Here is a 127842-nt window from a genome sequence, read left to right as displayed (position 1 = left end):
GTTGCCCAGGTGGGTCTCGAACCCGCGGGCTCAGGCAATCCACTCACCCCGGCCTCCCAAAGTGTGGGATTACAGGCTGAGCCACCGAGCCTGGCTCAAGCTCTCCTTTTAAAAGAAAGGAACCCAACAGGGAGCCAAGCTGCCGTCTGTAGTCTGTTGAATCCTGATCTAAATCAAAGGATGGCAGCAGTGCCTCCTGGGAACGTAGTTAGCGACAGGAGCATCCCCAGGCAGACTTCTGCGTGTGTGCGCCCTTTCTGTGTGAGTACGATGGCACCCGAGTTGAGTACTCAGGAGGGGTGAGTGAACCGAGGAGAGTCGGGGACGTGCTCTTTTTTTTTTTGAATCGGGGTTTCACTCTGTCGCCCAGTGCAGTGGCACGCTCATGGCCATCACAGCCTCAACCTGCTGGACTCAGGCATTCCTTCCACCTCAGCCTTCCAAGTAGCTGGAACCACAGCCACGCACCACCACGCCCAGCTAATTTTTTGATTTATTGTAGAGATGAGGTCTCACCAAGTTGCCCAAGCTGGTCTTGAACGCCTGGGCTCAGGCATTTCTCTCACCTCCCCCTCCCAAAGTGCTGGAATGACAGGTGAGCCAGCGCGCCCAGCAGGGTCATGCTCTTTTGGGTGGTATTTTGGACACTCCAAAACATTCCAGATCTGCTTTTATCTGAATCTTTGTTGAAGAAAAGACAGCTCTAACCTGGATCCTCTACTTTGAGACTAAAACACAGACCTTGGTCATGGCCGTCCAGACAGTGTGACCTGTGGGGCTCACGGGTTCTCCCCCTCATCCCGGCTTCTTCTAAACGAGAGATTCAAATGAGCATGAAGGGACAGGCACAGCTTTTCGTCCTCTGTGTCCTAGTCTGGATGTAGCGTGGGGAACCTGGAAGCGGCGTCTCCTCCCTCCAACCCTCGAAGCTCTGCCAGTGTCAGAGGCCTGGCGGGGAGGCCTTCATGCCAGACGCAGCTCTGTTTCCTGAGACTGTTGTAGCACGGTCCCACTAACTTGGTGACTTAAAAAAGAGAAAAATGTATTCCCTCACGGACATCTGAAATTAAAGTGTCAGCAGGACCACATTCCCTCCAGAGGCGCTCTGGGGAGAAGCCACTCCCCGGCTCATCCTTGGCTTGTAGCTGTGTTCCTCTGCACCCTCTCTGTGTATCAGCCTCTCCTGTGCGTCGGCCTTTCTGTGTGTCGACCTCTCTTGTATAGTGACCTCCCCTGTGTGTTGGCCTCTCCTGTGTACTGGCCTGTCCTGGTTGTCAGCCTCTCCTGTGCATCAGCTTCTCCTGTGTGTTGGCCTCGCCTGTGTTGGCTTCTCCTGTGTGCCAGCCTCTCCTGTGTGCCGGGCTCTCCTGTGTGTCAGCCTCTCTTACGCATCAGCCTCTGCTCTCCGCGGCTGCATGACTGTCCCTCTGCCTCCCTCATGTAAGGCTTCGGGAGGCTTCTGTTTAGAGCCCACCTAGCAGTCCAGGCTAAGGCCCTCCTCTCAGCTTCCTTAACCGTATTCCTTGCCATATAGGCAACATTCAGGTCTTTGCCACCCCGAGTAATAATTACAGGTGTCAGGGATTTGACACATGATCTGTTTGGGGGCAGGGGCCATTTTTTGACCCTCCCAGAGGCTGTCTGCCCCAAGAGCAGGAGCGGGCCGGACCCAAGCCTGGAGTTACAGATTTGCAATATCCAGTCATCACTTCGCCCTGCCCCCTGGCCTGCGTCCCTCTGCCCAGTGACACCAGGCTGGTGGCAGGGAGGCAGCGTGCAGCCTTACTACAGGGAAACCCTGCCCAGAGGCCGAGGTGAGCCTCGCAACCGTGGACTGCAGGACAGGTGTGAACAAGTGACCCGGAGAAAGAGTGGACTGCAGCATTTGCTTTCCAGAAACCAGCTTTGTACACTCGATTTTTTCCCTTTTCTTTCCTTAGCTTGAGAGTGACTAGTACAAATAAGGAGTCGGGGCTCTCGGACGTCACCAGGCCCAGCTGCGGCCACTCCAGCTGCGGCCACGTCGGCAAAGGCCAGCGCAGATTCACTTACGACCACTCGGAGCTGGGGAGGAAGGTCTCATGTGGCTCCCCACCCCCAGACTACAACTCGGTGGTCCTGTATGCCGCCCCGCCTGTCTGAGGTGTGACACCACGCCTTATTTCTAGAAGCATACATGTATTTATACCCCCAGAAAACTAGCTTTTGCCAGTATTATGCCTACCTAAGTTTACACCTTTACCTTCCCACAGGGGCCAGCTGCTTTTTGTGATTTTTTTTTAATCGTGCTTTTTTTTTTTGTTTTGACTAACAAGAATGTAACCCCAGATAACTAGAGAGATAGTGATAAGTCCGGAATACTACTGCTAAGTCCTCATGTTACTCACTGGGTTAGAGAAATCCTTCTGATGCCCCGTGACTTATGTGCCCCAACCCCCAAGACCTCAGGGCGCCCAGGAAGGGGACAGTCAGGAGCTGCACTGATCAGGCCACAACTCGGGCCCCACCAGGCCAGTCCCAGGCCCCGAGGCCAGCCGCAGCAAGCCTCTCGCTCTAGGGTCACCAGCTGGCCCAAGCAGGGTCTCTGGAGTCCCCTGGCAGGCTCAAGACAGTCGGGAGAAAAGGGAAAAGAAGACAAGAGCAGGCCCGGGGAGACACCCCCCGCCCCTGGGCAGGGACCAGCCGGTCTCTCAAGACACCCCGCCAGGGGTCCCAATTCTGATGGCCACATTTGAGAGCCCAGCCCGGAACAGACAAGACTGAGACGAGGGGGTCTTCTGGATCCTTGGCGGCAAGAGAAGAGCAAACATATTTTTTGGAACTCAAGCAAATGTGGAATGTTTACCTGCAGAACTGGCGCGCTTGCCCGTACCCACGTGGGGCACATTTTGGTTTCTGGCACTGAAGGTGGCACTCAACTCAGAGCCCTTACTTGGGGCTCTTCCGGGGAGAGACACTGAGAACTTCAGAGCTCAGCTGGCTCATGGCGGGACGGCCCACACTTGCACTGGCACATTCTGTCTCAGGACTGACGTGTAGCCCAGACACGGAACTCGATGTTCCGGTATGATCCTATCCTGTACAGTTAGTTACAAGAGAAAGCTGAGGAGGAGGGACGTGCAGTCTTAGAGAGGGTTTTCTCTGCACCCAAATCGGAATTGATGGAATTAAAAAATCAGGAAGGCAGGGTGAAAACTCCACTTGTGCACCGCACAGACCAACTCGCCAAAACAGTTGGGACCCAAAACGTAGTCAGTGGTGTTTTTCCTTGATTTAATGGAGGTTCTACTCTCATGCTAGCCTGGGAAAATGTGGAAGAGCATGGACCCATGCTTTATCAAGCACTTTAAGCTCCTGAGAAGGAAGGTGATATGTAATTTATGCAAGAGATTTCCACAGTCAGGACTTGGGATGTCCATCAGAAGCAAAGCCTGTCTGCATCTGCCTCGGACCTGGTCCGGGCTATGGGCATGAGGAGCGGGGCCTGCTCTTCAGGTCTGTGGGTCTCTACATGGGCACTGTGTGATGCCACTCAGGCAAGTTACGGCCTGTGCACATGGGCTGTGGGCACCTTTTGCTGTCAGAGCTGGACAGGCAGCCCCGAATTGCTGCTTTTGGAGAGAGAGGCTCACTTCCTTTCCTGCACTCCAGAACCAGAACTCCATGGCATGGAAGAACGCACATGTCCCCTCCCCCAGGCCACCTTCCTGCTGAAAGTTCCTCCGTGAAGAGCCAAGAGTCAGCATGTTCCCAGGTGAGCCAGCGGCACCTGCGGTGGCCCCTGTGGCAAACTCCCCACCCCAGGAGGGAGGGGTCAGGCCCCTCCACCAGGAACTAAGCCCAGATACAACCAGTCTGGGGCAGAAGAGGGGGCACCTCTTGGCTCTTCTGTGTGTACACACAAGCCCCTGAGACAGCGGACAACAGTGTAAATTGGGTAACTAGGAGATGAAACAAAGTCCAAGAAGACCCCAATCAACTCTCTGTTCAGGTCAGATAAGGACCTAGCTACTCATGATAACCAAGAAAACGTTAGCTATGCAAATGCTGTCTTGATTTCACTTTAACCATTCAGAGACCTTAGTAAATACCCTTTTCCAAAAGAGAAAACAAATCCATGAGTAACGGAACTCAGCTTCTCCAGGGTCAGGTTTGGAGCATCTGTGAGTCCATCAGGCAAAAACACTTCTATCTGGTGGTATCTCACATAGAAAGAAAAGGAAGGCTTGTACTCACAAGCATATCTAATTGCAGAGTGTGTGTTCAGTCAAACAGCACTGAAAACTAAAACACTAATGAGCCGATTGTCATGTTAGAACCATTCTCCATTTAGGACAGACACGGTGGCACTAACAAAGGACCAGCGCTTCCAGGTGTGTGAGGTGACGTGTGTGTGACAGCGGGGCCAGGGGGATGGCCCCACCTGCAAGTCCGTGTCTAGTGAGTCAAGACGCGATGCTTGGATGTAGCTTTAGCCTATGGGACACGTCACGTGCCTTGTTGCCCAGCCCAAAAGAATGTCAGACTCAGCCGCCTGCTAGCTCTGTTCAAAATGACTCAAGGAGGTGTGCATCTTTGATCAATGGTGGTAGCAATTGAATGTGTCTGTGTGTGTGTGTTTTGTGCATAACTATTTAAGGAAACTGGAACTTTAAAGTTACTTTTATACAAACCAAGAGTATATGCTACAGATATAAGACAGACATGAATTGGTCCTATATTTCTAGTCATGATGAATGTATTTTGTATACTGTCTTCATATAATAAAATTAGCTTCCAAAAGCATATCATATTTTCCCCGCTTTGCTTGTAAGTGACAAAACGGGGCATCAGTGTCCCTCGGGGTAGAAGACCGGCAACATAGAAGATCTCACTCAATACCAGTTATTCAACACATAAAGAGAAAGCTATCACTGCAAGGGACTGAGCAGAGAGCTTTCTCTCAGTGCTACCACAGGGCTGCTCTAAACCCTGGAACACTGTGAACAGTCAATAAAAAACATCACCAAACCGGGCACATTGCCCAGAAAACTGAACCCCAAATCGGTACGATGGCAACACGAGACAAGCACAGGCTGGGTGTGAGTGCCGGCTGTCACTGAGGTTCCCTTCAACTCAAAGGATGCCGTCCTCCCCAGACGTGGACTTTCAGCTGATAGACAGTTACCGTAATTACAAGTTGTGCGCACACACATGTGTTTTAGAGGTTGCATGCAGGAAACCACACAGAATAACAGGCAAAAGCCTACCACACAAACACCTCCCGAAGAAAAGTGAAGGATCCCAATTTTGTTTTGTGGATTTACATCCTAGGAAAGAAAGAAACAACTCAGGTATTAACTACTAGACACAAGATAAGTGACACACACAATGTCAGAAAGTGGTCATACTATTCCTCGCCTAATAACATCATGAGGAAATTAGATTGGAGACATATGGGGAAAAAATTAAGCACACTTTGGGAGAAACATGAGAAAAATGGACAAAGGACAATCTTAGTGAACTTTCAGTTAACTGAAGAGGACAAGGGGCATTTATGAAATCCTTTAAAAATATTATGGGTTTTCATAACAGAAGAGTGAAGTCACGCATTTGGGCAAATGATTTGAAGAATGTTTGAGGAATCAGAGTCACGTCATAGTTTAGAAATTTTCTCACGACTCTGGAAACTTACAGGACACTTGGGAATTGATGTTTTTCTTTCCCCTCCAGCAGAAAGGCAGCCCAGTAAGGTTTATTGGACTCCTCAGTGTTAAACATATTACCAGACTTTTGAGTTTCACAGGCCAGGAAATTTAAAAATATATATATCTTGGGTCCCAACACAGTCTTCTGTTTTGTGAACTAAGAAAATTTAAGAGAGAAGAAACCCCCAAAATCCAACCAGATGCTACTAAGCCTATTTCTTGGTCTGGGCGGGAATACACAGGTGTGTACACTTGGTGACAATTCGTTGAGCTGCACAGTTACTTGTGAACTCATATAGATACAGAGGGTGCCAAAAATATGCATACCCATCTTAAGAAAGGAAAAAGCTGTATTAAAATTGTAATAATATATGCCAATAACACAAGTCATGTTTGACTTCTGCAATTACACATTGCTACTGTAATTCAACTTAGAAAAGTAATACATAGATAACATCTCTTAAAATGTGTATGTGTGGTTTTGGACCCCCAGACATGTATGCTATTCCTCCATAAGACTATTAAAAGGAAAAAAACCCACTATCTAGTACCACAACTTTTCACAGAAGAAAAACCCATTTTAGGAGAAGGAAGGGACTTCATCTCAGACTAAAATTGTATCAACTCAACTTTGTGTTTGAAACGTACCTATATTATTATTATTATTATTCATTTTAATGTGCACTAGAAAAAATTCTAATGAACAAATGCTGTTCCACAGATTGAGATTTGGGGCAGCCAGTACCAGCGATAGCTAGTAGCTATTCTAAGTGCTTTAAAGGAATAAGCCCATTTAATTTTCAGAGCACTCTAACATGATGGACACTGTTGGTGCACCCTTCACTCCCATGGGAAAATGAGCGAAAGAACTCCAAAGTCCCCCGCTCTTGCCTCCCACCTACCACTATGAGCGCCAGACCCCCTGCTTTCTTCCCGGACAGCCAACCCAAAGCACTACCGGTGCACTTGACCCCTTATCTCAGACTCAAAGCCGTTGCTTAGCAGTTTTCCACCTCTCACCTCCTCCACTGCCCCCCTTTCCACGGATCGCACACACCTGCTGCTATTTCTCCCAAACTAAGATGTCCTCTGTGCCATCGCCAGCCCACACTGCCCGATTTCTCGCTCCACCTCTACAGCAAAATCCCGGGAATGAGTTGGTGCCACGACTTCTTTCCAGCTCCTCTCTACCCAGGCCCTCTTCACCCGCTCGAGCCTGGCTCTCAAGATCACTCACTCCCTGCACCAGCTCCTGACAAGGAGACCGGAGACCTGCACGTGCCTGTTCAGCGGCCAGTTCTCAGTCTCGGTCCCACACACCCCAGCAGCCCCTCAGCCCTTCTTCCTGAAAGCACCCTCTTCACCTCCAGTCCAGGGCTAGCACTTGCTTCTCTCTGTCCCCCTGGCTGACGTTGCTCCAGGGACCCCCACGCTGTGCCCTGGAGTGTTTTCCTTTCTCAGTCCACACTAACTCCCCTCACGAGCTCAACCAGTCTCAGGCCTTCCATGGCATCCTGGAATGACTCCAGACCTCTCCCCCACACTCCGAACTCACACGTAACAATTGAGGCTCTGGCAGACTGTTTCTCAAAGACGGCTGCATCTCCCGTTGAACGTGACCTTGGCAGTGAGCCCCTTGCGGAGCCAGTATCAAATTCCACCTCCCCTAGAGTCAGAGCTGGCTTGGTGACTCACTGGCAATCAGAATGTGGCAGAAGCGACGCGTGTGACTGGGAGGCCAGGTCGGAAAAGATCATACCCTTCCCACGGGCCTTTCGGCCCCTCATCCAGCCCCCTCCCCTGCCCCTCCCCCCCAAGCCCAGCCTTCGTGTTTGGGGAAGCCCAAGCCACACGGCCTGTGTGCAGGTGCTCTGGCCTTCAAGTCACTGCAGCCCTCGCCATTGGACTTGCCCGCTGTGGCCAAACACAGGGGGCAGACCGGCCATCTCTCTGGGGACTTATCCAGATTCCCGCCCCCACAAAAATCCCTGAACAGAATAAAATGCTCCATTTATGCCAAATTTGAAGTCGTTTGTTACAAAATAACAAATAGCCAGGACAAATAGAATAACTAAACATCTCAACCAAAGGAGCCCTGACCAAACTCCCAACCATCTTTCCCCAAGTCCCCACCCTCCCTGCACCCCCAGAAGCCCTTTGTTCCCACCAGCCTTTCCATTCGGAAGACTCCTCCAGCCAGCCAGCAGCAAAGGCAAAAACAAACAACAAAAAAAACCATTCGTGACTTCCCTTTCTTACTTCCATCAAACCTGGGAAATCAGGGCACCCTGCCACTTGACCTTTAGAACAGGCTGGGAAGTCAGCCACTGGGTAGCCTCTCTGTGGCCGCCACCCCAGTCCGGTCCCCACCATCCTGCACAGAGATGTGGCCAGATCCCCCACGGGGCTGCCACTCAGCCTCCCAGGCCCTTTGGGACGGATGCAGGAGCCACAGTGACCCTTCCCACAATCCTGCAGCTTTCCCTCTCTTAGGGTAGAAGCCAAAATAACTTGAAACGGTCCAGAGCCACCACCCATCCCTTTGGCCTTCCTACCGTCATTCTCTGCCTCTTGGCTCCGGCTGCCTCTGCTGGGCACCTCTCTCACCTCTAGGCTTTTCCTTCCCCCAAGATATCCGCGTGGCCTCCTTCACATCCTAGTTTTCGTGCAACAGCCGTCGGTGAGGCCTCCCACCCAGACCGCCCCATGTGGAACTAGTCCACCGCCCCCACCACGCTCCCGCATCTAGACACGAGAGGAAACATGGGGCGGCCAGGGAAACGTGAATTGCAAGGACACAACAGAGAATTTCTTGACATAAACACGTTCTGTGCAAAACTGAGGCCATACGAATTTTTAATGCACGCCCATGCTAGACTTGAATCATACTTAGGATAAAAATGATCCCTCATTGATTCCAAATTCAAATTCAGCTCAGAGTTCTGTATTTATTTGCTACACTGGCAACCCCGCCCACATCCTCGACTGTTTGGGACTCTTCCCAGAACCATTATTACCTTCTAATAGACTATCTACTTGTATCCTCTCTCCTCGTGTCTATTGCCGTCACAGCTTTTTTCTTGGTTCCTAGAACAATGCCTGGCATAGGATGGGCAACCAGTAACTATTCAGTAGTCCCAATCCACTCGCCTATGATACCGAGTGGGTGGGAGGTTGAGTCAAGACCCAGAGAGCCACGCGTGGAGGCAGTATGCGAACTTGGGTCGTCTTGTTCCTGCCAGCTGGTTTCTAACCATGATGCCATATATTCTTTATTTTAAAGATGTGGGGTACAACTCGGGGTTAGGTATACAAATGGTTATTGTACAGGTAAAGTTTGGGTCTTTGATTCCATCACCTGGCTTGAGACTAGGTACCCCTATGATGAAGTGTGCCCCCCCCACTACTGCCAATTCCTTTCTTATAGAATTATAATTGTTCAGGGTCCGCTTATGAGAACATGTGGTACTCAGTTGTTTCTGTGAAAGATCACTGAGTATTGCAGACTCTAAATCCATCCAAGTCACCGCGAAGGCCATATTGTTTTTAATAAACTGAAGACACTAGCTTTCTTTTCTTTTTATAGATTTAGGGAGTACAAGTGACATCAGTGTAACCATCACCTGAGTAGCGTTTGTACTCACTGAAAGCATCCACTGCGGGGAGGTGGGCTGGTGTCGGTGCCGAGGCTGCGGGAAAAAAGTATAAAGTTTATGATTCACCTTTCACATACTGGAAAGGTGGCCGACACTCAGAGGCAAGTGTGGCCTTGACGGGCCAAGAAGTGGGTATATTTAAGGGTCTTTGGGGTCAGGGGGTTTAGGCCTGGAGAAGTGTCCAGGGTTGAGGGTTTTTGATGTTGATCGCAGTCTTAGATCTTGAGGTCACCAGACATCAGCATCTCATGTCCTCAGGCGGTAGGCTAGATGGAAAGACACAAGGGGGGGGGTTTCTGGCGAGAGACTTATAACTCCTTGATCAAAAGTTGGTCTTATTATCATTTCTATGGCTTGACCAAGCCAAGGGGTCATCTTTGATCTTCCACCTCAGACAAGGAACCTGAAAAGTTTCCTAGAGATTATGCTAAACCATGAATTGAAAGGTTGGGCTGTCCTGATCTTGCATCCGATGGGAGATTTGCCAAGGGAGGGGGGTCAAGTCTAAGCAACAATGGCAATGTTGAGGCAAAAAGACTACACTAACCTCTTTATTCTAGGTTTCTATAGGTACCGTCACTCACTCACTAGGGAATTTATCAGACGCTCCCACCTCCCTGCAGCTTACCTGACAGATGTGTCCCTAACTGCACCTGTGGCGGGATAATCTCTTATAGACCAATGGAGCACAGGAGACAGATGCCGGAGCCATCAGAACACCACTCAGGAGAGTGCAACCAACCTAATATTGGGCTTGCTTTGCATTTGTTATGTTTCCTTTTAAGGTATTTAAAGATGAGAGACCCTCCACAAACACTCCCTTCTAGACTTACCTCTTTCCCCCATGAACCTAGGATGGTCGTTTGAACTTGCATCCAGATGTATGGGTTTCTTTCAGCGTCTTTCCCCTGTGAATTCCTAAAAGCACCTCATAGCCATCCACCTGGACGCCATCCTTACTTCCTTTTTTTGTGTGTGTTGGAGTCTCACTCCGTTGACCCGGCTGGAGTGCAGTGGCACACTCACCGCCACCCCAGCATCGACCTGCTGGGCTCCGGCAATCCTTCCGCCTCAGCCTTCCAAGTAGCCAAACTACTGGCGTGTACTACCATGCCCAGCTATCTGCTTCCTCTTTATTGTTTTACACCTTGAGCCTGACCATGTCCTGCTCTGTCCAGAATCTCCCCTTTTCTGTGGGGGTTATGGTCCAAGACCCCCAGCAGATTCTGGAAACCGCAGACAGTACTGAGCCCTGCAAAGACTATGTTTTTCCTATACACACACACTTATGATAAAGGTTAATTTACAAATTAGGCACAGCAAGTGACTAACAGTAACACAATATGACAATTTTAACAACAGACTGCAGTTAAGAGTTACATGAATGTGGCCTCTTTCCCCCTCTAAAAATATCTGACAGTACTGGACCTTTGGGAACTAAAATCCTGGAAAGCAAAACTCCAGATAAGGAGGAACTACTTGTAGAATTTTCCCCAACTCTTCATTTCAAGTGCATAGGGGCAAAAAACCTCACAGTAAACACTCGTCACTCAGGCTCAACCAATGTTCACCTTTTGCCGTGTTTTATCTTATATCCTAAATGATGTTTCTGGAGAATGTGGGGAAAGGGGTGGCTCTTACTTATGTGTTAAGTACTAAATCAAAGACTAACCACATGAGAGGGGCCCCCCCCCCCAAAAAAAACCCCAGAATTTATCCATAAAAAATTGTGTATTTATTCTTACCACTTTACACTTCAGTCATCTTCAAAGTCCTCTCCTACAGGATGTAATACACCTATCGAGATGCTTTTTCCACTGCTCAAAAACGTTTTTGAACTCATCACTTCTGATGCCTTTTAGTACTTGTTTTTTGTTTCACCTCTTCCACATTGGCACAACATTTCCCTTTGAGGACTTTTTTTTTCATCCAGGGAAACAAAGTCACTCAAGGCAAGATGGGGTGAATAGGGGAGGGTGGGGCGTGGGGGTCATTCTGTTTTTGTTCAAAAACTGCTGAACCTCAGCGTGGTGGGGGCAGGTGCATTGTCATGGTGGAGAACCAGTCACCCGTTTGCCACAACTAGGGATGGTTCTTCCACAGAGTGTGATGTAGCTTCAAAACTTCCAGATAAAAACTTTGGTCGACCGTTTGATCCAGAGGAACAAATTCTAAGTGTCCTATGAGGGTCCCACCCTCCAAAAGGCAATTTTGTTTTTTGGGGTCCCCCCTTGTATATCACTCCATACCCTTTCTCTCCCAAACTACACTGAAAGTCACGTGTAGTATTAAAATGCTTGGGTGTTACCAGACTGCGTACAAATCCCAAGCCTCCATAACTTGAGTCTTAGTGCCTAGGATAGACCGAGCATCCCCAAGTACACAATAGGCAGGCATTTAACAAATACTTGATAAACGAATTAGTAAGTCTAAGACAAAAATTCTCCCAAATACGTGGAAAATACACAATCTTTAAAAACCCAATTGTACGACAAATATCATCTTGTTCTATGAACTGGTACAAAAAAAGGACTAATGTGTCTCTGTATTCTTTATTAAAAATACTGCTGTACACATAGAGACTGAAACAGGATTAAAGATGAATAACGCGTATTGGGATCATGACATCAGAACTTAACATACTGGTGCTTTTTAGGGAAGTCGTTGACATCCAAATCACAGAACCAAGGTCAAAAGCAAAATATAAAGGTACCCTCAAAAATATTTACAATGAAGTAAATACACTAACAGGATTGTTAAATGGTACAAAAAACTGAAATGACCAGTGTGACATGATTTCAAAGGTTGTCCTTTCTGTGCTTTTATCTGTCATAACAGGAAGGTATGGGAAGTTTACAGCCTTAATTTGAGTACTCGCTGATATTAAAATCTTCCTATGAATTAAAAAGACTTTCAGACAACCTCTTAAATGGAATTACACTATGAAAAAGAGGGCTCCCCCAAAAAACACCTAAGCAGAACTGAGAGTTCTTCTGAAAACCATTCCCAATAAAAACTAAATGAAAAATAAATATAAAACAAAGCTAAAAAAATATGTGTTACCTGACACCAACTGTGTTCTGGCTGACAATATTCACTCATGAAAACACCAGCTGTCTACCTTTTATATGCAAACCAAGTCCTGAGGTTAACTAGGGGCTGAAGCAAGCTAGCATTTAGGACACGAACATTCGTGGGTGTGTGATGTAAACTTGCCCGCGAGGGAGTTTGCTGGTCTACACAGAAGGAGAAACTCAAGCCCTATTTTAACCCCTGCCCCTCTTGAGATTTCACAAAACATTGGTCCACAAATGAAATCTTCAAAAAGTTCCCAGACCCCAAAACTAAATAGATGATCCCCTTTCATTTTCAAAGAAAACAATATTGGAAAAAATCTCCAGCCCGCTTATAAATTAAGCATTTCATATTTCTTCTAGAATACAAGTAGTTCTTTTTTTGTACAAAAGAATTACAATATGATTTGTCAAAAAACATATAAAAAGACAGCTGCTCTTCCTCAAATACATGAGCTGATGATAAAAGACTTCTGCATGTTCACGTCTCCAAGTTCTCGTTCCTTTTACATGAAAAAGAACATTACGGTGGCAAATGTTAATTATCCTTTGAATATTGAACATTATGTTCTTTTAAAAATATATCCAGATCAAATGCAATAACTGATTTTCTTTTAAACTCAACAACTGATGCTACCGAACGTGGACTCATAAACACTTGTTAAAAGGTGTGAAGCGTGTCTCTGGTCTCCAAAGTTTTTGGGTGAAGAGAGGTGCTTTTTCTTGATGCAAATCTCAAGGCAGAGAAAATCGTTTTAAAGCTTATAAAAAGTGGACAGAGAAATATTAAAAACTTCTCTGAAACATACAAATACGTATAATTATTAAAATTGAAGACAGTAACATCAGTTGCAAGTGCTTGGGGTCTGTCCTGACCTTGTGAGTTTCCACATTTTCTTCATAGTTGCATGTGAGCACCCAGTGCTAGTAAAACATTCAGTGCTGGGAGGGGAGAAAGAGTCTTCGTTACTGTTTAAGAAAGAAAGTTCCTATGTATTTGGCAGTCTTTCCATATCAAAGTAACGGTATTTCATTAACTAGAAATTCCATGAATACCCAAGAGTTTGGTGACAACTGCATGTCCAAATATTAAGAAAGTTAAGAGGAGGAAAATTCCAGACTTCTGAGATGGACTTGCTCAGGAACATCCCATGGAGGGAGTTATTATCAGAAGTTATATGACTTTGGGCTAAGCAGTGACTGCAAAGGCACAGCAGATCATGATCCCTCCAGACTCAGCTGTCAAACGTCAGAAAGCTCTTGACACCAGACCACCGCTGAGGGCAGCGTCCTGAGGACAGTGTCTGTGCGCATCCAGTGTAAAGGACCGTAATAAAGCTGTGGCTCAAGAGCGGAACTCTGTACAAAAGCAAGCAACTGGGAAGAACCGGAAGTGAAACCCCTCAACTTCAGGCCTGTAACACCATTTCTTAATTTCTTTCTATTAAAAAAATTGCATAAATGTAAATGTATCTGGCTAGCAGGCAAATACCTTTTTTTAAAAAAGGCTCTGGCTGAATTTGGAAGGAAGAGCTATACACACTCCTTCAGTTCCTGTTATCCGATCTTTTTTCTAGAAAGAATTTAAATCAACTAATAGGGGAATTCATATCCAACAATTCACTGGTATTTCTCTTTTTGTGTTCTTCAAAATAAAACAAAAGTCTCCACCGGAACTAACAGTGGGTGGCATCCCAAGAGCTGGCGTCCAATCCTCTTGCAAGAATGGTGCACCATCCTGCACGTCTGTGGAACTGTTTACCTGGTCCATTCTGTTGCTCGGGGCAACTCACCCCAGAAAGAGTAGATTCTGCAACCCACAGTGGCAGAAGTGCCACCCAGCACCATTTCCCCAAAATGTCCTTGCAAACAGCTTCCCTTAGTAAGTATGTAATGTGGCAAAAGTTCAACGATCAGAAAAAAGTCTTTAAAAAATTAAAATTAGTGCATATACAAGTGGAAAAAACAAAAGCAGGAACAACATTCACCCGATGGTGCTCCTTAATCTCAGATGAATTCTTCACAGACACAGCCTCCAGCCATGGTCACAGCTCTGGGGGGACGAAACATTCTTCCTTTCAAGTAACAGTGAACCTGACTGAAGTGCATGCAGCTTCGCTCATCTGTTGGTTTCCTGGAGGTGGATGAGGTGATAAGACATTTCAGCTGTAGTGCAATATGCTATTGGTCGAGATCCTCAGCCATGTCTTGCATGCTTTTCAGTAAATACTACAACTGACCGCTTGCGGCTGCAATCAGTTCTTGGAAAGTATTTTCAAAGCAGCGCTTTAAGTCACTGTATGTCACCACAAGGACACTCTTCTCATCTCTGGAAATCAGGCTGATTTTTTCTGGCACACCAGCATCTAGCTGAAGTAGACAGACACACAAGATATCAGGTTCATACCAAGTGGAAGAGAATCGACTTTATCTGTTTTAGACATCTGGAACGATAAAGAACAGAATATCTAAAAACGTTTGGCCATGTTTCCTTTCAGATCCCTGAGCATCTTACGCCGTTGCTCATCATGCACACAGTTCTCAAGTCAGATGGCTTTCAAACCCACCCACCTTCTGTTTTGACCTGCCAGCTGACACTCCAGTGTAATCATTCCCCCAGCTTCCATTTCTTGTATCATGAATGCAATGAACATTTTCAGCTACTTAATTTTCTTCTTCTGCAGGAAGTATTAGGTTTTTCCCTTAGAATACTTAAAAGTAGAAACACTTAGAACAATTTAATAAACTATTAAGTGTACAGTAAGAATGGTTTAGGTTTTTTTTGAGTTGGAAGCTCATTTTGTTGCCCAGGCTGGAATGCAGCAGCAGGCTCACGGCCATCGCAGCCTCAACCTGCTGGGCTCAGGTGATCCTTCTCCCTCAGCCTCCCAAGTAGCTGGAACTACAGGCGTGCTACCATGCCTGGCTAATTTTTTTATTTATTGTAGAGACGAGGTCTCCTCAAGTTGCCCAGGTTCATCTCAAACCTTTGGGCTCAGATAATCCTCTCGCCTCAGCCTCCCAAAGTGCTGGGATTACAGGCTTGAGCCACTGCGCCTGGCCAAGAGTGTTTTCTTCTTTTGAGTTGGAGTCCCACTCTGTCGCCCAGTGGCCGCTCCCAGCCACTACAGCCTCAGCCTTCCAAGTAGCTGGAACTACAGGCGCGCGCTAATATGCCCGGCTAATTTTTGATTTATTGTAGAAATGAGATCTCGCCAAGTTGCCCAGGCGGGTCTCAAACCCACGGGCTCAGGCAATCCACTCACCTCAGCCTCCCAAAGGCGCGGGATTACAGGCTGAGCCACCGAGTACATTCAGCCAAACTGTTTTTCAAAGGACATAAATTAGACCCACTGATTTGAAATTTGTAATAATTTACTATCAACTAGTTCCTTATCAAATGAATGTCTTGCTCTTTTTCAACTTATATTTGTATTAACTATTATTATCAAGCTGTTTTTCTACGCTTACTTTTGATATGTCCACTTGTGTAATTGCTAGTCTATAATCTTTGCCCATTTATTTATCGGGATTTGGAAGTAATATTTTAGTGAGGCCTTTATAAAGCATAAATATTAATCCTTAGTCCATCAAACATCTTGTCTTGTTATGGTTTTCACTTTATTTTGGTTAGCTTTCAATGTGCCTTTCTTCGATTTCCTTATTTCATTAACTGATAAATTAAAATAAGATTAAAACTCACTGAAGGCTCAAAATTCAATCACTGGTCCAGTTAATTTCTGTTGTAATTTCCACCAAAATAAGCCTATATAAAATCTTAATTTTCAAATAATCAATATGACCATCCTCCCTTTTTAATTTATTACACTGGTTACAAGCTTAGATTATTATCACACTTCAGATTTGGGATATCATTTACTACTATTTTATGACATAAAACAGAATTTTCTTTAAATTTTCAATTACCCTAATCACTAAATAATCTTTGCTTAGGGTAACTGTCCATGGCTTATTCCACAGAATCTACTTGTCAATGTTTATATTAGTCATACACATTTTTAATTACTGGTGTTTTGGCACCATGGATACGGGGCTCTAAAATCTGTTAGAATTATTCCCCACTCAGTGCTCTCAAGAAAAGGTTTTAGAGCATGGCGTGGTGGTTCACGTTTATAATCCCAGCACTTTGGGAGGCCAAGGTGGGAGGACTGCTTGAGCCCAGGAGTCCAAGACCAGCCTGAGCATCATAGCAAGACCCTGTCTCTATAAAAATAAAAACACAAGTTTTGTCCTTAAGAGGAATAAAGGGAAAATTAATATATAAATCATACTGAATTAGTTGAATGGTACATACCATTTTGTGCTGTCTTAGTATAGGTTATTGACAGCAGTCTCTAAACAGTTTTAAGGAAATTCAAACAGGGCAAAGTAGTGCTTATAAATAAACCACATTATCCCTGAAGGGTTCCTGCACAGCTCATTAACAGTTCTAAATGACGCGCTGTAGCAGGTACATGTAGTGGGTATTTTCTGATAAACTAGGATAGTTCACACCAAGGGTCAGCAATGTTTCCCATCAAGGACAGACAGGAAATGTTGTAAGTTTTGGGGGCCACATACAGTCTCTGTCATATTTTCTTTGTTGCTTGTTTTACAGCCCTTTACAAATCTAAACTATTTGTACTTACAGACTGCACAAAAAGAGGCTATTGAACGGATCTGGCCCACGGGCCCAGGTTTGCTAACCCCTGGTTTAAACACAAACCTGCACAAAGGCTAGGATTTACTTCTGGAAGTTAGTTCTAAACGCCATCATTCCAAGTAATGCATAAGGAAAATGAATTCCTTCGTTTGGTTTGTTTGTTTGTTTGTGTTTTTAAAGAGACATGGTCTCGCTATGTTGCCCAGGCTGGTCTTGAACTTCTAGGCTCAAGCGATCCTCCTGCCTCAGTCTCCTGAGTAGCTGGACTTTTGACACATGCCACCATGGTTCATGGCTCCTTCTCTCTTTTGTAAATTTTATCTCCCAGCCCTTTCAATAACATAAAGCTCACCACTCAAATACATTTATGGCATATCTCTATCTACTCAATCCATCCAATCACTGATTTCACCATTTATAACAGCTGGATCTACTCATGTTACTATTACTGTGCTTTTTTATTTTCATAATACTTGATGATAACACCTGTGGTTAACAATACATTGGTAACAACCAACACAACTCACAATGACTTAAAAAAAACAGGATTCAATTTTTAAAAAATACTTACAAATTATCTTTCTGTTTTACTACTTATTGCTATAACTGGTTATGACAAAATAGCATGTAAATGAAATACAGTACAAAGGAGAAAAGCAACCATTTTATGACACTATCATAATAAAACAATCTGCAGTAAAAATTCTAAGATTATTCTTGCAGGTGTTAAAAAATCCTTCCCTAGAAAATGTTATTAACAGAATGCCTTACAGGCTACAATAAGAAGTCTCCTAGCACTTGAAGATATAACTCTATAAATTGTAGGAATGAGCTTCAAAATCCAAACCCAAGTTACCTTGTTAAGACAAGAAATGATATGACTGAGGTCGATCCAAGGAGCACCCGCTTCTGTCACCTGATGGAAAAGATGATCCCTAAAGAGCTTCAGCAGGTAACGGTCCCCAGTCTCTGCCCACGTAGGATCCTTCTGAAACCTGGGGCAGTTAACATTGTACCTCAGCCACTCATGATGTGACATGACCATACGCTTATTTTTCAGACTCAAAGCTAGTTTAATTTTATTTTTTTCCCAATAAATAAGAAATCAGAAGTTTCTGGCATACGTATTTAAAACATACTCAATGAACATAAACTACATGAATTGCAGTTTTCCATTCTCGGGTAATCACAGCCTTGTGCACTCCTATTTTAAATCCTTCCCCAGTGCAGTCTCTACCATTAGATTAAATTGGCTTGGGTGATGTCTTTTGATAGCCCTGGACCAAGGCTGGAAGAGAACATTCTTTTCTACCTTCCACACTAACACTACATATGAGAGTAGAGAGGTGGTCAGATAAGCAAGCGTCAGAGGAAAGTTCAGAAGTGAAGTGGCCTGCAGCTCTCTATCACTCCACCAGGGAACCAGCCGTGAGACCTGGACAGTTAGGTGACCACTGCCAGTGTTCAGAGGTCTGGGTCACTGACAGGCCAGTGGGGAAAGAGGTGTCATTCAAATAACCAAAGTAAGTTGTGAATGCATAATGAGATGACAAGAAAAGGACAAGATATAGAGGAGAACCATGAATTCATCAGGGAACTCTGGAAGGGTTTCCAGAGAAAGGATGCCCCTTAGTCAGAGGGACCCATATGTGCAAAGGACAGCATGGAGCACTGGACACAGAAGAAGGGTCAGTTTGTCTGAGTGGGATTGGGAGGGAAAAGAGAAGAAAAAGAATACAAGGGGAGGGAGGGAAGGCAAGGAGGGAAACAGGGAAGACAAGGGAGGGGAAAAAACTAAGGGGAAGAAAAGACAGATCTGAAAGGTGAGAAGTAGGACCAGGCCATGCAACCCTAGATTATGTTAAAAACAAAACAAAAACTGGCTCTTATGAGCCAAGGAGAATAGTGTGTAACCTGCAGTCCCAGTTCCTCAAGAGGCTGAAACAGGAGGATGGCATGGGCTCAGGAGTTTGAAGCAGCCGTAAGCTACGATCACATCACTGCACTCCAGTTTGGGTGGCAGACTGAGACCTCATTTCTTTTTCTTTCTTTCTTTTTTTTGTAAGTAGGATTTATTGAGAGGACAGAAAAGCTTCCACAGCGGGAGGGGACCTGAAGGGGTTGCCCGAGACCCCATTTCTTAAAAAACAAAACACTAGGTCTTTATTCTAAGAATGAGAGGAGCAGCTCACCATATGGTTTGAACATGATCACATAGGTGTTTCTCAGAGGTCACTCTAGGGACTTCCAATTACAATACCTATTCATCTCTGATCCCTTCAAAAGCCCACCGAATTGACAATAAATGTCTTAAAAGGGTATAAACACAAGGACAGAGGGACCCAGAGAAGCAACAATAGTGAAAAAGGGATATTCACAAGATCTGGAAAAGAGAGGGCAGATATGTGAGCAAGATGACTCAGACACGATCAAACCGAGCCCAACGTGGTGGGGGCCGTGGAAAGGGAGGCCCAGAGAGCAAGGCACACACAGCGGAGGCTCAGAAACGTGTGCCACCAGGACTGTGGGGGCAGGTGTGGATGAGGCTGGGGAGCAGGACTGGAATAAGGGCGACATGCAGCACATGGATGACCCAGTCCTCATCCACATCTCTGCTTGGAGCACATGTGGAGGATGACTTTCTAGAAAGGGAGAGTCAGAGCAGCTCCAGCCTCAGGGTCACCAGGTCAAGCAGACACCCAGACTGCACAGGAGACACAATTCAGCAAATGGCCTTCCCCCTCCTGCTCCTGAACCTTGGCTGTCAGGCTCAGACCACAGACAGCAGGCTGGAGATTCTGCCCAGGGGACGCTGACCCACCTAAGAGAAAGGGCATCTGGGGACCTACCAAAAATAAACAAAAGTCACAAACAAAATATTAACTGCTTTATCTCCCAGAAAAAGCTCAACACTCTTCAATCCCTGCCTCCACACAGAGCTACCCATTACTCCTAAATTTTTTTTTTTTTTTTTTAGAAACAGGGTCTCACTCTGTTGCCCAGGCTGGAGTGCAGGGGAATGATCACAGCACATAGCAGCTTCGAGCTCCCTCTTGCCACAACTCTCCAAGCAGCTGGGACTACAGGAGCATGCCCCATTTGCCCCGAAGGCCTCATCTTAACATGAGTAGACAGCCTAGGATAAGCAATCTTTTGAAAAAGAAAAATACATACATAATTAAAGCAAACCCTTGTTTCCTATGAGATACTGCAGAGAACAGAACAAAACTAAAAAAACTCAACCACCAACAACAAAATCTGTAACTGACAGCCTCAAAGAAACAAGAATTAGTTGGTATAAGACAAACACAAGAGAATACAAAAGTTATTAAAAATTGAAAATACAAGAGCAGAAATTTAAAAATTTAAAGAGATAAGAAAAAACTTTAATTTTAGATAAGTTGAGATAACTGCCTGAAAAGTAGAACAAAAAAACCCAGGAGATAGGAAATAGGAGAAGAGACTATCAGAAACTCAACTGCAAAGGTCTAACATAGCAATGGGAATTCCAGGAAAAGAATTTATTAAAGAAACAACAAAGACCATTCCCAGAACCAAAGGACGTAAGTTTCCAAGATTAAAGAGGCCCACCTGTTATTATGCATCAAAAACCCACACCAAGGTGCATCATCGTGAATTTCTGAACAGCAGTGACAAAGACCCTAAAAGCTTAGAGGAAAGGAAGGATTTGAAAATAAAATGGTTTTGATTCTGTCTGGAAGTTAACAGAACAACATAACAAATTCTGAACAAAATTATAATTACTGTTATTCATCCATATACTGGAAGAGTCAGTTAACACAATCACTCAAGAGAAATTAAAGGCACAGAAACTGGAAAGAAGAAGATGTAGCTGTCATTATTTGCAGATGGCACAACTAAATTAATACCTGGGAAACCCAAGAGAATCTACTGAAAAACTAAACAGTAAGGTAGCAGAGTACTAACTTTACAGAAATTAAGATTTGTCATGTACACCAATAAAAAGCAGAAAGAAGACAGGATGGGGAAAAAAATCCTATATATAATAGCAACAAGACAAAAACCTAAGAATAAACTCTGTGTGCTGTAACATAAAGAACAACTTAGATATTCCTGAAGAATACAGAAGTGGACATCAACCAATAGAATGGCATCTGTGATCTGGTTAAGATGACTCAACACCTCAAGTCACAAGGGCTGCTTACGATTTCGACAAACACAACATGTTATCTTCTGTAGAAAAAATACATCAGGCTTTTTTTTGGGGGGGGGTGGCATTAAACTAAACAAGCTGATTCCAGACTTTTAGACAGAAAAGTTAAACAGTTTTAGCAAAACAACAACAATGAAATGGAGACAGAAAAGAACTAATACTACTAGATTTTTAAACCTCAATCATTAAAACAGTGTGGAAGAGGGCCGGGCACAGTGGCTCATGCCTGTGACCCCAGCACTTGAGGCCAGCCAGGGCAACACAGCAAAACCTTGTCTCTACAAAAAATTAAAAAATTAGTTGTGTGTGGCAGTACACCCCTAGTTTCACTACTCAGGAGGCTGAGACAAGAGAAATGCCTGATCCCTGGAGGTCAAGGCTGCAGTGATCCCTGATTATGCCACTGCACTCCAGCCTGGGCAACAGAGTGAAACCCCAACTCCACTAAAAACAGTATTGAACAGGGGCAGCTTCAAAGCACTGGGGAAAAAGCTCAATTACCCAATAAATAGCTTTTGAAGTACTAGGTATTCTTCTGGTCTTCTGGAGGTGGAGGCGGGGAGGAGCTCAATCTACACATTATACCCTACATAATTCCTAACTATATAAAACATTTTAGCCGGGCTCAGTGGCTCAGCCTGTAATCCCGCGCCTTTGGGAGGCTGAGGTGTGTGGATTGCCTGAGCCCGCGGGTTCGAGACCCGCCTGGGCAGTGAGACCTCATCTCTACAATAAATCAAAAAATCAGCCGGGCGTGGTAGCGCATGCCTGTGATTCCGGCTACTCGGAAGGCTGAGGCAGAAGGATCACCGGAGCCCAGCAGGCAAGGCTGTGGTGGCCGGAAGCGGCCACTGCACTCCAGTCTGGGCGACAGAGTGAGACTCCAACTCAAAAAAAAAAAAAAAATTTTTTCAATATGAAAAAGTGAAACCGCAAATGTTCTAGAAGAAACCAGGAAATAATTCCTTCATAACCTTGGAATGGAAAAGGTCTTTCTAACTGTGACTCAAAATCCAGAAGCATAAAAAAAGATTGATCAATAGAAGACATAACACAAATGTCTACAAGAGGGGAAAAAAAGATAGCAGCTTGAAAACTGCACAGAACAGCTCTATCTCTTATACACCAATAGGAAAGACAGGCAATCCAACTGGAAAGAAAAGGAAACGGGAGTGGATAAAAAGCAAAAAAGATATCCAAACATTCTCACCGAGAGTAAATACAAACTAAAACTGCAGCAAAATTCAATTTTTGGAAGGTTAACAAAAATCCAGAAGTGTTTTAAGAAGTATTCCTGACAAGAGACACTCATGAATTACACACTGGTGATCATCTCTTCTGCAACAGCTATGAAGTCACAGTGACGTACCCCAGACCTGGCACACTCCACCAGGCCTACATTGATGTAAATACAAAATTAAGTATGCGTAAGTTAGTCCTGCAGCAAGACTGGGAACAACCCAAACGCCCACCAAGGAGACTGGAGAGATGAGACCGCATCCATAGGATGAGCTATCACGGGGCCCTCCAAGTGTAAGGAGACAGCACAGGGGGACTGAGAGCACGGACACTGAAGCCACAATGTCCAGATCAGAGTTCTGGCTCACACTGCTCCTAACTATGGGATCCTGGACAAGTGAATTCACCTCTCCATGTCTCAGTTTCTCTGTTAAATGGAAATAACGGTATCTCCGTTGTAAGGCTGCCATGAGAAGAAAGGTTGTATTTGTAAGCTATTTAGAACATAGAATAGTGCTTGGCGTACCCCAAACATATCTAAGCAAAGATTTCCAAAATCCATTGTTATGAGAAAAAAGCAAGGTACAGAACACTGCACACATGGTTTACAATTTTTTTTTTTGGAGTTGGAATCGCCCTCTGTCGCCCAGGCTGGAGTGCAGTGCATGCTCACAGCCACCACAGCCTCCTGGGCTCAGACAATCCCTCTGTCTCAGCCTGAGGTGTGTGCCACCACGTCCAACTAATTTTTTGACTTACTGTAGAGATGAGGTCTTGTCAAGTTGCCCAGGCCAGTCTTGAACCTCTGGGGTCAGGCAATCCTCTCACCTCTGCCTCCCAAAGTGCTAGGATGACAGGCATGAGCCACCACATCTGGCACGGTTTACAATTTTTATATTTTAAAGGGATGGAGAAGAAGTATACACAGATGTATTTCTAACTCTGGAAATATGTACAAAAAACTAAAAATAAAAACTGATGGGGCAAATGGGAAGACACAATAGGTGCCATATGAAAAAGAGACTTTCTAATTTTCACTACCAACTTTTTTTTTATTTTTAAAAAATTTGCTCATATTTAAGTTATTCAAAACATTTAATCAATAGAAATTTTCTGAGGATAATCTAGAATTTTATATGCTGGTTTATTGTCAATAAGGTGTGAAAGCAGAATAAAAACATTTTCAGACTTGCAAGGATACAAACTTACCTTTCTCAGGAAGCTACAGAGGGAGGCAGTCCATTAAATCAAAAGAAACAAACCAAGGGAAACAAGAGACAGCACAACCAACAGAGAGAGGCAGTGAGAGCCCGGGATGGCAGTGCAGGGAGGCTGTAGTTCTACAGAGAATGTATACGGACTTGGGCCTCACCAGCCCAGTGGGGGCGGGGGCGGAGGTACCAGGCAACTTCTCTAAGGGGGAGAAGAAAGGAACTGATTGGTTACCTATCGTTGACCCCATGTAAAAAGATGTTTTGTCTCTCTGGCCAAGAGCTTGAACAAACTTGTGGTAGATATTTTTTTCATTTACTTTGCTTTCTATGTAAGATGATTAACTCCAGGAAACAAAAACAAAAAAAATTGTATCGAAGCAAGGCAACATGATCATGCTTTATTAAGTGGTGTAGCTATAAAATAATATTTATCTAGTCAAGTCATAATAATGTCAACAATGACTACAGATTTAACTCAAAATGTATGGGTTATAAGTGGCGGAATGTGTGTGTGTGTGTGTGTGTGTGTGTGTGTGCTTTGAGGGAAGAGAATAAGTAATTAGATGAATTAAATATTGAGGGGGAAAAAAAATCAAGATTTAGCACCATAAGCACACATTAAAGAGATCAATAACAGAAGAAACAGCTAAAAGAGTTTTCAAAAAATGGTTCAATACATATTCCCCCCACATTTAAAATAATCATTAGGGAAAATCCTAACTGAATTCTTTAACTTTGAAGAAAGGCAAGTAAGACTTGAACTTCATGGTCAAAAAAAAAATCCCTGTAACAATATACTTATCTATCATCTACTTCTAATGACAAACACATGAAACGTTCCTGAAATGTAACTTAACACCATAACACAATAGGTACAATTCTGTTCTACTCATCTTTACCAGTTATGTAGCATAAATATTAACTCTGCTTATGAAGATACATTAACTTACAAATAAGGAGGAACTAAATGTCAAATAGTGTAAAATAGTGATCTTTCCAATGTTCCTGATATGATAGCTATAAAAAATGCACTTATTTAATAGAAGGTAACAGATATGCAACAATTAGAGATTCCAGAAGTCTCTAAACCGACCAAGGTAAACTGACTGGAGACTTTTTCTTCAAAAAGAAGATCAGGTAGAGGCAGTATTATCTGTAGTAAGATGTTCCCTCATGTGCAAATACAATAGTTTTCTAACACGGCATGCTTTCCGAATGTGTACATGTGTATACAATTGGTAAGGATAACCACACCCAGACCGTGGTTAAAAAACAGCACCCAAATGGTTCACACAGTTTTAAGGTCGCTTTCCGTGAGAGTGTTTCTCTTTTTCCAAAGAAAACCAGGTATACTCATTTTCATTATGCCAAATAGTGCCCTTGATTAAAAAGATATTGTAAATATTGTAGATCCTTACTCTGGCCTCTCATTGATTGTTCCCAATTTTGCTAGAAGCCTAAACAGTCTTCCATTCTGAACCTCCTATAAAACATTTTAAAAAGAGAGAGAACGTTAATGTTCCAGATAACCGAATATGAAAGCCAGAATGTACAACTGGCATCTTGCACCAATATTACCTTTAAACAATCCCCACCTTTTGGTTCTATTTTTAAGCAATCCCTACCTTTAAGCAACTCCCACCTTTGGGTCATATGTTTAAGTTCATTACACCAAATCATAGTACTCGAAGTTATGGAGCTGAACAAGATTTTTGTCACATGACTGTAGCAAAGCCATGAATAAAAAGAACACATTGCACAGAAAAGACAGAAATTGAAATGCTAAAGGTACAGTCTGGGCAAAAATACCCGCAATCTTAGCACAGCAGGCCCTGTATTTAGCACAATGATTACTTCGTGTCTGTGGATACACACAGGTCCAGGTTTGCGTATACTCTGAACTCTACTCTTTACCTTTGCCAGGTCTTCCTCTATGGCATCATTTCTCATTTGAGCAGCATCCAATTGAGTATAAAATCGAGCACCAATCATAGGCATGATGTCATTTACACTCCGCATCCTGTTTTGGTCAGTCAACAAATACCTAACCAAGATGAGAGAGGAATCACGCGGAAGCCCATCAGCGGTGTAAAATACAGCACCCTCCCAGAGCTGCCGCCGCCATCATTTCAGCACACACAACGTGAAAACGCTCTTTCATGCAAGTCAAGTTCACATGTAAAGCATAAATAGATTTCTTTTCGCTGAAAAACTATAAGAGCCAATGGAGAAAGTGGAAACACGTCTCTTCTCTACATTTTCACTACTTTGGAAATGAGAAAGGAGAGTCGGGTCACACTTACCCCTTTCCATTCTCAAACCTTTCTTTACAACAGTGCTAGGGGAAAAGATTGCTACAAACGTTCTGAGAGGAGTCAAGTGGGAGGATCTGGGGGGGGGGTGGAGCACGTCCCGGTGCTCTTCACAGATGGTTCTTGAAACTACACTAGGTCTTCGATTTTGCTAGCGAATGGCCCAGCTTGTGAGGAAGCTGCCCTCTGCTTGCGATTTTATTTACCAGCTGTCATATTCATTTCTGAGAAATCTTCACGCACTAACACACATCAGAAGAGACCAGTTCAATTTCTTCTATCATGATAACGAAGGCAGAAAATATTACATATTTCAAGGGCTACCTGTTAGAATACAAAGATTCCCAATCACTCAACACTGCCACTCTCTGAGCTCCTTCACGAAACCGCCTCCCCCCCTCCTTCCCTCTGCTGCTGACATTCTCCTATTTTCTTCATCTGTAACTATCTCACTTGCTTGTGTGTTTATTAACTTTCTCCCCATAAGGGCACAAAAGCTCCCGAAGCCAGGAACTCTGTTCATCTTGTTCAAAGTATCCTCAGCATTTGGCATATAGCAGGCATGGTTTTGTTGGGTAAACAGTTATAGCCGGGTGAATGGTCTATGTCTTAGCTAGTCATCTGTAATTACTGACATACTTGTATCTAGCCAATCCTACTGAAAGTTATTACAGGCCTTGTGACTTTGACAAGTTACTTTGACTCCTTCTGACCCAGTTAAATCCTCTCTAAAATGGGGCTAAATAATGGCATTTAACTAACAGGGCGTAAAAATCAAATGAATTAATCCATGTCAAGCAGTTCAAAAGTGTCTGATACATGGTATATTCATAAATTTTAGTTTGTGGTTATTACTGAAGTATGCCTCTTTGGTTATTTCATTTCTTATTAAAGAAAATCTCAAACATTTGTAAAAGTAGAGACAAGAGCAGTATAATGAATTCCCATGTATCATCACCTGTTTCAATAATCCTAACATTGGTCACTTGGTTATATTTATACCTTCTACGCCCACTTTTTTTTTTTTTTTTTGAGTTGGAGTCTCACTCTGTCTCCCAGACTGGAATGCAGTGGCCGCTCCCAGCCACTGCAGCTTCGACCTGCTGGGCTCCGGCGATCCTTCCACCCCTGCCTTCCGAGTAGCTGGAACTACAGGCGTGTGCTGCCACGCGCAGCTAATTTTTGATTTATTGTAGAGATGAGGTCTTGCCAAGTTGCCCAGGCGGGTCTCGAACCCGCGGGCTCAGGCAATCCACTCACCTCAGCCTCCCAAAACGCGGGATTACAGGCTGAGCCACCCAACCCAGCTTACGCTCACTTAAAAAAAAAAAAAGTTTCGAATTGATAACCTAAGGTAATATGAGACATCCTGGGTGTCTAAAGCTAAGGCTAAGTATCACTGCTGTGATCATACGTTGAGCAAATATTCTCATTTAAAGGATAAATCATCTGAGTTGATTACTAATAGGATCCAGACAACTCCTGCCTTCCCATGCTCTGTCACAAGCAGGACATTGATGCTAGTGCAACAAGATCAGGTGGGCAGTCCCATCCTCCATCCCCCAGTTCATACCCCAGGGCTGGTCCAAAAAGAAACGGGATCATCCGGGGCTACACAGAAAGACCAGAAGGGGCAGCTGTAAGCTAAAAGAGACTGAGGATTAGCATCTCTCCTCCAGGACAGCTCACACCTACAATCAAGGGCATGACTGCCCACCCTCTGGAATCGCCTACATGAGATGGATCCTAGGGAGAAGGCCTCCGGTGGTGACAGTCGTTCACAGTGGGTTTTTCTTATGCCACATTCATTTTGAACCTACACTCAAGGATTCTCTAGAATCTTAAGACACTGTAGCAACTCTTGGGACCCTCTACATACATGGTTTCCAGAGGGGGCTCTAACCAGAGTAGACAGCTAGACTGCACCTGAGGCCTGTTCACGACTGCTTTCACCCGCTCTAGAGCACACTCAACAGAACTCTGGACAATGGGGAGGTTCCATGTCTGTGCTATCCAGTTACGCCAGCCAATAGCTACACGTGGCTGCTGAGCTCTTGAAATGTGGCTCAAGTACCTGAAAGTCTGAATTCCAAATTTTAATTAATATTAATTTACATGGTCATGTATAACTGGTAGATGCCAGTACAGCTCTAAAGGGTGCCCCCTGACCAAATGTTTAAAACATCCATAACTAACTTAAACACAATGGTTTATGAATTGATTCTAAGAAATACACACTTAGCAATAAAAATAAATTAAGAGTTGTTTGTGTTTTGCTTGATTTTAAATAGTGGGAACTAAAACAAAATGACTGTTAAAAGGCCTCTTGAAAATAAGCAATACTCAAAATTAAATCAAAAACACTATCTTATCTCACATGATCATTATATACATTTCATCATATGTTACAACTTACAAAATCAGATTCTTCAGGTCAGAGGAATAGTTGATTGTCACCAGTTCCATGGCTTTCTGTAAATTCTCTCGCTGAATTCCTGCCAAAGAGTTGCAAGCCAAAGCCAACACAACTTTTCCTAATGATATCAGATCTGCTTGCTGACATGAAAGAATAAATACAACTTTTAATTTTAATTTCACAGGCACACATTTCATACACTGACACTACCTCCTAAATGGAAAAAAAACGTCGTTATAAACAAGCTGCAGAACTTAGGGTAGGGTTCTCAAGTATCAGTGATCCTCAGAATCACCTGGGAGCTTATGAAAAAGACGATTTCTGAGTCTGCCTGCCTGCCAATCTCAAGCACCCAGATCATTCTGATGGCGGCAGTTCAAGGCCACACTTAAGAAACTCTAAACAATTCACAGGCCAAATACAGATTGCTGCTTATAAAAGGTTTTTGCTTTACTCATTTTTTTAATTTAAGTAAAGCTGATGTTCCTCTCTATTACAAACTGAAGGTTACTACACACCTGCTATACTACAATTTAAGACATCCACTTTTCTCATTTTCCATGTCTCCCAGAATATAGTGTGAGTGTGAAGATTTAGAACTTGAAGAAAAGTTATCCTATTACAAACATAAGCATTAACCTGATAGGAGAGCAAGTTTTCTAGAACATCAAAAATGCTGCAAACTTCAATGACATCCCATCCGTCTATTTCCAAGTAGACTATTTTAACTTATACTATCACTGATCTCTAAGCCCTGAAAGCACATGCTTTCCTACCTTCCCCCCCCTCAAGATTTACCATCCTGAGGCTTTCCTTCTAATAAGATTCTCAAAAGACAGCTCGTCATTGCCCATTATGACTCCAGGAAACAGTATGGTCATCCCAAGCGGCCCTGCTTGGTAGACAACTATTAAACAATCACATGCCTTAGAGAACTAACATGAAATCATTTGAAGCAATTTCTCCAAATTCCGAGATCCATCTGAACCATTAGATAGATGCATGTTCACTGACTGAGTGTTGGTTTGTTGTAAGTAGCTTTCAAGCCTAGCTGTACATTAAAATCATCTGAGAAACTTAAAAATCATCTGGTAGCCATTCCCTCATCCCAAGTTTGGTATTATCATTGGTATGTTCTTTTTTTTTTTTGAGTTGGAGTCTAACTCTGTCGCCCAGACTGGAGTGCAGTGGCACACGCCCGGCCACCGCAGCCTCAACCTGCTGGGCTCCGGCGATCCTTCTGCCTCAGCCTTCCAAGTAGCTGGAACTACAGGCGCACGCTACCATGCCCAGCTAATTTTTTCATTTATTATAGAGATGAGGTCTCGCCAAGTTGCCCAGGCGGCTCTCAAACCCAGGGCTCAGGCAGTCCACTCACCTCAGCCTCCCAAAGTGCGGGATTACAGGCTGAGCCACCGAGCCCGGCTATTGGTATTTTTAAAGTTTCCACAAGAGATCCTGATATGCAGCTAGGGTTGAAAACCATTGAGTGAGTGGAGTATCTGTAAGTCATATATTTGGGAAATTGTGTATTTGAGGGCAATTGATAATAAAATGTTAGCACCATCTGGCTATCCTTAACATTTTAATGATAAGCCAAATAATAAGAAATAAGAGGAAGCCACACTTCATTACTAAAATAACATTTAAAAGTTTCTATTTAAAAATATCTCTAGGCCAGACATGGCGGCTCACTCCTGTAATTCTAGCACCTTGGGAAATCAAGGCAGGAGGATGACTTGAGGCCAGGAGTGTGAGACCAGCCTAGGCAACATAGTAAGACCCTGTCTCTGTTCTTTTTTAAATAATAAATAAATACAATATCTAAAACTGACATTTGTGAATCAGACACTTTGAACATGAGCACCTAGAATTAGGAGGAGGAGGATCAGGACCCGTAACTACAGAAGGGAGGGAGCACTAACTAGATGGTTGCCGTCATTCCTGCTCTCTGAAGGACAATGCTACTGACTCCAAGAGGGAGCCCCTCACTCGCACTTTAGACCAGATACAACAAGTTGGAGCAACTCAATTGTACAAATCCTGGTCAAAAGAGATCAGTGCACGTAAATGCCAACTGTACATTTCTATAGGCTATTTCAATCCCATCAGCAAAACAAACCGAAGGCTGTTGTTATTCGTCATGATTTGCACAGCATGTACCAACTCTCAGCCTTCCAGCCTTTAAGGCTGCGGAATTCTCCCTTTGGGTCCACCCTGAATTGACGTTGTATTAAGCCTCTCTCCTAGAACATTCCATTATTCCCTGTTATGGGACAGAAAAACAAAGGCCTGAGACAGCTGAAGAACTGGACAGATTAAAAAACTAAGAAATGTGATTCTGAATACATCCCACCACCTCTCCAGAAAAGCTGACTCCAGGTGGGAGCAACCACTTTTAGAAATAAAGAATACATGTGACATAAATCCAGACTAAATAAGAATTGATTTTTTTTTTTAAACAAAAGAAGTTAACAGAGTCTTGCCTAATGAAGAAGTTTAATGTAAAAGCTCAGGAACTCTCCTTTCCTTACTCCCCAGCTACATCATTTCTCGTTGTTTATTTTGCTTCTTACCTCCATCTGGTTCCCCCCCTCAACTCATTTTCAGTTTCTTCCTGATTCTTGATTTCTTTCTCTGATTCTATCTATGGCTCTACTTTTGTCCATCTTACTCAAAGTCAGCCTCTATTCACATGTCTGAAACAGACTATGAAAAACAGACTACAAGAGACAATGCACTCCTTTCTCGTGTCCCCTTTTCTCTGTAAAATCATCCTCCCCATTTTGGGACTCTCTTTAGTTCTCTCCTATATCTTACTATAATAAGCTATATAAAAAGTCATCTACACACACACAGTCATAAAAACAAGAAATAAAAGAAAGCCTGATACATCCCTTAATGATGAAAAAATAAAGACAAAGTGACAATTGGTTGAAGATTGCCTGATTTTATGAATTAGGGCAGTTCCTGACTTGTAAATAAGCCACCCTAAATGCTTACTTCCTAAAAGCTGGTTGGTTGTTGACAATAACAACAGCCTTCGGTTTGTTTTGCTGATGCGATTGAAATCACCTATAGAAATGTACAGTTGGCATTTACATGCACTGATCTCTTTTGACCAGGATTTGTACAATTGAGTTGCTCCGACTTGGGATGTTGTATTAATTTCTTAGTTTCTACATGTGGTATATTATGCTTAGGAAATTAACAATCACATAAATATTAGAGCACCCTTGCCTTTACTTCCCTTTGTTAAGGAGGCCTGTAATTCTGGTTAGGGATTGTGACTAAGGTGATTTGAGCCTGGGAGGTCTTTTGTTTTGCAAACATTGAAGCTCATTCTCCCTGGCAGGGGATAATTGACGCAGATTGTAAACACCAGGTATGACATTATGGAAAGCTAGTCAGGTCAAAGCTAGGCACACAACCCATGAGATAACTGAAATACGACACCTTCACAAGCTACAAGTAGAAAGTGGAATCCTGTTGTGACACTCACAGAAAAACCAAATTGCCCTAGTCTTATTTTATACAGTATTAAAAGAAAAGGAACCCTATTCACAGAAATAAATACAGTGATACTTTAGGGCATGTGTTTTGTTTTTGCTTTAACAGGTACAATGGATTTCTAGATACAACAGAAGATGATGGTGTTGGCTCTAAAAAATATATAACCTTCCTTCAAGAATTTAACATTATTTGCTTGGGTATATAAGGTCACTAGTATTTTATAGGCAATAATCATTCATTTCTGGAAGCACGAAGATTATGTGGGTTAAGTGTAAGTCAGAAGATTTGCAGGAAAGTGTTTAAGAAGCCACCACGCTAGATGAGAGAGAAGGAGAAAAGTCCTCAGGCAGAAGAAAGCTGCAGCTAGGGAAAGAGAAGTAGCCTGGCTCCTCCTAGCCGTGTCCACGAGATGCTGCTAGCAACCAGACAGCCTGGCCACAGCTGGGACTGGGGGGTACCAGCAGAGGGGCGGGGGAGGGCGGCATGAGAAGCCTGCCGACCATTGAAGGCAAACAGGGCCTGTGTATCAACAGTGCTCTCTGGCTCAGCAGCGAGAGGATTGTGCATGAATCAGATACTGAATGCTACTAAGACTCTACTTCTTCTCTGTCCTTTTCATTTTTGTTCTGAAATTCTGTCTTATACAAGTGAACTAAACTCTTCTTTCAAAACTTTAAACAAAAAAAGGTAAAAGAGCAAAGGGAAGGGAAGGTGTTCCTCCATTTGACTAAGAGATTCTGTCTTAGATCAAATCTTAATAAATGCTTAAAAAACCCCAAAACCTCCTACACACAAGGAACTAAAATTGTCTTAGAATCACAGTTGCCTATCCTAATGTGAAGCATTGCGATACAAACTGAATGACATGGAGATTTACTTCAGTCCCATTACCTGTGGAGTAATCGAGGTGGAAGCAACTGTCCTTAATGCTTGAAGGACTTAGGTCCTTATTGTCTGATACCTTCTCATAGTAATAAGGAAATAAGAAATAGCCAGGGGGCTAAATCAACAATAACAGAATGAAGTCAGACACTAGCCAAATTCTGGTAATGTACCCAAAAAAGCATGATACATTCTGACTAAACAAAAGAAAACAATTACTTAGAAAATGGCAACCAAACAATATGCCTTTGAAAATATGCCTAAAATAGTATGGCTCGTAGTGAGATAAGTGTCCTAAAAGTAAAAAGAATAGGTGTGATTAAAGTGAAAAAGAAGGGTGTCATTTAATACAATCCATTCAGCTGACTAATAAATCTCAGTTTAAAACTCTGAAATATTTTAAAATAAACAAAATTTGTCTTTGAAAAAGAAAAACAAGCTTTAAGTTATTAAGTAGGTACCCATGTTCATTCTTACTCACCTGGTACTGGGCCATTAATGCCAATGGATTATTATTTTGACTGTTATCAAATGTTAAAACGTCAAAAACTCCAACACAATTTACTCGCAACCTTTAAGGACCAGAGAATTGAAAGAAAATAATTAAAATAAGTTTCTTTTATTCTAGAATAATGGAAATTTAGCATTTCCCATAATATTAGGAAGGATCTCAGAACTGAATCTAACTTCCATCTCCACCCCACATCACCTCCACCAATCACCATTTAGAAATGTGAAATGAAGGCTCAGAGACATCAAGTGGCATGCCTCCAGTTGCAGAAGTCAGTATCAGATAGAGCCAGAACTGTAAGTACATCTTTTTTTTTTTTTTTGAGTTGGAGTCTCACTCTGTCGCCCAGACTGGAGTGCAGTGGCCGCTCCCAGCCACCACAGCCTCGACCTGCTGGGCTCCAGCGATCCTTCTGCCTCAGCCTTCCAAGTAGCTGGAATTACAGGCGCATACTACCACGCCCGGCTAATTTTTTGATTTTATTGTAGAGATGAGGTCTCGCTGCCCAGGCGGGTCTCGAACCCGCGGGTTCAGGCAATCCACTCACCTCAGCCTCCCAAAGGCGCGGGATTACAGGCTGAGCCACCAAGCCCAGCTTGTAACTACATCTTTTGACAAACAGCTCAGTGTCCTTTCCACCACTCCAAGCTGCTTATTAGTTATTTATCAAAGAAAACTAGTTAGTGTCTTAACACTTGCTACAGATGTACCAGGCATGTTCCAGGCATTTTACATGAATGAACTCATTTGAATCTCTCAATAATGCTATGAGACAGGTACCTTATAAATGATGAAAATGGAATACACTTGTCCAATAATGTTGTTGAAACATAACTTGAAAAAGTGAGGTATCTTGTTCAAGATCACATAGATAGATAGCAGAGCCAGGATATGAACCCAGGGAGCCTAGTACCAGATCTTCAGCTCTTTATGCTATGCCACCTTAGACAATTCTAGAAATTACAGCATCTCAAGACTCAGGTGAAGTCAAGATTGATAACCCTCTCAAAGCATGGTACTCTACCTGCTGCAACAGCATCACCTAGGAACTTGTTACAAATGCAAATTGTCATGCCTCACTGCAGACTTACTGAATGAAAAACTGAGGGTAGGGCCCAGCAATCTGGGTTTAATAAGCCCTGCAGGTGATTTTGATTCATGCTAGAATTTGAGAACCGTGGATCTACACAGAAAAACTATATTGCTGCTATTTCTTTTTTTTTTGAGTTGAAGTCTTACTCTGTCTCCCAGGCGGGAGTGCAGTGGCACACTCACGGCCACCCCAGTGTCAACCTGCTGGACTCCACAATCCTTTCACCTCAATCTTGTAAGTAGCCAGGCGCGCACTACCACGCCTAATTTTTTTTTTATTGTAGAGATGAGATCTCGCCACAAATTGCCCAGGCTGGTCTCAAACCCACAGGATCAGGCAATCCACTTACCTTGGCCTACCACAGTGCTGAGATTACAGGCTGAGCCACAGAGCCCGGCCTGATACTATTTCTATATTCCTCCAACTCTAACCACATATACCTCCCTGGCCCTTCCCAGAATCTGTGGTTAATAACCAGGCATCTTATTAAGAATGCAACATTTTCTTAAGAAGACTTACAAATGAACTCAAAGCCACGGCAGTTCTTCTGGATGGAATATATGAAAAGGCAGAATTAAACAAATTGTCATGCTTTGTTTACTAGCTGTCAAAAGGTAAGATACTCAATGAAGAAGCCAAAACTCAAAATACCAATACCTCGTTTTGCCAGTTATCAGAATCTTTGTTGGGTCCATAACTCGACATGCCAAACCTGCTGTATGAATGGTGCGCAATGCAGAACTTAGCTGGACAATATATGCCCAAATAAGAGATTCTGGCAATAATCCAGCATGCTGCCTGGGCAATGGGCCATCGTGCTGACCTATAAAGCAAATTTTAAAAATGATTATCTTAATTTAAGGAATCAACTAAAAGACTGAAACATTCAAATCAAAGTTCAGGTCATGTGTATTCATGGCACAACATGCCAATTTACACATTTTTGTGTGTCTGTGTATAAATTAAGTCTAGTCTATTAGTAAGAATTTAAGAGATAAGCCCAAAGGTTCCTATGTCTGAGATTATACCTTTTATGATGTTAGTAGCAGTAGACCTTTCATTGTCATGGTCTTTTCTATGACCATATGAACAATAAAAGTTATTTAAAGTGAGAATTGATATTTAACTGTTAACCAAATAAATATAAATCCTGATTAAAAATAGGAACTGTAGAGATTGCCATTTTACTTAAAATGTGGCTAATTCTATCCTGTATTACCGTTTAAGCATGTAAGAGCTGTTCATTCTGTAGCTTAAGGGAAATAAAAGTCTCCACCATCACTTATGTGGAATGTATGCTTTACTTACACTGCTCAGCCTCCTCTAGTACAGATGTGTCAGTTAGACAGGCTGATACCCAACTCACATGCAAATATAAACGTAAAACACTGCATGTCACGTGTACTGACAAAAAACAAACATCATCTGATTGACCATGAAAAGTAATCATTTTTATTTTACCAACTCCTAAGGCCTTTTTGATAATATTTTCTAGGTCACTGCTAATACTTAAATCAGTAGGAAAGAAGGCGTATAAATTAAATACAGATTTTTTAAGTATTTCAGGGACTGTGACCTTAAAGTCACACTGCTGTAAACCAACCTTTTGTGAATGTGGCATAAAAGCAATATAGTTCAATGGATAATTATGGAGAGAAGAAACGCAAATATGTACTTATGGTGAGGGATAAACCTTCCAATAAGCGGCACATGTAAAGTTCAACAACTATTGTCTCTTATTTTGGACAGAACTGAAGATAATACACTCTCGAAATAGGTGACAGATGACTCAAAAAGTGGCTCTAGTGGTAAACGCCAAGACAATGTCTAAGATCACGATGAAGAGTTTAAATAAAACTATTTCATCAACTTGGCAATAAGGAAAAAGAACTGTTACAGCAAACACATAGTGCTTACTGTGTGTCTGATTATGTTCTTGTTTTTACCCACATTTATCTCATTTTAAACCTCCATCAACCCCTGTATATATGGCATTATTCCCATTTTCTAAATTAGTATATTTCTTATATGTGATTTTTTGAGTATGTGCTATGACAATAAACTATGTAGTATAATAAAACAGTAGATGCTCATGCATATGTTGGTATGTTTAGAGAAGTCACAACCATTCAAACAATACTTTAAAATATTAGAAAATGGTGGTTCAGCCTATAACCCCAGCACCTCGTCTCTACAATAAATCACAAAAATTAGCCAGGCGTGGTGGTGTGTGTCTGTAGTTCCAGCTATTTGGAAGGCTGAGGTAGAAGGAACACCTAAGTCCAGCAGGTCAAGGCTGCAGTGGCAGCAAGTGTGGCACTACCACTGCACATAGCCTGGGCGACAGAGTGAGACTCCAACTCAAAAAAAAAAAAAAATTTAGAACAATGGATTGCTTCATGTGAAAATGTACATTAATATATCAAACACTCAGCGAACACCAAAAACAGAAAAATTCAGATTAAAAAAAAAGAGCCGGGCACGGTGGCTCACTACTGTAATCCCAGCACTTCGGGAGGCAAAGTTGAGAGGACTGCCTGAGCCCAGGAGTTCAAGAACAGCCTGGGCAACATGGCGAGACCTCATCTCTACAATAAATTTAAAAAATTAGCCAAGCGTGGTGGCACACACCTGTAGTCCCAGCTATCTAGAAGGGAGAGGTGGAGGGATCGCCTGAGCTCAGCAGGTCGAGGCTGCAGTGTCTGTGGTGGTACCACTGTAGTCCAATGTGAGTGACAGTAATACTCTGACTCAAAAAAAAAATCTAGAAAAGAAAGATATAACAGAGTGGTTCCCAACAAGGGCTGATTTTGCCTCCTAGAGACATCTGGAAATGGAGATATTCTTGGTGTCACAACTGGGGAGAGGAAGCTGCTTCTGGCATTCAGCAGACAGCAGCCAGGCCATCCAGTAGGTAGAGCCACTGCCACACACTCTGCAATGCACACGACAGCGCCACAAGAATAATTATCCAGCCCAAAATATCAGTAGTACCAAGGGCGAGACACCCAGCTACAAATCAAGCCCAACAGTCACCTCACAGGTGTCACTACTAAAATAAACTTGAACAACAACTACATTCATCTATAGGAAAAGTTATACCACATCCCCTTCAACAAAAGTACGTGTGTGCCTACAAATGACATAGCAAAAGGAAAAACTAACCACATTTTATGACCAGATTTTTAATGTGAAACAGCCATGTAACCACAGTTTTCTTTTTTTCAACTGTCAAAAAGCAGAAAGCAAAGTTACAAGTAAACAGAAGTAAAATATTTTAAATCTATAATTAGAGTCTTTGAAGGAGTCACAATCTAAAAGATACTATAAAGTAGACACAAATCTTCACCCCTTTAATTTCTACCAAGAAAAACTTTAAAATTCCATGTTTAAGTAAAAGTTACTTAAAATGGATTTTAAAGACTCATTCTCTAAGTAACATACAATCCTACCTTTAAACAGAAGCATTTGTTTAGGGAGATACTTACATAAATGGTGATATAGCCACAATAGAAATCACCAAGTTATATTCAGAGAATGCAAAATTTGGGGGAAAATACTTGCAATAAATGAAAGTATAATACAATAAAGTAAAAATACTGATAGTACACGCAATATGATAGAAAATGATAAAATAAAAATGAAACAAAGCAAAAAGAGACAAAAATAAGACTGGAAAGAAATGTATCAAAAGATCTACAGTGGCTATCCTTTGGAGGTGAAGCCATCAAGATTTTTGCAATTGTATTTTCTAAGTTACTTTTTATTTGGAAAGTGTTATGTTTCTAAAAGAAAAACATTTTAAGAGGAATAAATGTCAACATCAGACATCTATGGGAGTCTCCCACAACTCACCTCAGTAAATACAGACAACACATGATTTCCTAACTTCCTGCAGATCAATTCTCTTTCAAGACACTACTTTTAAACATGTCTTGAAGCCGAATGTTCATAGGGATACGTTTACATGTGTTTTACGACACAACACTACTCTTCCACAGAGCAAAAGCATTTGTCAAAAGAGACCGCTGGCATCTCTGACTTACCCCACTTTCTCTTGGTGAAATAGGCATCGGCATTAGGGTCATTGAAGTGTCTGCTCATCATAGTTTCTCCTCCAGCATGGAAATCATATGCAAACACAAGAGCTTAAAACAAAACACACTCATTACTGAAATCTGGCTTCAAATAATGAAGCTCACCAGCAGAAAGACAAATCACGAGTTACTCACAAGGCTCGGCAAACGCTTTAGTGGTAAATACTTCACGCAAAGTTACGATGTTTGAGTGCTGAATTTTTTTCCACATATCAACCAACACCATACACTTTGTGTTAACAAGACGAAAACCTGAAAAAGACAATTCTTCTGCTTCGGTAAACTGTAAATGACGTCCCCCTCATATTCCATCAGAAATGTAAAGAAAATGCCATAATCATGTACTGCTCATGAGGTATTAATTTCTAAATTAAAGAAAAAATGTACTTATTGTCCTTTAAACTTGTATATCAAATAAATCAATATATTCAGGAAGGTCTGAATAAGCTTAGTCTCAGTAATATGATTGCAAAAGAAGATAATTTTTCTTCCTTACCATGTATCCTCCGAAGGCAATATGGCAGGTCATCTTTGCTATTCACAGCTTTGTAGCAAGATGTGATATAGCCAAAATTACTTGATTTCTGTATCCGGTTGGGAGGTGGCAGTGGTTCTAGAGGGAATAGGCTGTGGTAGCTGTCAACTTCCGTAGGAACTGCTAGAGTAATTAATAGACAGACGACTTTAAAATCACAGACATTCATAGACCACTCAGTAATAAAGAAGAAATCAAATCTACCATACACCACTCATTTATCATAACACATCATTGTATTATAGGATAGTGTCATTATTATAACAATTCTATAAAACAAACTATGGCTTCAGTATCAATAAGAATACGCATTATATATAAAATAACCAAAAAACTACTAAAGTTCATACATTCAAAATATTCCCTATCTTTTAGAGAATACAAATCTATTTCTCAGAAACAATTAACAACAATGAGTTATCACTTAGAGATACAAACACTTTTTATTTTGATGCTGAATAGAAATCCAGATAGATTTTGTTTCTTTAAATATTTTATTTTGTACAAGGTATATTTAGACAATGGGGTTTCACATAAATTCCTACTTTTTAAAGCATAAAGAAATTCAAAGAAAATCACATTAAGCTGGGTAGCATGTACATGTATTTATATGTGTATATATCTATAAATATGGCAAAAACTCTAAAAATAAATCTTTGGCTCAGTAAGTAAAACTCAAGAAAATTACCCTCCCCAAATAAGTAAGAGATGGACAAATGGGAGCCACACTCACTGCAGTTTAATAACAATGAAAATATTGGTAGTATAAATGCATGAGAACTGAAAACTATCTAGAAAGGAATACAGCAAAACTTTAATGATGACAACCTTTCAGTGGAAGGATTTTTATCTCTTATGTTTGCATCTTCTTTTTTTAATCTTTTCTCTCTTTCTATTCTGTATTTGCCAAATGTTTTACAATAAACATGTTTAGCATTATATTTTCTTTAAAAAAGTGTACAAACAAAAACAAATGAAAATTTCTGACCTCCGAGTTGTAAAAAATACAGCAAAACCCTATTAAGAAAACTCAGTAATTCCAGAAGACAGATTCAAAATGATCCTTCCTCCGTCTTTGCCAAACACTTGACATTGTCTGTTAGTTCTCCCAAGAATCCTATGAGACAGGACCCCTTATTTCGTAATTCAGGAAAATAAGGATTGCACAGCTTAAACAGGGAACAGGGATGCAGCCCAGGACTTTGAGTTTACAGTTCTGTGCTCTTAATCTCCACGTGGCATCTTGGCCAAAGTGCAAAACAAACATGGAATGATTCAATGTCACTTTAAAACCCAGGTCAAGTGGCGTGTTCCACTAAAATAAAGACAGTATGCAGCCAGACGTGGTGGCACGTGACTGTAGTCCTGGTTACTTGGGAAGATTGCTCGAGCCCAAGGGTTCAAGTCCAGCCTGGGCATAGAGAGACGCTATCTCTTAAAAAAATAAATAAAATAAAGGCAGGATAAGGAAAAAATACACACATGTGAATAGAGCTGTAACTTTTACTTTTGCCCACTTGCTATTTTTTATTTGAATGATCAGTGTAATTTCCACAAAGAAATCAAATGATGAATACATTTTGTTTCCTAGCTATTTCATTCAATAAAGAATACTTAATGCAGGAAGCAATTAATTTCAAATCAGTAAAAATGCACTGAGCACCTACTATGTACTACTGAGCCCACTCTAATAAACTGTGGGTTCTTACCTTCAAGAGGCTTAGAGAAAAATAATGGACACAGATTTATATAAAACAGAATACAAGACAAAATAGCTATTAAAAAAAGTAAAACCTTCACCATGGCACTCGTTCTTAAACTTTAGCACCTGTCAGAATTACCTAGAGCTAGGCCCCGTGCCCAGAGTGTGTGACACAACAGGTCAGAAATGTGGCCAAAGAATTTGTAATTTTAACAAGTCCCAAAATGATCGTGAAAATGAGGCTGCTGGTCAAGGAGGTCTGAGACCTCCTACCCTATGACAATACAGCAACCAAGGACATTAGGAAAGCTCATATAGAAGAAAAGACACTTTTACTACAAAGTGGGGTAAGACTGTTTTCAATGGGCTAGAACAAGTAGAAAGAGTGCCGTTTGGTCAACAGGACAGGGAGTCAACAGGACAACTGCAACCAAGGCCTGCGTGTGTGCATGTGTATAGCGTGTTCAGAACAGCGAGCCCTCTCGTGCTGAGAGCACAGGCTACACTGAGGAGACCCACCATGGAGACAGAGTTGAGAGGGATGTTGAGACCAGGTCACAGGAAAACTGAAATGCCATGCTGAAGACTTTTATCATGCCAATATCACCAGTGTGGCACAGACTAAGCAAGGGACTTAGCAACCAACAAGCCTATGCTTCTCACTCCTTTATCCTGTAACCACCTTTCAGCAAGTCATGCTGGATTCTATAGACTGTACCCCAAAAACTGTGCTTTGGCAGACTGCTATGCATTATCTGAAGTATACCCCTCTGGGGTCAGATTGAGTCCATGGAAACTATTTTATCATGCTGTAAGTTGTAGATAACTGACAGCACTGCAAAAAGATTCTTGTCTAGACCTGAATATTCTGTCCTGCCAGTGAGGCACCATTGACTTCCCTACTCCCTTGTAGAAAAGCCAGTCTGCATATTCACCTCAGTATTCCCCATCTGTCTTCTGACATGAAGCCGCCTTCCTCTCATGAGTTAAATAAAATCTCTGACACATACCCATTTATTTTTGTAACTGTTTGCCATGATTTATCTTTTTCTGAAAATCATCCTTTAAGACTACCATCTCCCAATCTACCCTGAAATAATCATCTGTGGCCTAATATTAACCTTAGAAGCTGAATGTTTCTACTATTGGACAAGAATATTCATTGTTGTTCTGCTCTTCGTTCAGTTCAATTTAATAAATGCCCATAAGTATGAATAAAGGGAGTGGGTGCTTCCATCACTGACGCCACTAAGATGACTACTATTAGGAAGGTCACCTAGAGGTAAAGCCAAGAGAAACACCTTCTTGGAAGATTACACCTCAGCTGCATTCAACTTACAGCGTGAAGCTCAGTTCCACCAGATAGAATTAAAAACAATGATAAAAAGGAAATGTTAGTTTTTTTCTACTACTGAACTTTACTTCCTCTCAAAGAACACATACAGTGTTGGCGGAGAGAGAGGAGAGATACTGACTATTTGGTCCGTGTAGTATGTGCACAGCAGAGTTTCTCAGCCTCAGCACTACAGACCTCTTGGGCTGGATCACCTTGGTTGTGAAGGACAGTCCTGTGCACTGCAGGAAGCATAGCACAGTCCTGGCTTCCAGCCACCAGATCCCAATAGCACCCTGCTTCTAGTGAGGACAATCAAACATGTTTTGGACATTGGCAAAAGTCCCCTGAAGGAGGTAAAATCATTCCTGGTTGAGACCAAGTGACCTAGAGGAAACAGATGGTGACTTCAGAGTTGAGAAGCACTAATTTGGTGAAAGTATAAAGTATGAAATATAAAACGGGAAGAAAAGAGACAGCCAAGTCAAAGATTAATACATGAGTCAAAGTGAGACTTGAAGGTTAACAAAACTGCATCATGAGAAATGAAAAAGATCAGAGTTGAGAGAAGAGACAGAAAGAACGATTCATTAAGTCATGTTTGAGCTTGGGTGCACAGGATCAGTTGAACTATAACCTTTAGTTTGTGATACTCAGATCACTAGCCCATGTCCATGCATGGCCTGCTTTCATTTAGTTAATTATTCTTGCTAATATAAAGAGCATCTGGAAACTCAGCAACCAGAATGAAAGCCCAGACCTTTACTTCAACCTACGTCTAACCAGAGTCCTCTCAACCAGCCTCTGCCTTCCTGTATTTCTCTTCCCTTCCTTTTGATCTAGTTTCATTACATATATATGTATTCCTCAGGTATACTGTGTACACACACATATATATACACACATATGAAAAGGTATTATGCTGTATGTATGTAGTCTCTTGTAACTCACTCTTTTACCTGGTATATTATGAAGATGTTTTGGTATTGTTACACGGTATACTTTTTCTTCACTTAAGCTGCTATGTAACACTCCACTATCTAACAATATCATAATTAGTCCATCCCCTATCTTTCAAATGAGCATCTGGTCTGCTCAAGGTTTCTGCTGCTGTGAGCAGTGTTTTTATGAGTATCTCGTAAATATGGCAGATGTGCAGGAATTCCCTTCTCTCTAGAAGCAGAACTGCTGGGTAAGAGGGTATACAGATATTCAATTTAGGAATTCTCCAAAGTGGTTACAGATTCCCCAAGTTATACTATCACCAGCAATACATACGAGAACCAATGGGTCCACAGCCTAACATACATCCATTCATCCATGAATGAGTTGGAGTCTTACTCTGTCGCTGAGACTGCTGGATTTTGCGGGTCACAATCACAGCTAAGCAATCCTTTATATCTCAGGCTCACAAAGTACTATGATTACAGGTGCAAGCCACCATGCCTAGCCCATGTCCTAATTTTTTTTTTTTTTTTTTTAGATCAGAGTCTCACTCTGTTGCTCAGACTGGAGTGCAGTGGCATGCTCAGAGCCACCCCAGCATCGACCTGCTGGGCTCAGGTGATCCTTCCACCTCAGCCTTCCAAGTAGCTAGAACTACAGGTGCATGCTACGATGCCCAGCTAATTTTTTTTTTTTTAAATATATTATAGAGCCAAGGTCTCACCAAGTCGCCCAGGCTGGTACCGAACCCCTGGGCTCAGGGAATCCTCTTGTCTCGGCCTTTCAAAGTGCTGGGATTACAGGCTTGAGCCACTGCACCTGGCTATCCTAACATTTTTAAATGGTCAAACTTCAAAATAATATTTTACAATCACTTTCCTAATGACCAGTGATGTACAGCATCTCTTCATATATTTATTCATCGCACAAGTTTCTCCTTCCATAAAATGCCTGTTCTTATCTTTTGGCCACTTTTCTACTGAACAATTTGTGCTCTTAACTGAGTAAGAGTATTTTATATTCTTTTCACTTGTATGGATTGCAAATGTATTCTTCCAAATGTTTTTTTGTTTTTGTTTTTTTGGAGTTGTGTCTTTAGGTAGTTTTAAATTTTATTTTAGTAAAACATATCAGTATTTTCTTTTAGAAACAGCAATCTTTGTGTCCTGCATAGGAAATATTTCTCTACTACAATGTTAAGTCTATTCATTTATATTTTATAGTAAGAGTTCTTAAGTTTGGTCTTAGACATGTAAGCTCTTAATCCATCTGGAGTTGATTGGCTAATGTGGCTTGAAATAATGATCTAATTTTATCCTTTCCACACAGAAAACCACCTTTTCCAAGGCCTGCTTCTCCCCCACTGACTTCTCCTTTTATTAAGGGTTACACCTAGGCTCTCTATAATCTGCTACATTAATCCATTTATCTAACTCTCAGTCACTGCCATGTTGTTTATGGTACTTCAGATTCAAACCAAGCCTCTCCCAGCACACACACACACAAATTCTTCATATGAACGTGAACCACAATCATATTCTTCAAAAAGCCTAGGACAGTCTTGGCCTATCATACTCTGACAAAGTTCATCATACTCCATGAAAAGCTCTGCTATGCTTTGGTTGGAATTACACTTATTCTATAGATTGGTTTGGAAAAACTGATGTCTTACTTATTACATCTTCTTACTCATGACTACAGTGTTTCCCTCTATTCATTTATCTTAGTTGATACCTTATAATAAATCTCTCCTACTGAAATTGTATACATCTTTGGTTGTATTTATTCCTAGGTACTGATATTGCAAAACCATTTTAAGCTGCATTTTATTTTAATTATATTTTGAAGTTAACCGGGCACTGGCCTACAGAAATGCAACTAACATAACCTTACACCTAGCTATTTTCTAAACTCTATCATTATAAATGATGCTTAATCTACAGTTATATGATTTACAGACAAAAGTTTATTTTCTGCTTTCTAGTCTTTACGCCTCCAATTGCTTTCTCTTTTTAAATTTTTCCCCTGGCTAGGGACTCAAATACAAAGTTAAATAATTGAGAAAAACTTCAATGTGAACATTTCAAACTTAATGACAGATATAAGTTCCCTGCCCATCTAACCTAAAAGATCAGTCTTAAGACCTAACAGTCAGAATATTCCCTTTAAGCCTTTAGCAGTCAAGACAATACACGCTGGATTAAGCTGAATCCTTGATTATAACTAGGTGTTGTGAGATTATCTCTAAGGCAAATGTATTCCTATTGCCATTATTTATCAAGATTCCCTAATTATATCATATTTATGAGTAATTTATACAGACTAAGTCAGGGAAAGAGATTTTAATATTCTCTGGGAAATACTGTGATAGCAAAACCTAGGTTTAAATCCTGAATCAGTCAACTACTTACTAACCACTGGTCCTAAAGGCAAATTAATTAACCTGTTAACTTCAGTTTTCCTCATATGTCAAATGGAGATGATGTCACAGGATGTTTGGAAGATATATAAAGCATTTAGTTAGCACACTATCAGGGATACTGCAGTCTCATAAAGAACAACAATAATTACCTTCCCCTCCTGCTTCAGAACCTATGCTTTGTTACGTTTCAGCAGACAATAATATTCTAGTGCATAGTGAAGTGCCATGAATTCTGCAGCTATTTTGTTGATGAGCTAGAATACCATCACGTAGAGAACTAACTGAAATAAACTACACAATCAGTAGTACCCTGGAACTCTTCTTAACAATGCATAACAACATGTGCTACCACGCAAGAATTATAATGGCCTTTAAAACAAAGAATGAATCAACTGGAATTTTACCTGGCATATCTGCTTGATCAATTTGAGCCATTGTTATTAAATGTCTGTTGATCAGCTCCTAAAAAAACCGAAGTAAGTATATTAACATCTAAATACAGATTCTGAAACCTGAATTTCCTACTGTAAGTAAAAACATCAGTATTAATACTTCTAGCGTATGTACCTTTAAAAACTGATAGAATTAAATTACATTTCTAAACATGGCAGAATGTCTAAATTCCAGTTCCAGATAGACCTGCTCATAATTAAGGTTCGGCTTAAACAGATGTGCTGTAACTCAAAGCTTACGGCTAACTACTCTGTCAAAAATTCAAGGTCTACTTGTAAGTTGATCAATAATTAATTCTAAAAGCATTGCATTGGTAGAACTTACATTTGTAAAAAAAAATATTTCTGAGAATCAAGGTTTAAAATGAAATTCTACATATCAAATAATATCTAGCTGTTCACCAAACAAAAAAAATTATTTTATAAAATACGGTTTTAAAAAATTTTTTTGAACTCTCTGAAAATGAAGTACCCTTTCTGGGCCAAACTATTTATTTTAAACATATACTATTAGCAAAAAGTTTTAAGGTTAGAAACCATTCAAATTATTTATGTACCTCAAAAAGCCCTTTCAATAGAATACGAAGTACTGAAAAAAGGTCAATTTAAATAGCTATTGTACTTTATAATTTATTTGAAGTTGTCTTAAAAAAAAAAAAAACAGGTTTAAATAAATATATGAATTAAAACATATATTCTAAATTCAGTCTGCTTAAGTACAGCATGTTTGGTTAAATAAGACGATTCAAAAGAGCTCTGTTCTTTGCTAAAGCAAAGTGGACAGTAAGTATTCCTAACATGAATTCCGAGAGCATACCTGTCGGAGTTCATCAGCCATGAAGAAGGAAGGTGCGTTTGCTTTTGGTTGCATGTAAGCAACATGAGGTGCAGTTGGAGGATAAATATGATAGTTTGGAAATACCTAAAAAGGCAGGGGGAGGGAAATGTAATTGCTCATTTTTCTCAATTGATAATAAGCTTTGCCATCCTTTTGGCAAAATTTTAATTTTTACAATGATAGTGAAAAATTTTAATACATTTAAAATCTTTAATAATGAATTAAAAACCTCAGAGAATAGCTGGTATCAGAATACTTTCTGAATGAATTCATATTAAAAATAATCTTTTATTTCAAAAATCATTTAAAAAATCTGATGAGAATCAAAACATTTCTTCAGATATATAGTAAGACTTAAGCTTCAATGGAAAGACAAAAAAGTAGATCTTTGGAAGAAATGTCACACAGTCTCTGCCCTCTGTATCCCCGGGTTCTGCATCTGAGGATTCAAACAACCACAGATCAAAAATACTCAGGAAAATAAATAAATAAAAAATAATACAATAATAAAAAGTAACACAAATTATAAAACAGTACAGCAGCTGTTTATACAGCATTCACACTGCATTAGTATCATAAGTAATCTAGAGATGATTTCGAGCATACAGAAGGATGCACATGGAGAGATGCAAACTCTAGGCTATTTCAGATCAGGGACATGAGCACCCACGGATTTGGGTATCTGCATGGGTCCCGGAGCCAGTCCTCTTTGGCATCCAGTGACAACTACACAAGCAATGCACAGGTGTTTTCTGAAAGCAACTGGAAGAAAAAAACTGAAAAGGCCCTGGACAGAGTGAGAGAATGAAGTAACCTAACCCAAGAGTTGCCTGCACAATTGTCAAACACTTCCTGCTGCAACAGTGAAAGGGTCTGGTGACTCCAGGTCAGCAGCTACTCCCAGGCTCATCTCACACCACCCACAGCAGCCACCAGCATGCCTCCATTCTCCCCGGACCCCGTCCCCCACCTACTCTCTCCTTTTTCAATGTCACCTCTTCCTCTGCCTCTCCTTCTTTTCACTGGTACATGATACAAAATAACAGCACAATAAAAAATATCTTTTCTATTTTTTTATTCTTTAATTTTAAAAGCTGAAACTTGTTTTCCCTTTCTTAAAGATGAATTCAGCTGATTTCTGCTGCCCTCAGAAGAAGACTCTGCTCTAACCTCCACTAGGAAGTGGTTTTGCAGGACTTGTCAGGGCTCCTTCAAACTGTATCTGTAGGGAGAATAATGTGTCCTTTGTCTTGCTTTGGTTTCCTTACATAAAACAGCAGTTTGACTTAACTACCTGAGGTTTGCCATGAGCATATTTTAAAGAGCAGCTTGAAGGTCTAAAACATAAAAATGTGCCATATTTAATCTCTGTAAAAAACATAAAAGTGTGCCATATATATATATATATTTTTTTTTTGAGTTGGAGTCTCACTCTGTCGCCCAGACTGGAGTGTGGTGGCCGCTCCCAGCCACCGCAGCCTCGCCTGCTGGGCTCCGGCGATCCTTCCGCCTCAGTCTTCTAAGTAGCCGGAATTACAGGCATGCGCTACCACGCCCGGCTGATCTTTTTATTTATTGTAGAGATGAGGTCTCGCTGCCCAGGCGGGTCTCAAATCCGCGGGCTCAGGTAATCCACTCACCTCAGCCTCCCAAAGGCACGGGATTACAGGCTGAGCCACCGAGCCCGGCTAAAGTGTGCTATATTTAGCCTCTATAAAGTTAGCTGAGATAGAATCTCTATATACATTAAAATTTATTCCTATAAATACGACAAAAATGAAATATAACAAAAATGTAAGTAATCACAAAATATAGTAAACAATGAAAAAAGAATAAAACACTGACAGACTCCTAACTTGAAAGAATCATGGGAAATACCTTCTTTACCCCAATGATCTGGCCTGTCTGGAAAGCTGTTCTGTGATAACATTTCAAATATATCGGGCTTAAAAAAAAGAAAAAAAAACCACACACACATATAAAACTATCCGCTATTTTATTATTTATCTTATCACTATTCTTTAAGAGACAGGGTCTCGCTCTGTCACCCAGGATGGAGTGCAGTGATGCCATCATAATTTGCTGTAATCTCAAACTCTTGGACTCAAGCCATCCCTGCACTTCAGATTCCTGAGTAGCTGAAACTACAAGTGCATACCACCACACACACCGAGCAAATTTTTTTTTATTTTTTGTAGAGATGAGATTTCAGTATGTTGCCTAGGCTGGTCTCAAACTCCTTGGCTCAAGCAATCCTCCTAGCTCAGCCTCCTGAAGTGCTGGGATTACAAACAAGAGCCACAATGCCTGGCCACCATCTAATTTTTAAGTCTCACTAGAGGTAAAACTTATACCTATAAATAAATATCAATGACTAACTCCAGCTAGCACAAGTACTACGCAACCCTCATAAGCAAAACATGCTATAAGGTACTAAAATAAAATCACAAATATAATCTAATTTCTAATTGAATCAAATTTCTCCGAAACTGGTTATTCGTAAGACAGTATGAGATGAATCTGAAGAGATAAGAAGAGAATTCTACTCCCAGAAAATGAAATGCTCTTTCACATCACAATAAAAAGGTGCAAGTGAACATCTACATTAATAAGGAACTACTGAAGAGTGCTGGCATGTCCTCTCTCATGCAGACATACCATTCCAGTCAAAGGTGCTGGAGTCGTGTCTGTATAGAAGTACGTCGTCCCACCAACAGTCTCCTTCTGAATCACCTGGCCAGAAGATGGAGTCTGAGACACAGGATTACTGACAGGAGTGGAGGCACTAGAAGGCACCATGTAGCTCGCTGGATTGGGAGTGTGGCTTCTTCTTCTGGGAGCAGGAGAAGTGTGTGGAGTAATCTTGGGGGAGTGGAGAGGGGAAGACCCAGCAGACAATGACATTCCTGAAGAAGAGGTAAACAAGGTTTCTTAAAGGAGCAATAATTGATTCTAAAGGAAAAAATCTGGAAAGTAAAATGCAAACATTCATTTGGAAGAAACACTGTCTTTTGCAAATTTAAAGTGTGAAGATAAAGGATGTAATTGTACCTATTTTGTTTTAGAGAAAGCTGTGATTAAAAAGCAAATGTAAAGAAGTTTCCTTTTCCAAATATAGTTATTTCCAAATAAATTAGCAAATTTACTATAAGAGCAGTCTCCTCCATATCAAGGTTTACAAAAAAAAAAAACTTCAACAGTAAGAATCACCCAAAATTCAATAAATTAATATAATGAAAGAGTAAGAAATAACAAAACTGGGACTTGTTATAAAATTAGGCCTTTGATAAAGGACTTTATGACGTTTATCAAAGGCATAATTTCTTTTCTATTAAGAATCATTAACAACAGCACCTTCTCCCCATATCATAAAATTCAAATTATCAAATGAAAATCATCTACTAGCTTTCCTTCAGCCAAATACAATTAACAAAATTGTTGAAAAAGGCAAAAAAAATTAAGTTGAAATACATGGTAACTTAAATACCACATATTTAAAATCAAGCAGTAGATGGTTTTGATGCCTTTTCGTCTTTAGCTCTAAATAGGCATACCCTAAAACGACAGAAACTTTCTACAAATGCAAACCTTTTAACATCAGGCCAATTGATACTACTGCATTCTAGTGGAAGTTTTACTCAATCACAAGCAATAAAGAGCATTATGTACAGAGTACCCTCATGTTGTGAACCTATTGTGGGGAAGGGAAGGACAATTCTCTTTACTCTTCAGGAGATTCCAAGCTAATTGAGAAAACAAGACCAGGTCACATATAAAAGACATAAAACGAATCTTAAAAACACTCAAATATAAACTAATATCCTGCAAACTACATGCATAAATGCACATGAAATGCAAATTAAAACCAGGTAGGGTTAATCAAAAGCTTAATGGGGGTGATCAGTTCTGAGCAGACTGAAAAGGGTATTTAGAGCTGGTTATACTTCCTGAAAGACCAAGATTAATGCCCACAAGGATGTATAAAATATGACCTTGAGCCCACAGAATGTGGAAAATGGAATAAATCCCGTGTAAAGCCAGGACTTGAAAACAGCAAATATAGGACAAAAATAAAAGACTGCTGACTGTGGAAGAGAGCAGAAGGAAAGGAGAAGGGCTAGAAGACTGGGCTGATATCTTTTTTTCTTTTCATTTTTTTTTTTGAGTTGTAGTCTCACTCTGTCGTCCAGAGTGGAGTCAGTGGCCGCTCCCGGTCATAGCAGCCTCGACCTGCTGGGCTCCGGTGATCCGTCCACCTCAGCCTTTCAAGGAACTACAGACGCACGCTACCACGCCCGGCTCATTTTTGATTTATTGTAGAGATGAGGTCTCGCCAAGTTGCCTGGGTGGGTCTCGAACCCATGGGCTCAGGCAATCCACTCGCCTCGGCCTCCCAAAGTGCTGGGATTACAGGCTGAGTCACCGAGCCTGGCCTGGGCTGACATCTTAGGAGAAATGGAAACTCCATGCCTATCCCATGCATAGGTGTAGGAGAGAAAATTCCCAGGAGATGCCAGGCTATAGGAATTCCAAAATGAAATCAATATAAAACGTGACTTGCTCTGGCAAAACCCTTCTGACAGCTGGCTGAAGCAAACACAACTTTTTTGATGAACACTTCCACAAACTGACAGCATACAGGAAGCCTCCCCAGAAAACAATGCCACTTTAAAAAAATCTAAAACTAAGAATCAGGCCGTGTCCAGTGGCTTACGCCTGTAATCCCAGCACTTTGGGAGGCAGAAGCAAGAAGACTGAGCCCAGGGTTCAAGACCAGCCTGGGCAACTTGGTGAGACCTTGTCTCTACAATAAATAAAAAAATTAGCCAGGCATGGTGATGCATGCCTATAGTTTCAACTACTTGGAAGGATCGCCTGAACCCAGCAGACAGAGGCTGTGGTGGCCGTGAGCATGCCACTGCACTCCAGCCTGGGTGACAGAGACTCTGACTCAAAAACAAAAACAAAAGCAAACAAACAGCATGCACAGTATACTCAAGATTCAGCACTCCAAAAACAAAGCACTCCTGATGACACAATCATGCAAAAGAGATTATAAAATATAATTACTACTAAAATGATTAAAAACTTGAAAGAAGTGACAAACATTACAAAAGAACAGACCAAACTGGCTAAGAGTGAAAAATATAAGCATTCAAATTGAAGGGCAAAAACTCTCAACAGATGAGTTAAAACAGCAAAGTAGATAAACCAAAGAGAGAAGCAATCAATCAGAAGGATCTGAGGAAATTACCTGCAAATAAAACTTGGAAAATATGAAAGAGTTGTCAAGAGGAACAAAAGACAGGATGAGGAGGTAAAAAAAAAAAAAATACTGGAGAAGCAATATTCCAAGAGAAAAGACCTGTAATCCTCACTCAAGAAGTCCTGAACAAGGGTTATGAGCAGAGAAGTAAACCTAAGTCCCTTCTGACCAATTACGTGAAACTGAAGCATGCTAAAGAAAAGAGAAAAGCTTAGAAGTTACCAGAAAAGGCACAAATTATGTAACAAAAGACAAATAATTACATTAGCAGGACACTGCATCAGCAACACTCCACAATGAAATATTCAAAGGAGAAAAGAGAACTGTTCTTGAAATTTATATACAAATGGCATTTTTAGAGGTTGTTGCTCATATTTCCATGGTGAAAAAACGATTAATCAACCTCAGTAAGACAGAAACTTCCTCCTCAAAAGGCATGCAGTATAAGAACGTGTGAGCAAACAGGTTAAGCACTGACAGTAAAAGAAGAATTAGTCTGAAATAGGCTAAAGTGAAATGTTACTAAATTCAAGACAACTATATTACTGAAAAGGGACAAGAAACTCAAAGTCATTAAAATTCTTGGGTTAGTATTTTCACTGCCTATCTCTTCAACAATTGCATACCTGGTAAGGCATGAATGGTAAAAATCTAAGGATGACCACCATATAAAGTAAAAACAAGCCGGGCTCGGTGGCTCAGCCTGTAATCCCGCACTTTGGGAGGCTGAGGTGAGTGGATTGCCTGAGCCCGCGGGTTCGAGACCCACCTGGGCAACTTGGCGAGACCTCATCTCTACAATAAATCAAAAAATTAGCCAGGCGTGGTAGCGCTCATCTGTAGTTCCAGTTACTTGGAAGGCTGAGGCGGAAGGATCACTGGAGCCCAGCAGGTCGAGACTGCAGTGGCCAGGATGAATAACTGAAATGTCAAAACTAAAACCATAAACTCTAAAAAAAAATACTTAAATTGGGCTTCATAAAAAAATATATTTTTGAGATAAGGTGTCACTGTCGCCCAGGCTGGGGTGCAGTGGCACAATCTTTCTCACTGCAGCCTCTAATTCCTGGGTTCAAGTGATCCTCCCACCTCAGCCTTTCAAGCTGCTGGGACTACAGGCACACACCACCACACTCAGCTATTTTAGAAATAAATTTTTCAAATGGGGTGGGGAGGCGGGATTGGCAGTAGTGGAAATTTGCCCAGGGTGGGGGGTACACCTTATCAACAAGGGCACTTGCATAATGCACATTTGTTTACCTAACCCTGAATTTTAACTCACATATTTAAAACAACAAATTAAAAATAAAATAAAACACACACAAAAAATTTGTAGAGTCAGAGCCTTCAACTCATAGCCACAAGTAAACATCCCAACCTTAACTACTCAAAGTGCTGGGGTTACATATGTGAGCCACCATCCTGGGCGTTATCAAATTTAAAAATGTTTGTTCTCAACAAGAAGCTATCAAGAAAGTAAGAAATCAAGCAACCTACAGAATAAAAAACTTTGCAAATCACATATTCAATGGTCATTTCAATAATAATGAAAAAGAATTGACAAAATTCAACATCCCTTTATGATCACAACTCTTAAACTGGGTATAGAAGAAATATATGTCAAAAATGATAATGGCCGGGCTCGGTGGCTCAGCCTGTAATCCCGTGCCTTTGGGAGGCTGAGGTGAGTGGACTGCCTGAGCCCGCGGGTTCGAGACCCGCCTGGGCAGCGAGACCTCATCTCTACAATAAATCAAAAAATCAGCCGGGTGTGGTAGCGCATGCCTGTAATTCGGCTACTCGGAAGGCTGAGGCGGAAGGATCGCCAGAGCCCAGCAGGTCGAGGCTGCGGTGGCCGGGAGCAGCCACTGCACTCCAGTCTGGGCGACAGAGTGAGACTCCAACTCAAAAAAAAAAAAAAAAGATAATGGCCACATATGACAAACCCACAGTCGACGCCACACTGAACAAGGCAAATCAAAAGTCTTTCCCCTAAGACCTGAGACAGGACAAGGATGCTCTGTTCATTTGCATTACTTTTATTCAACACAGCATGGGCAGTCCTAGCCAGAACAATAAAGCAAGAGACATAAAGTGCATCCAAATTAAAAAGGAAAAAAAAAAACCAGATTATCCTTGTTTGCAGACAATGTTAATTATACTTAGAAATCCCTAAAGACTCCACCATAAAACCGTTAGAACAGATGAAGGAATTTAGTACAGTCGCACAATAAAAAAACCAACTTGCAAAAATTAGTAGATTTATATACGGCAACAGCAAACACCCCGAAAAAGAAATCAAGAAAGCAATTCCATTTACAACAGTTACTAAAAATACAAACCATCTAGAAAGAAATTTAACCAAAGAAATAAAAGAATTTTATAAGAAAAGCTATAAAACACTGATGAAAAAACTGAATAGGACACCACAAAATGGCTATCCCATGCTTATGAGTTGAAAGAATAGTTAAAAATGTCAGTACTACCCAAATAAATCTACAGATTTGATGGATTCCCTATAAAAACACCAGTAACATTCTTCACAGAAACAGAAAAAAAAAATCTTAAAATTCATATAGAACTACAAAAGACCTGAATAGCCACAGCAATCTTGAGCAAAAAGAACAAAGCTGGAGATATCATAAGATTACTTCAAAATATTTGACAAAGTCATAGTAGCCAAAACAGCATGGTACCTGCATAAAAACAGACCCACAAACCAAAGAAACAGAAAAGACAAACCAGAAATCAATCTATACATTTACAGTCAACTCATTTTTGATAAAGGAACCAAGAACACACATTAGGAAAAAGATAGTCTAATAAACGGTGCTGGGAAAACTGAATAATCATATGCAGAAGAATGAATTAGATACCTATCTCTCACCATATGCAAAATCAAACCAAAACAGAAGTCTACGACCTGAAACCTATGGAAAAAAATTGGGAAAACACTTCAGGATATTGGTCTGGCTAAGACCTCAAAAGCACAGGCAACAAAAGCAAAAATACCCAAATGAGATTATGTTAAACTCAAAAGCTTCTGCACAGCACAGGAATCAATGAAGTGAAGAGACAATCTGCAGAATGGAAGAAAATATATGCAAACTACCCATTCATCAGGAAATAACCAGAATACATAAAAAACGCAAGCACTTCAATACAAAAAATCTTAAACGGTCCGATTAAAAAATGAGCAAAAGATCTGAAGACGTTTCTCAAAAAGACACACAAACGGCCAACAGGCATATTTTAAGTTCAACATCACTGGGCGCAGTGGCTCAAGTCTGTAATCCCAGCACTTTGGGAGGTTGGATTATCTAAGCTCAGTTTAGAAGATTATCTAAGCTCAGGGGTTCAAGACCAGCCTGGGCAACTTGGTAAGACCTCATCTCTACAATAAATAAATACATTAGCTAGGCATGGTAGTGCATGCCTGTAGTTCCAGCTACTTGGAAGGCTGCGGTGGCCGTGAGTGTGTCACTTGCACTCCAGCCTGGGCGACATAGTGAAATTCTGACTCCAAAAAAAACAAAAGTTCCACATCAATAATCATCAGGGAAAAGCAAATCAAATCAAAACCATAGATATAATATCACCCAGTTACATGGCATTTATTAAAAATAACGAATACTGGCAAGGACACAGAGAAAGGGGGCCTGCGTGTATCACTGGAAATGGTCCAGTCTCTGTGGAAAATGGTAAGGAGGTTCCTCAAAAACCTGACAGTAGAACTAACTTCTGACCCAGCAATCCCACTGCTGGGTCTACATCCAGAAGAAAGGACATCAGTTCATGGAAGAGCTATCTGCATCCCATGTTCTCTGCAGCAGCGTTCACAATAGCCAAGAGAAGGAACCAACCCCCGTGTCCATCAACAAATGACTAGATAAAGAACATAAGCAAAGTAGAATCTTATTCAGCCATGAGAAAGAATGAATCCTGTCATTTGCAGCCACATGGACGGAACTGGAGATCATTACGTTAAGTGAAATAAGCCAGGCACAGACAGACAGATGCCACACGGTCTTCCTCATATGCAGGAGCTTACATAGTGGATCATGATGGGTAGAGAGTGGCTCAGTGAGTCCAAGAAGCGGAGAAGGGCAGGCAGGTGGGGGATTGAAGAGAGGTTCAGTAATGGTGCAAAAATACAGTTGGAAGGGATATGATCTAGTGTTCAACAGCACAGGACAATGACAGCATTTAGCAATTTCCTATATACTTCAAAATGGCTAGAATTAGAATATCCCCAGCACGAAGAAAAGATATTTGAGGTGCTGAATATCCCAATTATCCTTATTTGATCACTATAAATTGTATGCATGTATCAAAACGTCATACATACCTCAAGCATATGTACAACCATTATGCATTAAAAAAAAACAAGTCTAGTATGCAGAATATAAAAAGTACTCTTACAACCAAAAACCAAAAACTAAATTAGAAACTGGGCCAAGGATTTGAATAGACATTTCTCCAAAGAACACAAGCAAATGGCCAATAAACATCTGAAAAATAGTTCAACATCGTTAGGTATTAGGGACATAAAAATCAAAACCACGAAATATACCAATCCATACCCACTAGGATAGCTATAATAAAAAGCACAGGAAACAAGTGGTACAAGTGAGGAAATGAAGAAATCGGAATCCTCACACGCTGGCAGAAATGTAAAACAGCGTGGTCACTTTGGAAAACAGTCTGGCAGTTCCTCAGATCCTCAAACACAGAGTGACCATATGACCCTGCAGTTCCACTATTAGGTATATTATCCAACAGAAGTGAAAAAATAGGTTCACACAACTTACACATGAATGCTCCTAATAGCATTTATGTATAACTGCCCAAAAAGTGGGAACAACGCAAATGCCAATCAACTGATAAATGGATAAACAAGATGCAATAAATCCACACAATGGAATATTATTCACCCATAAAAGGAAGCAAACACTGGCATATGCTACATCCTAGATGAACCCTGAAAACATCAAGTAATCAGATTTGAATTTGCTAGTTTAAAAAAGACAAAGAAAACATTAAGTAAAAGAAGCTGGACAACAAAAAGTTTATACGGTGCACATTCTATTTATAGAAAATGTACAGGCTAGACAAATCTATAAAATCAGAAAATAGGCAAGTGGTTTTCAGGGACTGGGAAAAGAGGGAAAGAGGAAAATGGGAAGTGACTGGTAACATGTACAAAGTTTCCTTTGGGGAGATTAAAATGCTGTGAAATCAGATAGTGGTGATGGCTGCATGATCTTGTGAATATACTAAAACTGACCGAATAATGTACTTTAAAAGGATAAATCTTATTTGTGAATTATATCTCAACAAAAAATAATTAATACCCAAATCACTGCTTGGGGGGAAGGGGAGAGGGATCAAGAAAATTCTACTAATACACCTGGGGTAAGGACAATGAAATACAATGCCCCAAAAAAACAAACAACATTTACATTAAGTAGCAACAACAAAAAGATAAAATACCTAGGCATAAACTTAACTAGAAATGCATAGGACCTTATGGAAAAAAACATTAACTCTACTGACAGAAATAAAAGACACCTTCAACAAAAGGAAATAAATACCTCTACTGATTGTTATAAAGATGTCTAGTTCAGCGAAAATACCAACAGGATTTTTAAAAGTTATCCAAGCTAATTATATCTGTATGAAAAAATAAGCATCAAGAATAGCCAGAAACACTACTGCTGATGCCAAAAAAGGAAAGAACAACAAAAACATAAAGGACAGAAAAAGAAAAAGGTGGGGCATAGCACCCCCAGGTTATTAAGAAGGTGAACAAAACCACAGCAATAAAGGCATCACAGAAGAGGCCCATACAAGTAGTGGGTCCACACAATAGAACAGGGCACCAACATTGACCTCAAATACATATGAAAAAATGAGAACACAAAGGTTCAAGTTTCAGACTGTCAGACTGCCAACAGTCTGCTCGGCAGTCATATGTGACAGCATGTTGGCCATCACTAAACACAGAACGAAGAAAGGTATAAACAAACACTTGGTTATTTAGATATAATCAATAAAAACTGAATCACTCATTCCTTATGCCCAGATAAATTTCAGATAAATATTCAGACCGAATTTTTTTTTTTTTTTTTTTAAGTTAGAGTCTCACACTGTCGCTCAGACTGGAGCGCAGTGACATGCTCACAGCCACCCCAGCATCGACCTGCTGGGCTCAGGCAATCCTTTCGCCTCAGTCTTTCAAACAGCCAGAACTACAGGAATGTGATACCATGCCCAGCTAATTTTTTTTGTTTATTGTAGAGATGAGATCTCACCATGTTGTCCAGGTTGGTCTTGAACCCATGGGCTCAAGCAATCCTCTCGCCTTGGCCTCCCAAAATGCTGGCACTATAGGCTTGAGTCACTGTGCCCGGCCCAGACTGAATATTTAAGTGTTTGATATGAAACAAAGAACTCTCAAAGTGTATTTTTAAAAATACAATGTTGTTAAAAGGACACAAAACCCAAAGTCAAAAAAGAAAATGTTCACTGAATGAACTTCTTCAAAAATTAAAAACAGCTACAGAGCAAAAAAGTGCAACTGCAAGATTCAATAAGGGGCTAGTCTGCTTAATCTATAGTTCTTAAAATCATTAAGCAAAGAGAAAGCACTGGGCACTTGGCTCATGCCTAAAATCCCAGCATTTTGGGAGGCTAAGGCGGGAGGATCGTGAAGTCAGGAGTTTGAAACCAGTCTGGGCAACAAAGCGAGACCCTGTCTCTTCAAAAATAGAAAAATTAGCCAGGTGTGGTGGCATGTGCCTGTAGTCCCAGCTACTTGGGAGGCTGAACTGCTTTAACCCAGAAGTTAGAGGCTGTGGTGAGCTGTGATCATGCCATTGCACGCCAGCCTGGGTGACAGAATGAAATCCTGTCTTAAAATAAACAAGTAAAAACAATAAAAAGCAACCAACCAAAGGAAAATGGACAAAGTATACAATTAGCTATTTACAGAAATTAAAATTAAATGCCGCAAACATAGTCCCTTTTATGTTCACTGCTAAAGAAACACCAGTTAAGCTATCTCATGGTCAATTCTCACATCTGCATAGATGAAAATTTAATCAGACAATGACTAAAGAGTGACTGGCATACATAAACTGTCACAGACTTCTGAAGTCAACTGAGCAATACAGATCAGTTAAGACTTTTTCATTCTCATGATAACAGTAATTCAAATGAAGAAAGACAAAATGAAAAATAAAAGCTGTGAACCCTATAAGAGTGGAAATTTTTGTCTGGTTCATCTTCGTGGCCCACAGGAGTCACTGAATAAATGCCTCATAAATGAATGTCAAAGTTACTGTTGGCTAGGAAACCAACAGTAATATTTTTTCAACCAGAAAAATTTAAAAGGGTGTCCTCTCAGAAATAAATCATCTGAGATCCCAGAAAGAAAATCACCTTAAATAGGAAAACGTCCACAACATTTCTTTTAAAATTAAGACAAAAATGTCAACTGTGAGCATTTCTCTATGACACTGTACTAAAGGCCCAGCCAGAAGAAAGCAGGAAAAAAAAACTGCAAGCAAAGAAATAAAAGAATCATTATTTGCAGAATATACAGTCTAAATACAAGAACGAACGAAGTATTAGAAATAATAGAGTTTATCAAGGTGATCAAATTTGAACTTTATCTATCTACACACCAGGGATAATCAACCAGAAAAATTTTGTTTTTTAAAGACACCAATTATGATACTAACAAAACACTACAAAAAACACTAACAAAGCACTACAAAACACCTCAGAATAAATCTACTGAAGCTAGGCTCAGTGGCTCAGCATGTAATCCCAGCACTTTGGGAGGCTGAAGTGAGTGGACTGCCAGGGCAACTTGGTGCGACCTCATCTCTATAATAAAAAAAAAAAAAAAAAAAAAAAAAAAAAATTAGCCGGGCGTGGTAGCACACGCTTGTAGTTCCAGCTACTTGGAGGGCTGAGGCAGAAGGATCGCCGGAGCCCAGCAGGTCGAGGCTGCGGTGGCTGGGAGTGGCCACTGCACTCCAGTCTGAGTGACGGAGTGAGACCCCAACTCAAAAAAAAAATAAATAAATCTAACAAAGTATGTGTAAGACCCAAATACAGATAATTATAAAACTTTATGAAAAGGCATTACAAAACACCAGGAAAAGAGAAACGGAGAGAGAGGTCCATGTTCATGGGTTAGAAAACAATATTGCGATGAGAAAGATTCTGTTCAAAATCTGTGAAGATTCAATCCAACTTCCCTAAAGACACTATGGGCTTCAAAGTATCCACACATCTACAAAGCTGCTTTCCTCTCTAGAACATCCACAGCTCTACTTGCCACCACCAATCTCTCTAAACCCCAACTTCATAGTGAAAGTTCCAGTTCAGCCTTCTGAAGTACATTCTTACTCAATGAGTATTTTCTTGACACTCATACTCAGAAATTATTCCCATCATCTTGCTCATCTTTAACTTCTGCTGCAAATGCCAAACATAATTCAACTGTCTATTTACAGAGAAGAACGATGCCTTAATACTCTCTGTATTTCCATCTACACATGTAAATGGCACATTGCCAGCACAAAATAATTTTGTTGAAAAGAAATGGATGTAGAGGTGAAGATTTCCTCTTTTTTTAGACCTAGAGCCAAAATGCGACATCCAGCGACAGCCATGATCATTAAACTGTCAGATGGCAAACGCCACCACTTGAAGTATTAAGTGTAATAAAAAGTTGGAGGCAGAAGAAAAACAGATGGCCATGCTACCCAGCAGAATAGATGGCAGTCAACACCATTTAAAGAAACCATGAAACAAACCATGAGACACTGTGAGAGACAGGAGTTTTCAAAGAATCTGGGTTGAAAGACGTTTTCCTGACAGAGGAAAGTCTGATTATTCTTGTATGTACTGTATTACGCTTTCCAGGTCAATGTAACCTGGGTAAACCTAAGTTAGGCTAATAATTTTAACAAAGTTCCAGTAACTAAACTAAACCCTCAGTAATAAATCATCATGTCTGACTACACTGAAGAAAACGGTTTAGACTGGAATAGACTGGAAATTAACAAAATAAGGCTTGAAGAGATGAACTTAGGAATGCACAGAGGAAGTATTATCTTCTTAATAACAGGGCAAATATTTGGGGCTTATATAATTATATTCAGAAACACAAAAAACAAAGTTGTTACTGCAAATGCTTTTTTTTACGAATTAAAAAGGTAGATTTATTTTATTTATTTATTTATTTTTTGAGTTGGAGTCTCACTCTGTCGCCCAGACTGGAGTGCAGTGGCCGCTCCCAGCCACCGCAGCCTCGACCTGCTGGGCTCCGGCGATCCTTCCGCCTCAGCCTTCCAAGTAGCCGGAATTACAGGCGCGCACTACCACGCCCGGCTGATTTTTTGCAGAGATGAGGTCTCGCTGCCCAGGCGGGTCTCGAACCTGCGGGCTCAAGCAATCCACTCACCTCAGCCTCCCAAAGGCGCAGGATTACAGGCTGAGCCACCGAGACCGGCTGAAAGGTAGATTTATTAAAGAGAAGGTATGGGAATGGCATAACAGGTAGAAAAGCAGTGAGAGTATCTGCTGTCTGCACAAATACTTCTTACTTTACTCATTTTAAGCGTTATTCTCCAAGTCATCCCCCAAATCAAACACTGCACAATTACAGCCCAAAACACAAATGTTATGTTTATATATCCCTAAACTCTAAACATGTCTCAAACATGTTACGAATTAGCAAATTCTCTTCCTTGACTTTCCTAATGATGGCTCAAAGGGTATACATAAAAAGATAAATCCAAGGTTGAGTTCAGAACTCGCGCACGCGCACACACGCACACACACACACACTCGACACTTGCTATTTCAGTGCTTCAGAGACCAGGTTTGTTTCTTAGCACATTTCTATCACTAGTTCTTCTTAGCAGAATGAGAAACTGAGTTTAAGGAGGTATTTCAGTGTAATTACTATTACATTTAAAAGTCTGGATGTTAGAATCAACCGCAATTGATGCAACCTGTCAAACTAATCCCAAACATCTCTAGGTAACTATACTGTATGCAAGACAGCCTCCTACTGAAGAGAACTTTCTGAAATAAAATGCTGAAATGCACTTAACTCTTCCTATGATGATGACTGTAAAAGTTAAACTGCTTTATAATATAATCCTTAGCATTTCTCAGAAAATTGAGCAGCAAAGATCTTCGATTGGAGGTCTCCAAGACCACCTTGCTGTTCAAAAATTCACTAGAAGACACAGGACTCCATATAAAACTGCAATCACAGCCAAGATTTCTTACACTGATGTGGTAAGCATACACACATAACTCTCAAGAGGAAAAGATGCAGGTGGAACCTCGCATAATGCACATGTAGACCGCTCTGCTCTCTCCCTCTCACTGAGAGTCACAGAATGCACTCATCCCCAGCAACGTGTGCAGGGGGTCTGCTCTGAGACACCCATTAGAAACCAAGATTGTTATTGTGCCCTGGGCATGGAGGCACCCTCTGCTTGGTACTGACCAGAGCTCCAACCCCCTGAAAAAAAGCAGGTATGCAGCATAAACCACAGTTTGCACAAAGAGTTTAGGCATAATTAACTATCCCTACTGGTTAGGGAACAGTGTAAACTCTCCCAAAACCCAAGTTCTCAGCACCAGCCAGAAGCCAACCATGCAAGCCGGCTCTGTTAAGGCCAGCAGTCTTTGTACTGCTAACCCATTTCTACAGACACCTTGAATCATCTCCAGTGCAATTACCATGTTTTCCTAATTGTGCTCTACAGCAAATATTGGTAGAGATAAATACAAGAGCAAATGTTATATTTTCTCATCAATGCATGCTTTGGGGAAGGGGCGGGAGAAACAAAGTAAGCCTTAAGTTACAGTCATGGGTTTATGTTGGTTCCACTTTTGTACATGCATATTAGAAAGTAGTTATGCATTCTCAGTGATAATACATGCCATGGCTGAGGAATACAGCAGAGGTAAATAAAAGTGAGTTCATTTCAGAAGGATCTGAATATGTGTGTTTCATCAATTTCTGTCTCTAGGATCTGAGCTAAGTATACCCACAAATAAGAAGTACATGCTATGGCATAAGATGAAATTGCAACTAGGAACATTAAATAGAAAAGAGTAATACTATTAACTAAGGTCAAATTTAACTCCTAGCATACTAAAAGTATAGGTCATTCAAAAAGTATACATATCTAAATATTAAAAGTGTATGAGACAAAGCTTTATTCTAAATAAGTAACGTTTGGACTTTCTGATCAATCCTGGAGAGGACCATCTGAGCTATGATTTGGTGAGTACATAATAAACACAGCGAACTTGCAATTTCAACAGCTTGAAAATATTTACAGACATTTTCACACAAATTCTCATTCTGAAAAGTATCCTGAATAAATAACTAAATCTTGGGAAGATATTTATAGTTCAGATAAATGTGTATACACACCAAACATACACATATATGCTAATTTTCTTTCTTTCTTTTTTGGAGTCAGAATCTCACTGTCACCCAGGTTGAAGTGCAATGGCATGATCAGGGGTTACTGCAGCCTCAGTCTACTGGGTCCAGGCAATTCTTCTGCCTCAGCCTCCCATAGCTGAGGCTACAGGCATGTACGTGTCAACACATTCAGCCACTTTTATTATTTTTTGTAGAGACAAGGTCTTGCTGTGTTGCCTAGGTTGCTCTCAGACTCCTGGGCTACTTGTATGAGGCAACAATCTTCCAGCTTCGGCCTCATACAAGTATGAGCTACCATACCCGGCCAAATATGCTGGTTTTTAAAGGTTAAGACTGATTCAACTTTTTAATAGATTAAAAGAATTTTTTAAAACTTGACAATTTGAAGGTTAGAGAAAATACTGTCAATTCAAGTTTAATAAGATGATAAGAATGGTTTTAGAAGACAAAAAGCACATAACTAAGTGATACTCCATGACATACAACTATTTTCCCCAGGTGATGCTTATTTGATTCAGTTAGAAATATAAAAAAGTTGTTTGAATACTTAACAACTTTACCTAAATGAAAATGGATTTTAAGTTTACCTTTTCAGTAACGTCAAAGATATGTTTGTTTGGAAAAATTAAAGTTATCATCATTATTACCTTATAATAAAAGAAAACAAATTTTTAAATCCCGAAGTTAGAATTTCGTAGTTAATATTTTTACTTTATAATAATCACACCACTGAAATAATTACCCTTAAATTCATAATTCTCTTTTACAGAATTATAAAAAAGAAATATGATTTGTGAATATGCCACTAGTTTGAAGATTGCTTTAACATCTCCAATTTTTAAGCCACAAACAGGCCAAGATTTTCCTCTTTTTACAAATTGGACAACTGATATTTCAGTGGTCTATGCACAGTCATTTAAACTCAGTAATATGAGAAATGAAGTTAGATGCCCGGTCCTCTGAGTGCTACTACGGGTATGTGGCATACACTTCAACACCCGGTGGTTATATGCCAAATAGCACATCTAGAAGGAAAAGCGAGAGTGTGAAGGGAACATGTGTTAGACATAGAACAATTTTCAGAAGATATCATAAAACATCAAAGTTAAAGGAGGCCGGTGTGGCCCATTGAAAATATTTATCTGTTACACTTTCTGGCATTCTGCAGTAAGCCTGAAAATTAAACTGTAGGTCCCAAATGCTTAAGTCCTAGGAAAGAGGCAAGTCGACTGCAAAGTCATGTATAACTGCTGTAAACTAGAATGAGTCAGAAAATCTTTGCAATTAAAGACTCGGGTTAGAATTTAGTATTAGTTCTAAAGAATCCCAGCAATATGGATACATGTCTGAATTTTCCTTATTAACATTTTATTTTTATTTTTTTGAGTTGGAGTCTCACTCTGTTGCCCAGACTGGAGTGCAGTGGCTTGCTCCTGGCCACCGCAGCCTCGACCTGCTGGGCTCCGAGGATCCTTCCACCTCAGCCTTCCAAGTAGCTGGAACTATAGGCGCGCGCTACCGCGCCCGGCTAATTTTTTTTTTGGATTTATTGTAGAGACAAAGTCTCGCCAAGTTGCCCAGGTGGGTCTTGAACCCACGGGCTCGGGCAATCCACTCATCTCGGCCTCTCAAAGTGCTGAGATTACAGGCTGAGTCACCTAGTCCGGCCCCTTATTAACATTTTAAAAAATTGGTACATCTAATGATGTGAATTTTCTCTCCCCTCAAAAACGCTATTATTAAACTGATGGGATACATTTTATAATAGATAGCATCTTAGAATCCAGGAATATGATAAATCTTGATTATGGTTTTAGTCACTTTCCTGTACAGCGTGGGGACTAATGGTAATAATCATTCAAGATCTTGCCATCAAGTGTTAAAAAAACAAGTCAGTGTTTTAGGAATTTAGGAACATTTTGCCACCTTTTATAAGGCACAAAATGGGATGAGAAAATAAAATTTTAAAAGCAAACACAAAGACACAACTGAGATCAGCCTCACACAGGCCTGTCCATGTGGACTGTGGTCTAATCCCAGAACAGAGTGGACAAATGCAAACACGACACACCCTGCAAACATCAGCAGAATTAGGAAATAAACACTAACATGATACTGGCCTTTCTTTCCCCATAATAATTTCATTTTTCAATCAAATTCCACCTAGCAGATAATTATTAGAACTGGTTAAAAATGTTCTTAATCAAGAATATTGTGCTTAAGAGAGTCATAATAACCATGCAACTAATAAACCTAAAGTTGAGTTGTGTGCAAACTCATTGTCTAAAGACCAATATTCCAGACTGTGCCATGATGAATGACTATTTGTACCTCTAACCTAACCATTAAAAGATATTGAAAGAAACTATTTAAATACTGGCTGGGTAAAATTCACATTATTCCTATACATTTTAAATCATACCAACTTTTAAATGATTAAAATACGATTAATATATTTATATACTTTTAACTTTTTTTTAAGTTGGAGTCTCACTCTGTCGCCCAGGCTGGAGTGCAGTGGCCACTCCCGGCCACCGCAGCCTCGACCTCCTGGGTTCCGGCGATCCTTCCGCCTCAGCCTTCCAAGTAGCTGGAACTACAGGCATGCGCTACCATGCCCGGCTAATTATTTATTCATTTTATTGTAGAGATGAGGTCTCGCCAAGTTGCCCAGGCGGGTCTCGAACCCGCGGGGTCAGGCAATCCACTCACTCAGCCTCCCAAAGGCGCGGGATTACAGGCTGAGCCACCGAGCCCGGCTAACTTTTAAATACTTAAACAACAAATTATATGTGCTACCACACAGATGTAGCTTTGGAAAAGTATTCCCTACATCACCTCACAGCTTGTTTTTAAAAGTCTTCAAAAAGACAAGCCACTGCTGGGCATGATGGCTTTCACTTGTAATCCCAGCACTTTGGAAGGCGAAGGTGGGAGAATCACTTTAACTCAGGAGTTTGAGACCAGCCTAGACAACATAGTGAGACCCCGTAGCTACAAAAACAACCAGACAAAATGGTCGTAAAAGCCTGCTTTTTCACAGCAACAGCTGCTGCTGAGAAAGGGAATCAGGGTTTTCTGCCTTTCCAGAGAGGTTGGGAGTTGTCTGTTCTGTTGGAAGGCCACCAACAGCCCCTCAGATTGCCAGGGACCTGTTAGGTGTGGGAATGGGCCAGCGGCCTGGAGGGTTAAGGTCTTTCCATCGGCCACAGGGCCTTGAGCAGCTGTGGGCTTGGAGAGGCGTCCCAGCTGGCCAGACCCTGGTGGTCAGGCCCTGTGCTTTTGAAGTGTCTCTGTAGCCAGCACCTCGGCATTTGGGAGTGGCACTCATAAGAGGACCCTGAACATTTACCATAACACAATAAGAAAGGGATTTAAAGTAGCAGGGCACTGCCAGGGGAGGGGGAGAGGCCCATAACATCAATAAGAATACCTGACCTCAAACCAGGTGAAATGGGGACCAAAGGGAGGCCCAAACTTTATACCTAAATCTGAATTGTACCCCATATCTTTAAAACAAAACAAAACAAAAAAAAAGCCAGGTGTGGTAGCACATGCCTTAGTCCCAGCTACTCAGGAGGCTGAGGCAGAAGGATTATCTGAGCCCAGGAGGCTGAAGTTGTGGTAAGCCGCTATCAAACAGCTACACTCCAGCCTGGGTGAAAGAGTGAGACCAACTTCAACAACAAGAAAAAAGAGAATCCACAGTATCCCTGCATAATTTATTATGGCCTAGAAAAATAGGGCATGCAGATTTTTATTCTGTGGCTCTCATGTTTCAGATAAAAAATTCACTTCATTACGTATTATAATTAATTTCATTTTCTCAAAGATTGATACCCAAAAAAGCCTGTAAAGTTTTAAGGTAAAAATTGCTATCTTAATAATAACTTGATAATTATAAATTATAAAAAAGCGTATTATAATATTAGTCGTAAGTCAAAATATAAATTCTTCACTAGATCTAATAAAACATTTACTAATCAAATTGAGTTCCATTTGGTCCTAAAAGTTTTAACCCACAAACGCATACTAGCTTTGCAAAGATGAAATAATCCAAGTGCCCAAAGTTTTACATGACAGAAGTGTTTATAATCCCATGTGAAAGAGTAACTTGGATTCATAAGTAGATAGCAAAAGTCCTATGCTGACTTCTCAGGACACACAAATTCTTGCTGGCAAAATAATGGCAGTAAAATTTCTACACTTTAAAGAACCGTTCCATGAAGCTGGACGACAAAATGAAAAACCGAGTCAATAAGCATACTGAGGTTAGATGCCAGAACTGATTCCTTCACAAACCCTGTTTCACAACAGCAACCCCTTATTGATCAGGGGAATTAAAAGTTGCTGAACTCAACAATCCCTTCAGTTAAACAAACAGACCCCTCATAGAGCTGTCCAACGCTGCCCCAACTATCCATCCTTTAGTCGAATCAGTCAGTTTCATGAATTGTAGGATTTATCTTCAAGTCCAGTGCTGACTCAGAGGGTAGCTTGTTCCCTAGAGAAAACAACCAACAAAAATCAGAACAGCTACTGCTCATATGCACTTTCAACACCCAAGTGGAAAGGATAAACTTATGGGGTCCAAAAAAATAGTTCAACTTCCTTCCAACTACAGAAGTAGTCAATGAGCCCAAGGCATGAATATGCCGCAGGCAGTTCTTGATTAAAGCATTCACTCAGTTACAGCAAGACTGTTAAATAGCTAACACAGTTTACAAGTAAAGCTACTGAACAAACCATATGGTTTCTCACTGAGGAAGAAATACGCAGGAAATGTAAATGAAAAATATCCCAAGGGCCAGAGCTGTTTCTTTGCTAGTTTCTTTGAAGAGCTGTTTTCCTAGTGCATGTGTTGGGCTCAGGGGAATGAAAGGTCTCCACCCAGAAGCAGTTTACGTGTCTAGAACAGCTGTGTTTAATGCCATACATAATCAACTCGTGAAGTGTTACATCATTCCTTAAATGCAAGGTTCTCATTCACTAGTTAGACAAAAAAATATTCTGCATCAAAAGATAAAAACAGTAATATGTTCTGTTTCAAGACCCCAGTGACTTTCCTTCCTTAGAATGTCTAAAACTAAAAAACAGAAAATCAACACGCACAGCCTTTGAGCTTCAAGACATGCCACAAACAACAAGGGCGCCTTCTACTGCGGGAGGTAGTGGTTTTGTCTATAGCAATATGCTATAATGGAAAGAGGGTGGAAAACTTAGTAAGGAAGGGGTCTACAGCACTCAAGTCAACTTCAAAACACTGACATGTCGTTCTGTCCTCTTCATGAATCAGGTTAGAAAGTTTTTATAAAATAAACACATTACTCAAGACTGCATCCAGAGATGATCAATACAACTTTTCAGTTTTTAGAAGTTTATCAGTGCTATTAATCAAGTGTGGAAATATATCCTCATCAAAAACTTTCCTTCTCATTTCCAACTTGTAATACAGAAAATTCTTGATTCTCAGTCAATAAACTCAGTGTCTGAGAGCTCAGACCACACGTTGTCTTGAAAACTGTACTCATGTGAATATAGGCGTGGGACACTGGGGTATACCACGGCTTCTTTTTCTACTTTTGTTTAATGCCTTACTGATTCCTCACTTACTCAGACTATCTCAGAGGATCCAGGGAAATTAAGCCCTACAGAGCCACAACACCCATTGCATGTAATGAGTGGCACCTGTTATACACTGTCCTTGGGAGAGTGACAGCAGTAGTTACTCCCAGCATTGTCTGTATTTTGTGGTGCAAATGAGAAAACAGAGAAAAGTTGCAACCCCTCGCAGCATCCTGGACCTGTACTGGTAGGTTCCCTCCTACTGAGAAGTAGGCCTTCTATGCTAGGATTTTAGAACTGTGTTAAGTAAGACCCTAGGCTTCCAGAAATGCTCCAATATTCTGCCAATTACTTAATCTGAATTTCCTTTGACCTGCATTTCCACACTTACTAAATCAATAATAAAAGCACAAATGCAGGTCCAAGTTAGTATGCATTCAGTTTTTAACATACTGACACCAACATTATTTATGTTGAGTAAGGATATTTTCATACAGACCTTAAAGTAAAGCCTGTCCCTTTCTCTGGCTCTCTCTTGTATCACTCTGTGCATATATATAGACTTTTTAAAAATTAGGATAGTGACTCTGCAAAAATCTTTACTTAAATGCATATGTAACTCAGATAAAACTGAATACAGGCTCATCCTGTAATCCCAGCACTTTGGAAGGCCAAGGCAGAAGGATGGCTTGAGGCCAGGTGGAGATCAACCTGGGCAGCAGAGTAAGACCCAGCTCTACCAAAAAAAAAAATTAAAAATAGTCAGATGAGGTGGTGTGCGCCTGTATTCAGTCCCAGCTACTTGGCAGGATACAGAGCAAAAACCCTTCTCTTAAAAAAAAAAAAAAAAAAAAAGCTGAACACATAAGTGTACAACTTGTTCACGTGATTCATGTTACCATATGATAAAAAAATTTTTTAAAAGACTTGAAGAATATGATGTTAATTATTATCTTTTCCCCACCAATTTCAAGCTATTACATTCAACAAAATACCACATAGCCTTGTCCTCACTTAATACCTTTATAAGTTAATGTAATAAGCCTGACCCAGTTGTATCTATTTATATAACTTTAGACTGGGGGGTTATATATAGACTTCACAAGAGTTCTCTTGCTTTAAAAAGAAAAAGTTTGAAAACCACTGTTCTAGCACTAATTAAGTTCTGGTCTTCCTGGTTCACAAGTCCCCTGGGGGCAGAAGTGGTATTAAGTTCTAAGGTTTGGATGCCCACTGGGGTCCAAGCTCTGGAGGATGCTGCAAGCCATCTTCCAGTCTTATTACTTACTAGTCTTCTACCCTCCATCCGGATAATCCCCAAAAAACAATGTGGCAAACTCTGGGATATGAATGGCAAATAAAATCGTCACAGATTTTAAGAGCGGGGTATGAGGAACTTTTTAAATACAAGAAAAATGTATCTTCCTCTGTGCTATTTCTCACTAATTTTTCCATGTTCCGGTCCAATCTTACATTCTCACCTCCCTTGCAATTGTAATTTTAAAACAAAATTCTCCCCTTGGGTTACTTCAGAGATGGCATGGCTGCTCTCCATATCACACAGATGACCTCAAAACTATTCAAAAAGATAAAAAGAGACTCCACATAAAAAAGCAGGGTTAAGAGCCCAAGACAGAGTTTTGCAAAACAAAACTATCCACAGGAACTAAAGGATAATAGCTTAAACTTGTATGACAGGTTATAAACCTTCAATCATCACCTCTTTTGGAGGGCTGGTATTTAGTCAAAACACAACCATACCAGTTGGCAAAGAGCCCTGCCCTGGCCCCTCCCTCAAAACTCCACAGTCTTCCCACAGTCAGCACTTAGGGTTCATGCCTGTCCCAGCAGGATCCTACTCGAAGTCAATGGCCCGCTACCCTGCCTGGCTGGGGCTTTCTTCACAACTCTTCAATCTTTACCTAACTCAGACTGAATTACTTTTGAAAAGTTCACTGAGAGAGAACATTCCTCTTTGCTAGGTAAACTGGTTAAAACAAACAGAAACAACAACAAACTTGATTATTCTCAATTGTCTGTTTAAAATATCTACAGAAAGTCCATCCATCTTCCAAAACCCATCGCAAATGTGTTTTTCTCCATGACGCTTTGTTCCCTGTATATCTTCATTTAAATCAGATAAACCTTCCCTTTCTTCAAATTCTCTCGCATTTTCAACTTTTTTTCCCCTCTAGACAAGTATATGTCAGAATCTCCTGTGAATTTTCTTAAAAACACAGATTAAGGCCAATGTCCCAGATATAGGGTTTCTGTTTAGTAGGTCCCAGACGGGACCAGGAGAATCTGCATTTTTGAAGGACCACAGGGAACTCTGATCTGTATCTACATATGAAAGCTTACTGGAGCTTACTTACTTACCTAATGTATGAGATCAGGCACTGAGCAAGGTTCCCAAAATTCAAGATAGTGAGAAATAGAACCTAGGTCTGATCTCCTGAAGTTCACACTCTACCATAAAGCTCACTAAAGTACTTAAAAAGTTTCAATTTTAGTATTTACTGTAACTCTCCATGTGTGATCACAATAATAAAATAATAAAAATGCCTCCAGAGGCATTTAACGTAAGTGGAATAAATAAATATGTATGAAAACATACAGACAAAAATTTAAAGCAAATTATGAGATACTCAAAACAGTACAAAAGCACAGAAATGGGAGATATTATGACTAAAAAAAGTAGAAATCGCTTTCAGGAAAAAAAGACATTTGATCTAACCAATAAAAATAGACAATACCTCAAGAAACATGAGAGCCCCCAGGGCAGAGTAAGGCCCAAGCAAAGACACTAGATGGGGAAAGGGCTGACCAAGTTCAAATACAGATCGTTGAAGAATAGGATCTGTACTTTACAAGGACTGGGGCCCTTAGGAGGAGAGTGAAAGAAACTAGGCTTGTTTAATCAGAAAAGAAAGCTGGTAGTATTTTCACAGAACCTTCAATTATTTTAATCAAAAAATATGTACAGAGCTCAGAGCTCCTGCCATAAGGGAACTTATATTCCAATGGGTGTCAAGAGGATTCCCCATCCCAGTTTAAACAAGAGTAACACTTGTCAAATTGCAGTGAATCCTAAAAAGAAAATAAACAGGATAACATGACGGAAAATAACAGTAGGACATTTCCTTTCCATTAGTGTTAGGCCTTTTTTAAAAATAAGTGACAGTTTAGATGGAACCTCAGAAAAAGAACCAGCCATGGGAAGAAGAGACAGAACAATGTATTTAAAGAATATGAATCCAAGGGAGACTGACACGTTTGAGGAAGGCCAGTATGACTGGAACGAAGCACACACAAAGAGTAATGGTGAGATGAAAGGCAGCCAATGATCATGTATGTCATGGCAAAGGACTTGAGTTTTATTCTCAGATCAGAAAGCAATGATTTGATCCATATTTAAGATTCCTCTTGCCACTCTAAGGGAACTGTAAGGGGGTACCCATCAGGCTGTTTGAGGAGTGCACGAAAAAGGCAACAGAGGCTTGGTCTAGGATGGAGGAGTCAAATGGGGAGAGAAGACAGTTCAGAGATACAACAGGAAGACCACTAACGGGCTAACATGGAAGGTGAAGGAGAGTGTGCAAATACGGATCCTAATTTCTTGTTCAAGCATCTTTCAGAGGGTGAGAATCAGTTTACTCAACTTCATAAAAACCCAGACAAGAAAAAGCCTTAACTCAAACAGAATGCAGAATAAGAATTAACACGTTTGGAAATGAACTGGGATACCAAGGCAAGGCAGGACATGTTCTCCTAGGGCAACTTAGAAATGTTCCTACAGCTTAGAAGCCTAAAGAGGGTGCCAGAGCTGGGAAGAATCATCCACTTAAAACCCTTGCTGTATATGGAACTCAGGTTCACATCACACACGATAGCAGTACACTCCATAACAGCAAACCAAAACTCCAAAACAGGATACATTTTAAGACAATCTATTGGAACCGAAAGTACCTGAGGAGGAAAAACAGCCCTGCTCCCCTCACTGCAGTGAGGCCAGGCTCGGCCTCTCCACTGCCCTCACACCCAGAAGTGGACATCAGAATTACCTGAAAGGCTTCCCAAAAAGAAACATGTGGGGAACTGCAAGGAAGGAAAAAAAAGAGCATCTGGGCAAACAACTGGGTTAGCAGTTTTAGTGGGTCCCTGGCAGGAAAGTGTATTTTATTTTATTTATTTATTGTTTTGAGTTGGAGTCTCACTCTGTCGCCCAGACTGAAGTGCAGTGGCTGTTCCCGGCCACCGCAGCCTCGACCTGCTGGGCTCCGGTGATCCTTCCGTCTCAGCCTTCCAAGTAGCTGGATCTATGGGGGTGTGCTACCACGCCCGGCTAATTTTTTTATTTATTGTAGAGATGAGGTCTCACCAAGTTGCCCAGGTGGGTCTCGAACCCGCGGGCTCAGGCAATCCACTCACCTCAGCCTCCCAAGGCACGGGATTACAGGCTGAGCCACCGAGCCCAGCTAGGAAAGTGTATTTTAAAATGAGAAATTTTAAAAACGTGTATTTTAAAATTGGGAAATGCTGATGTGCATCCTTGGTTAATTTTTCAAAAGACCAACACTGAACCGAGTTAGTACTCATAAAGCTTTAATTAAAAGCCTCTACTAATATGAATGGTTCAGGCCATGAGATAAGGTCACAGAAGTCAGTATTTCATGACAAGTTGACAGCTGGTCTGCAGGTTGTGTGATCTCAACCGGTTGTTCACAGTGAGTTACAGACCAAGCTCCTTGTTCCACTCTTCCCATTCTCACTATTGTACCTGACTAGTCTTCAAAATGACAAAGTTTACATTAAGAAGGCAAAACAAAAGAATTACTTTACACAGTCGTATTTAAAATAGACAACTTTTAGCCAGGATCAGTGGCTCAGTCTGTAATCCCGCGCCTTTGGGAGGCTGAGGTGAGTGGAGCGGCCACTGCACTCCAGTCTGGGCGACAGAGTGAGACTCCAACTCAAAAAAAAAAAAAATAGACAGATAGATAGATAAAATAAATAAATAAAATAACAACTTTTGAGGTCATGTTTCCAGTTCATTTTTGTATTATTTTAGGATAAAACCAAGTCTAAACAAGCAATTATCCCATGGAAAATTAACGCTATTTCCTGTGACTAGTACTACATAGATATGAAATTACCATCTGGAGTTAGGTATGAGAAGCAAAAATCCCTTAATAAAAACTTAAATTTCTCGCCGGGCTTGGTGGCTCAGCCTGTAATCCTGCGCCTTTGAGAGGCTGACGTGAGTGGATGGCCTGAGCCTGCGGGTTCGAGACCCACCTGGGCAACTGGGCAAGACCTCAACTCTACAATAAATAAAAAAATCAGCCGGGTGTGGTAGCACGCGCGCCTGTAGTTCCAGCTACTCGGAAGGCTGAGGCAGAAGGATCGCCGGAGCCCAGCAGGTTGAGGCTGCGATGGCTGGGAGCAGCCACTGCACTCCAGTCTGGGCGACAGAGTGAGACTCCAACTCAAAACAACAACAACAACTTAAATTTCTCAAAATTTTTCAATATTTAAAAAATTGGGGTCAGGCACAGTGGTTCCTGCCTGTAATCCTGGTGCTTTGGGAGGCAGAGATGAGAGGATCACTTGAAGCCAGGAGTTTAAGACCAGCCTGGGCAACACAGCGAGACATGTAACTACAAAGAAATAAAATAAAAATCAGTCAGGCGTGGTGGCACATGCCTGTAGCCCCAGTTACTCAGGTGACTGAGGCAAGAGGAACACTTGAGTCCAACAGTTCAAGGTTACAGTGAGCTATGGTTGTGCCACCGCACTTGAGCCTAGGTGATAGAGTGAGACCCTTTTTCTTAAACAAACAAAAAAGTGATGTGCTAATATTTAATGCAACAAAACAAACTTTCTCCTGAAATAAATTACTTTTCAATGGACAAAATTTTTAAATTGCAATTATATTATTCTTATAGAACTGAAGATGGAAAACTCAGATCTCTCATGTCAGGGAGATTAGATAGATTTTAGAAAGACCATAACCCTGATGTTTTCCAGCAAAACTAAAGAAGCCTATTTCATTCACCTCTACCTTGATTTTATGACATCCAGAGGTAGCTCAAAATTTTTCTCAAGAATATATGCTGTGCAAACACAAAATTAATTTTCAACATAAAAAATGCACATCCAACCTCAAAATAATACTTCCTGAAAGCAAAATAAGGCACAATCTCAAAAATAGTGTCAATTTCTAAAACATTAGGAAAACATGCACTCGAGCAAATCAGAAATCTTTTCTCTGCCAAAGAAATCAAAATGCATGACCAATTCTTAAGTGGAATTGTGCAATAATTAGTAAAAGTGAAAAATAAAGTGGATATAAGCACACAAAAAATAAAGTATATGTCAAGCAAGAATACAAACCTCTGCCCCTTCACAGTGGTTTTTATTCAAACTAAGATTTATTTTTCTCATTAATAACTTAGGAAAAAGCATGAGGTTATTTAACATAATTTTTCTCATTGTTTTTATTTAAGAATTACTAAAAGCAACCCTCCAAAGTTGCTATCTATGATTCTTCCAATTATATCAATACACTGCTGTTGAGAATTACTGATCTAAAATTCTCATATTCTGGTTTAACAACATGCATGTTAGATATCTATTAACCCATTTTTTAAAAAAATAGTATTCTACTCTGTAAAATCAGGTACAAGTTTTGAAATAGGTCTAACCTAAAAACTTGTTCTGTAAAAATTATAGGGCGTATGTATACTAACAGACTATTATTTCATAGAGGAACGAACGATTTCCCCAGAAACCGTACTTACAAATGTGATTTTCTGTCAACAGACAACAGCCATAACCCAACATAATAAAAGGGAGCATTAAAAACATTTTTTGGATAAAAATTATTCATCCAGAACTCAAATTAAGGAGTTCTTTTCCTAATTAATACTGTGATTCTTAATATATGCATATCTAAAAGCTTTGTGGATATCATTTGTTTTATGTTTATGAAAATTAAATTCTCAAGAATTTCATAGATTTTAAGAATATTTTTATCTTTTTAGATTTTTTTAAAAGATTACAATATGGAACGCTTTACGAACTTGTGTGCCATCTTTGCACAGATACTGTGCTAATCATCTTCCCTGCATGCTTCCAGTTTTAGTAAATGTGCTGCCAAAGTGAGGACCTATTTCATGCTTTCTTTTAAAAAGCTGAAGCCTATACAGTTTCATCTTCTCTATACAAATACGTCCCACTCAGAGGGTAACAGGTAAATCAGCAGTTACCATGAACACAGCAGTTTTTGTAAGACATGATATAACACTTTACCATTCATGAAGTACTGAAAATTCAGATGTTAACTGAACCTCAGATGTAAAGACTGTCTGCTCTTTGTGACACCTGGTTCTGCCTGTATCTTATCATCCTTCAGTACCTATCTTACTCACAGCACTTCTTATAAATTTCCAATTTAACAGCCTCCATTACAAAAAAATGGACTAAAAATTATGTGAATGAAGCACTAAATAATAAGTTTCAACACACTTCCAAATATTTTCTTTATTTACCTTTTCTAATTTTTTTTTTTATTAAAAAAATTTTTTTAGCCGGGCTCAGTGGCTCAGCCTCTAATCCCGCACCTTGGGAGGCTGAGGTGAGTGGACTGCCTGAGCCCGAGGGTTCGAGACCCGCCTGGTCAACTTGGCGAGACCTCATCTCTACAATAAATCAAAAATCAGCTGGGTGTGGTAGTGCCTGTAGTTCCAGCTACTTGGAAGGATGAGGTGGAAGGATTGCCTGAGCCCAGCCCTCAGTCTGGGCGACAGAGTGAGACTCCAACTCAAAAAAAAAAAAAAAAATTTTTTTTTAAGAGATGAGCAGCTGAGATTACAGATACGAGTGACTACAGCCTTTTTTTTTTTTACTTTTCAGATGGGGGCTATCTATTTTGCCCAGTCTCACTCTCTTTTTAAAGTGTAAATAAAGTGTAAACAAAGGTTATGTGGATGTGGCCAAAATAAATGCAACTCAATTTCCATCTCTGGTTTTTCTCTCAATAACCAGAAAATTTCATCAACTGATTTACATAATCATACTTCAATTTGGCTGAATAGCTACCTATGATAAAAGATATCTGGACTACCTGGATATTAGAAATACTGAAGTATTAAATAAGATTATTAAGTACCCTAAAGCTTCCTCATAAAAATGTATTTAATCTTAGTGACCAAACTCAGATACTGTTAGTTCATACTATGAATTTAACCTGAGTTTCCTCAACCACGCAATCTTCAATCATACTAGACGGTAATCGCAGTCTCCAAAATTATTTTGCTTTCCTTCCTATACATAGTCATATTCTCTTTGGCCTAGCATCAGCCTTGCCTCTATGAAGAGTTTCATTTCCAGGTGAACTGTCATTAATTCAACATACATCATTAGAATATTAACTATGTATAAAATGCAGTGCCTAAATCACTAAAAAATGTGAATAACTAAACACATTTCTAAAAACCACTGTCAGGGCTATAATTATAATTTTAGGAACTATATGGACTGACCTGCATGGTAGGTAACCTGCTTTGGTCACTATAATATTTGGAGAAACCGGCCAGGCTTGGTGGCTCAGCCTGTAATCCCAGCACTTTAGGAGGTCGAGAAAAGTGGATTGCCTGAGTCCACCGGTTTGAGACCACCCTGGGCAACCTGATGACACTTCAGTCTCTACAATAAAATAAAAAGTAGCCAGGCGTGGTAGCACGCATCTGTAGTTCCAGGCTACTCAGAAGGCTGAAGCTAAAGGATCGCTGGAGCCCAGAAGGTCAACGCTGGGGTGGCTGTGAGCGTGCATGCCACTGCACTCCAGTCTGGATGAAGGCGAGAGACTCCAACTCAAAAAAAATATTTTTTGGCCTGGCTCTGTGGCTCAGTCTGTAATCTTGCGCTTTGGGAGGCTGAGGTGAGTGGATTGCCTGAGGTCGCGGGTTCGAGACCCGCCTGGGCAACTTGGCGAGACCTCATCTCTACAGTAAATCAAAAAATCAGCCGGGCGTGGTAGCACATGCCTGTAATTCTGGCTACTCGGAAGGCTGAGGCGGGAAGGATCGCTGGAGCACAGCAAGTCGAGGCTGCGGTGGCGGGGAGTGGCCACTGCACTCCAGCCTGGGCGACAGAGTGAGACTCCAACTCAAAAAAAAAAAAAAAATTTTTTTTTCTGAAGAAACCACAAAATAATGACATACCTATCTGTCCCCTAACTTGGTCAAATGATCTGAAATGACAGGATCTTCCCAAGACTCTTCTTTTAAATAATAACACATTTAAACAAAGGATTAAAACAAAATGAGGGAAGAATTACTAGCTGTAGCTCACTTAACTTTTTAATGTTTTTGCTTCAAAAAAAATTTTTTTTTCTTTTCAAGCAACAGTGAATGTTTATGGGTAAATAGTGTCCTTTACTCATAATGTTAAGTTGTGTTGTTTTGTGTAAAACAAGAAACTTAGACAAGTGTGTCTGATTATGAAAATTAATTATAAATATTCACACAAAAATGTAAGATTAATATTAGTTAACAATGTAATGTTAATTATGGATTTCTATCCGATGATTAAAAGCTATTACACCACATTAAAAACAAAAATAAAGTGTGTTGTGATTGAATCAGCAAACACTTATTTCTCCAACATCAGTAACAATTTAGTAACTGGGCTTGGTGGCTCAACCTGCAATCCCGCGCTTTGGGAGGCCGAGGTGAGTGAACTGCCTGAGCCCGCGGGTTCCAAACCGGCCTGGGCAACTTGGCAAGACGTCACCTCTACAATAAATAAAAAAATTTAGCCGGGAGTGGTAGCGCGCGCCTGTAGTTCCAGCTCCTTGGAAGGCTGAGTAGAAGGATCGCTGGAGCCCAGCAGGTCGAGGCTGCGATGGCTGGGAGCAGCCACTGCACTGCAGTCTGGGTGACAGAGTGACTCCAACTCAAAAAAAAATAGTAACAACAATTTAGTTGATCTTCTGTAACTATTTTAAAACATATATATTGGTTGGGCACAGTGGCCCACAACTGTAATCCCAGCACTTTCAAAGGCTGAGGTGGGAGGAACATTTGAGCCTAGAAGTTCGAGACCAGCCTAGGCAACATAGTGAGATCTCGTCTCTACAAAAAGCAAAAAACTAGCCAGGCATGGTGGAGCACACCTATAGTCCCAGTTACTCAGGAGACTGAGGCAGGAGGACCGCCTGAGCTTAAGAGATTGAGGTTGCAGTGAGCTGTGATCATGCTGCTGTATCCCATCCTGGGCAACACAGTGAGACCTCAATTCAAAAATAAATTAAATAAATAAAGCTTATTAAAATGCAACATGTAAATAAAAGATATCTAGTCTCAGAACCACAGGGTTTTAAATTTTAAACAGCCATGGTACTTATGCTACTCATTTTCTAGGTATTCTGAGAAATGTATTAGAAAGCCGTAGCATAATTACTAATTTCCATTATTTAAGTTCCATTAACACTGTCAAGACAGAAGAAATCCCTGTTGCCCAGTTTTATTCATTTTGTCTTTGTGATCTTGACTGTCAGTAACCCCTATATTTATAGATTCAATGATAATCTCAATTATTCACACACAGAAGTGAAGCGCAAACTAGCCTTAGCTAGAGGATACTTTTCCCCTTATCCCTTCACCAAGGATAATTTAAAACCCATGTACTTATTCACTGGCAACAATTCTTGACTCAAAACCTTTTTCTTCTTTTTTCTTTTTTGTTTTTCTGAGTTGGAGTCTCACTCTTGTCACCCAGGCTCTTACTTTAGCTAGCCCTCAGCAGATTAGGAAGGGAAGGAGGAGGATTAAGAGAAGAGAAAACTGATTAAAACTCTAAAGAGAACAGTCCTCCTCAAAACCGGGTTCTGGGACCAGCAGCAGCACCTGGGAATGCATTCAAGAAGCAACTCTTCCCAGACCTTCAAAGCAGAAGCTGAGACAGGACTCAGCAAGGGCTCTAGGGGATTCAAAGGCACTTTCAATCACAAGGGCACTAACAGCACAACAGTTATCAATAAAGAGCCAATAAAAACTGAAAAAGGATTCATATAAGCTTGCCTTATGTGTCACCACTCAAGGCACTACTTTCAGACACTTTAAGAGACTCAGAAGAAAAGGCAAGGCCTCACCATAAAAGAGCGATAACCTAATAAACCAGACAGAAGGCCAATGGAAAGAACAGCAAGTATAAGTGATTACAGAACTTGAAGCAAGCTGCTCTACCACCTCTGTTACCTCAAGAGCATCACTGTATTCTGGCCCAATACAACTGTTAAGTGACAAACAGCTGAGCACGAGTCATTTAAAAATTTTTCATTTTCTTTGAAGCAAGAAAGTACCAAGGAAAAATTAGTGAAAACGAAGTTCTGACCATTAAGACCTTTCAAAACCTTAAGTTTCTGATATCCAAAAAGTTCAAGTATGCCAGAAAGAACCATTTTCCCTGATGCTAGACAGATCAGATACTGCAGCTGCCTTGGTGATATTTTTAAAGCAGACACAAAAGATGCAAATGAGATAACGTCCCAAATGTATATTCATGAGATACCCCAAATCAACTATGCGACTTCTGCATGCAAAGAAGACAGAGAAATGTAGCCTAGCTGCTCAAAATAATGAAAGCCCAGATTTTGGTCAACGGTCATCGTAGGAGAAACTTCCAGACTTGGTCCACACCAACTTTCCACTCATGCTCCTCCACACGTTCCCCCTTCCAGCTGACTAGAGAGATGCTGAGAAGCCACTTGCCTGGGTCCCTTTCAGGCTATGTGGAGGGCAGCATCCTAGCCAACCTGACCACCTGCAAATGTTACAAAAGTAAGAAAAAACTGCTGTCACGTTAGCCACGTTATTCTACTTTGGATGTACTGCTTCAGCAGTTTAACCTACTACCACCTCACAAACAATCAGCAAAGAGTGTGGCCTATGGTAACAACAGCTTAGAGAGCAGTTGGTGGGTAAAAATATACTAAACATCCTATTGATCTATACTGTTTTCTCAAAGGTATCTCCACTCAAAATGACTATTAATTACTAGTTACTATTTAGAATACCACTCTTAAATCTGGATAACCACATCTAAAACATAGGAAAGTGATGATGAAGTAATAAAAAAAATCCAATTCTCAACATATCAATGAATAAGAGATTCATGACTACAGAATTCAGAACATAACCACTAGCAACCAGCACTCTGCGCTGGGGTTTCTGCAAGCATGCATGGTCATGATTTACACGCTTATATGCACTGGGGTTTTGAAAAAAATCTGTGATTCCTCCCCATTTACCAGGGCCCTTCCCATGTGCCCTACTTTAGGGTGACTACACCTGAAAAGACAGAAAGAATAAGAAAAACATGACTTTCATAGTCAAGTTGAGAAAAATCAAGGGATAATTCAAGAAATAAAAGGGGCTACTACAACCATCCAATTCATTCCTACAGAATCAGAGGACTGTTTCTAACCAGACATGTAATACACCACAAGGTAAATTTAGTCACACAACTACTCTCTGCCCCCTTCTCCCCAACACCCAGTACGTGAAATGCACTAGGCACTACTGAGTTAAAAGGTTGAAGAAAATGGTCTCTGGAGATCTCAATTTATTTGACTAAAGAAAAGGGGTAGGGGTAAACTCGTATCTAACTCTCCGTATCTAGGTAAAAACCATGTCAGGGCCGGGCTCGGTGGCTCAGTCTGTAATCCCAGCACTTTGGGAGGCCGAGGTGAGAGGATTACCTGAGCCCGTGGGTTCAAGATCAGCCTGGGCAACATGGGGAGACCCTGTCACTACAATAAATCACAAAATGAGCTGGGCGCGGTAGTGCACGCCTGTAGTTCCAGCTACTTGGAAGGCTGAGGCAGAAGGATCGCCAGAGCCCAGCAGGCCGATACTGGGGTGGTCATGAGTGTGCCACTGCACTCCAGCCTGGGCGATGGAGTGAGATGCCAACTCAAATAAATAAGTATAAAAATAAAAAACCATGTCAGAAATTTTCTCGGGCATTTATTACCACAAGTCTTTCGACTTCTCATTTCACTCAGAACTAGCACAGCATGGATTCACCCCTATATCAGTGACACAACACTCTCCCCATCTCCGCCTATGAAACCAAGGTAGTCTTGGAGCAATTTCCCAGTTACAAAGTCCACGTGCCTTCTAAAATCCTTAAGACTAGAACAAAAGGTGTTCTCCCGTTTTTACTACTTCCTACCACCGTCTTCATTTCTGTCTCTATTATGGTCCTCTAATCTCCTTTAGATTCACATGTCACTCAAAGGGGGGGATTTAGATTAGAAAGACAATCATCTATTACCTTCTTCTTATAGACACTAAAACTCTAAAACACAGAGCTCAAGTGGTATGCTGAAAAGCAGTACACAGCTATTTTAGAAGGAGAAAAGGTACCATATTCTAAAGGCAATCAAGTCACAATCCAGTGAAAGTCAGTCCAAGAGCAGCAGGAAACATCACTGCAGCTGTAGATCACCGAAGCTGTAATCGACAGTTGATGGGACCACCTACCCACTCCCATCCAGCCCCTACCCCCTAGTTATGGGACAGAATAATCAACATAATGAGATTTAAACAGGAAGGCCACAATAGGAACTCTCAAGCCTATCAAGATACTTTAATAACAAGGGATTCTCCAACCAGCAGAATTTTATCTACTGGTAGCTATTTAAGCCTTACCTGACGGGTTTCCAAGCCAGATGAAGCAGCCACATCCCCCTCTGCGCCATAAATGTCTCACTTCAGCTTCCTGAAATTCCCAACTGGGAGGGGAATACAGCCAGCAGGCACTCCCTACCCAGTTACGGGTCTAGTCTACTGTGGGTAATGTTTCCTGGGACATCACAATCTGCCATCCACACACATGCACACCCTGAGCAGCTCCCTTCTAGGATGGGTTCGTCATCACAGGGCAACAAAAAGGTCCTCTTCACAAAACCTTGGGGACCCCTGAGCTTAACCATAAAGCTGTTCATTTTTTATTTTATTATTTTTAATGTAGAAAACAATCACCATACTAGAGAATCTGGAAAGGTTTGAGTGATTCTGCTGAGTACACCTGAAAAACAAAGTAGTTACAAAAAAATGGAAACATGCAATTTAAAAATAATACTTACAAATACTTTAACTGGTTATAAGAATGCCTGAGCATCTCAAAACACCCAGTGACTCTGGTCTGATGCCAATAAGCTTTTGCAGCAGGCACATTTCTGTTGAGAAATGCCTCATCTGCCTTATCTACACAAGCTTGAACACCTGCAGTTTTTAGAAGTTCTTCAAATATGTTTATTGAATTATTAAAATTCACTGTACTTAAGAGATACCTACCAATTACAAAATTTGTTTTCCAAGACAAAAATGAAGCAGTGCCTAATGAGAATAAGCATTTACTAAGCACCATTTATGCCTAAATTTGTGCTAGATAAGAAGTGGAATGGTCCCTCCTTCTTGATCTATTTGTAACATGCTTAGGAAAGCTAGATTAATATTGAAAACAATCAGAAGGATATATCAATGCTAAACTACTTCTGTTGATAGTAAGTGCAAAAATAATTCAGAGACATAAGCATCAAAATAAATGTGTGGCAAAGTTATTTGACTATTCCAAAGAATCCGTTTAACAGCAGACTTTTGAGAAATAATCACAAGGAAATCCATTTAGAGTTACGTTTATTAAACTGATGATGTTTAAGGACTACATAAATATTGTTACAGTCATTACTTTCAATAACTACACCACTTAATACAAACAAAATAATCTAAAGCAACAGCTTACAGAGTTTTTGTGTCTTAAATGGCTTGCTATAGAACCTAAGATATACAATGAAGTTTTAAACATGGGCATAGATACTTGCCGTCTGCAAGATCATAAATTCATTCGATTGAGAGAGCTTGCTATTTTCCCAAAGGTATGCTTAGCTGGGTATTGAAGGAGTGCTACAGCAAGGTAAGCAAATCTGTGGGTTAGTTAACCCACCCTAGTGTTCCACTCCCATGACAATTTCTGACCTATGCAACTTGCTGTTTTGAATAATACGTTCCCCAGTTTGCCTGCTCCACCTTGTCTTTTAGTCTGTAACAAATCACTTACATGGACACACATACACATAGAACTCATCTGAAAAAGAAGAGCTAGCATGTAGGAAAGACTTCTATTTAGTCCATTCAACAAAAAGGGACAGAATTAGACTAGTGGAAGATAGATAAGACAAAGTTTAGTTCAGCATAAGACATAATTTTCTTTTTATTCAAACTGTTAAACATATACTGAGCTGCCTTGGTTAGCTAATAAATTCCTTATTACTAAAAGTGACTAAACAGAGGTTAGATGACAATCTGTTAGGAATGTCATTTCCAGACTGGCACAAGGCTGGACTATGTAACCTCAAAGTTTCCTCCCAGATCTGTGATCAAGATCAGGTTACTGCCTAAACTTGCTACTATGCAATGCAAATGAATAAGCCTCTATTTTCCTCATCTATGATAGGAAATGCCATAGAGCTAGAGAATTACCCAGTTTTATTACTTTTAGCACAGAACTTTGAAACTGAAACCAACATTCTATCCAAAACCTTCAACGTTACAAGAATAACTATTTTTTATATAGTCTAAAATATTGATTGAAAGTTTAAATATTTCTGAACAAGAATGATGAATAAATATGCCCTTCCCTTTTTCTGTCACACATTTCTCAAGCTAAAGATCAAAGAAGAATATTAGCCAATTTTACCAACCAATTTGTCACCATCACCCTCAGAAATCTTCGAAATTATCACTCATTATTTCAGAAAACTGGATCTAAGAATATAATTTCTTTAGACTTATTTTTCCAAATACTACAATAAAGTTAGTAATAAGGAATACAATTATCTAACAGTGCTAATACAATAATTAGATACAATCATTAGGTATTACTCCTCTTATCAGTCATGTGAGATGTGCCTTCATAATTTATAAGATATACCCAATGATCCGAAACCTGCACTATCCTCATCTTGAAGGAATGAATATCGAAAAATGCTGAAAGTCATATGAGCTTTTTCTCATTTATAAGTCAATGATGACACTTTCAAATTAAAGAACTGGCCCCTTCCCCTTCCAAGTGTCCATACACTTTGAGCAGAAGGGGAGAAACTCAATTCCTGAGGCACAACTGTGCATTAAACTACTAAATGATGCCTGAGAAAACTACCCAGAAATGCAAGCTGCTCCTGGGCCACCTCTCTTACATCGCCTTTCAAACACACTGTGGTGCTGTGAACTGGTTAATACTTAGGTCATTCAATTTAAAATACACTAAGACTTAGTCTACTGAATCTACAATTAAATCTAAGTACTCTTGGGAAAAATCCAGCAATTAGTTCTCATGATAAAAGTATTTTTTGTGGCACAAAAATTTAGAGCATGAACTATATCATTTCATATACCAGGCACAATCATAATTTAATTTCTAGAGATAGATGAAAAAATATTTGCCTAAGCAAGAGCTACTGGAAAAATGTATCTTTATACTACATGTTACTTAAAAAGCATTCCTACTATAACACATTCTGGAAATTACTTTTGCTAAGGTTGTATTAAGCCAATGGTTCTTAACTTTTGGAGGGCTGTGATCCTCTAAAGAAGATAATAAAAACTGTAGCCATAGAAATATGTGTATTTACAAATAAAAGGTATGAACACAATTGTAGGGATTTCTAAAAGACAATGAAGCCCAAGTAAGCACCAAACTTAAAACAGTCTTAAACTATCTTCACAAAAGATACTTAGAAATGTAGCCACTGCTCATAGGTTAAAAGGCACGAAACACCTTTATCTACAGAGTCTTGACTTCTTAGATTAAAACAGAAAATGAATGTATATGCAATTCAGTGGAAATATATGCCATATTTTTTAACTTTTTAATGCCTTTTAAACCTAATTGGCTATGAATAAATTAACTTTTGTATGTAGTTTTACTTCTTGCTTTGAAACATAAAACAAAAGCATGACTTATTTTTTCTCAAATAATTGAAACCAAAAGAAGTTTTTTGTTTTTTGAGTTGGAGTCTCACTCTGTCATCCAGGCTGGAGGTGCAGTGGCACACTGACAGCAACTGCAGCCTCGACCTGCTGGGCTCAGGTGATCCTTCTGCCTCAGCCTTCCAAGTAGCTGGAAGCTACTTCTAACTAAATTCATGACTTCCAGCTAATTTTTTGATTTATTGTAGAGATGAGGTCTTGCCAAGTTGCCCAGGGTGGTCTTGAACCCACAAGCTCAGGCAATCCTCTCACCTTGGCCTCCCAAAGTGCTGGGATTATAGGCGTGACCCACTGCGCCCAGCCCTGAAACAAATTTTTTAAAAAACTTTGATTAACTCAGTGTCTATTCTGTACCAAGCATTATTGCCTTTGTTCCTATAATTTAAGAAAACACAAAATCTTAATACCAACACTGCTCAAATTTTTTTATATTTTTGGTCAAAAAATATATTTAGATATGTACTTTTCCACATATAATGAAAATGCCATTACTCTAACTCTAGTTTTATACAGGTAGGTTTCGGAAGAAATTTAAGGTTTTTAAAGTTTCATGTGTTTTAGAAAACCAGTAATAGCACAATGTCAAGGGCAATAGTTTTGGGAATAGAAATTTTTTAAAGAGAAAATAAAAAATGTGTAACTAAAAATTATCAACATCACACCTACAATAGACAAGAAGCATTAAAGATAAATTAAATCACCACTAAGGTAGCTAAATAGACTCTACAATCTTATTTATCTTATAACCTTAAAGTGGAAATATAAAGATAAAACAAAATAACATTTTGTTCAAAAAAAGGTTACAAAATGATGGGTAAGAAATGATGGAAGACATTAAAAGGTTAAAATGGCTTTCTATTAGTAAGGCAGACTTAATTTTCTTCCCCTTTGCTCATCTCTAGAGACTGTTAAGCTATTAACTAATGGGGAAAATATAAGGAAATAATAATGCAAAATCATTCATCATTTCAATAGTTTTAAGAAAATAGCTTAGTCATCATTTAATAGTCACAAAAAATTCAAGAATACGTTTGACATAATAACCTATTTCCAATGGTTCCAGAGTGATTACTCTCAACATTATTAGAAAGTAGAAAGACCATTTTCATGCTACAGCTAAGGCTATGCAGAAGAATACATAGTTTTTCAGCTAATTTTAAAATTACTTAATTTCATCCTAAATTTAAATTGTGATGTCCAATTGGGACCAATAAAACACATAACTCCAAATAAGCTAATATCCACTGAAAAGCTTATAGAAATACCACAAGTAGTAATGGATTTCTTAACTCAACTGTTTTAAGATCTACTTTAATTTTAACTTTAATATTTAAAAGGGCTAATTTTTTTAAATGGCAAGCCTCAACAAGTCTGATAAGAACAAAATATTCACTTCTGATACAAAGAAGGAAGTACTGTAAGGCCAAAATAAACTGGCATGTAATTTCTGACTGGCATATGGATCTCGTTATTGTGGGTGGTTTATAAATGAACACATAAAGGTAAATAACAAACCCGCTCAGAGGTTTAGACACTGTCTCTCTAAGAAATAGTAGGTGTATAGCTAACTTATAGATTTGCTCATGTAAACAATGTGAACACACCTCAGTGGGACAAAAATTACAGCAGCATACTCCTTACAAGTAAAACTTACAGGCTACCAAGGATATTCAATTCTGACACTGCTCTCTAGGGAAGAAGGGAAAATGTTTACAAATCCTGAAAACAGCTAAAGGAGAAGAAATGGTAAGGGGGGGACGGCGGAGGAGACTGGCAGGGAGGGAGACACAAAAGGGGGTGAGAGAGACTAGCGGGCAAAGGAGACATAGATAAAATCCTTGGCAACACAGGGTATCAAAGTTCTGAGCACACCCATACTTTAAATGCTGAAACAGATGCTCTGTTCCATAGTGTTATCTCTATTTTCTCTCATTCTTCTTCCTGAAAAGGTCTCTGATTCAGATATGAGCATCAAAATCAAAGTTTCGGCTTCCTATTGGGTTAAGCCTAGGAGACATTGCCAGTTCCAGGCTGATCTAGACAGATCTTTGGGCTCTGTTCTAGTGTGTGAATATTTCATTTTCCTTCTGTTTTTTGGAAATGACCAAGAAGTGGTCAAGTGATGGTTTTCCAGTGCAGGTTCTAGAAACATAATCTGTGGGTGTCGCTCAAACATTTTACACACATAAAATAACAGTCTGCTCAGCACTATGAATTCAATGTGATTTGCATACCTCACTTTCCAAATCAAGGTACACAGCTGTGGGGATAAGTGATGTTAATCATCTAAGAGATTTTTAATATTTTATATTAAAAGTAAATGTTTGTGGCTAGGTGCGGTGGCTCACTCATGAAATCTCAGCACTTTGGGAGACAGAGGATTGCTTGAGTCCAGGAGTTCGAGACTAGCCTAGGCAACATAGAGAGACCTTGTCGCTACAAAAAAAGGAATTAAAAAAATTAGCCAGGAATGGTGGCGCACACATATAGTCCCAGCTACTCAAGACGCTGAGGTGGAAGGATCCTGAGCCCAGGAGGCTGAGGCTGCAGTGAGCTATGAACATGCTACCGCGCTCCAGACTGAGCAACGGACTAAGACCTCCATTAAAAAAAAAAAAAACAGTTTTTTTTACAAAGTAGATGGACATTTTGTATGAATTTTTAAGAAAAAAAAGAAGACTTCAAAGAATTATAGACCTCTCAAAGGGTCACTCTGAACTATGCTCAAGATTCCTGGAGTGTAAGGACATTTACCCCAAACCTTCCACCATCACGAATACACCTGAAAGAAAATGACTTAAAAATGTTTTTCCCTACTGCAATGTTTCCTAATGCAATACACTTGTTCTCTAGTACTCTTTACAATGCTTGACCCAATTTTAAATTACTCCTACTGCATTTATAAGCAAACATTTGAAAGGCAGTATCATCTAAAGATTTATTTCCAGTGACATAGACTATTTTTTAGAAATTTAATATAAGAGGACTTTGAGGCAGACGTACATCAATATTCCTTCTATTTCTAATGCCTTTACAAAAGTCTTAGTGAAACAGTATTATCACTGACTCTCAAAAATAGGGAAATACCAAGGTCCAGATAGATGCTTTTTCTAAATTACCATTTTCTCCTTTAAATTTATTTTTCTCATTTTTATATATAAAAACCCCTATATATAATTTCATTCATATTTAAAGTTTTGCTTTAAAATTCTCAACTACATATTTGATCTATGGCTCTAAAAACCAGAACATGAAACTCATAATGTGTTCACAAATGTGAATCATTCAAATACACAATTTAAGTTCTGATAAATTAATAGTAAATGGTGCTTACAGGTTTGATATCTGGAACTCACTAGAAATGGTTACTCAACTTACCTGGTGCTAATCCAGCAGTAGCAGGGCTTCCCATGGATGGGTGAGAGAAAACTTGAGAGAAGGCAGACATATTTGACTGGGACACGTTACTCAGCCTGGAGGTTGATCCTCCTTTAGGAATAAACTCGCTTGCAGTAGGATTTGGTGTCTATTTAAAAATCAAATATAGTAAGTTAACACACTTTAAGCCCAAAAAAGACATTGAATCTACTAGGCATTATTCCACAGTGCTTTATTTACTAAATAAAATATTTTATTGAAAGGATCAAAGCGTATTTTGGGTACTATATTTTGGTGTGTTGTAATTACATATGTTACAGGAAATTTGATCATCAAATTTGAGGATTTTAATTATTTCACTGGCAGAATTTTTAACCTCAGTAACATGTGAAATTTGTCTTTATTGCCAAGCATGCATCATTACCAAACTACCCTAACACGTTTTAGAGAACTGGGAGGTTGAGATTACCTCAAAACTGAGCAACAAGTTTCAAATTTAGTATCTTTAAACCACTTCTACCAGGATAAAGATCAAAGCTGCCTTTCTTCCAAAATTAATCACTTCCTTTTTTGTAAGCACATCAAATATTTCCCTAGTAACACAGTACTATGTACTAAAGTAACAGAGAAAAGGTAAGAAAATACTTAAAAACAAGGCAAACATGGGAGGAACCCAGATGTAAGAAAACCCAGAGAGGTCCTAATGTCTGTGCAGTATCACATGCAACACAAGTGACTTCTTAGACTAAAGATGTACTATGAGGTTACATGGAAAAAAAGTTTTTCACAGCGGTACTATGCTGCAACTTTTTATATATTCAAGTGGTATGGCACTTTTGGCTTTAAGAAATACTAGAACGCATGAGACTGTATATCAAATTCCCAAAGGGTCTATATTTTGTCTGCGTCACATTTCCATAGGACGCAGAAAGAACAACTTCCTATTTGATATAAATGATACTTTAAATTGACAAGTCAAGGTTCAAAATACTAAATCTGTAAGATAATGAGTCACCAGATTATCCTAACCATAAGCTCTAAGAATGATATTACCAGTAAAGAGCCAGCAAAAATTAAATAGAAAGTGATAAAATATAGAAGAAATGCTAAATCTGGACTTTATTAAATATACTAGAAACATAGAATGAATCGTTTACTGCCACACCTAACACATGAAATTCTGAAAAAGATAATCAGACCTGAGTCACAATATATTTCCCAGAGGGGGGAATCTTCTTTTATCATTAAATGCAAGTTTTAAACCATTCAGTTTCTCAAGTTTTCAAAAATTGTGGCATGTTCTTTAAACGGATGGCCAACTCTTTAATACTGGGACTAGAGAACAAGCCTCTGCATTCTACTGATATAGAACTTACTTTCTAGTTGTAAGGGAACAAATGGCCATCAACAGGATGAAGAGGACATCAGAGGTAGTGTGTACTGATTAAACCTAAATATGTCTTTGAAGATGAGAGTCAAGACAAAAGTCATCAATTATCTCGAAAAAGAGTCCAAAATGACTAGGAAGGAGAGGGACTTCAGGATTACACAAGATTACTAGGACATACACATACATTTTTAGTATACTCCTGAGAAATAGTATTATCCAATTTCTATTTCACATATATCTTACAATCACAATACAGAGCAGACTATCTGATTTCAAAGCTGAATTTCTCTAACTCTTTTAAATTACTTTGGAAACCTATTTCTAGGGGACCCGATAAAGGAGAAATAATGAGGGAAAGTCCATTCTACATTTAGCAAACCTTTAAAAGAAACCCCATATAAAATCTCATTATAACAAATTATAAAAGGTTCCCAAATTTATTACAGAAGTTATTAAAAGTAATGTAACTATTAAAATTTACAAACTAAACTGTAACTTCTAGAGACTCTATAACCATAGAGGTCAAAAACACACCCAACAGTTCATATGAATTAAGAAGTAGAAAGAAAGACCTAAACTCCTCCCTCCATTATTGGTTTCAGCGTTTGTTTTATTCAAGAGAGCACTTGAGATTAGAGAAAAGATAGAAAAATCTAAATGGCAGAAAAAAAATAGAGAATTTAGGTACAACAACAAAATGCCAGGAATAAGAGAGTGAAACCACTATTAACAATATAAACTACATGCAGGCAGATCAGAGAACTATCAGATACATTTAAAGTCATAATCAGAAATTAAGACCCAGTCTAGAATATTTTTCATGATAAAACTCTGAAATAATAACTACAATAATAAAGATGCATTCTTAAAACTTCTTTAATATTACTGATTTAAGATATAAATCAGTTTTATAAAAACCATTAAGATATGCACAGGTATACATCTTTAACATGTTAAGAATAATTTTTTTGAAAGATAAGGTAAAACTGGTAACTAAAACAAATATCACATTAAGCTGAAATACCTGTTCAGAACATAAACTTTCTTTTAGGTTTATAAGGCAAAGCTTTTATCTAGGAAGAACACTCAAGAACTTGAGTTACACAAACTATTTGTTGAATTTTAACACTAAGGAGTTTAAATAAGGAAAGGAGTAGTAAAAAAAAAAAAAAAATCAAAGTTTTACTATTCTTGTTCTATGACTTGAATAAACCCTTCCTAGTGACTTAGATATGTCTCTCTGTAATATTTTTTGTTTTTCATAAAATAAGGATAAGCACTAATTTCTCTTCATTATTTAAAATCCTAATTTACAACCACATTTTAAATAGCTCTACATGTGCATTTCTAAAAATTAACATTTATTCAAATCAATCGTTTCTGGTTCTCATACACTAAAATTACCCCACAATTTTCACGTCAAAAACAACCAGGTATTTTGTACATACAAAGTTCTCCAAAATGATACCATTCTGTAATATCTGAATATGATCCCTATCAGTAGCCTCTAGATATAAATACGCTAAACCAAGAGTCCTGACCTTTACCTTAAAAAAGTGCTGTTGCAATTATAAACTGTCATCATATCTTAAATGAGATAATAGTGTGTCTGTTAATCCAGACACCCCGCCAAATCTGACCATTGCCTATCTACAAGTGATCAATAAAGGTTTTTAACAAATAATTGTCTCACAAGGTTCTTAACTCACATTTAATACAATTTTATGCTTTTTCCTAACATATTATTCCATAGAAGCTGTTATTTTTAAAGTAAAATTCAATATTTAAAACTCGGGTGGACTCTACTAAAAACAGTATACTTATTTAAGACTATATTAAAATGTTCCACAAACTAAGGAAATAGTTAATAACAGTGTGATAAGATAAAAAGTACAGTCATTAAAAATGTTTTAAGTTGGGCTCGGTGGCTCAGCCTGTAATCCCAGCGCTTTGGGAGGCTGAGGTGAGTGGATTGCCTGAGCCCGCGGGTTCAAGACCTGCCCGGGCAACTTGGTGAGACCTCATCGCTCCAATAAAATAAAAAATTGGCCGAGTGTGGTAGCGCACGCCTGTAGTTCCAGCTACTTGGAAGGCTGAGGCAGAAGGATTGCCGGAGTCCAGAAAGTTGAGGCTGCGGTGGCCGGGAGCGTGCCACTGCACTCCAGTCTGGGTGACAGAGTGAGACTCCAACTCAAAAATAAAACAGAATAAAATAATAATAATAATAATAATAATGTTTTAATTAGTTGAAAGACAAGAAGTTGTTTATGTTGAATGAAAATAGAACACAAGACATTATGTAATAATTTCTTTGCCAAGATGTTAAAAAGATCTGTAAAAAAAGGAAGCTGTCTTACAATGATGGGATGAATGACTGAGAAACTAATAATACTCCTGAATACTCGTCAGAGTTATTTTAATCACACAGTAAACCTATAAGTGCATAAAATACCTTCCGTGGTACAGCACTGTTTATAAAGAGATCAGCTTGCTACTCTTGCCTTGATGACGTCATACGTTGGTATCATTTGTCTATTTCTCCAAGTGAAACATGACTGGGTGACTTTTTCTTGACAGCTTTAGTTAGATATAACTGACATCTAATAACCAGTGCATATTTAAAATGCAAAACTTGATAACTCTTGACACAGGATACAACCATGAAACCGTTACCAAAATCAATATATGTCCATCATGCTAAAAGTCTCCAGAGGCCTCACCCTTCTCTGTCCCACTGACTTCCTAAGTCTCTGTCACTATAGATTAGTTTGCATTTTCCAGAATTTCATATAAATGAATCATACATGCATTGTATGATTGGTTTTGACAGGCTTCTTTCACTCAGTATTGAGATTCATCCATGTCATTGCATCAATGCTTCATTCATCTGTATTGCTTATTAGTATTCAATATTATAATATGCCACAATTTGTTCATCCCTTCATCCATTAAACATTTAGACTGTTCACAATTTTTAGCTATTACAAATAAAGCTGCTTGTGGACACTCATATACAAGTCTTTGTGTGTGTATGTATGTTTCACTACTCTTGGTCAAAAATCTAGCAGTGAATGGTTTGGATGTACAGTATGTGTATACATATAAACTTTTTAAAGAAATTGGTAAACTGTTTTCCAAAGTAATAGTACTATTTTTACTTTGTCCACCAGCACCGTACAAAGAGATCAAGTTGCTCTCAGGAACGCATGGTTTAATGTATCTTTTTTCATTTTAGGCTTTCAAATAGGTGCATAGTGGTATCTCACTGTTGCTTTAATCAGCATTGCCCAAAAGACTTTTTTTTCCACTTTTATTGTGTTTGTTTCCTACTATGGAATTTTGAGAGCTATTTATATATTCCAGACAGAAGTTCTTTGTCAGATACGTGATTTTCAAATATATTCTCCTCATCTATAATTTCTGCTTTCATTCTCTTGCAAAAAGCATAAGATGTTAAATTTTAACAGGGTCCACTTTAAAAAAAAGTATTTTGAAATAATTTTAAGATTCACAAGATGTAATACCTTTCGCCATCTTTCATGAGAAATAACATCTTATATAACCATAGTACATTTTCAAATCCATAAATTAGCACTGGTGCAATAACTGTAATTAAACTACATACCTAGTTTGAATTTTACCAGTTTTCCCATACTCTCATTTGACTGCTTTTTTGCAAGATATTTTTTCCAAGTATAGAATTCTAGGATGACACTTTTTCTTTTCTATCCCATAATTTAAAGATATTGCTCCACTGTCTTCTGGCTTGTATTATTTTCAGTGAGAAATCTGCTATCTAAACTCATGAAATATAGTTACTGTGGTCATCCCTCAGTATCTGCAGGATTCCAGGATCCTTCCCCACCCCCATCACAGATACCAAAATCCACAGATGCTGAAGTTCAGTATTTGCATATAACCTATGCATATCCATAAAGTATCCATATACTTTTAATTACCTCTAGATTACTTATAATACCTAATACAATGTAAATGCGGAGTAAATATTTGCTATACTTTATTATTTTTTACTTGTATTATTTTTGTTTTTGTACTACTGATATGGGGTGTCGGTGTGTGTTTTCAGTCTACTAGAATGTGAAACTCACAAATATGGAAGGCCAACTGTATCTTTGTTCCTCAAAAATCGGTTATTTTTCTTAGGGTTCCTTTTTTCTTATGTCTTGGTGTTGTTTTCTACATGTTTCTTTTGCTTATGATTCATAGGGCTCCTTGAATCTCTGTGTTTATAGTACCATCAAATTTGAAAAGTTTGTGTGTACATCCACCAGCCCCATTTCAGGAACTCCATTTACAAATATAATGGGCCACTTGATGTCACCCATCAAGTCATTTGTTAAGATAGTTTCTATCACTATGCCTTCAAGTTCACTAATCTTTTCTTCTGCAGTGTCTATCTAATCCACTGTTAATCCCATCCAATATATTTTTCATTTAAGACATAGTAGCTTGAAACTTTGATTTGGAATTTTTCCATGTCTGCACTAACATACTTCATCCTTCCTCTGGCTTACTAAACTTATAAAATATAGTTAATCATTTCTGATGTTTTTATATACTATTTCTGCATCACTTCTGGGTTAGTTTTCATTACACCTTCTCTTTGTGGGTCTTATTTTGCTACTTCCTTGCCTGCCTTGTAAGTTTTGATTACATGACAAATACCGTGACTTTTATCTTGCTGGGTCCTAGATATTTTTGTATTCTTCCAAATATCCTTGACCTATATTCTCCTTTATAGTTAAACTGCTTAAAAATTAGTTTGATTCTTCTTAGTTTGATTCTTCCAGGTCCTGCTTTGTTAGGAGGTACCAGGGAAGCCTTTATTCTAAAGCTGATTTGGTCCCACTACTGAGACAAATGCCTTCCCACTACCCTACTTGATGCTTCATGAATTATGAAGTTTTCCATGGGACTCTCTTTTTCAGCCCGTTGGTCTCTTCATCTATACCTGCTGATTAGTATTTGGCAAAGACTCGGGGGTTCTCTCTGCAGATCTCCAGAATCCTGTGTGTGAGCTCTCTCCTCTTCCACATGTTTTCTTGTGAACTACAACCACTTTGGCCCCTGTGGACCTCCAATTCGGTCTGCTCAATTCAGATGGATCACCAGCTGACCCTGGGATCCCTCTCCCTGCTTCAGACCTGGAAACTCTCCCAAGGCAATAAGCTGGGGAACCTCAAGGCTTATCTCATTTGTCTCCTGTCTCAGAGACCACTGTCTTTCATTGCCTGATATATCTTGAAAACTGTTGTTTCATATATTTTGTTCAGTTTTTTAGCAGTTTCTGAAGAGAGTGTAGGTCCAGTCATTGTTCTTCCACCTTGGCCAGTAGACCAGTAGTAATATTTTCAAAACCTTAAGGGATTCTTTACTGACTCTGAGTTCTCAATATATAAAATTTAGCCAGTTTTTTGGCTACATGAGACACCCACTAGTAGAAAAGTACACTGCAATTATCATTTCAAGTAATTTATGAGTAATTCAATCTACTTTCTTAAAAAAGTTTTTCTTTTCCAGTTTTGCGGTGCTTTCTGTATAATCTCTTTCCTAAATAGATAAATTATATCACACAGAGTTCAGCTAGCTGTCCTTTTGATAGTTATATAAAACTAGTAACTTTGAAGCACCAAGTCATGGAATCTGTTCTATACCCTAATACTTCTTAAATTCTACCCATATCACTGCCCGTGCCCTCATCTAGGCTACCATCATCTCTATCAACATTTATTGCGCAACATCACCCCAACTTATGACTTGACCCTACTCTTTCTCAACTTCAGACCATCTTCTAAAATCAGTCGTGATGAAAGAGAGTAAGGGAAACAAGCAGAAAAAGAGGAAAATGAGGAGGAAGGGAAAGAGGAGAGAAAGAGAAGGAATGTTTTGCTTGATGACTTTATTGCTGAAGTCTAATTAGACTGAAAAGGTCAAAGTCTCCACTGTCCTTGGCTGAATTAAATCAATTTTAAGAACAAGAGATAAAATGCTGACACTAATCTTTACCAGAGACCCCAATCTTTCATCTTTGGCACTTTTCTTCCTTCTTTGGGATAACAAAAAAGCACAGCTGAGACTACTCTTAAAAATGTATGCCCAATGTGGGGAAGAAAGCAGGGGAGAGAGAAAGACAGAGAGACAGCGACAGACTAGGAAAAGCAAAGAGCAGCGAGTTACTTGGGAGGGTTTGGGAGGCGGTGCACTAATAATGAGGAAGAAAGATGGGCTGAGGAACTCCTATCTTGCTAAGATGATCTAAGAATGCAAAGGAAGATGAGGCTCAGAAACGCAAAGGGCAGCCTGACTCAGGGTTGTTCTTATTAGTCTTCGGGTTCATAAACAACACAGAATAAAGAGGAACAGAGTGAGACAGAAAGGAGAAGTCAATGACTAACAAGAACCTCCAAGTTCACATTTCTACCAGACTTTTTTTTTAAACTAATAGGTTATTTCCATTTATTTCAAACATTTATGAATACGGTCAATTTAAAACTGATTATCAAAACATACTCTACTTCTGGGTTATTCAGAAATGGTCTTATTTAAAACCAGTCAAGTTTCATAAGTTAAAAGTGGTTCCTAAATGCTATTACTATTGTAAAATTAGACTAGTAATACAGTTTATAAGTGTTCTGAAGCAAACTGGGCCCTCTAAGTACCCCAATAAAGAAACTATGATTTGCTAAACGTGATAAAAATAGGTGAACAGAGTAGAAGAAAGCTAATCATTAACATTTCCAAATTATTCATACTAGTGGTCTTCTAAGTGTTCTCCTGTTTATAATGTGACAATTTTTTTTCAGAGACAGACTCTTGCTCTGCCATCCAGGCCAGAGTGCAGAGGTGTGACCATAGTTCACTACAGCCTCGAACTCCTAGGCTCAAGCGATCCTCCTCTTCTGCCTCAGCCTTCCTCGTAGCAGGGACTACAGGTACATGCCATGACACTTGGCTGAGTTTTTTTTATAGAGACAGGGTCTCGCTTTGTTGTCCAGGCTGGTCTGGAACTCCTGATCTTTGGCAATCCTCTCGCCTCACCCTCCGTTAAGTGCTGAGATTATAGGTATGAACAATGCCAGGTCATATCTTAAGAGTAAAGTGGTATGTATATGTTGGAATATGCCAAATGAAGATCAATTAATAATAAGCTTTATGTTATGACAGCATAAAACATTTTCAAAGGCTCAGTATAATTCTCTGTAGCTTGAAGTTATAGACACCTGAATTTGTTAGCTCATTCTTTACAAAGTTTGTCTGATATAGGTAATATTAGAAACATTTCTAATAATCTCCTGGTGTACTCTTCTTGAGAAAAGTTTAGTAATACATATCAAAATGAAAAATAAGCAGGCCTTTGACCTAGCAAACCCACATCCAGGAATTAAAGCTAAGGAGGAAAGTGAAAAACGACTATGGTACATACCATAATGCACAGCAATTAAAAACTATGTGAATTGACATGTTTTTATTAAACATAGAAAGAGACCCATACCACTGACTCAGTAAAGATAAAAATCTAATAAAAAAAAACTACAGAGCAGCAATGAATCTAAACTGCTGATTCTGTAAGCTAGTTAATATATGTCTGAGAGGGGCCAGGGAGTGTGTGCACATGCACGTGTGTGAAAAGATGCCACCGGGCTCGGTGGCTCAGCCTGTAATCCCACGCCTTTGGGAGGCTGAGGTGAGTGGACTGCCTGAGCCTGCGAGTTCGAGACCCGCCTGGGCAGCGAGACCTCATCTCTAAAATTAAAAAAAATTAAAAAAAAAAATCAGCTGGGCATGGTAGTGCATGTCTGTAATTCCAGCTACTCAGAAGGCTGAGGTGGAAGGATCGCTGGAGCCCAGCAGGTTGAGGCTGCGGTGGCCGGGAGCGGCTACTGCACTCCAGTCTGGGTGACAGAGTGAGACTCCAACTCAAAAAAAAGAAAAGATGCCAAAGACACTCACCAACATGCTACCAAACATGCTATCTCTGGGTGGTAAGGTGACTGAAGACATGTTCGATTTCTTCATTGTACTTTTCTATAGGATATGGTTTTTATCTGTAGTATATACAAATAACCCTCTGTATTTGTGGCTTCTAAATCCACAAATTCTGGCAACCACAGATGGAAAATATTTGGGAAGACAAAACAATGAAAGATAACAATACAACAATAAAAAATAAAAACAATACAGTATAAAAAACTGCTTACCTAGCATTAAGTATATGGGAGGATGACATAGATTATATGCAAATATGCCATTCAATAAGGGACTCAAGCATCTATACGGGACTGAGCATCTGAGAATTTTGATATCTGCAGGTGGGAGAAGGTGGCTGTTCCTGGAATCAATTCCCCAAGGATACTGAGGGATGATCATGGGATTTTTACAAAAAAACTTTTTTAAAAGTTTAAGATTTATAAATCATGGCCAGGTACGGTAGCTCACACCTGTTACCCCAGCACTTTGAGAGGAAGAGGTAAAAGGTTTTCCGGAGCCCAGGGATTTGTAATCAGACTGGGAAACTTGGCAAGACTTCGTCCCTATAATAAACAAAAAAATTAGCCAGGTGTGGTGGCACACACCTGTAGTTCTAGCTACTTGGAAGGCTGAGGCAGAAGGAAAGATCACCTGAGCCCAGTAGGTCGAGGTTGTGGTAGCCATGAACACGACACTACACTCTAGCCTGGGCGAGAGTAAGACTTCAACTCAAAAAAAAAAAAAAACCAAAAAGATTTGTAAATATTTAGAATCAATGCATATAAAGGAAAATCAGTATCCAGAGGACAGAAGTTTTGTGGTTGTTTTTTGTTTTTTGAGTCAGAGTCTTACTCTGTCGCCAAGGTTGGAGTGCAGTGGCATGCTCACCGCCACCACAGTCTCAACCTGCTGGGTTCAGGTAATCCTTCCGCCTCAGCCTTCCAAGTAGCTGGAACTACAGGCGCGCACCAGCATGCCCAGCTGACGTTTTGATTTTATAGACATGAGGTCTCACCAAATTGCCCAGACTGGTCTCGAATCCCTGAGCTCAGGCAATTCTCTCACCTCTGCTTCCCAAAGTGCTGGAATTACAGGCTTCAGCCACCATGCCTGGCCCAGAAGACATTTAAAAACAAAACCAGATGAGCTGCTCATCTGCTACAAATTGAGTATTCCTAATCTGAAAATCTAAGATCTACAATACTCCAAAATCTGATACTTTTTGAGCTCCAATGTGATATTCAGAGTAAATGCTCACTGTAGCATTTCAGACTTTGGATTTTCAGATTTAGGATGTGCAACCAGTAAGTTTATGTAAATATTCCAAAATCCAAAATACTTATGGTCCCAAGCATTTCAGATCGTTACCAGTCACAGGGCATGCCACCTAGTTCATTTCCAGTATTAATCTCCCTAAAAGAAGCAAAAATATCCATTTTGGTCAGCTAATAAGCAGTTCAGGAAAATGAAGCTATCCCAGCATTCCAAGGAGGCAAAAGGTATTTATGCAGCTACAACAATCTTGTATACCTTTCCAGACCTTCCAGTCACAGTCATATAACAGTATAACCTGTATGTCAATTCTACAGTAAGTAGAGAGATTTACTGAGAGGTTTTCTTCCTAACAAGAATCCTGCCACATTTAAACACAAATTTAACATAGACTAAGATCTTTATGTGTTTTCTACAATGACATTCTGTCATGAGCTATATCAAGGGAAAATGTATGAAGCGTCATAATTCAGGATTAACGTTAGAGCAAACATTCATCTAGTGAGATAACCATTAATCCAGGTTCATTTGTTCAATTATTTGTGCATCTAATACATAGAAGACACTGTGCAAGTCACAGTGTCAGTGGAGAAGAAAACATATAAAACATGACACTGTTCTACAAGTTCACAGGCTAGCATTTCACAGGCACAGAATGTATCCTGAACCCAATTCTACACTCCCAAGAACTCAGAACATCTATGTAACAAAAAGAAAGAAGTATCTGCAATGTGCCATATACTGCTAACCTATATGAAAAGTTACATAAACAAAACCTGGTAGGTGCTAGGGAAAAGTGAGCAAATGCCTAATGCTGTCCAATTAGGTCATACAACCAAATGCTCGAACTGAATCCTAAAAGACAGGTTTGCTAAGTGAAGACAGAAAGACGGATACATCAAGCAATGTGACGCTTGAAGGCAAGAAAAGCATGGACTCTCTATGGTACTTGCATAGTACTGCAAGTGATTCAGTAGGTCAGCAGCAGAAGCGGGAACAAGACCAAGAGGCACCTTTTTAAGGGATTCTGATTTTTCTCTTTTTCAAATAACGAAGATGAAAGGCAAGATTAGATGATCAGATAGTTGTCTGAAAAATAAGACCAGAAGCAGAAAGTCAGATAATAGACCACAGTATAAGTCCAAGTAAGAATTAAACGTGGACCCAAATTATAACTCAGTGACAGGGGACAGATCTTAACAGTTGAAGGATGTGGTAGGTGAGGAAGAGAGACAGGTCAAGAGCGGCTCACAAATTAGATATGAGTGATATTAATAATGAAGATGGACATGTGAATGTGTGTGTACAGGTGTGTGTGAATGAAAACAGGTTTGAAAGAAAATGTATGGTGTTCATTTTTGACAGGTGGAACTTGAAGTCCTATGTCACAGAGATGAAGATGTTCAGAAGAGGCTCGAAATGTAATATTTAGAGTGAGTGTAGAGGACTAAGAGAGAAAAAAGGTATCTGGAAATCAAATATGAACAAGGAGCAGTTGAAGTCCTGAAGACACAGAAGAGCACCAGAGGACACTGAGAGAAATAAAAGAAGATCAATGACAGAGCATGGGAGAGTTCTTCTGGGCAGGGCAAAGGATAAGAAGTCTCCAAAAAACTAATAAAAAACTGTCTACGCGCTAACAGAAGCTATTATGAATAGCTTCCCTCAGGTAAAGGGGAACAATCAACTGTCAACTACAGCAGAAGTCAAGTAGGATGAATACCATTAATTCTGGAAGTTAGGCAACCTCATCAAAAAGTTTCATGGTAGTGCAGAAAGCGAAAGGGACAATAACAGGAATTAAGGGATGAATGAAAGGCAGAAAAATAGCCACAATAAGTAGGAAGCATTTCCCAAACTGTATTTCACATCTTCCCAAATGTGCTGGCCAAGAACCCTTTCCTCATGTAGCATTCTTTGTTCTGGGGTTCACTAAGTAACAGGAGAGGTTTACACATGACAAGCATATAAGCTAAGAAGAAACCAACAGAGGAAAAGATGGTCTAAAACTAATGAAATCAATGAAGGAATAAATTGCTAGAAGAAACTAAGAGAAATCCCAGAGCATATAATAAAGAAACAAAAATTTGTCCGAAACAGGAGGAAAAATAATAAGGAAGAGTATGAACAAAAATGTTGCTGGTGGACAGAAAGCTGATGCAGAGGCAACTCATGCTTAATGACCTATCTTCTCCCCTCCTCCTGAAGAGCACAAAGTCACTACTCCGAGTGAAAGGGTGAGGGCGGAGGAGGTCTGAGAACATTAAAGTTTCAGAATACCAGCTAGAGAGAAGAGAAGAGGGGGTATAGGGTGGGATGGGGGCAGGAAGTGGTATGTTTACAGAAGGGCCACTGCAGCTGCACGGTGCTTGTAACTCTTCAAAGTCCCAAGGAGCCCTGAGTAGGCAGCCTCTATAAACTCCAACCCATTCCACCAAAAGCCCAACATTAGCCCTTTTCCTGGAGCCTAGAGACTATAAATTACCTGAAATAACACCAAAATCCATTGAGTAACTAAAGACTGAAGTGTATCTAGTGAGTTTCCAAAAACTCTAAGATCTTAAAAGCATGGGTAATAAGCAACTAGAACTCACAGGGAAACTTGTGGGCCATGAGGGTTTCATGTGAGCATTCTTATAATTAAACACTTCTAATAAGAAATGCCATTTCATCAGGATGGGGGGAAACAGCATCAAAAGAGATGCTGACCAGGGGATGACGAAGTCAAACGGATCCCCTAACCCACCCAATGGTCCGGCAGCTCTCACCCATGTATGTCACCTCGTAGGGAGAGCTAAATAACACTTCTAACATATGATTCACAGCTCCACTGTTTTCAAAGGTAGGTGTCAAAATGAACAGGATTTTGTTGAATGCGTCACTACTTTTAGGTAAATCTTACCTGCAATACTATGAGACATTTACAAAATTAGGCATTTCCCACATCCTGTCATTCAAGTTGATGCCTAATCCTCACATGAAGAAACACACACATTCCTTCAAAATAAAATGCATTCACTTTTGAAAATGTTCAGTTAAGTCAGCATGGAAACATGAGCCTCTAAAAGAATCAAGTGCCACTGCCCCATTCTACACATATCATGATGCAGGCATTTACAAATATATCTACTTATAGGCTGTGCCCTAAGTAAATATAAACAAAGATCGACTTTAGGAGATGAGGTAATAAGATTCAATTGGAAGAATGAACACTTAAAAAATATCATTATGCACTTTGAAATTTGACTCCTCACAACAATTATGTAGGGCAAATGATAAAATATTTCAACCCCAAGCAATGGCATTTGTACTATGTAATCACAGAACAAGTTTTAAGAAACCTTAAATTCACATACAGATTGGTCAGGCAGAGTGATGGGTCACCATCTTAGGCAGAGACTGAAAGAGCAAAGTGAATTTGCACTTAGGTGAAACAAAGTGTTGCTGATGTGATGATCAGGTGATCTTCTGTCTACTACCTGCTTGGTATTTGGGCTGAGGTCATGAAAAAAAAAATAAAACAGAAGCTCTGTCATTAAACAACACAATTAGGAAAAAATTAAGACTCTTACCAGGCTTAAGAGACAGAAAAATATCAAGAATGCTTAATGTTAAACTTCAAGTTTAAAAAAAAAAAAAAGGAAGATCCCTAACATTTCAAAAGAAATCATTTTCCTATGTTCAGTTGTGATACTAAATCTAAGCAGTGGTAACATATGGTGGCTATAAATCCCAAAAGATCTATGATTAATGCTTAAAAGTACAGAAAAGTTCTAGAATTACCACAAAATTATACACATTACCCAATAACAGAAAACTAGTGGCATTTAGAAACAAGCAAAACAGTTTCAGGATATAGAGATAATAAAAACTCTCCTAGTGTCAAATATATATACAATCTAGTGAAAAAAGACAAATAGGTAAATTTAACACAAAACAGAATGGAAGTAACAGTTAAACACAAGTATTATGAAAATAGGTCTATTATCCTCCAATGTTTAAACAAGTATTCCCAGAGAAGGCAGCATCTGCATCATCTCTTGAAGGAAAAAGGAGAAACGATGTTTTGCAGGTCCTGTAACAATGGTACAGAGAACTGCAACACATTTCCTATTACATGCAATACCAAAGACCCCACTAATTAGAAGGCAGGATGTGTGGACGGATGTGAAAAGATTGCCCAGAAAGGGAGACTAGGATAGATCTTAAGGAGATCTGGCAGAAATTACTCAGAAGATGTCTATGTGTAAGGAATAAACTATGTCAGTAAAAGGGTAAGGCACTGCAGACCTTTTAAAGAACAAGGATTAGAGGCAGATGATACAGTAGGAAAATCTCAGGATTTAGGTTAAATAGATCTTGGCTAGAATCACAGCCCTGCTACTTACTAGCGTTAGGCTTTTCCAAAGTGCAAATTCCATATTTATTAAATGGAGATAGTATATGACTACTGTTATAAAGACAATGTGATAGCAATGTATACTATCCAATATATTGTCTTTCAAGTAATGGGTAGTCCAACCTCAGTAGTTTCCTTCTCATAATAAGTGACAGAATAAGGAGATGACAGGGAAGGTATATTTAGTCTCAATGACTGGGAGGAAGACAATGCCATTAACTGAAAAACCATTACATGAGAATATAAAAGAAACAGATCTGTAGAACAGAAAAATGCATAGGATTTGCCAGATTTGCTATGACAGTAGGAGACACACCTATATGCAAAGATGTCAGAAGGCATGGAAAATCTGGGTCTTGAACTCAACAGACTGTTCTGATAGAAATGAAGCTTCAGGAACCAACAGCGTATAAGAAAAAGCAAAGAACACATGAGCCAAGGGATGAAATGAAGAGGTAAGAGTTTTACAAATAAAACACATAGACTAGCAATAGTAAATACTGGATAAAACTGCTAGATTTGGCAATTAAGGAGGTTTCAGGAACATTTGAAATCAGTTTTGGTAAAATCTTGGTGACACCCATTTGCAGACATTTAAGGAATAAATGGGTGGTAAAGAGAGAAAAGAGTGGAAACTACTCCAAGGATTTCAATGGGGCTTCACAAACACAGTTATGGAGACCAGATCGGTGTTATCAAATACTTTAAACAGCTGCATGAAAAAAAACACTGTCCCTCTGCAAAGCTATGAAAGATGACTAAAGATACCAAGTTTCCTCGCTTGTCTAATTAGCATTTTCATACATACATATTTTTAAGTGAATCACTGTTTTATAAATATCATGTTTGGTAGATGGGCTCTTTCATATCGCAAAAATCTTGGTTAAAAAAAAAAAAAAATAGCCCACGGGTTCGGGACATGCCTGGGCAACTTGGCGAGACCTCATCTCTACAATAAATAAAAAAATAAGCCAGGTGTGATAGCGCGTGCCTGTAGTTCCAGCTACTTGGAAGGCTGAGGCAGAAGGATTGCCAGAGCCCAGCAGGTTGAGGCTGTGGTAGCCGGGAACAGCCACTGCACTCCAGTCTGGGCGACAGAGTGAGACTCCAACTCAAAAATAAACAAACAAACAAACAAATAGATTTTAAAAATCAAAAGATTACTAAGTAAAAAAAGGTTGGGAATCATGCCTCTTGGAAGAAATCCAGGGCTGGAAAAAATAAATGCAACACAAATGATTGTATTCCATCACTAAGTTCAAAAACTCAGACAAGGATTTAGTTGCTGGTTGATTTTCTTTTGTTTTCTGATGTGGAAAAAGGCCAACACGTTAGGTCAAGACTAAGCAATGAATGAAAAGAAATGTTTAAAGTTCCAGAAATAAATAGAGTTCGATGTCACTGAGGAAAGAGAGGAATCAACAAGGAAAAATGATTGACCATACAGATGATGCAGTTATGGAGAGGTTGTAGGCATGTCTAGAAAACTAGATATGCATTCTCGTCCTCAAGAGTTGCCCTACTGAAGTTCAGTTAACCACTTAATTAAAACAAGAACAGCCCTAGTACATCTAGAACTCCACACACAGATGTATGTAAAGAGATTCTGAATCTGACAAACTTGGGTTCAAATTCCTGCTCCTCTACTGACTGCTTAACTTAAAGTTACTGAGCTTCTCTGACTAAGGTTCTTCATGTAACAATAACATCTATCCCATAAGTTATCAGAACTGCCAAAAGACAAATCTTGTAAAGAGCTTAGCACAGTGTCTGGCACAAGACAATCATTTAAGAAACACAGCTATAATTAGGATTAAGAGGACCCAAGCTTTAAAGGCAAGAAAACAAGTCGAACAGGAAAGAGTAATATATCCAGCTACACGATCCTTTAAACTTTTATATGTAAAAAATATAAAACAACATTGAAAGCTAAACCTCAAACAAAGAAAAAAAAGGGGGAGGGTATGGAATCGATTTATATAAATTATTTTTCTCTTACAACAAAAAATCCCAATACGAAAAAGATGCACTGACATCCTCTTTGCCTGTAAAAACTACCCCGAGTTTAGGAAACCCCTAGATGGGCATCTTCCATTTTCCATGTACTGTGGTACATGAGGCATCGTAGAGCTCATAAACTCCAAATCTGGGGTACAGCATTCCTTATGTCCTTAAAGAAAAGAACTACTTGAAGCCTAAAATAACAGTATCTAAAATATTTGGCTCAGATGACACCAATCTCTCACAGACTAATGCAAATCTATTACTAGCTGTTTAAATTAAAAATGAAGCCTATCTCCAGTGTATACTCTTAACACCAACCTAATGATTTTTCCAGCTACAAGAAAGAGGGGCCCAGAACTGCCCTGGGATAAGGGGAGCAGCTGGTGACAGGCCACGGGGCTGCGCCTCTTCCTTGACCCGTGTTTCACCCCCACAACCTGCAAGGAATTCCAGTTCTACGTGCAGTTGTCTGACATAGTTGAGGTCCAATTTCTTTTTAGACTTTTTGTAAAACTGAAAAATAATTGTAACAACCCATATCAAATCTCTCGCCTACTGATCTGATCTCAAAGTCAAGAAAATTTGGTCAAAACGACTATATATCACTATTCATAATTGACGTAACTCAAACTTTCCAATGAAAATTTAAAGCACATGATTATATGGAACAACCCCTTCCCACCCCCACCCCCCACTCAGTTTTTCCTTATCTTTAGAAAACACTACCAACATTTCAGTTGGGGCAAATACTGCACTTAGCAATACTTAGTTTTGGAAAAATTTCTTTATTACTATGCCTAAAGCAACAAAGATATTCCTATTGTGTTAATATTAAACAGAACAAAATATTGTGGAACCTGTTCATAAGGTTGGCGACAGAAATAAAACCAAATTGTTAACTTTGTTCTATCTTTTCTGTGTACAGCACATACATGTGGGATTACAGACTTTAGCTTGGAATATATTTTAAATACTAATTAACTCAAAGTCTGGAAGAAAGATATTCTACCTCTGGCTAAACCGAAATTTTGACTAGTAAAAGTATCTGCATTACAGAACAATTACAGATTTTTCCAAAGTATGAATCATAATCCAAATTAAAGTATAATATAAAGCATTCTGTAGGTACTTCAAAATCTTATACAGAAGCTAGCCATTGAGTTTTAAAAATTTATTTGCATGGTTCAGCATAGTTAAGTAAAAGTAGAGACAAAGACTAAAATTATCTGTAATAATCCTATGACAACATACTATGCCCAATGGTTTTTTTTTTTGGTTGGTTTTTTTTTTTTGAGTTGGAGTCTCACTCTATTGCCAAGACTGGAGTGCAGCAGCCGCTCCCAGCCACCGCAGCCTCGACCTGCTGGGCTCTGACGATCCTCCCGCCTCAGCCTTCCACGTAGCTGGAACTACAGGCGCGCGCTACCACGCCTGGCTAATTTTTTATTTATTGTAGAGACGAGGTCTCGCCAAGCTGCCCAGGCAGATCTTGAACCCTCGGCTCAGGCAATCCACTCACCTCAGCCTCCCAAGGCGCAGGATTACAGGCTGAGCCACCGAGCCCAGCTCTATACCCAATGGTTTTAGAGAAAATCCTTGACACGGTTTAAGTAAAATTTTTATTTCCTTGTAAAAATGTAAAACAAAGACAACATATGGAGCTTCCTATTCAAGTTCCAAGTAATTGGAACTTTCTGTATTAAATCTTATGACTCTTGAATGGGATGCCCTGAATAACTCTGTATTAAGAATAACTGAACTCAAATGTTAACAACGTTGAGAAGAGGGGGGAAAAAACCTTAATAAAAGAAAAAATACTACAAGCAGGAAAAACTCCAAAAGCCAGGCCAAAATCATTTAGTTGGTTAGTGAGCCACTAACCTCACTTTGATTATAAAACGTTTCACATCACCTAAGCATATTAGCTGAACCATCCAAACCCTTCACACATACCGCCCCGTACAGACACAGAGTAGCCACAACATTCACTTGCAAGAAATATCTAATAAAAAGTGTCTTTACCTGTAAATTGTTTTCTGCGACTCTGTTCCACCAAACCATATTGATGGGCACTCCTGATTTACACCTGTCAGCAAGGCAGCCAATAGGGTTCTTTGCTTTTCGCGCCTTTGATCCCATCGGAACTAGCCTCTCCTCCAGCATCCCCAGGCGAAACTTCCTTGGCTAGGAAAAAGAAGGAAAGAAACCAGGCCACTCCTAACATCCCCCACACTCATCTAAGCTAGCATCACCAACACAAAAAAGATACTGGGAATGGTGGAATAGGAAGCAAGGTACATTTCTAAGACACCCCTAGTCCTTATCATCACCCGCCATCTCCCACCCCACACCAAACCCGCACCTCAGAATAACCCACAGTCCTAATAGGCTGAACAACATTACATACAGGAACAAATGTCTAAATACATTGTAACCTGATTTTATAAGACTTTAGTGAAAAGAAATTAACTTATCAGCAAAGTAAATGCTTGGCAAAAATTTTTTGGCTGTCACTTACCTATTCTCACTGCAATATGAAGAAATGGTGTCAAGAGCACACAACACAGATTTTTAAAAAGTTGTCCAAACTACATCTTTGCCAGCTCTTCATCTTGCTACATTATTTCCTACTGAGAACTACCCCACTCTAAAAAGTAGCTGATTCCCAAGAACAGATTTAAAAAAAAATTTAATTCTATGCATATTAGAGCAGAATGCAAGTCACTCCATCTTATTTGGGCATTCAACTTAAAGCACTCACCAAAAACAAGTAATTTCAGGCTAAAAATCAAAATGATAACACAAATTTCATTGGTCAACCTCAGTAATATGAACAGATTGACACTGAATAAAACTGTCCAAAAAAATCATAAATGTGTTGGCTAACATCATAAAAAAGTTAGTAAACCATCTTAATAGTGGTTAGCAGGACTTTTATACATGAAAATTAAAGACAGTTTCCACCATCTTACTTCTTTTAATTATAGCAAATTTACACTACACTGCATCTTAAAGGAAATATGTGTGTGTATCCATGAGGAGGAAGGTATTTAATTTAAATCCTGAAATAAGAAAATCTATGTTTACTCACTGGTCTGTCATGATATAATAACTGTTGAAACAAATAGTTAAAAGTAAGTTTCTTCAAAAACAGATGCCATAGCCAAACAACTACATTACAAAATTTTTTTCTAGAATAAAGAAAACCAACTTGACGAAAACATCTGATCTCAAAATTTCAGAAGTCTTGCAAATAATGCCTATAGAAATTGTTCTATGCAAATCAGATTCTCAGCTCCACAAGTGGGCATCTGCTATATTATCTGATTTAAAGAGGACAAAAATAATTAAACTTGCTTTTAAAAAGGTAATCAGATTACCTCCCTATCCAATAATTACAGCAGTGGAGAGTTTTATACAACTAAATTATCTCTACTGTCATGCAATCTTGGACCAATCTAGTTACTCTCTGTGTCTGTATCAGAAGAAACTTGTGAATGTGAGTAAATATGTACTCTTAATGGTTCATGCCATGGAACCACATGAAAGAATTTTAAAGCAAGTTATTTCTAGTAACATAACTCCTTGAAAATAGTTTAAGATTAAACTAATACGTTTTTGTATTCAAGTAGCCAACCATAAGGCTTTGACATATAGTAAGAATAATATAACCTTAGTTAAGTATTAACTAATTTAAAATTTGTATTTCAAACAACTTCTGGGATAAAGATTATCCTTACTCTACCAGGTAAGTTCAACACATCAAAGAAGTACAGTTGGGGCAAACACTACGTCAACGAAATCACAATTTGTCAAATAGCACTTATATAAGAACACCAAGTTTGAATGCAAGAAAATTACTGCTTTCAATGGTCTTCTGTAATTCAGATGCTTCAGACTCACTTTTGATCCAGTTATTTTAGTCAATACAATCTACTTTGTAAATAGTAGTACATTAAACATGGAAAAAAAGGTTTTAAATACATCCAGTGTAGGACCCTTCTGCAACAGCTCTCAGTGTGTCATGTCATTATGTTTGTTTCTCATCACTCCTCTCCTTCTCCCTTGTGCCTGAAAGCCTATAATGAGCCTAAATTCTAGGTAGAAGAGATCTCCAAACATGTGTCACACAAACGTAAGTTCTTTTTTAATAAAGAGATAAAATTTTAATCCAAAAGTAAAACCTTCTGTGTGATACTGAATGAGAGTATCTATGGTGTCGATGCTATTTACAATATCATTATAAGCAGAACACAAAATGACACCTGAAAAGAGAAGGCAGCAACAGAAGACACAACAGTGTGTGAGACACAAAGACCACAGAAACAAATTCACTGCACAGATTTAAACCATGGCACGTCCTCGTCTGTAAGCAATTTCCAAATCATTTGAATTATTACCTAATGAGCCTGCATTTCTTTTACAATTTCCTCTGACTTCAAATGGTCTTCCCTCAGTTAATTAAATGTTCTGATATTTTAGCATATTTGTAATTATGAGAATATATGATTATACCATTAATGATTAGTGGTCAATCTAAACTCACTGGGGAAAAACAGATCCCAAAATGATTAAAACCATTTGAATTTTTAAAATCAAGTACTCTTTTTTTTTGAGCCGGAGTCTCACTCTATCACCCAGGCTACAGTGCAGTGGTACATTCACAGCCACCACAGCCTCGGCATCCTGGACTCTGGGCGATACTTCCACCTCAGCCTTCCAAGTAGCTGGAACTATAGGCATGTACCACTACGTCCAGCTAAATTTTTTATTCCTTGTAGAGACAATGTCTCACCAGGTTGCACAGGCTTGTCTCGAACGTCTGGGCTCAGGCAATCCTCTCGCCTCTGCCTCCAAAAGTGCTAGGATAACAGGCGTGAGCCACTGCACCCAGCTCAAATAATTTAATTTTCATATAATCATTAACACAAGGACCTACATAGAGTACTAACTGGGAGTGTTACTACATGTAGATTTTAAAGTCTCCTATGGCTAATTAATTTATAATAGTAAATCCAAACCTACAATTCACTATAAGTTAGACTCTAGGGAATTTTCTCCATGGGGAGAAGACCTGAAAGTCAAAAACAAAACTGGCCAGCCTCAAAGATTATGCTGTATTTTGGCCCTCCATTCATTAGCATTAGTTGTGGGCTTTTCATGAAAATATATTAGGTTCCTTATGTTTCCATTGTTTAAGTTTAAATAGAGATGGGGGAAAGGCAGGATTTTGGTTAAATTTGGCTTGAAACAAAGGCTGGCGTGTGTGCATGCAAGCTCTAAACTCATCTTTACTAACTCACTCCCCACTCCTGCTACCTAGGAAAACAGGCATGAACTATCATTAATGCCAGACTTTCACTAGCAGCGTTATCAGAGTCAAGTGTAAAGAAGCCAACTGGCTTAGCTCGGTGATCTGCTAGCTCATGGGTCGCAAATGGTAAAGGCACCAGGGTTTTACTAAACTACCATTACTATGTAAGATCAAATTCAGAATCCTCAAAGCTACAAAACCAGATGGCGAGTACCACCAAGGGTATTCCATTCTCTGTATGAAAGGCACACACACTCAAGTTCACAGGTTTAAATACGGTCAAGTGCAGAGACCGTGTCACACATACACCTAAAGAAATGGGTTCCAAAACAAAGCCTCTCATGAGAGTTTTTTTCCCTCAAATCAATAGAACAAAATTCCCCTACAATGAAGATTTTGGAGGAATCTTTCTTGATTCAACAAAAACAAATAGTCACTGCACAGAAGTGCCAATTAAAATAAAGTGCAGAAGAAAGTACACTGTTGAACCTCTCACTTTTTATAACAAAATGTAAGCTGTTCTTGCCAAAGTACATCTTTATCTCAACACAATACTGTAAAGTCAATCTGCAGTACTCTTCACTTAGGAAGAAAAGAAAGTTAACTTTCAAAGTTGAATCTTCTTCTGTAGGAACTACCTTTTTTTTTTTTTGGAGTTGGAGTCTCACTCTGTCACCCAGGCTGGAGTGCAGTGACATGCTCACAGCCACCACAGCCTCGACCTGCTGGGCTCAGGCGATCCTTCTGCCTCAGTCTTCCAAGTAGCTGGAACTACACGTGTGTGCTACCACGCTTGGCTAATTTTTTGACTTATTGTAGAGACGAGGTCTCTCCATGTTGCCCAGGCTAGTCTCAAACCCCTGAGCATAGGTAATCCTCTGGTCTCGGTCTCCCAAAGTGCTGGGATTACAATCTTGAGCCACCATGCCCAGTGGGAACTACCATGTTTTTAAACAAGTTCCAATCTAATGTTACTTGCATATTTTAAGGAAAGAATAGACTGACACAAGAGATAAACAATAGAAAGAACATGTAAGTCTGCCAATTAAAAAGCAGAGAAGAGAGAGAACACATAGCCATTTGCTAATTAAGTTGATTAATAGAGATCATTAGCAATAAAAATGACAGTGTATTTAATTATATAAAAACAATGACAGCCCTTTATATTTAAATTACTAACTCATCATATATTGTAACAAAAATGAGCTTAATATTTTATTTTTAAAAGTACTTAATGTAAGATCAGAGTAAGCATGACATTCCAAAACTGACAGCATAAATTACTCATGAAATTCAAGACCAAAAACAAAATGAGGGCAGAGACCTCAGCATCTGACAGAAGAGATTTAAATCTCTAATATACAAAGAGCTTTTTAAGAGAGAGAGACAGACAAACAGACAAATAGATACAGGGTCTCACTCTGTCCCCAGGCTGAAGTGCAATGGCATGATCATAGCTCACCACATCACATCCTAGAACTCCTGGGCTCACAAAATCCTCCGGTCTCAGCTTCCCAAGCAGCTGGAATTACAGGGACATACCACAATGCCCAGCTTTTTTTTTTTTTTTTTTACAAAGCATCCTTACAATGAATTAAACAAAGAACAGTCCAATTGCAAAATAAGCGAAGAACATGAAAGAAATATCAATGGCCAATAAACATAAAAGGAGAGTTCAACAGCACCAATAATCAAATTTAAATGAGGTTTTGCTGTCTATGAAATTACAAGAAATTACAAGGATATGAAAGATTTTTGTATTCCATTGTTTTCAAAACTGTAGAAAAACCAATCTCTATACTCATAAATTTGTGCTGCATTTCTGAATGATTGTCTGTCAATTAACAAAAATTAATTGTATATTCTTGCCCTAGAAATTAGGTTGACAGAAATTTACACTGAGATAAGTGCTTAAGTGAAAAAAGCAGCAGGCATAAGGTTAATCAATGATTTCTCTTCCCCTCTCCAGATCACCAGCAGCCTCTCTCCATTTCTCACCTTACAGAAAGCTCAATTTACTTTTCTCATACTGCCTGTACAATCTTTATTATTCTATACAAGTTGCTTGATCTCTCAAACTTCCATTTCCCAAAATGAAAAAAAATCATCTCTCTCAAAGATTTGTTGGGATAACTAAGTGATATAATAAAACATAAAACATTTACTTTATAAAAGGTCTATCTAAGTTTGCCACATTACCTGGAATATTTATATGGATTTATAGTTATATGGATAAAAATCATCATCCATACAAAGTAAGTTTCTACCTGCCTGCCACTACATCACAGAAAACCCCCAGATGACTTTCACCAAAATTGGAGGACATGTTTGAGAAGCTAACAGGAGGACATATCTGTGGGAAGGAATGAAAAAATTAATGCTGTGTCAGGGCAGAGGTCTGAACACTTCAAAGAAAAGGTGAACAGCCTCAGAGTAGCTAAAGAACCATCTTCCCCATAGACAGTCTAATCCAAAGTGAGTAACAAGACATAATTACTTATTAAATAACAGCTAACAATTTCCAAGCAAGGCTAGAAAGGTTTGGCCAATGCCATGTATTTACTTACTACCAACGACATCTACCACGTATTGGGCACTTCCATGCCAGGCAACATATTCCATTCAGTCCTGTATGTCAGTACAATCCTACTCAGTAGGCACTAAGTATTCTCATTTTACAATGAAGAAACAAAAAGGTTTATTTACTAAGTTAAGGACACCAGGCAATCTGTGAAGAAACACAAACTCAATCTGACTGCCTGCATCCAACTCCAAACCCGAAAACCTCAACTGTACTCAATACTATCATAGTATTAATGTTTCTACTATTTCCTGTTTGAGAGAAATCAAAACTCTCCAAGAAGCTCTGAGTCAGTGATGAACAGGAGCGCTGCATAGTACTCCTCCCCTCCACACCTCGACCAGCTTCCATAGGGCCTATGTCTACTGGTAGCCTAAACCCTCACGCATGCCTGGCTCAGGCCGAGATAGCACACGTTCCTGCAGGTGGCAAGGGGAGGTGAATGCAAGTTTAGTGGCTCCAGTGAAAAGACAATAGCTCTGAGGCCATTAATTCCGAACTCTAAATTTTCCATAAAAACACTACTGAATACTCATGGGTAAAAGACAATAATGTGGCTAAGTGGAAATCTAAATACCAAGTTGACATTATTTCTTTCAGAACATATATTAAGAACTTAAAAACAGTTGTTTCACAGATACAGGTTTAGATTGCAATTACCTTTAAAATTGCAGTTATTTTTCAATATCTTCTCCATTTTCTCCTTATCTTTTCCCGAGATCAACACTTGATTCAATATGACAAAAGGGCCTACTCATCAGCAGGATTTGGATGTACTTTCTAAATCATCCAGGCTCTATTTCTATTAATTTCTCCATAAAAGAACTCTATAGTAAATACTCTCCAGTTTCTTTGTTATTCCATTTTTTAAAAACTAACTCTGTTATTCCATATTTTGTTTCTTGGAGTAGAAACAATGTAAAAGTCATCTTTCAAAGATTTTAGAATAGAAATGCTCTAAGACAGAATATATTTATCCCCTGTAAATTCTGCAGTAGTAGAAAGATAATGCAAAAGTGGACCCAAACTGGGTTCTAATGACGAAGCAAGCAGGGAAAAGCACCGCTGGTGAACTGTTCTCTCACACAGCATAATCCAGCACTGGACCTCCGCCATCCACATCGCCTCACAAGTAAGCCATCAGCAGGCAACCCAGCCTTCTGTCCCACTTCCCTCATCCTAACAAAGAGCTTTAAAAGCAAGACCAGAAGACGTAAACTTCAGACATCTTTGTCTCCAGAGCCCAAAGAATATAACTTGTTACTAAAGCCTAAAAAAAGTACAAAAGTGAAAATCTGTTCTCCCACTATTAGAAATCCTATGTGAACATCGAGGTAAAGCTGTATATTGACTGAAACAACATCCCAAAGTAAGCCACGGTTGCCAGAGCCTTTTGTTTTAAGGAATGAAGAGGAGGGGGAAGGCTGATAGGAAGATGACTAGGGGAATAAAAAAGAAGACAAAGACAGGTAACAGCCCAGAGAGATACAAGAGGGAAGGCCAAGAGTGCCAAACCAAACACTGAGGACTCTCACTGCCTTGGGTCTGCCTCGGTCACGTGCGGTGGTACCACATAAACCCGCACTGTGGCAGGAATCACTGGCAAGCACCCCAGCACTGAGCCACTCCACGTATGACTACCTGTGTTTCAACATTTAACTTTGTGAAAGAGATGCTCCTCACAGAAAACCTCACTGCTGGTCTCGATCACAAGCATGATCCCATGACTCTAAGTCTTTTTCTTTTCAGACTTGCCTTTTCGCACCAGTGATCAGTTTGAACTGCATCAATCTTGTTATTAAGGTTGACTCGTGTATTAGTCTCTAGCATGCTAACTCCCACTTTGAACAAAACCCACTAATGGTTAATTTTTCTATCTATAAAATTATGCATTTCCAATGTAGAAAATAAAAGAAAAAAAATCAGTGCTTCTCAAACATCAATATGAATGATTACTTTTTTAAAAAAGCTCCTATATATCACGGTCCCATAATTTTGTAAGATACAAACGAATTGCTAGAAAACTTGTATATTTGGATGTCACAGCACTAGCGGACTGCTATGGAGGTCTCTAGACATTTACTGACATTTAACTATCTCCTCAAAAACAGATAGCAAACAATTCATGGCTCAGCACTGGTCTCTTGATCCAGTGAGCAGCAGGGACCTAAGGCATGGATTTTCAGTACACAACCCTTTAGTTTCTGCACAACTTACAACAATAATACAGCCCAGATGAAAGGCTGAGATCCCTCTGTACAGTCTACGTTTTTTACATCCTATGTTTTACTTGCTTCATTTTTTTTTTTTTTAAAGACAGGGGGTCTTATTTTCTTGGTCTCCAACTCCTGGACTCCAACTCAGGGGCTCAAGCAATCCTACCACCTCGGGCTCCCAAAGTGCTGGGATTACATGGGTAGGCCACTGCGCTGGGCCACATCCCACTCCAATGAGTTCCTAAAGACACCCAAGCCCTTGGTCATTTTTTCTTACCTTACCTGTGTCTCAGAAAGAACAGAATTAAAGAGTTGACTAAAGCCCCTACCTCTATTCCTTATCAAGCACACTTTCTACCTTGGTATCTTTGCTTCTCCATATTCCTCACCCTCAAAAAAACCCACCTCAAAACACCTTTTCTCTATAAATTCTTCTACAGAACTCTGTTACCTAGCAGCAGTCATCAAGGAGCCAATACACCGCTGTATATTCTCTAGTATGTTCATGTACTGCCTCTCCAATTCAACCTGAAGGAAGCAGGAAAAACACCAGTCCTTTTTTCTCAGTTTTTCACATGCATGTAGTAAAACTGCCCATAGTAACGACGCTTGACTGATCTGACCCCCAGGAGTCATACAATCCCACAGGCCCAAATCAGCCCAGCTAGCTGAGGAACTGACTCAAATGAGATTTTTTTAAGAGGATGACTCCACTAGCTGTGAAATCGTGGTAAGTATGGTCTATCTGGTTCTTCTACATCATTATGAAATGAAACATCACCAAGTGATTGTGCTAGTCTGCTTAAATAAATCTGGAATCCTAACTGAATACTTGCATAATATACCTATAATTTTGAGTTATTTCCCTACAATTACATCATTAGACAGATATTATTAACATGAATTACTACAACAAAAGTAACACAGGCAAAGTCTGCATATGCCTTCAATTCACAATGTATAAATGCAATGCCCTTAGGCCAAGAGTCCCCCCTCCCCACACTTTCACTGGGCAAAGAAGTATTTTTAATAGAGATTTTAAACCTTTTCAGCTCAACCATTGACAATTAAAAAATATATGCAACCTATACCCATGAAGATTTCTAACTATATATAGCCCACTACTGGAAAAACTCTCCATGGCCCTAGATTACATATTATCTTAAATCTAAGTGGCAAAAAAATATGGTTCTTCACAGCTATATGAAGACATGAACCATGAATTTCTAGATAGAGACTCACATGTGGATGCTTTCAGTTTAGACAGACATTGAGTTTTAGAAAAGAATGACACCACAGCAACTACCCAGGGTCATGCTCACAATTTCACGGATGGGAAGAAAGTTGGTCAGAGGTCACACAGATCTGGGACCTCAAAAATTACAGGGCTCATTTCATTATATTTGCCTGCTTCTGTAAGGATATACCTAATCTCTCTCCAAATATTGAAGTCACATTTAGAGTAACATTTCCTTTCACTATTTTAAAATAAATTTTAACAAGAATCTTCCCTTTTCCAATCCCAGTGATGTTTATTATTTTCTCAAAAATAAATGTCAGTACCTCTAAATCACATACTTCAACTTTAAGACACATTCCAACCACCATTCTAATTTTACTTTCTACTCATATATTAGAGATGCCACTTATTCCAGTTAATTGATTACTTTTAAAATGAGAAAGCACCAGTGGCAAGTGCCTTAGACATGCAAGAACTTTCTATGCTCCCCTGAAGAGCTACAGATAACTGCTCCACACTAGCTGCTTTCAGCACCTCTGTCATTTCCACACTGCCAGGATTTGCCCAGCGTCATCTCACTGCGTCAGGGGTCTGCTTGTGCCCACTCGACGCCACCACTAACAAGGATTTGGAAACCGCATATTCCAACGTATGAGAAAAGTATATAAAGCAAGAGTAAATCTATTCTTCTTGGTGACAGCCTGTAAAAAAACAGACAGACCTATTCTTGGAGAGACCTATGTATTTTATCAATTCCACTTGCTTAGAAGCCTTTTGTAATCACCTTCTTTTCTCATTCTTGATTCACAATGGCAGTAACACTAGGTGCATGAGGGGCTAATGTAATTTATACCAGTCTCCAAGCATTTCTTGTGCCTTAAGCACATCCAGTCTTCCTGAATTTTTAAAACCACTTTACTGAGGTACGACTAACATGTAAAAGTTGTACATATTTAGTGTATACAACTCACTGAGTTTGGGGATAAGTGTAAACTCTGACACCATCTTAAGAGTCTTCCTGAATTACATTTTACACTATCCCCTGGTCAGACCCTTATTACTAAAAGCATCTTAAGTTCCTGTCAGTCTTGTGAAATTAATATTCTTGCATTTTGATCGTTCTTCTCTTACTTAGGAAACTGAGTTTCATAACTTTACAGTAATTCCCACCAAGGTGTGCAACCTCCCGAATATCTTCAGCTGCTACTGATCCCAACCAAAAGGACCATTTTCTCCAGGTGATTACCAGCATGAACAAGATTCTCATGAAGACTCAAAGGTATCAAACTATTCAGCTCGTCATAAAATCAGTTCTTATAAAATTCTTCAAAAAACCAGTAATAAAATCCAATAAGATTACATTTCTAATATGAAGAGATTTTAAACTATTTTTTAAATAGCTGGGTTGCTAATGAAACATTGAAATTTTTAAGTTTGCCTTGCAATGAGAAGCTTAAATTAGGGGAGAACTCTTAGGAATTTAGATGAAACCATCAAAAATAAAGTTAAAACATAATCAATATGCTTACAAATGGGTCACAATAGCAGCAACTACAACATTAAATTAGATGTTACCTTAAAAACAGAATATGTCAAAATAAAGAACAAAAGTAAGCAATAAGATTTCATCCCTTTACATTAAAACTCTGTATTCCATGTACAGAGACCAAAGAAAATTCCACATATAAGAGATAAGGAAAACGGAGAAACAAAAAGCAAGAAAAATGTTACAGCCCATAAAAAGTTCTCCCTCCACTTAAGAAAATACTGATAGTACACAGGTCCCAATCCCAACACCATATCTAGATTCCATCTAGTGTCACTCACGTTTCAGTTCCACCTACCTTTCTTCTCTGAGAGATGTTGAGGGCACCAAAATCATTAAACAAGGATGAAGCAGGTGAAGTGAGAGGATCTGGAAGGTAAGTTACATAAGTTTCCACACAGACAACTCAGGTAACCCACAAATCGAATAAATGTTAACTTCACAGTGCCTCTAACAGTAATAAAAATAATATGCCACAATAATTAAACTCAGTGTGCCTCACACAGTGGATGCTCACATATTTTCTGAGCGAATAAAACACAAATTGGTGAATGCTTCATTCTGTCAGTACTCAGTATGCATTTAGACAGAAGCTATATGGATTAGGAAACATCTGTCTGATTAGAACTAAAAGAAAAATCAAACAGAGACAAAAAGAAAAGAGTCTTAGCCATGCTATTGGGAGTGTGTCTAAGAGGAAAGTAACTCTACCTGTAGTAAATAAATGTTTGTGTTCTTGAGACCAAATCTTGAGACGAATTTAAAAAGAAGGGGAGAGAGGTCAGACATACTCAGAGATCCAGCCTTGGATATGAACACATCAGCAAGGCCTTCAAATCATCCACTCTACAAACCATTCACAGGTTTAAGTCTATCACCAGATATCTGATATTCTTACCAAAAATGGGTTTAATACATTTGTAAAGATAGTAATACTAAATGTTTCAAAACACAAACATTACAGGTTCAAATTCCTTAACTCTGCAGACAGACGTTACACACAAAATAATACATTCTAATTATGTCTCACTTTACCAAACCCGAGAGCTTCTGAAAAGATGCATAGATATACTGAAGTATTTATCTTCACTGCTGAGTTTTAGCTAATATTATGCTTAGTAATCCCATTAAATTATCTGTGAAATCCTCGAAAATGTACCCAGTGCCCTCCTTTGGGGAAGCTGGACTCTCTTCATGATACCATGAACTTCGCCTGCTGCTTCATTCTCTGCCTTCTTCCACCTGGACTTTCAGGCTTACTCTCATTAGAATTAACATCAACGTAATGCCAAATAACAAATAATGCTAACAGAACAAGACAAAATATTTTATATACTTTATATTTTAAGGCACTTTAAGTATAAGTAGTATTATTCACCCTTTGTGCTACCTTTGATAGCATTTAAAAGTTGGCATTTAAACTCTATGGGAATGCTAAAAATGTTATTCAATACTAAAATGCAATGTTTTTGTCTACAGCAAAGGGTTGAAATTTCCAAACAATGATGGAAATTTGACACATACACAAAAGTCATCTATCACAGGAAATAATCAAAGTGCAAATTATTAAAATTTTACTGATATGGAATATTAACACTCATTTGTTGCATATTTTTTAAAATCAATCTTGACTATTTTTTTTAAAAGGATACAGAAAGATACCTGGAAACCATGTATCAAATGCCTTTAAAATGTTCATAATTTTTTAAACAGTAATTCTACTTCTAAGTTGCATCCAAAAGAAATTACTCAAAATATTTGCACATAGTGTAATAGTTTTTTTAAAAAATAGTTAAGAAAACTATGAAAATGGAATTCAACTTATAGTGATTTTGAAGCCCTTATAATTAAAAGTATCTTCAATGTGATCTTAATTACCTATTACTACATAAATATTTACACATATAGATAAAAGGGGGACTCTAAATAAGTTATTTCTGAGTAGAAAGGTAATAAATTTTATTTTCTTCTTTATTTTTATTTACAATTTTTTAAAGTTTCAGCGATGGATATGCTTATTTTAGAGTCAGAAATACACATCCATACACACACAAAAGCAAAAGAAACCAAGTCTTACCATGGCCTGCATATGGCTTGGCACTGTCATTTAGAAGGCTTGGGGAGCTGCTACTATTAGTCATTCTCTAAAAAAATAAAACACATGTAAAGAATATCACTGAGAAGTACAGTAATAAAAGTATTCGATCAGGCCAGGCACAGTGACTCATACCTACAATCCCAGCACTTTGGGAGGCCGAGGGTGGAGGACTGCTGGAACCCAAGAGTTTGAGAGCAGCCTGGGCAACACAGCAAGATGCTGTCTCTATAAAATAAAATAAAAATTTTAAAAAAAAGTTTTTCTTAATTAGCTGTTTTGTAACTTGTAACTTTTTTTTAGAGACAAGATTACACTCTGTCACTCATGGTGGGGTGCAGTGGTGCGATAATGGCTTACTGCAGCTCAAACTCCTGGGCTCAGGTGATCCTCCTGCCTCAGCCTCCTGGGTAGCTGAAAATACAGGAATATACCACCCAACATGTCCAGCTAATTTTTAAAAAAATATTTTGCAGAGGTGGGGGAGGTCTCACTATGTTGCCCAGGCTGGCCTTAAACTTCTGGCCTCAAGTAATCACCACCTCAGCCTCCCAAAGTGCTACGAATACAGGTATGGTTCTTTTAACTTTTGTAACAGATAACTTTTTTATCTGCTCAAAAAGTAAATGAAAAATTGCTATCACTACCAAGTTTAATTAATATACATACAAAACACACGAATGGAATTAGTCTCTCTCTACCCTCTACCCACTATACTGTCACCCTCTCGAACCCTACCCTAGGGAGGTTACCTACACGCTACCCACCTCATCACCTCCTCAAATCTCACCTCCCACTCAACAAACTTAGGAATAAATGAAGAGCTCAGATGCCCCCTGCACCTAGTACAAACTATACTGCTTAGTGCAATATACATGTATACTAAGGATACCTGCATCAGGGGATACTTTGTTTCAACAGGGCTCGCAAATCCATTGACTCCAATAAAGCTGGTGCTGAAATAGGAATCTGTGAGATTTGCATCAGTTAAAGCACCTCCATCCATTCCTGGAACTGAAAGAGAAAGGAAATTCCAGTATTTAAAATTAGTGAAGAGAATAAAACACTAAACTCATTTCTATGTTTCTAAATAAGTTTTTAAAGTCTCAAATCTGTCACGCTTATTTACCAGGTCCTAACAAAAAACAGAATCAAATAAAACTGGCTCATTCTAAAAATTTACTAAACAGGCTCAACATGACTGTTTCTACTAATCACCTAATAGCCACCAAGCACAACATGAAGAAACCACACTTGCATTTCCAGCTTCTTATCAAGTTTCCTTTGACTTAGTGAATGGACAACAGAAGATAAACCACAGCACTTTCTCTGAGTCATCATGTGGTAAAGAGTCACATCTCTCAACACTGTTTCTCAAAACACAGCTTTTGAAAGAGACCAGCAGTCTCATGCTAACTCAAAATTCAGGGGGGAAATTCTGCAGCGGGAGCAACAGTAACAACAGGATGGAGCTCAGGGATACTGACAGCTCTATGGACCAGAGGGTGGGATGACACAGCACTGGAGAACTAGGAAGGCAAGCCGTCACTCATCAACCGTCAACCGGACTTGGCACGAAGCTGTCTTCTAATCTGCTAGTCAAGCACAAAGCCTAATGCTTCACCCGTAAGCTGAGCTGAAAGGCAGACTGCCCTTCTCCAGGAAGAACCACTGAGAAGCCCCCTCCCAACCTCAACTAGGAAGCAAGCTAAAAAAAAAAAATTGTAGATGGGTGGTGAATCTCCTCAGAAAGCAATCTGAGACCATTTTTATTTTCTTCTGAAAGGATATAACATGAAGTCAACGTTGCCAAAGAGCAGCCATTTTAGCATTGTTTAGCTCTGTCATATTTCTCTAGCAGTTCACTTTAACTCACCATCTAATCACTAGCCAAGGACAGAACGGGTTTCTCAGAGGCAGCTATTGATAACTGCTCTGCAACCCCCACCCCAGCCTGTTTTGTACTAATTTTGTACATTTCAAGTATTTGTCTCCACACTTAAGGCCCAGGTTAAACTAATCAGCCCTTCTTGACCTTCATGACAAAGAGGCCCCATCACCATGGCAGCAGTCATGTGACTAACCCACCCATCTGCCTGCTGTCCATCACCTGACATCAGTACTTGTGCTTACCTGCCCCTTTGTGATGATGTGGAGCAGATCACCAGCCAACCACCTTAAAGACCTGTCCCCATTAAGGGGGAATATTTATAAGCATTCAACCTCAAGCAGCCAGTGGCCACTGCTTTACTAAACTCTGGTGTGGCCATGTGCTCTTTGAGCTACAGCTGCAGCCATATTTCCTGAGCTTTGGCCCCCTCTCCTACCTTGGAGAGGTGAATTTCTCTCTCTAAATTACTTTCCAAATAAACTATATTTTCCAATCTAACTTTTGTGCAATTCTTTGCATCTTTTGTGCAGCACCGGATCACAGACACCATATACTCACTCCCCCGGAGGCTCTGACCTACCATTCTGGAGGTCCAATTGAGATAACCTAACATCCTCTTTTTTAAATTTCCCAACATGTCCACAATGAAAATGTATTACTTGTATAATTGCAAAAATCTATTTTAATCACCCATATTTTTTAAGTCAACTTGAGATGTAGCTGAAGAAAAAATCAGAAGCAACTACACATTTATATACAAATATTTACCAAGTTGGTTTATATCAAATATTAAAGGTATTATTTTAACAAAAAAATTAGAAACAATGTGAAATGTCTGAAAAAAGAACTTTTATCTGAGGAATGCAAGTTTTTTTAATATCAGGCCCAGAGAGACATTAAAATAAGACAGCAGGCCAGGCACAGTGGCTCATGACTGTCATTCCAAACCTTTGAGAGGCCAAGGTGGGAGGATCTCTTAAGAGTAGGAGTTTGGCCGGGCTCGGTGGCTCAGCCTGTAATCCCGAGCCTTTGGGAGGCTAAGATGAGTGGATTGCCTGAGCCCGCGGGTTCGAGACCCGCCTGGGCAGCAAAACCTCATCTCTACAATAAATCAAAATATCAGCTGGGGGTGGTAGCGCACGCCTGTAGTTTCGGCTACTTGGAAGGATCACCAGAGCCCAGCAGGTCGAGGCTGCGGTGGCCGGGAGCGGCCACTGCACTCCAGTCTGGGCAACAGAGTGAGACTCCAACTCAAAAAAAAAAAAAAAGAATAGGAGTTTGAGACACACAGGGAGACCCAGGCTCTACCAAACACAAAAATCAGTCGCTCATGGCAGCATGAGCTACTCAGGAGGCTGAGGCTGGAGGATCACTTGAGTCCAGGAGTTCGAGGCTGCTGTGAATTATGATGGTGCCACTGCACTTCAGCCTGGGTAACAGAACAAGAACCTGCCTCTAAAATGAAATACATTTTTTTTTAAAGAGGGAGGAACAGCAATCACACCATATTTTCATTTCTTGAAAAGGCTTGCTATTGCCACAAGTGGCAAAATTAACCTAACAATGCCACCCAAACACCATAACCCATACCCTATAGCTTAAGAATGTACAGCCAGCCGGGCTCGGTGGCTCAGCCTTTGGGAGGCTGAGGTGAGTGGATTGCCTGAGCCTATGGGTTCGAGACCCGCCTGGGCAGGCAAGACCTCATCTCTACAATAAATCAAAAAATTAGCCGGGCATGGTAGCGTGCGCCTGTAATTCCGGCTACTCAGAAGGCTGAGGCGGAAGGATCGTGGGAGCCCAGCGGGTCGAGGCTGTGGTGGCCGGGAGCGGCCACTGCACTCCAGTCTGGGCGACAGAATGAGACTCCAACTCAAAAAAAAAAAAAGAATGTATAGTCAATCACTAATCAATGTTATTTCTGTCAACTTTGTATCAGTTGTCTCCCTTTTTTGCCTTTAAAAATCTATTTACATCTGCAACCCCCACCCCAGCTCTGCAACCCCACCCCAGCTTTATATCAGTTGCCTGACAACTTCGTATAAGTTGTCTCTCTTTTTTGCCTTTAAAAATCCACTTACATCTGCTGCTAATGTGTATATTGAAGACAACTTGAATCTACGCTCCTAGGTTGCAACTCTCAAGCTTGGCCCAGATAAACTACTTCTGTTAATTTAGCCTCAACTTCTTTCTTGTAGGTGATTGTGTCCAATAACAGAAGAATGATTAAATTTTAATATATCCATTGAAAAACTACTATGAAACAATTAAAAACCATGGTAACTAATGTCTAGGATCTGTTTAAAGTACTCCAGCAAGTTGACGGGCGCAGCAGCTCACACTGTAATCCTAGCACTTCAGGAGGCAGAGGTAGGATTGCATGAGACCAAGAGTCCAAGACCAGCCTGGACAACATGGCAAGACTGGACAACACAACAAGACTTCGTCTCAACTAAACATCTAAAAATTAGCCAGGCGTGCTGGCGTGTGCCTGTAGTCCCACCTACTAGGGAGGCTGAGGCAGAAGAATCATCTAAGCCCAGGAGGTCGAGGCTGCAGTGAGCTGTAATCATGCCACTGCACTCCAGGCTAGAACACAAAGTGAGATCACAACTCAAAAAAAAAGAAACCTCCAGCAAAATGAAACAAAATCTTGGAGAACAAACAGAATAAGACTGGCAAATCGTCAACCACTGTTGAAGATGGGTGGCAGGAGATTACTATCCTCTCTACTTTTAGCAAAACTTAAAATTTTCCATAATAAAAGGTTGTTGAAAATGAGGAAGGATTACAGAGACTAAATAACTGCGAATGCCTATGATATTGTAAAGAAAATTCCTATTTCTTCCATCTTTGTCTTTAGTTCCTGGCACAGAGCTCCCAAAGCCTTTGTAATTTCCCAAGCAACAGGGGTGCCAGGAGCACCTTTTGTTCTAGTATCTGGTCTCTGACCCGAGTCCCTAACACAGACTTCCTAAGTCCCTTGGAATTTCCTGGGCGATATGCGCGGCTTTTGTGTTGGGTTTCTAGGTGGGGGCTGGTCACCAGAAATATCCAACCCAGAATACAAGCCCTATCTCCCATCTTCTAGAGAGGAGCTGGAGACTGAGTTAATGATGCTGCCATAAAAAAAATCCCTAACTGTAGGGCTCGGAGAGCTTCCGGGTTGGTGGACACATCCACAAGCCAAAATCCACAGAGAGACTCATTCAGACCTTGCCCTACCCTACCTTTCCATCTTCCTGTTCATCTGCGTCCTTTATAAGAAACCAGTCAAGTGTTTCCCTGAATTCTGTGAGCCATCATGGCAAATTATCAAACCTGAAAAGGAGGTCGTGAGATCCCCCAATCTGTAGCCAAGTCAGAAAGAAGTGTGGATAATCCGGAAACCCCTAACTTGAGATTGGCATGGGGGAGGGGGGCAGTCCTGAAGGCCTGAGCCCTTAGCCTGTAGGGGCTGTACTAACTTCCAGAGAGCTGAAGAAGTGCTGGAAACCCCACACATCTGGCATCAGAAGTGTCGTGCGAGTGTAGGAGAGAGAAGACAGGAACCAGTTCTGCCCCCTTTTAGTGTAACAACAAACTACAGTGTGAAGTGGAAGGGAACACACTGTTAGAGTATGATGATTAATTGTGTTTACACAGCACAGAATAAGCATGCCAAAATGTGAACCATCTTGTGTATGTGGCTGATTGAAGTGGTCAGATTTTCTCTATGACTCATCTACAATGTAGTTATTTTCATAATAACAATAACACAGAAATCCATGAGAGAAGGTTCTCCATTCCAAAGCCCCCGTAACATTCACTCTCTGCCTTTTCCATTCACAAAATAGAATGGCTAGCCCAAAAGACAGTACAATTCCAGAATCAATTATTTTTGATAAAGCATTTTTATTTCAAATGTTTTTCATCTCAAATGCTTTCATTATACTTTTTAAAATCGCAAATCCAATTTTCTTTATTTATATTTTATATAAGCTAATACAATAGAACAATTATCGAACATGCCAAGAATTCAAATATCTGTAGTCAACGTCTTCTTTTACTTAGTGGATTTTTAAGTTCCTTGAAAGCAAAATCCACTGCACACAAGCATAATAAAATACTGGTAAAATCAGAGAATATTAAACTGTTGTCAGAGAATAAAAACTCTATAAACGTCTCACCATTTTTTTTTTTTTTTTTTTAGTTCGAGTCTCACTCTGTCACCCAGACTGGAGTGCAGTGGCCACTCCCAGCTGCTGCAGCCTAGACCTGCTAGGCTCTGGCGATCCTTCCACCTCAGTCTTCCATGTAGCTGGAACTACAGGCGTGCGCTACCACACCCAGCTAATTTTTTTTGATTTATTGTAGAGAT

At 39.6% G+C, this 127842-nt stretch overlaps 2 protein-coding genes across 7 annotated transcripts in view; one reads left to right on the top strand and one right to left on the bottom strand.

Moving 5' to 3' along the window:
• Positions 1-2245, top strand: part of LOC103264991 (vascular endothelial growth factor receptor 1) — a 44972-nt gene extending 42727 nt beyond the window's left edge. For 2 of the 3 annotated variants that reach the window (XM_021714817.1, XM_021714816.1), the window contains 2 exons: positions 283-286; positions 1941-2245. In XM_021714817.1, coding sequence (XP_021570492.1) covers positions 283-286 — 4 coding nt within the window. In that variant the 3' untranslated portion in view covers positions 1941-2245. The remainder of the gene's footprint in view (positions 1-282; positions 287-1940) is intronic. The other variant, XM_021714818.1, reaches the window with a different exon arrangement.
• Positions 2246-11876: 9631 nt separating this feature from the next.
• PAN3 (PAN3 poly(A) specific ribonuclease subunit) lies at positions 11877-122602 on the bottom strand. 4 transcript variants are annotated; one of them, XM_008062676.2, is made up of 18 exons: positions 122484-122602; positions 121574-121640; positions 119795-119865; positions 108622-108783; positions 89546-89693; positions 49438-49685; positions 46759-46863; positions 45894-45951; positions 39049-39210; positions 38688-38804; positions 38502-38603; positions 35113-35278; positions 33333-33423; positions 28457-28596; positions 25643-25772; positions 25147-25211; positions 17937-18075; positions 11877-14787 (listed from the first exon to the last, which is right to left on the bottom strand). In XM_008062676.2, the coding sequence occupies exons 1-18, from the start codon at positions 122595-122597 to the stop codon at positions 14647-14649; spliced, it is 2226 nt and encodes a 741-aa protein (XP_008060867.1). In that variant the 5' UTR covers positions 122598-122602; the 3' UTR covers positions 11877-14646. The 4 variants fall into 4 exon arrangements, with proteins under 4 accessions (XP_008060867.1, XP_021570490.1, XP_008060869.1 ...); XM_021714815.1 differs by lacking the exon at positions 108622-108783 and having other exon boundaries at positions 13975-14787; positions 122484-122597; XM_008062679.1 differs by lacking the exon at positions 17937-18075 and having other exon boundaries at positions 14706-14787.
• Positions 122603-127842: the final 5240 nt, after the last annotated feature.

The sequence above is a fragment of the Carlito syrichta genome, unplaced genomic scaffold (assembly GCF_000164805.1).
Source record: "Carlito syrichta isolate Samal-C Ts95f unplaced genomic scaffold, Tarsius_syrichta-2.0.1 Scaffold305794, whole genome shotgun sequence".
Lineage (NCBI taxonomy): Eukaryota > Metazoa > Chordata > Mammalia > Primates > Tarsiidae > Carlito > Carlito syrichta.
Note: the sequence above shows the minus strand (reverse complement) of the source record. Positions and strands in the feature narration are given on the sequence as shown.

Bases quoted from the DNA above. Each gene is read 5' to 3' on its own strand.
- PAN3 (XM_008062676.2), bottom strand. From the start codon at position 122,597: ATGGATGGAGGTGCTTTAACTGATGCAAATCTCACAGATTCCTATTTC. The intron at 45,952-46,758 runs GTATGCTCTCGG...CGGTTTTTTTAG, and splicing joins TGGCTGATGAACTCCGACAG to GAGCTGATCAACAGACATTT. The intron at 33,424-35,112 runs GTATTGGTATTT...TGGTCCTTAAAG, and splicing joins CTGATAACTGGCAAAACGAG to GTTGCGAGTAAATTGTGTTG.